Consider the following 144,179-nt stretch of genomic DNA (forward strand, 5'->3'; position numbering starts at 1 on the left):
TTGCTTTGGTTTTTGAGTTCTGAAACATTAGTGTTTGGACATTAATGTTTGTGAAATCATAGAATGCAGGAAGCTACAGTGCTATTAACCTTTATCAGCGTGATATCTCATCTTCCTAATATTTCATCTTCCCATGATTTCATTGCACCCTTGCAAAAAGCTTTAAAGATATTGTAGCACGTCTTAAGCATATAAAAACCATTTTTTTTGTTCATCTTCTATCAGAACCCTACGTTGGTAGCATTATATAGTGTTTGACTCTTACCTATAAGTTTAGTATTTTGAATCTAAGCAACTCCTTAATATAGTGTCAAGGCAATAGGTCTTGAATTCAAATCCCCCAAACATAACGTGTAGGCAATTATATTCGGTTACTTGGTATTGGTTTGTCCGTTCAATTCTTATGGTCATGATTTAGCTTGAAGCAAGCTTAGCCAATTCTTACGGAATGAGAACTTTGGATTTGTAAAATTTGTGGCCTGCATCTCTAAGAAATTCTTATGGTCATGTAAGGAGCAGAAGTAAGTGTGATGTATTTTTCTTTTCTATTCTTAATCTTTCATTGTTCTTTATTCTTCAAAGTTTGGAGCTTCTATAACCTAATTGGAAAATGTTTTTCTTGATTTCTAGGCTAGGGTTTCATATGTCAATAGATTTGAGCTGACTTTTCTCTTCTATAGTTTTTGAAACTTTAGGACAGCTTGTCCTTCTTTTCTTCATGTATCTTTAAGGATATAACCATCCATCCAAGAACAAAGAGCTATTTTTTGAAGATTATTTTTTGAAGACTTACAACTGCTACCAAAACATATTGCACAAGTAAAACAATCTCAGGAACCAAAATGATCTAAGCACAGTTACAAAACTTTAATAGAGAAAAGATATCTCCCAGTTAAACATTCCTGAACTATGTGATAACCTTCCATAAGAGGATCTAATCCTATCAATGATTGTAAAACCATTCCATGCTAGCCCTCTTACCTCAGCAGTTTATCAGTGGATGATTTGGTTTAAGCAGCTGTTATTCACCTAATAATCAGCAGCTGACACAGAAAACCTATTTCTTTCTGGCTTTAAGAAGTTACAATACGTACAAGATGGGTTGCTGCGACAATTCATTCCCGTATATAATACTAAACCTAAATTATAATTTATATTCCACCAAAATTCCCTTACTAACAATTTTATACGGCTCAACTTAATCAATGGGTAAAAATATAGTCCAAGCTAAAATGAGAAGAAAACAACAGACTAGAGGCAAAGCAAATGTCAAGTAGTAAACTATACTTATTGAAGGCTAATGTACATATAAATACTTAGGTTGTCTTGATCAATTTCTTTGACTATTTCATCCGAAAAATGCATATGTTTGAAGGCTCAAAAAATGCATATGTTTTTATTGTCAAGAAATATGAAAATATTATTATCAACACTATCTTCTGACATCAGAATATCTGACCATTGGAAGCACTGCTTCAGATAACAATACACCAACGTCTGAACCATACAAAAACCAACAACAACCAGCCACTAAAGCACCCATTTTATGTGAAACAATACAATACCGAATCAAATACCCAACAATGCTTTAACATAAATAACGGATTGCCAAGTTTTCAGGTGATAGGCTCAATAAAACACCACAGTAAACACAATGTCAAAACATTTTTCAATTCTTCCTCATTGAATCAGAAATTAAGTAAAAAATTTCTCAGATCATCCTAAACAAGAAAATACTCATAGCCGGAGTTCAGACGATGACAATGAAGAAGTGAATAACGGCGGCAGATAATGTGGCTTCAACGGCTGCAGATACTGTGGCTTCAACGACGGCGGTCTTCAGTGTTTCTTCTGCGAGTTTTTTTAAATCCCTAAACGAAATGTACAGTTTGGAGATACAACAGAAATTTTCTAATTTTTAACATACTATGGAAAATAGTCCATCTAATGTGGATGGCTGTCCATCTAATTTTTGGTTTTTATTTTAAAAACAACATTTTGGATTTTTTATGGACCACAGTCCATCTATTGTGGACTGCCGTCCATAAGAATTTTTTGTTTTTCTTTTAAAAACAAAATTTTGGATTTCTTATGGACGGCAATCCATCTATTGTGGACGGCCGTCCCTATAAAATAGACAGCCGTTCATACTGGATGGACTGGGGTCCATTTAATTTTTTTTTTTAAATTTTAACACTAAATGGACGCCCGTCCCTTTTATAGGGACGATCGTCCATCTAGTGTGCTTATTTGGATGACCGTCCATATAATTTGGATGGCCGTTGATATTAAAGGGACGCCCGTCCCTAGTATTTGGATGGTGGTCCATTTTATTTTTAAATATTTGTTATAGACCATCGTCCATTCTGAATGAATGGCCGTCCACGAAGTATGGACGGCCGTCCAAAAAGGATGCCCGTCCATTTACGAAAATCTTTTATCGTTTCCTACATGGCGACATCCGAGTCAGGGCCACGTGTTTCGGTACAAATTTTCGGTACCCATTTTCGGTGTCTGTAACACTGCTGATTAGTGAAGTGGATGTGGAAGACTTGGTGCAGGCTGGTTTGACAATGAAAGAGGCCAAGGAGTTGATGATATTCTAAAAACTGCTTCTAACAAGTTATTAAGATGAGTTTTAAGTAGACTTGGCAAAACGGGTTTGGACCCGCAGGTCGGCCCATATCCGGGTAAAAAATATAGGATACGAGTCCAATATATTAAACCCATTTTTTTTAGACCCTTACCCGTACCCTGTCCAATAAATCACGGTTTATACGGGTGAACCCGCGGGTACCCTTATTTGCTAGTCACTATTCAGTTCACTAATGAAGCCCTAATTTTATCACGCATTCACGCCTCTCACTCTCATCTCATCTTTGAATCTGATCTCTCACATCTCTAATCTCTCACTCTCAGTAACTCTATCGCGGCCGCATCTCATCTCTCAGACTCTCAGTAACACAAATCTCTCCTGATTCCTGCCTCTCATCTCAATCTCTCATCAGTCTTCTTCATGCCTAAAGTTCAACTCCCTGTCTCGGTGTCTCCCTCTTCGATTAATCGTCAGTTCGTCGCCGTCACTCATCCTCGTCGGCTGGTAATGAATCCCTAACCCCTAATTTTGTGTGTTTGTTTTTGTTTTTTTGACAGATTTTGTGTTTTCTTTTTTGTTTGAATGGTTAATGTAGGTTACTGGGTTACTGCATATTTTGTATGTGTTGAGTGTGTTTGTGTTGTTTTCGTTGAGTGTGTTTATGTTGGGTTCCCCTGGTTGATGGGTTTTGCAAGTGAAGGAGTTACAAATTTCTAACCCATTACAGATTTCGGAATTTCATCTTTGCAGATTATTACATTGATATAAAGACAGGCTTCCAAGTAAAAGAAACTGTGAAGTGTGGAAGGATAATCTTCTTCACAGATCCCTAATCTTGATACAGAGGTACTAAAATTTCAGTTTTGCATCTCTCTTAGCTGATCCTGCCATTTAGGGATGCGCAAATGTAATTTAAATTTTGTTTCCATTTACTATTTGTTGTGAAGAAATGCTTTCGGTACTTAAGTATAGTACCATGTTAAAGTCTTTATTTTCATGTGCCACATCCATGTTGACCTAACAATCAATTCCTTTCTAATTAAAACTTGAAGCAGATTTTTGTGAGGAAAGCCAAATGAAGCAAGCATATCCACGGATTGCTGCTTTTTCATATTAAGAAATTAAAATATTTATGCAGGTTGAGTACATTTACACATTGTTTTAAAACCCAGTGCGGCGCAGCCAGTTGAACTTGGCTATATGGATATGAGTTTGAAGGTAACATGTTAACATAATATTTCATATATTTTATTATTTACATTTATTAATATTTGTAGTTGATCATTATTTTGTAGATGATGAGGTGAATGATGATTCGGATGATGATCTTGATGTGCCATTAACTAATCTTAAGACTGTGGAATCAAGAGACTCTATCACGTCCACTGTGGGATGAACATTTGCTGTCTTAAGAATGTTTTTTTATTGAATATTAGATTATGTATTTGTTTATTTTAGTTGGTATTTATAGTTTATTGACTTATTTTATTTGTTTATGTGTAATTGTGTGATTAGTGATTTTATATTTGTTTGTTTTGGTTGGTACTTGTAGTTTTATATTATATGTTATTGTTTGTTTATATGTTATTTGTTTATTTTGGTTCCTATTTGTTTATATTCTAAATTGAATTAAATTTAGAGTAGTTGATTTAGGGGGTGTAAATGTAAAAAATTAAAACTGTAGGAATTTTGGGGGTGTAATTGTCATAATTAAAAACTGTTAGGGGTGAAAGAAAACTAAAATCTGCAGAGAGAAAAAACGGGTCCACCCATACCCGTATAGGGTAGGGCACGGGTCCAATATTTTGGACCTGTATATCTCGACCTGTACCCGTTTGACCCGGCCCACCCACCTGTTTTGCCAGATCTAGTTTTAAGGGACCAAGTGAAGCATGAACTATCTGGTAGGAGCAGAATGCATCAGATTTCAAGCTATAAATGTACATAAATCATATAATCTAGCTTTCTGAAAGATGAATAATATCTGTATGTGAGAAACATGCAATCTGTGGCCGTGCAGTGACATTTGTTTTGGAAACAATTTATAATAGGCAGTTTGTTTATGTGTTAATGTCATATTAATTATAAAGAGAGAGTAAGAATCATCCTATCAGTAAAAATATCGGTAAAAGTATCATATTAATTCTAAATAGAACTTTTAATAAAAAAGGTTAGCTTGAGTCCTCTCAATTAAGTAGATGTGCTTTTAACGAAACTCAAAATAGATAACATTTACTCAATTAGATTCATGCCTTCATGGGTGTTCCAATAATACTGCAAATTTAGTAAGAAAGGGTTTGGGGTGCAAATTGATACAAGTTGAATTTTTTTTGTTTTTTTTGTTTAAATTAACCTTACAAAGAACTAAGAAAACATGGTACCTTAGGCATTTTTTAAAGTACAAAATAAATGACAGAGAATAAAGTATCCACTATGTTTGGCTTACTATTTTTATCCAGATTCTGGATCCTATTCTCAAATAATGTTTGGCACGTTATTCCAAGAATATTACCCTATTTTTTTAATTACTTTTGACCCCATAGGTTATTAATTTCATCAAATACACCCTAAAAAAAAGTTAAAAATTATCAAAACACTCCCGCAACCCTACTCCAGATTCCGGCAACCACCGTCGGTGGTAGCCGAAATCTATACAACGGCTAACCTGCCGACATAAATGGCCGAAGTTCACCGATCTGCCTTTTCCGGCCAGATCCACCACGAATTTGGCGAAAAGGCCAGATCTGGCCGTGAACCTCAACGACGGCCAAATCTTCGCCATCGTTGACCGAAACGACGGCCATTATTTGGCCGTCATGACGGCCAAAGATGGCCGTCGTTTTGGCCTTTTTCGGCCGTCAACGACCACGGTAGGCCGTAGATCTGGCCTTTTCCGGCTAGATCTGTGGTGGATCTGGCCAAAAAAGGCCATAACGACTCGTTACGACACAGATCCGACCGTCTGTGTCGTAACTCGATTTCGGCCAGATTTCGACGGTGGTGGCCAGAATCTGGCACTGCAGGTGGTGGGGGTATTTTTGTCAATTTACATGTTGGGGTATTTATGAAATTAGCAAACTTAGGGGGTTTTTCTATAAATTTTTAAATTTTATCTCGTAATACTCCCATATTAATTATCCAATACTATCCCCAAATCCACCCAAAATAATAAACCAAACGCATACTTAGCTATTATTATTAATTAAATGAATGACATAAAACCCGAATAGTTTATACAGTAGTACCTAAGTGTGTTGTCTTCATAGAAAAAGCTAATTCTTTTAGTAACAATAACTCAACTGAGAATCCTGTCATTGGATTATGGACGTTCAGTCCTTCTTTAGAGTATAATTTAAAATTAAAACGGAGAATATTGTCACCCCGCTGGCTCATCATTTCAAGCAGAAAAATATGTGAAACACTAAAGAAAACATTAAGTACAAATGTAAAAGACAAAGGGTATACTAGTTCAACTACTTTCTATCACCTCTTACTATAGATTTTTCAGCAATGCTACAGACACCGGTGTTTTTACAACCGAAATTTTGACCGGCTGACGTGTGTGCTGACTCACCATCCAAATCATCCCACGTGTTTTGACGTTTTGAATTTGATCTAATGAACGGCCGTCCATAACATATGGACGGGTTCACTAATATGGACCCCGTCCATATTATATGGACGGGGTCCTTAATATGGACGGGCGTCCTTATTTAGAGGACGCCCGTCCATTGCTAAATAAAAATTAAAAATATTAAAAAAATTAGGGACGGCCGTTCACAGGTCAGAACGACCGTCCTAAAACATTGGACGGCGTTCATATGTTAATGGACGGCCGTCCTTAATTGGACGGTTTTTAAAATATAAAAATTAAAAAAATCTGGGACGCTCGTCCACAAATTGTGGACGGGCGTCCCTAATTTGTGGACGGCCGTCCGTTATAATGGACGCCGCATAATTTTTTTTAAAAATTTATAAAAAAATATTTGGACGGTTGCCCATTCCTTAGGGAGGGCATCCCTTAATTATGGACGGCCGTCCATAATAAGGGACGCCCGTCCACTCCTTGGACGGGAGTCCCTTAAGTATGGACGACGTCCAACTTAAGGGACGCCAGTCCCTAAGGAATATGGACAACCGTCCACCCTAATTAAAATAAAAAAAAGAAATTAAAACTTTTAGGTTTATTTAAAACTTTTAAAATAAAAATTAGAATTAAAAACGTTTTAGGTTTATTTTGCACTTTTGGGAAATCGTTTGAAAAAAAAACGGGCGGCCGTTCTTCTTCTTTCTTCCATCTGAGCTCTGGTTCGTCTGGTTCTTCACCCCATCTGCCGCGCTCTGGGTCATGGTCTTCTTCATCTCAAAAAACTAATCAGCCGCGGTAATAAGATACTTCTGTTTCTCAATTTTATTTTTTTTTTTTTTTTGTTTTTTTTGGATGAATGTGTTGGTTACGAGTTGATTTGAAAAGAGAAATCCAGGTTTGGTGGGATTGGTTTGTGTGATTGACAAATAGAAGTGTTCTGTTTGGAGTGTTTTTGGCTTGGAAAATGCTTACATTTTTCTTGGTTATGTGATCTGCTCTCTGTGAAGGCCGTTTGTTGGTTGTGTGGCTTACACTTTCGTTTTTCAATTTTTTTCAATATTATGCATGATACAATTAAATTAAGCCTACAAAATACTATCAAGTGTATAACAATGCAGGCTTAAACATATGTTTGTTGCAGTAGACACTGTAATGCAAAACATCGGTTATTTATTTATTTTTTTTTTTGTTGCTGTTGTTCCTAACTGATTGAGTAAGTTGGAAATAAGGATTATAAAGCATTTTTGCTGAAAGTTTAATGTTCAAATTTGAAGTGGATTGAGTTGAGCTGCAGGTTTAATAAGTTGGGTGGAGTTGATTTGAATTGATTTGAATTGAAGTGGTGTTTTTGTTTCTGTTTCTTCAGCAAGCATGTTTCCTTAACTCTTTACCATATCAATATAGCTTTTCCAATTACTGAGTTGTCGTTGGATTTGGTGTTGGAATGTTGCTGAATGTGTGCTTGGTTATATTGTATTGTCGCATTTGAGTTGTGTGTGTGTGTGTTTAAGTTGAGTAGAGATGGTGAAGGTGCCGAGTTCCATCAGTTTATGACTTTTATGTCGACCGAAATTTACATGTATGGTGGCTGGTTTTATATGCATTTATGGGTTGCATTTTTGTTGAATAAAGCATGATTTGGAGGCTGGAATTACATGCTTTTGGACTGCATAATTTGGGCAAAAATGCAGTCCAGAACCATGTAATTCCAGCCTCCAATTCATGGTGCTGGACTGCATGTTTGCCCAAATTATACAGGTAAAGGTGGCTAAAATCCCAGCACCTTTACCTGCATCATTGGGCAAAAATGCAGTCCAGAACATGAATTGGAGGGGGGAATTATATGGTTCTGGACTGCATAATTTGGGCAAAAATGCAGTCCAGAACCAGTAATTCCAGCTCCCATTCATGGTTCTGGACTGCATTTTGCCCAATTATGCAGGTAAAGGTGGCTAAAATCCCAGCCACCTTTACCTGCATCAATTGGGCAAAAATGCAGTCCAGAACCATGAATTGGAGGCTGGAATTATTGGTTCTGGACTGCATTTTTGCCCAAATTATGCAGTCCGAACCATTAATTCCAGCCTCCAATTCATGTGTCTGGACTGCATTTTTGCCCAAGAATTGGAAGAACATCCAGGCATGAAATAATTCAAATACCTGTGGGAAATATATCTGTGCCTCATCATCAATGTCAAAAAACATGGTAAACCTTCAACCTATATACAAGGACCCGATTTTGAAACTTTGAAAGTGTGATCTCTAGTATATAAATTAATTTTCAAGTATAAATTCAAACATTAGTAGAAAACACAATAACAATAGTTCCTAGCCTCCACTCATTTCTCAAAAGAAAAAGGTAAACTGAATAAAACTTCAACTGCCTCATCCAGTTTCATGAAGGACTTTAACGTGGATTCATTTTGATAGTATACTGTTAAAGGGGATAGATGGTTATGGTGTATGTGTTGTGATAGTACTTATGGATATGTTTTTTGCAGGGTTTTAGAAGGAAGCAAGAAAATGGTAAAGCAAAAAACACAAGCACTCGGATGCAGGCTCTCGTCATCTGGAGTCCAATTTCGAGACAGCAACAAAAAGCAATACAAAGAGATGGGAAAAGAGATATTGTCTTGGAAGAGTTTGGATTAAATTATAAGTAGTTTGGGTTTAGGTGTGTGAGATTAATGGTTGGATCCGTAATTTGAAATGGAGCAGTTGGGAGTATTAATATGCGGATATAAGATTTGATTTAGAGTTTTTTAGTAGTTTGGAAGTTGTGGAGACAAGTACTGATGATTTCGCCGGTTACAATGTTTTTTAGATTAAAGAATCAGAATTGTGTAGTAGGCCACAGACTTAGCAAACTGGATAGGATTGATTTTGAAGGTTTGGAACGTATCCAAACGTGGGATTCCAACAAGCTTGGACGGATGTTCTTGGAATAGGGTTTATCATCCACGGTGTAAATCTACAAGTTGAAAGTCCTGCCGGAGTTTTTCACAGATTTCTAACATTCACATTTATGGCAGGAAAGGACAATGGAATGTGACAGTAAGGATTTATTGTTGATGGAAGCAGCATAACAGGGAAGCAAGTAAATTCAGCTCAGTTATTGATTAAAAAGTTGAGAGATAGAGTAAAGCAGAAAAGGTGACATTTATGGGGATGAGTTGTTACGCTAATATGTAGAAGTTGGGTTTGACCACCCTTTAGATGAAGCAATAAGTAACGTTTTCTGCAAATAATTTGTTGGGGGATGTCACATTGTCTAAAATGGGTTTGATTAAAAAGAATGTGACAGAGATGGTTGTTGGTTAGGGATGAAATTGAGGGAGAGCACGGTTCAGGGAGGTGTCCCTATTCAGAAGGGGAAAATGAAGGACGAGTCTATGTGCGAAAAGAAGAAGAAACGAGTATGGAACCTGGATCTCTCAGAATGTGAAAAATGTCTTCTCAACCTTAGATGAAATAGTAAGCAGAATTGATCGGATGAAAGGTTTCAAGAAGAGAGTTTTTCACGTATTGAGAGGAAAAGCAAGAACAACAGATCAGTTGCAAAGTGATTTCAACTCGTTCGCATCAAGAATAGAAGAAACGGTTGACATCATGGGAACGCATGACAGAAATATCCAACATGATGAAGAAATTTCACCAGCCTCCCTCCTCCAGTCCGCTCCACCCCCTACACTAGGATGAAGAACTACTGAACAATCTGTCTTCTCAACATTTGTATAGTTATGGGCAATGACTATGAATGTTAATTGTAATTATGAGTAGTTCAAATACTGAACTGATGTACAGAAATATGTAATAATAAAGTTTGATTTCACAAATATTCTCAATTAGCTGAACTTCTCCAATTTCATATGACTGTTAATTTTAGTATAATGTTATGTAGAAGATTATATGTGGCACAGTATAATCTGAATGAAATGTAGAATAATCTAAAATAAAATGTGACGATAATATATACTGAAAACATCCAGAATAAGGATAATATATACATTTACGTTATTATTATGATTCAACACCCTAAATCAACAGTGTACTCTTACCAACTAGCAACAGAATATCAAAATAAAAAACTAATGCCAAAAGAATATCAATACCCTAAATGAAAGAATGTAGAATATCTGAAATGAATATAACGATAATATAACTGAAAACATTCCGAATAAGGATAATATATACATTTCTATTATTATTATGAATTCAACACCCTACAACCAACAGTCAACTCTTACCCAATCAGCAACAAAAAGAATAAAAACAATACAACGATTCGCAATAGCTAAATGCATTCATAGAAATAACCACAACGCAATAATTTCTACCGAATACAAATGCAACAATGTCCAACCAGTGGACGATATCAAATCTCTCCCAACGAAACATGTTATCATTTACATTTCCTGTCCAGGACATAAATTACTATTTGCTTCGAGATTCTGAAAGGACAGTGGACAACTGTCAATGTTAATAACCACAATTTAGCACATGTTATAGAAAACTCAAGGTTTTTACAATATCAACATACATAACACATACCTGAGTAGCAGCAACACATTTGATAACACTTGAGTCCCAATACATTCAACAATGTTGGCTCGGTGCTTGATGATTTTTCCCTATAAAGTAGCATAACACATTAATAATCAAGTAAATATTATAATAAACTTCAAATACGTAAATAAAGCTTTAAAAAACAAATATCCGTCAAATGGGTGTATAACTCATACCAAGTCTTTGTTTTCGGAGTTTTGATTTAGCTCTATGAACAATTTCGTCAACCTTCGATTGTTTCTTTTGCATGGAGGACGACCTTTGCTGCGAGCTACCCGTGGACTATAATTGACTATTCTCTCTTTCTGAGGATTGTCCCCCTCTTTACTAACAAACCCCCTCATCTTCCTTCTGCTCCAACTATTTTTCACTCCAGTATCAATTCCATCAACATGTACAAGTCTTCCTCATTGTTTGATGCCATATCAGCTTCTGTCAACATTAGATTAGACAACTTCTCAAAACGGTCCTTCAACGTTTGTGCTCCACCTATTATAACTTACCTTGATTTTCGTATGACATCTTTTTGTTTTTCCTCCAACGCCGTAGAATGTACTTATCTGAATGTGTGAAACCCTTTTAGAATCAACACAATAAGGCATGTCTGCATAAAAACCTTTGAACTCAACAAATGACAATTGCAAGCGAATATCACATGAAATCTCTTCAAAGTAAACAGAAACGGAACACGCGCGTACTATCTCCAAACCAAATCTTCTAAAACCTGATACTCTCATACGAATCGGACTTTTTCAAAAAAGATAATCACAATAAATCTTCCCCGCAATCTCTTCTTGAAACTCTTTAAATTTGCGGTTGTGTATGCATTTTGAAATTGTTTCTCAAGGGGTAATTGTTATGCATGGTATCCAAGACTTGAAAGATCTAAAATCAGCCTCCTCTCCTTTTCCACTTTATCTCGCATGCATTATCATATTGTTCCACAAATGTTTCAAGTGTTTTGGAATTTACATATCCATCGAAAAGCATGCATACTTTCACTACGTTGGGTAGTAGACATACATGCCAGAATGTATCTTTAAAATGCAGGCACCCAACGTACTCTTTCTTATACAATCCAAATAACCATTCATTCTCATGAAGGTATACACATCAATGAATTTGTTCCACCGTTCTTCGAACTCTTCACGTGCCAACGAATCATACACAATATTTTGTAACGTAAACTTTTAATTTCATATTCGTTATACCCTCTTAACTTCTCAGGCAGTTTCTTCATTTATGCCACAAACACCACCTATGTCTTGTACTAGGGAAAACAATCTCAATTGCTTTGCATGGCTTATCTTATCCTGATAATCCATTAGGAGCACATCCATGCATTCAAGCCAAGAACGAAAAAGCCATACAAATGTCTCTGTGTCCTCATGTGAAATTAACCCACAACCTAACAATGTCGAAGTCCATGATGATTCACCCCACAAAAGCCGCAAATGGCATATCATACTGTTCGTCAGATACGTTGTGTCGAAGTCACAACATCACCAAAATCTTTATATGCGGCCCTACATCTAGCATCAACCCAAACACATTCTTCAACGACTCTCTTCATCTACATCAATCATGTACCAGAAATTAGAATTCTCCTTTTGCATTTCATAAAATACTCTAGACTGCCGAAGCATCTCCAACTCCAAGTCGTAGCCTTCTAACTTTTTCAATGTAATTCCTACAATCTTGTAGAAATGACAAATCTCACACCTCCTGCCTCAACTGAACATGACTGAAAATTTTTACACGGTCTAATCCCAGCCTGATCATTAACTTCAAGCTCCTTTTCACAAAAGGCTGTATCGTTCGGTTTACTTTGAAATATCTTCTTTTCGTCGGACTTGTAAGATCATGGTTATGTTCAAGCACAACTGACTTAATTTCCCATTTGTATTCACCATTCAAAGTTGCACTATAATCTGACATCATGTTTTTGCAACAGGTTTTTTCAAGGTATTTCTGCATTTACTTCTCTCTTCCCAGAACAAGAACACGCCACTGTACGTATTCATATCCATATCTCCTTTCTTTGACTACTATCATGCTTCAAAACCATTTTATTCCCATACCTTCTGTTATACTTCACCAAACTATCAACTGAATCAAACACCATTCCAATATGAGGCTCCACTTCTCCTCTGCACATCCCGTATCTTCTAATTCATCACATTCATTTTCCTGATCTAGGTTTTATAATAAATAAATAGAATGTAAACGCCTCATAATAAACAATACAATACACCTATCAAAAAGTTTCTAAAACAATTTACCTCAACACATTGAAACGAGGCACAATGGACTCTTCCATATTCAGTTATTTCATGCACAACTAATACCAGTTTTTACGTTCACGAATCTAGTTCACAACTGTCACCACAAATATTATCTATCAACTATCAACCATTCAAACATATATTCAATCTAAAATAGAATATAAAATAAGTCAAAAATCTTTACTCACGAACAAATCTAGTTTAACAGTTTTGATATTTACTTTCGTTTCAAGGTTATCTCTGTAGGACGAGATATTGCTGCTGGTGCTTGGACGGAATTGCTGCTGTGCTGGCTGTTGAGGAAGTAACCGGGTCAAGGAATCACAACACGCAAGAAGGAGAAGCTAAGAAAACCAAATGGCGCAGACGAAGAACAGAAGATAAACAAATGACGGAGACGAAGGAAAAGAGAAGAAAAAAATTGGCGCTTAAATGAAGCGTATTAGGCAAGCCATTCCTTAATTAATTAAAAAAAAAAAAATTTAACAAATATGGACGCCAGTCCATGTATTTTGGACGGCCGTCCTAGTAGATGGACTGGCGTCCATGTAGTTTGGACGGTCGTCCCTAGTAGATGGAACCAGTCCATATACTAGGGACGGCCGTCCATATTTACATTATATTAAAAAAAAATAATAATAAAAAAATTTTACAAACTATCAGGACGGCCGTCCCCCTTATAAGGACGACCGTCCCTTTAATTTGGACGGCTGTCCTGATATTTGGAAGGCTTTGTCCTCATAGAGATGGACGGCCGTCCTTCTAAGGGGGACGGCCGTGCCTGTCCATATATGGGGACGGTCGTCCAAATTAGCAGGACGACCGTTCATCATTTAGGGACGGCCAACCCATATAGGGGGACGGCCGTCCAACATATTATATGGAATGGACACCCGTCCTGATAATTTGGACGGCCGTCCCCCTATTGTCTGTTTTCAATCAGTCCAACGTGGCGGCTTCCACGTGTTTCGGTGCAATATTTCGGTGCAACTTTTCGGTGGGTATAGCATTTTTGTAGATTTTTTTGTGTTTAACTGAATACTCCAAAAGACTAAAACTTGAGAGAGAGAGAGAGATGAGGAAGAACATTAGTGAAGTGGGTTTGGAAGACTTGGTGCAGGCTGGTTTGACAGTGAAAGAGGCTTAAGAGTTTGACGAGATTTTGAAAGAAACAGTGAGAAGAAGCAAAGGGTTGGAGCCAAGAGAGGTTTGGAGGGAGTTGGTGGCTCAGAAAATGCTTAAGCCATGGCACCCACATGGGCTGCATCAACTTGTGTATTATAGTGTGTATAATGGTTGGGATGCCTCCTCCAACGGACCTCCTCTTTATTGGTTCCCTTCAATGTAATGTTCATCCAATTCTTCTCTTTTCTTTTGAATTTTGAAATTTACATCCTATCAACTTAATTGAGCTTTGAAGTGTCTTGTCATATATGTGTACATGAATAGTGAAAATATATTATATTTATATCAACCACATATTTAGGTAAAAATTCATATCAGAAAAGAAACTTGGTCCTTTATTTTTGCCATTCTCTTTACTGTTATGGTTTTTATAGTTACTGATAATGTTATTAAACTAATAGTTTAGTTACGGCAAATATAAATGATTTTTCAATATCAATATATATATAACTACTTTATATACTAAGGTTACTAGTTAGATGGGATCAAAACATTGATAACGTTAATGAGTCAATACCATGACATGACTTTTCTTTCTGCTGGATTAGGTAAATGTAATTACTTTGTATTTCTTAGTGTAGCGAATTTGGCATCTCTTCACCTAATTTCTGTTCTCTAAATGTCAGATATCAATCAAGACTTACAAACTTAGGACGTGTAATGGAAGTTCATGGTCCAAAGCTTTTGGGGACTTTGTACAAAGATCCCATAACAAGTTTTAGCGTTTTTCAGAAATTCACAGTTCAACATCCTGAGGTAAATACTTTTCTATAAGTATGCATTTACATTTTTCTCTAAATGCTGACTTGAATGCATTTTCAGGTTTATTGGTCTATTGTTCTGAAAGAACTTTCAGTTGAATTTCAAAAACCCCCAAAGTGTATTCTAGATAGAACTGAGAATTCGAAACCTGGCGGAGTATGGTTTCCAGGTTCAGTTTTGAACATTGCTGAATGCTGTTTACTGCCTTCAAATCATCCAAAACGAGAAGATGATAGTGTGGCTATTGTCTGGAGAGATGAAGGCTGTGATGACTCCCCTGTAAATCAAATGACATTAAAAGAACTTCGAGAACAAGTAATGTAAGTTCTCATATATAATCTGCAGTTAAAAAATATTTTTATTTTATCAAAAATTCTCATATGTGGACGTCTGCATTTGTTTTGAAATTTGGACCCCTGTTAACTGACACTATTAAACACTAAACGAAAAAATTTACCGGAGGTTTGGTGTTTTAGAATTAGATGACACAAGTAAACCATTTATTGATGTCATGGAACAAGGTCTGCAGCAGGAGAGGCGAATTGTTTATCTCATTGTAATGTGGTCTTGTGTTATTTTGAGTTATTTATTGATATGTTTACAAAATGAGTTGCAGGTTGGTCGCTAATGCATTGGATGCAACATTTTCAAAGGGTGATGCAATTGCAATTGATATGCCAATGACAGTCTATGCGGTCGTTATATACCTGGCAATTATACTAGCAGGATGTGTTGTTGTATCAATAGCTGACAGCTTTGCAGTAAGGGAAATTGCAATCCGTCTGCGAGTTTCTAATGCAAAGGGCATCTTTACTCAGGTTTTCTGAATACTTTAATTTTGATTCTGACTAAGACAACCAGTATTTTCTTTATGCTTTGTGTGTTACATAAATAGTTCAATTTTGATTCTGATTTTGTTCTGCTCCATGTTGCATATTTATCATATCACATATTACTATAGAATGAGAGCCTAGGTCATTTTATATCTCGAGTCTTATCAATGAAGTAAACTCGTTTTGGTGAAGAGTACTTGCGTGAAGTCCAATAGCAAAACTGTGTGTGCCTGGATTGGATATGTTGCCTTCGATTTATATCAATCTGGAAACTGATATTTGCCTTTGATTTATATCCAGGATTTTATACTGAGAGGAGGTAGAAAGTTTTCTTTATACAGGTAAATCAATAACACTTACTTTCTATACTAAGTGCTGCATTTTTCATCTGATGTGAGTGAAGGAATTACTGGTTTTGATTGGAACATTGTGCTTTTCTTAGATGTAAAAGGCTACTTCTGTTTTCTTTTGCAGTAAAGTTGTAGAAGCTGTTCCTGTTAAAGCTATTGTGCTCCCTGCAGTTGGAAATGATGTGAGCATTCAACTAAGAGAACAAGATCTATCCTGGAATGATTTTCTTTCCAGTGTTAGTTGAATGAAATAGAGACAACAACATAAACAAAATATAATAGTAAAACAAATTAAACAGTAAACAAAGAAAATAACACGCGCGATTTACCCTGGTTTACCCACTGTGGGCTACGTCCAGCTGAGTCAATATTATTGCAATATGCCTCATCTCTCTCGTTTACAATGAATGAATTGCTCTCACGCACATAATTAGAGAAAAGTATGTTTATATACTAGGTTTAAGAGACTAACCCTAGTTTTATAAGGATTCATATTCCTAAGCCCAACCAAATAAGGAATTTGTAATTTAAAAGAAATCCTACAGCAGGACCCTCGAGTGCGTCTCCGTTACCCATTAATGCTGAAGTAGTCGACAACTCCAACATTAGTTACCTTCCAAGGTAATCTATATTAATCAAGTGATTAAGTCTCCGTTAACATCAACAATTGCTCAACTAAAAACATTTTCTGGGTGGCAGAGCAAACTATTACTCTCCAGTTTATCAGCCAGCAGACTCTGTTATTAACATTCTCTTTTCGTCTGGAACCACAGGTGAGAGCTCATGTAACCTCACTTTTATTTTTTTTATTGTAGTTTTACAGTCTATTTGCTGGCATTTGCCAGGAGAGCCAAAAGCAATTCCATGGACACAGCTCTCGCCTATTCGATGTTCTTCTGAGCAATGGGCTCATGTTGATGTTAAAGTTGGAGATGTTCACTGCTCGCCAACAAATTTAGGATGGGTTGTAGGGCCAGCTTTAGTGTTCGGATGCTTTCTAAATGGGGTTACTCTGGCCCTCTTTCATGGATCTCCTCTCGGCTGCAGTTTTTGTAAATTTATTCAGGTGATACTTCCAGTACTTGTCTGTGTTAAAAGTCACTGTCTGATTAGTTCTGAGAAATGAGGGATTAATTTTTTCTCTGTCTCATCTTTTTTAATGCTTGTTCAGGATGCTGAAGTGACTACTTTGGGTACAGTTCCCAGCTTGGTAAAAACTTGGAAGAGCACAGACTGTCTGGAAGGCTTAGATTGGACAAAGATAAAGTAAATTTCTATTTCTATTTCTACTTCAAATGCAAAAGTTTACTCCAAGTTCGAAAGAAAAATGACATGAATTACAAGTGCAGATCTTTTGTGTCCACTGGAGAAGCTTCCAGTGTTGATGATGACCTTTGGCTTTCTTCAAAATCTTATTACAATCCCATTATTGAATGCTGTGGGGGCACAGAGCTTGCTGCCTCTTACATCCAAGGAAGTTCATTGCAGCCACAAGCTTTTGGAGCATTTAGCACTGCATCAATGACAACAGGCTTTGTCATTCTTGATGAACATGGAGTTCCTTTTGTAAGAATCTGACTGACAAATATTCTAGCTTGCGTTGTATATTGCGTTTATTGAATCTTCTTCCCCTATGTGACAGCCCGATAATGAAGCCTGTGTTGGTGAAGTTGGTCTGTTTCCTGTTAGTCTTGGATCTTCTGACAGATTGCTTAATGCTGATCATGAGGAAGTTTACTTCAGGGGAATGCCAATGCATAAAGGAATGGTAAATTTTAATTTAGACGTCTCTTTTTAAGCCTAGTTGAATAGACAATACAATAAAAGAATTATGATATCACTGCTTTAAATTTTCTTCAGGGGAATGACAATATATAAACAAATTAATGGTATACTTTAAACTGCCTTAAGTAACTTGACATGTATATTGGCAGCGCCCCAGGAGACATGGAGACATCATCAAGAGGACCATTGGAGGGTATTTTGTTGTACAGGGCAGGGCTGATGACACCATGAATCTTGGTGGCATAAAGGTACTACATTGTTTTTTCATTCTTCGATGACAAATCTAAAGATTGAATCCACATCTTTTTTTTCCTTTCATATGCAGACAAGTTCTATTGAAATCGAGCGTGTGTGCGATCGGGCTGATGAAAGTATCCTGGAAACGGCTGCAATCACTGTAGCACAAATAGATGGTGGCCCAGAAGTTTTGGTTGTATTTGCAATACTAAGGCCTGGATTTAAATGCCAACCGGACAAGCTAAAGATGACATTCACAAAAGCCATTCAAAGCGACCTCAACCCTTTGTTTAAGGTTTAATATAAACGTATTTGCACAATTGCACTGACAATATTATGCACAAATCACAGTTTGGTTATTCTTTTTTGCAACTATTTGATTCATTTTCAGGTGAGCTTTGTTAAGATTGTAACGGAGTTTCCTCGAACGGCTTCCAACAAGTTACTAAGGAGAGTTTTAAGGGACCAAGCAAAGCTTGAGCTATCTGTTAAGAGCAGAATATAACTAGGGATAACATATATGCATCATCATTTCTGTGCATCAGATTTCAACCTATTTATACACATACATCATATAAACTAGCCTTGAGAAAGGTGGATAAAATCTGTTATTATTAAACTATATGATGTGTTTATGTGTGAAACATGCAATTTATGTTCCATTTGATTTGGAAACAATTTACAAATGTTGTGTTTCTCTTTAAATAGTTTGTTCATATGTTAGTATCATATTAATTATAGCCGAAAATAACTTATCTTCTACGATTTTTTTAGTCCAACATAATGCCCATTTTTGATTGAACCATACGACTTCTTTTCCAAAACAAGAATTTACCACGAGGAGTTCAAATATATTCGCAAATATTAGAAACTTCAAGTGAACTTCTTATTACAACACAGAAAGTGGCTTTAACTGGTCTCTGCACTCCTATAAAATTTCTTCTTCTGTTTTTCACCTTTATGGCTTGTTTTTATCAATCAACAAAACAAATGAGCTATAAAATTATTCTTAAGAACTGCTTAACTTAGCAAATTCAACAGTTTTCTTCCCATCATGTCATGTGCCTTTCTGAAGAAATGTTTGACATAATCTGAGTACAGAAGTTGCTTATCAATCGCTTTCTCCCCATTTGCAAGCACTTCAGGCAAGGGGTAAATTATGTCATTAGATCTCGGGTTGACGAAAATGTGGACTGAAATCCTGTTATTGTCTCTATTAACAACAACACAATGCTCTACACTCTGTATCGACCATTACGTTGATTACTAGGGAACTTTCAATTGGAGGGACATGAATCCAGTTCTAACCATCAGCGCTGCTCGAACGCATATAGAGCCCTCCAATATGATCTTGAAGGAGGATTGTGAGAGTTGAAACATCCGAGTAACGACCAACCCCAATTGTGAGTTCAAGATTTATTTAAAACCAGGACAATAATTAATATTTAGTTAAAAAGATAGAAGTCAAAGTTTTGTCCAATTCTTTTAAGTTAATGATAATATAGTGCTAAGACGTAAATTATTTTTAGAATACAAAGTTGGACCCACCCCAATTTTAGATGTAAAGAACTACTACTGTTTAAAAAGCAATTACAGATGCTCGTATTTGTAAATGCCTGTAATGATAAATGCTAAAATTTGTATGCATAGTAGCTTAGTTAGCTTACTTGCAAGCAGGAGGCCACAATGCAGAAGCTTCATCCTCAGAAACATTGAGTAAAACTCAGGTAGTCCTTCCACTAAAGCTTGTGCCGAACCTCACATCGTTAGAGGGCAAAAACGCCTTGGAAAATGAGTTTCTAGAGACATTCCAGAAATATGGTAGATGAGTTCCTAAAGATATTGTTATTTTTTAGTCCTATGACCCATACAGTTTTATCTTGAGAGGACACATTTAGATGATAAAAATATTTTTGTGTTATATAAAGGACCAAAATCATCGTCTCTTGGTGGATGTGAGATTTTTTATACAAACAATAATGATAGTAAAAACTAATAAAATAGAACATGATTGCTTTTACAAATTAATAGAGATCTAAAGATATATTGAGATATTGAAGGTCGAAGGATACTCAAAAAAAAAAAAAAAAAAATAGAAAAACAAATAAACCCTATTATTTCTTTAAACCTAAGGGGAGGACAGGTGACAGGCCCAAGAGAAAATACTCATTCGTCCTGAGATTTTACAAAAGTGATACTTTCGTCCAGAAGAGTATATAAAAGCTACAACATAAGAGGGGGAGTCATCTTCTCTTTCATTCCACTTGCAACAACTGTGATCACTCCTCTTCAGAAATGGCTCCCAAAAAGAAGCCACAGAAACAGAACAACAACAACAAGAACGCCAATAAGAAATCAATTTCTTCTTCTTCTTCATCGTCCTCCGGTCCACGCCTACAGATTTCGGCCGAGAACGAGAACCGCCTGCGACGCCTCCTCCTCAACTCGGCCCGCCCTGCCGAGACAGCTTCGACTCCGGCTCAGGACACTCTCTAACAGTTTGTAACATCCACTCATTTATATCAATAATTCCTCACAATCAAATATAAGAGACATCAATGTAACCTTTTATCATCAACACACAAAATAAAAATAGCATAAGATGCGCAATATCGAAATATATGGACAACTAACCATTAGCCCACCTGTGGTGATCAAATAATCACACTAGTAACATCACACGTTGTAGTGATCACAAAATGAAACAAACGCTAAAAAACCATTACCAACTTGGTGAAGCAAATGATCACACCATACATAGTAAATTCAAACTACTAATGAGATACTTATATGGACAAAAAAAATATCTCCCAAACGTCCAATCCTTCTTTACAATGATTCTGTAGGCACAAGGCTTTGGCTGCCGTAAAAGAGCCACACACAAGAATTCCTATACACACCTTTAATTTACTTGTTTGATGCAAAGAGTTTTAATGTCACTAACACTTTGCACAATCCCTTTATGCAATGCCTCCTCCTGCCAACCAGTCCTTGAGAGTTTTTGAATTTTGTTTGCCAGCCAACCTTTCTGAGATCAGTTTGTACCATGCCTTCCCAGAGACCTTTGCAGATCCACCTCTTGCCCAAATAGCCTTTTGAGAAGTTTTCCTCTCATTGTTGCCAAAGAACCATGCAAAATTATCCGGCACACGCCTGCAGTACACGTCAACTTTGTAAATAAAAAAAACAAGTAAACGTTACAACGTGGGTAGGTGAGAAGTTCACTCAGTCCGTTCTTTTGGTTTAAAGCTCCCATAAGCAGACACTTATAAAGCATCAGCTCCACACACCCAAAGTATCAAAATCAACATCACATAAACTACAAAATGTCAAGTCCAACTTTCATACCTTTTTATTGGTTCTGCTCACTCAAAAGGATCCATCGGCCTATGGAAGCAAGTCGACCGCCAACCTCTGACAGTCTCTCATTATTTTATCATTCACCCGGCCACCGGAGTGTTGGTCATGTCAAACCAATAATTTTCAGGGATATGCCCTACATTCAGCACTACAAATAGGAGAAGACTTAAGCATTAGAATAAACTTATAGAACAATGTTTTATGTAAGGTTAGTTGTTATACAAGTTTACCTTGACTCATTTATTGGGCCGGTAGAGCGCTTAATTGGCCACTTCACTTAGTACTCTGTCACCCACAAGTGCCCAACATCCTGCTGTCCACGTAACAGCCATCGAACACTAGACAGTGGCTCAACTTGACCTCCAACTGCTGTCTCGCACAATAGTGGGGTTGGCAGTCAACGGATCTCAGCAACCCCGTCCTTAGATGCCAACGACTGCTATCCAGTACAATCTGTTTTGAACAACGATGATTTAGTACACTCTTTTAACAAAGGCCCATACCGTGGCCATATTTAGGCGATTCCCCCCGTAGATTACTGCATCATTCTGTCATCAAAATGAAATCATCAGGGATTGGCAGTCACACTGTACTGGGGAGCCAATCCTTTTCGCTTCAGTCCTTTTGCGCACCCTAGCAACTACATTTTTTAATTAAAGTACGATATACCGACACAAGTCGTTTGGCCCAAAGCCACATCGGTTGATAGCACATCGTATACAACATCTCACCATCATAGTCGTCGTTGTAGCCTCATCAGTGCCAATATCTCCATGATGTGATGCATCAAATTAAAACAACAAGATAAGTATGGGAAACATAGGCAAAATAAGGAAAATTAAGAGAAAATAACTCACCGAGTCCTCAAGTCCACGTGCCACTCGGCCAACAACTTCTCAAACCATTCTCGATGATATCCCCTGTCTTACCCATATTGGGCATTACTTCATACCTTGTAATAGGCCAATTCTTTTCTTTCCTCCTCATTGGCCTACACAAATCGACATTTGAGTCCCAATTTCCCTTGCCCACTTCCTCCCACTTTCCCTCCCTTTCATTTTTTCACCCACCGCTTCTTTCGCCTCCCACCCTGCCCTCCTCACATTATCACTGCTCCATTCTCCACCAACCTCTTAAAACCTCCTCCATTTCTGGTTCTTCCTGCCATTTGTTTCTTATATTCTTTCTCTTACTTGTGTCCTACCCATGTCACGGCGATTTTTACAAACTTGCTATTTCGGCTCTTCTTGTGTCAGGCCAGTTCTGCACTTCAACCGCCTGTAATTCTCGCACCACCACTTTCTTCTCCTGTACCGCTAATTCCTCCTGCCACTGTACCAACTTCCTCTCTCAGTTATCCTTCTCCTCCACCCTTGTTCATGCACTCTTCCATCTTGTCAACCCTTGCAAACGGCTGTTGTAAACTCCTCAAATAGGCCTTTATGAGGTCAACAACCTCTGTCTCTCGACGTCGATGTCTCGAAAAAGAATACTTGTTGTACCAGTTGTGAGACATACGAACCTCTTTCTCCCTCTCTCCTCCTGCCTGCCTGGGGCTTTCGCCCTTGGAGCCTTCACAAAATAAGCTTCCTCGCATCAACGGCGTTGTCAAGCAATGGCCTGCATCTCCAGCACATGCGCTGACCCCTTTTAGGTCCCGCATCAGTAGGTCTATCCGTTCATCCTTGTTCATCCTCCCATTGCTGTTGAAGATGGTGACATAGTCCTTCTTCTCGCTTCATGCCCTAGTAGTGGTGAGAAGGGACGGAGACTTCCCTGCAATAAGAAACAAAATCAATCGATTGAAGCAAAATCAAAAAAGCACTGCATATCAAAAGCTTAATCCTTCATCTTACCCACAGCCGCTTGAATCTAATCTCTATTTGGTCATTAATCCGAATGGGTTACACTCCCGACATGCCACGCAAATCCTAGGACATTGTGTGTGCACATCAAAACTGTTGTCCTCCCCCCCCCCGACTTGTGAAGATAGGGATGGCCTCATACATCCAAGCCTACATTGTAAAAAAATAGTCCATATCTATAAACAAATATATTATAAAAATATAACAGAGAGATATTACCATTATACTCATTGCCGATGGGAGCTAAACAAAATTATACATGCTTGGTTTAGCCCTTCCCGCACCATTCGCCATGTTTTAAAGGCCATGTCTAGTTTTCAGTCTTGATGGTCGCTTAATGATATCCGCCCCATGGATAAGAATTAAGAACTCCAAGTCACTTGCAATAACAACCATCTTTCTCACTTCTTTTGTTTGAGGTCAACCACGCCAATAAGATTAAAATGTAAAAATAAAGCAAGCACACTTTTTATCTTCTCTCCACATTAAACCTAACTGTTTCTAGCCTACTCGTCCTCTAAACGTGTTCATGTACAGACTTGCCCCCTGCACAACCTTATTACGAAACCTTATGGCTCCCGGACTCGTCTTTATTGGTCTGGCCTCTGCCTTATTTGGCACTTCCTATATCCTCAGCCCGTCACCAAGGCATACTCCACATCCAAAACCGTAGGCTTTTCCGTTCCACCACGAACCATATTTCATTTTTTTTGTTGCATTTTTACTGAGTGCAGCAACTGTAAGGCACTCCCTGCCCCCAAAATGAACTTTTTTCCAATTTTGCTGATCTCTTAAACTGACCCGAAACAAGTGCGCACTAAGGAATCTTTTTCACCACGCTCATTCAGCTTAAATGACCCTTATTCTATCAAAACACTCCCAATCGACCTCACCTGTCACCCTTGCAGGAGAAGTGCGGTACCTTCCATTATAGGCTCCCAACTTGTAGTCTCTACAGTTTTACGGTCCGCACAATCTGTCATAATCGTATACAAATGTCAGCACAAAAAATAACCAAAACAACTAATAAACAAATATGCAGCAACAAAATTACCACTGTATTCACCTTAAGCGATGTGGGGGGGGGGGGGGGGGGGGGGTTTTCAGGATAGCTTAAGAGATCTTCGACTCTCCCTCAGTGCACAGATCGCTTTAAGCGATCTGAAAATCGCTTAAGCGCCAAGAGTAACTTAGAATCTTAAGCGATACCAAAGAATCGCTTTCTTATATCCTGTGATTCTAGCCTTGACAAGATCGCTTAAGCGACTAAGGTAAATCTGCAATCGCTTAAGCGATCATACGTGCGATCATATAAAATAGATTAACGCACTTAACGATACAAATGATACGTTAGCGACCGTACAACAAGCTATCCCAAACAACGTACCCTTTCTTCCCGGCCTCCCCTCATCGCCTGAATCCTCGGACGATCCTCCTAGCCGAATCTCGGCCTGACTCCTCATCTCAGAATTGTTTGCCAGTTTTTCCCTCTGTTCTTGTGTCACCACATCCTCCTCTGCGTGTGGACCACTTTTCACTGACAGATGATCCACCGGAGCAGCCATGAACTGCTTGTTGCCCGGAATCCTAGGTTCGAAGTTGGGTTGGGTTTTCCTCCTCATTATGAGTGTTAGCCATGGTTTTGGAATTGAATTTGTGTCAAGTTTTGCAATTCGACGGAAATGTGGACTTAATCACTGGAAATCGCATAGATTGGTTTTTTTCTTTTGGTCGTTTGTAAGGGAAATCAATTTTAGGTGTTCAACAAATCGATCGAAATCACGACCGATATCAACCAGAAATCGTGATTTTTCGGTATAGGGTTTCAAAAATGATTTTAGGGTGCAAATTTTGCAGGTGTTCCCCCCCCAATCGAAAAAAATCGCGTCCCTCCCTTGGTACAGAACGCTCTTTTGCCCTAATGAATTCGAATTAAGCAGTGAATAGTGGGGCTTATTTTTGAGAAATTTCAAATTTTTAAAACTTTCCTTATTTCTGATTCGGCCTAAGTATGTTTTTAATCTTTTTATTTAAATAACACCATTTCCGTTGTTTAATTAATCCTACTATGTCCCGCCACATCATCTTCTCTAAATTAAAAACAATGAAAAACAGTTTCCAAGGCCCTTTTCCTTACATCGAAACTTTGGATGGCCCGCACTAAAGTTTTCTCCAGTTGCCAGAAGTAATCACATGCAGATCCAGAAAATTAGGTTCGAAGAAGGATGAAATTCAGGGAGTTGCGAAGGCCAACCGTTGATGAGTTATTGTTTTCAATTATTGATGTTATAAATTTCATTGTTACCTTTAATAAATCATTCTTTATATTTCTTGTTACATGGCCTAAATATTTATTGGTGATTTTAGTTTGGAATTAGGTTGTCAAATTGAGGAGAAAGTATGGAATTAATACATGTTGGTCATTTTAGTTTGTCAAAATTCAGGAGAAAAGCTGGAAAAGTATATATTGCCCATGATCGCTTAAGCGACTAAGTATATCACTTAAGCGACAAAGGGTTTTTCAAACAGGATCGCTTAAGCGATATCACGGATTGCTTAAGCCTGCCCAGGTGCATGATCGCTTAATTGACCAAGACAAAAAGACAAGAATCGCTTAAGCGATATCTCGGATTGCTTAAGCGATCATGCACTTGGGCAGATTTGATTCTGCTAATCACATGATCGCTTAATCGATCCACGATCGCTTAATCGACCAAGTGAAAAAGAAAAGAATTGCTTAAGCGATATCTACGATCGCTTAAGCGACCCTGTGTAAACGAAGTTCCTTTTAGTATGATCGCTTAATCGACCAACGAAAAATTTTAAAATTTAACAAATACACCCCAACCTACCCAACTTCCCAGATTCCAGCTACCATCGTTGGAATCCTACCGAGAAAGGGTGTTACGACACATAGCGGTCGGATCAGGCTGATAGGGCATCGATATGGCCGGAAAAGGCCAGATCACGGCCACATCTGGCCGTCGACGGACCAAAAAGTCTACATCTGGCTGTCTACGATGGCCAAATATATGGCCGTTGTTTTCGGTCAACGATGCCCAACATTTGGCCGTCGTTGACTATCAACGTCGGCCATTTCTTTGAAAGTCGATGACGACCAAATGTGGCCTTTTCCGATTAGATCCATAGTGAATCTGGCCGAAAAATGTCACATCTGTGAATTACCGACCATTTTCGGTCGTTTGTAGCCGTCGGTGGTGCCAGAATCTGGGAAGTTGGGTGGGTAGAGGTGTTTTTGTTACTTTTTAAACTTTTTCAGGCGGTATTAATGAAATTAATTTAGTTAATGAGTCTAAAATTTATTAAAAAAATACTAATATTTCCTAAATAATTAAACAAATAAATATTATGGGAATAAGATTTGTAATATTTATAGGAATATTCAACCAAACGCACCCTTTATGTTCTGAACAAAGAAGAAGAACATATGTTCACTAAGATTCCATGGTTACTTTTGAAATATAATAACGGTCATGGTCCACTGAACGAATCGTAAACCCCATATGTTTAGCATAGACGTAAACAATCTACACCTTACATGTTTCATACTGACGTAAAAGAACTATATGTTTAATATAAATATAATAATGGTCATAGTCCACTGAACGAATCGTAAACCCTAAATGTTTAGCATAGACGTAAACAGTCTACACCTTACATGTTTCATACTGACGTAAAAGAACTATATGTTTAATATAAATATAATAATGGTCATATTCCACTGAACGAATCGTAAACCCTATATATTTAGCATAGCGTTAATCGGTTAACCGATGCTCTGAAATACAATAAATAATATCCGAATACATAGGATCACTTAAGCGATCCTCTATATTTACATAGTCTGTTAAGAGATTCGTCTGTATCGCTTAAGCGATTCTTTGCTTTTACTCCTGGTCGCTTAAGTGATCAGTAATCGCTTAAGCGATCTAGCCCGCGACAGATGCCCAGATCGAAAATTGCTTAAGCTATCCATTTGTATCACTTAAGCAATTTTCGTAAAAGACTCTTGATCGCTTAAGCGATTTGAGATCGCTTAAGCGATCTTGGCCAAGGCAGAATGAATCTACCAATATCTATGATCGCTTAAGCGATCCATTTGTATCGCTTAAGCGCTTTTTGTAAAAGACTCTTGATCGCTTGAGCGATCTTGGCCAAGGCAGAATGAATTTGCCCAGATCTATGATCGCTTAAGCAATCCATTTGTATCGCTTAAGTGATTTTTTAAAATACTCTTGGTCACTTATGAGATCGCTTAAGCGATCTTGTCCGAGGCAGAATGAATATCTACCCAGATCTATGATTTTTTAAGCGATCTTATGTATTGCTTAAGCGATTCTTCTTAAATGAGTCTCTGTCGCTTAAGAGATTTGGGATCGCTTAAGCAATCTTGGCCAAGGTAGAATGAACATCTACCCAGATGGGTAATCGCTTAAGCGATCTTATGTATCGCTTAAGCGATGCTTCATAATAGACTCTTGGTCGCTTAAGCGATTTGAGATCGCTTAAGCGATCATATCTGGAAAAGTCTTGGTCGTTTAAGAGATATATGTGGTCGGTCATATACATAATTGTTTGGTACCATGCCATTCTTTAAGTTAATTAATTTCGAAATGACTGTGATTGGGAAACATTTGTACATCACTCATTTATATCAATATAATTCATCACAAATCAAAATATAAGAGACATCAATGTAACCTTTTTATCGAAACACAAAATAAAAAATAGGCATAAGATGCGGCAAATATCGAAATATATGGACAAGCTAACCATTAGCCCCAACTGTGGTGAATCAAATAATCACACTAGTTTATCACACGTTGTAGTGATACACAAAATGAAACAAAACGCTAAAAAACCATTATCCAACTTGGGTGAAGCAAATGATCACACCATACATAGTAAATTCAAACTACTAATGAGATACTTATATGGACAAAAAAAAAATATCTCCCAAACGTCAGATCCAATTCTTTACAATGATTCTGTAGGCACAAGGCTTTTGGCTGCCGTAAGAAGAGCCACAGCACAAGAATTTCCTATACACAACCTTTAATTTACTTTTTGATGCCAAAGAGTTTAATGTCACTAACACCTTTGCACAATCCCTTTATTGCAGATGCCTCCTCCTGCCAACCAGCCTTTGAGAAGTTTTTGAATTTTGTTTGCCAGCAACCTTTCTGAGATCATTGTTTGGTACCATGCCTTCCCAGCAGCCTTTATTGCAGATGCCTCCTCTTGCCAAATAGCCTTTGAGAAGTTTCCTCTCATTGTTTGCCAAGAACCTGCAAAATTATCCGGCACACACCTGCAGACACGTCAACTTTTGTAAATAAAAAAAAACACGTAAAAAAGTTACAAAGTGGGTAGGTGAGAAGTTCACTCAGTCCGTGTCTTTTGGTAAAGCTCCACATAAGCATGACACTTATAGCATCAGCACCACAACCCAAGTATCAACATCAACATCACATAAACTACAAAATTCAAAGTCCAACTTTCATACCTTTTTATTGGGTTCTGCTCACTCAAAACGGATCCATCTGCCTATGGAAGCAGTCGACAGCCCAACCCTCCTGACAGTCTCTCATTATTTTATCATTCAACCCGTCCATCGGAGTGTTGGTCATGTCAAACTCAATAAATTTCAGGGCATATGCCCTACATTCAGCACTACAATAGGAAGAAGACATTAGCATTAGAATAAACTTATAGAACAATTGTATTATGTAAGTTAGTTTTATACAAAGTTTACCTTGACTCATTTATTGGGCCGGTAGAGCGCTTAATTGGCCACTTCCTGTTAGTACTTGATCACCCAAGTGCCCAAACATCCCGCTGTCACGTAACAGCCATCGGAACAACCTAGACAGTGGCTCCAACTTGACCTCCAACTGCTTGTCTCGACAAATAGTGGGGTTGCAGTCAAGGATCTTCAGCAACCCCTCCTCTAGATGCGCAACGACTGCTATCCAGTACATCTGTTTGACAAGGATGATGTAGTACACTCTTTTAACAAAGGCCCAACCGTGGCCATATTTAGGCCGATCCCCCCGTATATACTGCATAATTCTGTCATCAAAATGAAAATCATCAGGGATGCAGTCCAACTGTACTGGGGCCAATCCTTTTCGCTTCAGTCCTTTTGCTGCACCACTAGCAACTACATTTTTAATTAAAGTACGATATACCGAAACAAGCGTTTGGCCAAACGCCACATCGGTGATAGCACAGTCGGTATACAACATATCACCATCAGTAGTCTGTCGTAGCCTCATCAGTGCCAATATCTCATCGATGTGCTGCATCAAATAAAAACAACAAGATAAGTATGGAAAACATAGGCAAAAATAAGGAAAATTAAGCGAAAATAACTCACCGAGTCCTCAAGCCACGTGCCCATCGTCAACAACTTCTCAAACCATTCCCGGGGATAATCCCCTGTCTTACACTTTATATGGGCATTACTTCCTGATCCATTGTAATAGGCAATTTTTTCTTTTCCTCTATTGGCCTACACAAATCGACATTTGAGTCCAATTTCCCTTGCCCACTTCCTCCCCTTTCCTCCATTTTTACATCCCCGCTTCTTTCGCCTCCCACCTCGCCCTCCTCCATTATCACCGCCCCACTTCCTCCACCAACCTCCTTAACCTCCTCCATTTCTGGTTCTTCCTCCATTTGTTTCTTAATTTTCTTCTTCTTTACCTGTGTCACTACCATGTGATTTCACAAACTTGCTATTTCGGCTCTCTCTTTTCAAGCCAGTTTGCACTTCAACCGCCTTTAATTCTCCACCAACTTTCTTCTCCATGTACCAACTTCCTCCTCCACTGTACCAACTTTCTCTCTCAGCTTATCCACTTTCTCCTCCACCCTTTTCATGCACTCTTCCATCTTGTCAAACCTTGCATAAACGGCTGTTGTAAAACTCTCAAATAGGCCGTTTATGAGGTCAACAACCTCATTCTCTCGACGTCGATGTCTCGACAAAGCAGTACTTGTTGTACCAGTTTGCTGAGGCATACGAACCTCTTTCTCCCTCTTCTCCTCCTCATCCTCGGGCCTTTCGCCCATTGGAGCTTCATAATCCTCGGCATCAACGGCGTTGTCAAGCAATGGCCTTGCAACTGCCATCACATGCGTGACCCCTTTTAGGTCCCGCATCAGGTGGTCTATCCGTTCATCCTTTTCATCCTCCATTGCTTTGAAAGATGTGACATAGTCCTCTTCCGCTTCATCCCTAGTAGTGGTGAGAAAGGGACGGACGACTCCCTGCAATAAGAAACAAAATCAATCAGATTGAAGCAAAATCAAAAAGCAACTGCATATTCAAAAGCTTAATCCTTTAATCTTACCCCAGCCGCTTGAATCTCAATCTCTATTTGGTCATAATCCGAATGGTTACACTTCCCGACATGCCACCGCAACATCCTAGGAAATTGTTGTTGCACATCAAAACTGTTGCTCCTCCCCCCCCCCGCCTTAGTGAAGATAGGGATGGCCTCATACATCCAAGCCTACATTGTAAAAAAATAGTCCATATCATAATTGAAACACATATATTATAAAAAATATAACAGAGAGATATTAATATTTACCTGCATTGCCGATGGGAAGCTAAACAAATTATACATGCTTGGTTTAGCCTTCCCGCACCATTCAGCATGTTTTAAGGCCATGTCTAGTTTTTTCAGGCTCTTGATGGTTCGCTTAAATGATATCCGTCCCCATGGATAAGAATTAAAGAACTCCAAGTCACTTGCAAATAACAACCAATCTTTCTCAACATCTTTTGTTGAGTCACCAGCCAATAAGATAAAATGTAAAAATAATAGCAAGCACACTTTTATCTTCTCTCCATCATTAAACCTAACTGTTTCTAGCCTCTCCTCTAAAACGTGTCCTGTAATAGACTTGCCCCCTGCAAAACCTTATTACGAAACCTTATGGCTCCCGGACTCGTCTTTATTGCGTCTGCCTCTGCCTTATTTGGCACTTCCCTATATCCTAAGCCCGTCACCAAGGCATACTCCATCATCCAAAACCGTAGTGGCTTTCCGTCCACCACGAACCATATTTCATTTTTTTTGTTGCATTTTACTGAGTGCAGCAACATGTAATGCACTCCCTGCCCCCAAAATGCCTTTTTCCAATTTGTTCTGATTCTTAAAAACTGACCGAAACAAGTGCGACTGAAATCTTTTTCACCACGCCTCATTCCAGCTAAAATGACCCTTATTCTATCAAAAACATCCCAACTCGACCTCACCGTCACCCTTGCAGGGAAGTAGGGTACCTTCTCACTTATAGGCTCCAACTTGTAGTCTCTACAGTTTACGGTCCGCACAATCTGCATAATCGATATAAACAAAATGTCAGCAACAAAAATAAACCAAAACAACTAATAAACAAAATATCAGCAACAAAAAATTACCACTGTAGTCACTTAAGCGATTTCGGATCGCTTAAGAGATCTCGACTCTCCCTCGTGCAAGATCGCTTAAGCGATCTGAAATCGCTTAAGCGACCAAGAGTAAACTGAGAATCTCTTAAGCGATACAAAAGATCGCTTATTATATCTGTGATTCTGCCTTGACAAGATCGCTTAAGCGACTAAGAGTAAACTGCATCAATCGCTTAAGCGATCATAAGTGCGATCATGAGTAAAATAGATTAATCGCTTAAGCGATACAAATGATCGTTTAAGCGACAGTACAAGCAATATTCCCAAACAACGTACCCTTTCTTCGCCGGCCTCCTCCTCATCGCCTGAATCCTCGGACGACTCCTCCTAGCCCGAATTCTCGCCTGACTCCTCATCTTCAGAATTGTTTGCCAGTTTTTCCCTCTGTTCTTGTGTCACCAGCATCTCCTCTGCGTGTGGACCACTTTCACTGATCAGATGATCCACCGGAGCAGCCATTGAACTGCTTGTGCCACCGGAATCTAGGATTCGAAGTGGCGTTGGGTTTTCCTCCTCATTATGAGTGTTAGCCATGGTTTTGGATTGAATTTGGTGTCAAAGTTTGCAATTTCGATCGGAAATGTGGACTGTATCACTGGAAATCGCATAGATTCTGTTTAGGGTTAAGGAAATCAATTTTAGGGTTCAACAAATCGATCGGAAATCACGACTATATCACCAGAAATCGTGACTTTATTCGGTATAGGGTTCAAGAAATTGATTTTAGGGTGCAAATTTGCAGGTGTTCAATCGAAAAAAATCGCGTCTCCCTTTGGTACAAGAAATCGCTTTTTGCCCTAATGAATTTCGATTAAGCAAGGTGAATAGTGGGGCTTATTTTGAGAAATTTCAAATTTTAAAAACTTTCATTATTTCTGATTCGGCCTAAGTATGTTTTAATCTTTTTATTTTAACCCATTTTACGTGTTTAATTAATCCTAACTATGCCACATCATCTTCTCTAAATTAAAAAAAAATGAAAAACAGTTTCAAGGCCATTTTCTTAAATCGAAACTTGGGATGGCCCGGCAACTAAATTTTCTCCAACTGCGATCACTCCTCTTAAAAAATGGCTCCCAAAAAGAAGCCACAGAAACAAAACAATAACAACAAAAACGCCAATTAGAAATCAAATTCATCTTCTTTTTCTTCATCGTCCTGTGGTCCACGCCTACACATTTCGGCCGCGAACGAGAATCGCCTGCGACGCCTCCACCTCAACTTGGCCCGCCCTACTGAGCTAGTTTCGGCTCCGGCTCAGGATACTCTCTAAAGGACTCAAAAGGCCAAGAAGCTCAAAGCTGTCTACGAGAAGCTCTTCTGCGCAGGGTTTTCCTATAATCAAATTGAACTTGCTCTCTCTTCGCTTAAGGTAAATTAGTAATTCCGTTCTTTGTTCTCTTTTATTTTATTCTTTTTAATAAATACTTATCAGTTAATTTAAATAATGGAATTTTTATTAATTTAACGTCATATCAATTTATTTCTTCACTTTTTTTGGTTATTGCTCAAGTAAATTAAATATTTAGAACATTTCAATTCATTTTAGGTCAATGAGGTATAGGCTTATTACAAAATGTTTTAGGTTAACTGAGGAATAGCTAGCTAGGTTTTTAAATAAACTTTAGGAAGAATTTTCTTGACCTTCATATGGCTAATTTTTACTAATAGGTTCTATTTGTTTTGAGATTCTTCAGAAACCTTGCTTTAAGTTCTTTAAATCGTCATTAACTCCCATAGAATATAAAATTTATTTGAAACCCCTCTTGCAGGAGAGGCGACTCTACTTGTTTTCCAAACCAGGGGTGCATCTGTAACTAGAATAAACTATTGGGGAAAGAACCCTAACTTCACTTAGTTTTTATGAAACTTCAGGGGTGGCTTTAAAAGATTTTTTGGGAGGTTTATCAAAATAATTAGAATTTAAGGGGAGGAATCTGATTAATTTTGAAATAATTGGTGCTACGTATTTTAGCCAAATTTTGAGGAGACTAATGATTTTTGGAGTTTTAGTGCTTTCATAAGTCCGTTTAGCTAGACTATGAGAATGTTTTATACATGTTGAGTTCATACAATTTTGTGCTTGTATTGAGTAGGATGATGCTACTTTTGAGGCTGCTCTTGATTGGTTATGCTTAAATTTGCCGGGCAATGAACTTCCTTTAAAATTTTCTACTGGGACTTCTCAGCACTTGAATGGAGGTAATTTATATGTACTGTATATTATGGTGTTATATTTTGAGTGTATAGAAATTAAGTGTAAACCCATGGCATATTTCTAGAAGTTTCTACTGTAGTACGAGGTATTGATGCTAGGAACGTTTTTGATCCTTGGATGAAGATCACTAATGGTTCATACCTTCATGTACTGGTACCTTGTATTACAGAATGACCGATATTTGATAATGATGCTAATGCTCTTGTTATCACGTGTTAGGAGCTTCTGTTTCTGTCATATCGGTTGTACGGGATTGGATTCCATCTGATGGTTCATCAGCAAATACTGATGAGGAAGTGCAAAAAATTTCAGTTAGGACCAAGGGGCATCAAGGTTATGATGCTCTAGATTCACGCCAACCATCTCAAGCAGATTGGATCCGACAATATATGGAACAACAAGAAGAGGTTCGTGGATGGTTATAAATTATGATTTTTCATGAGTAGAGATGACTGGCTCTTGAAAATAATCGACTCACCCTATATTTAATATGTTTATGATTGAATTCATATAATTGAGTATCTCCTGTTGTTTTTATTTCCCTTGAAATGGATATGATAATTTTTAGAGTTTTTTTGTTGAAATGGGAGTTTATGAGGCAAATTTTGTGCCTCTAGCGGCATAAGGCAAGGTAACCCACTTTCACCTTTCTTGTTTATCATTATAGTTGACACCTTGGGTAGGCTAGTTGACAAGGCTGAGGAGCTCAATTATATGGAAGGTTTCAAGGTTGGTAAGGATAATTTTGAGGTCTCCTATCTCTTATTTATGGAAATCACAGTCTTCTTCTCTTTTGAGAACTAGGACAAGTTCTCCAACCTAATAATAGTGGTAGAAACCTTATATTTGATTTTGGGATTGAAAATTAATTTGTCTGAAGGTGTAACTGTTGGAATTAATTCCCTTGAACATAAATTGATTTAATTGGCAAATTCTACTGGTGTTAAAGTTGGTAAGTTTCTGTTAAAATTCTTGGGTTTTCTGTTCTTTGGAAATTAAAGAGCTTAAGCGTCTTGAAACCCTGTTGTGAAAAGAATAGAGAGAAGATTGAAGGATTTGAAGAAGGTTGTTCTCTCAAAAAGGGGTAGATTGACTTGGGTATACTTGGTGTTGTCTGGTTTGCCCACATACTCTCATCTCTTTTCCAAATTAAAGTTCATAAGACTATGGGTTTCTTTTGGAAGTTTTTAGAGGGAAAGAAGTGTCACAAAGTGAAGTGAAATGTGGTCTAAAGGTCTTAAGACAAAGGAGGTCTCAAGATTGGATATCTCACTGCAAGTTCAAGATTCTCCTTTGACTGTGGTGATTCCTTTAAAAGGTCCCTCTTTTTGGTATGTCATCATTAAAAGCAAAACATAAAATTAAATTTGACAGGCAGGACTCAAAGGTTGCATTTAGAGAATCAATTAGAGTCCTCAAATGCTCATTTCTTGAGGGTATGATGATTTCTTCAGACCTCATGGTTGAGGTTGGAAAGTTAGATAGGCTTGAGATTTGGGAGGATTCTATATTAATTCTTCTCTTCTATATCAGTTGTCTCTGTTTTGATGCAAATGTGCAAGAAAATCTTTGGAAAGCATCGATAATTTATTTCTTCTTTGTCCTGTGACATTAAATTTCTGGAGTAAGCTTAACTGCTATATTGACTTCGGTTTCCCAAAATTCTTAAGTGTCTTTGCTTATCAAAAGGTTGTCGAAAACTTCTGTTTGATTGAACTGAAGTGTATCAGCTGTTTTATGGGTTAATGGTTGAAAGAAATAGAAGAGTATTTCAGGATTCTGGAAAAGAATAATTTGAATTGTTATGGGACAAAGCATCCTTGCGGGCTTCTAGTTCAATGGATATGATAAACACATTTGTTTCCCATCAATTATAACTGTGTGGTAGCGAGCAAATGACTTTCTTTTTCTATACACTTATTTCGTACCACCTGTTTCCAATGATTTTTTTTCAGAGACTCATACCATGATTTACTAGTGTGAACCTCTGGCTCACTTCCTCTTGTAGATGTCTCTTCTCTAGTATAATAATCAAATTCTGTAAAAAAGATGGTTGAAAATTGGAAGCTTGATAGTTAATCTAGAGAAAGAATCACTTCTTGTTTGATATATCTGTGTTTACTTTGTTTTGATGTGAAAAAATTTGAACAATATGTTTCCATTTTTTACTCATTGATAATGAGTTTAAGGCTTGTGGATATGAGTTAGGCTTTTGTAAAAGTATGTTCTTTAACCAGAAGAAAAATATTGAATTTTTTTAAAGAGTTAATGTTAGTTTCAGTGATTGCAAGAAGAGTATGAAAGTTGGGAAGATTATGCAATTGACAAGAGTTCCATCAAGGAGGTATGCTCTTGTGATTCTTGGTATCATACTGGATGATGTTTTGATTGAAACAAAAATGAAATTGTTATGTGCACCCAATTGGAACTAGTTCTGCACTCTAACACAGAAAAACAAACACACATTGAGTAGAAATGAAAATAGCTCACATGGGTATTGTTAAGAGCTTACTCTTGTTGGGCCTTTACCTAGCAACTTAAGCTTTTGGGTTTAATGTTAATGTGTTACTAGAACCAGGTTAACCTGGGTGTTCTACAATTTCTGTTATTAGGTGGTTCAGTAATTTACAAGGTTATTCTGTTCCTTTGATTCTGAAACAGGTTTCCTTTCAGTATTTGATTCATCTTTTTTGTATTAATAGGTCTCTAAACCTAGGTCATATGATGTTATTGCTAGAGAGTACCTTGAGGCTCGTTTGGAAGCTACAAAAGCTAAAGAAAAACGGGACAAGAAAAGCCAGGAACAAGCAGGAGATATGATCCGCAAACTCAAGCAAGAGTTGTCTGCTTTAGGTTAAATCTAATTTCTTTCCTGATCTATGTTTAAATATGGTTACTTATCACCTTTTGGTTTGAGCTGTTTGGAATTATTGAGCAGGATTGTTAGATAATGCCTTGGCATCAGATTTTGAGCTTGAACGTGCTTCTGCTTATGCTTCAGCAATACAGTTTCTAGATCCATGCCTTATGATGACCCTGAGGTTGTAACATCAGATGAAATATATGGTGGTTCAGATTTTGTTGAGCATACAGATTAATCAATAGTTTGTGGAAACAAGGAGTTTCCACTCAAACCTATTCCCTCTGGAGTATCTGTTCAGGAGAAAGCAGAGGATAATGAGTCAGGGGATGTGGAGCTTGGTGGATTCTTTTCAGAAGATGCTCCATCCAGTGAAGCATTACCTACTGAAATTATGAAATTACAGAAGAAAGAAAAGATGAGAATGTTATGTAGTGACAAGAATATAGAGAAATTAGATGGCATCTGGAAGAAGGTAATGTGTGATATGGAACAATTTTTAAGGCTAGTTTTGTTACTGCAGAATGTTTATGTGTTAGCTGATGCATAGCTAAATCTTCTATTCTAAATTCTATTTTCACATTTTTCATTGAGAATATTTGTGATGTTTGCCATTATGCAATCTAATTTGGTCATGGATGATTCTGAATATACAATATCTGATGCAATATAGTTTTGTTTATTACTTGCAATTAGTTTTCATATATAGATATATATGATCTTGGAATTAATTTTGATGGACCTATACATGCAATTTAATATTTGACTCTAGTGGCATTTGTCGAAAGGTATCTGTTTGTTCTTCTATTTTGGTGATATGGGCTAATGATGACGGGGAGCCACAAAAGATTCCAAAAGCTGTTCTTCATCAGTTATGCCAAAGATTAGGGTGAGAAGCACCAAAATTTAATAAACTAGTTGGGAAAGAAAATAGTTTCTGTTATTCTGTTATTGTATTACGTAAAGCTAGTGGCAGGGGCAAGAGCAGAAAAGCTGGTGGGTTAATCAATCTTCAGCTTCCCAACCTGGATGAAACCTTGCTGAGGTATTTATATATCATACTCCTCCACATACACAAATAAATTTATGCTGATAACATGCATAGGACAAGAGATAAAGAAATGAATTGGAAGGTGATCAAATTCTAGAGATTTTTAGCTAGGAGGGTATTGTTTTCTTTTTCCCCTTTTAATTTTTTCAAATTTCTGAAATCTAAATACAGTAGGTTGGAAATTTTCTTATTTAATTGCATTTGAATGAAATAGAACTTAATGTTCATCCTGATTTTTCTACCTCTTTGGTATATCTTGAGATTGAAGTCACATTCTACCCTTGACTAAATATGGCATTGAGTGTCACATTGAAACAGATATTCAGAATATACTTTTATAATATCTAGGAACACCTTTTCTTCTTTAGCAAGAGACAACAAAATATACAAAATTAGCCTGGTACCCCTTCTTAAGATATAAATGCTTTTCCTTGAATTAACCAGATAAAGTAAGAGCTTTTTTTCATATTCAGTGTGTCCAGAGCGCCAGATGCTAAGTTTTCTTTTTGTAGGTGTTGATTCATCTGGTGATATGGACATTGGATCCCACTGGAATAGATAATAGCTATATACTAGTATATTGTTTTGGCATTTTGAAACTGAGGTGTAAGACTAATCATATTCCTCAATAATTTTCAGCACAAATGGATTTTGTGATCTGATGAGACTAACAACACTTTGGTATATAGAAGGAAAAATAAGGGCGCAAACAGAGGATTGAGAGACTCAGGTCAGGCTTTGAGCATGTAGTGATGGCAATGGGCCGGGCAGGGCCGGGTACCCCTTGGCCCAGGCCCAAGCCCGACCTCATGACACAGGCCCAAGCCCGGCCCGAGCCCGTTACGGGTATGATAGGCAAAGCCCAAGCCCGACTTGACGGGTTTTTTATAACCGCAGGCCTGGCCCAAGCCCGCCTTTTTTAATAATGTTTATTTTTAAATATTAATAAATTTCAAATTTTTTTTATATTTTTAATTTTAGAAATAGTTTTTAAATATTAATTGAAGCTATTTCCGCAAATAATTTAAGCAATAAGTGAGCAATTAAAACTCCATAATATTTGATTATATTAACTTTTTAGCTGTGCATAATATGTTATGGTAAAATCCACTTTTATAAGTTGAACCAAATCCATCTAACTCATTTAAAGACAATTTTAACATGTTAAACGTTCAATATGAGATCGAGGTTAGGGTTTGAAAAAAATGGATATATATATGTACGACAATATTGTAATTAAATATATAGTATAAGGGTAAATTAGTAAAACTAATACTAAAAATTTTGGGGACGGGTCGGGCCTAAAGATATACCCATGCTCAGGTACGGGCCTTAAAATCAAGCCCAGGCCCAAGCCCAAGCCCGCCAACCTCGGGTAAAGCCCGACCCGAAAGGTCTGGTCGGGCCAGGCCGGGCCGGGCTGGGTACCCGAAAATGTCGGGCCCATTGCCATCTCTATGAGCATGATGGAGGGTGCTTTTGGGTTTATGGGAAAGTGACAAATGGCAAATGCTGCGTGGTTGGGGAGCTGAATTCAGTTACAACAATGGAGCACGAAGAATAAAAGGCAGCGGGAAGGATCTGTGGGGGAGGGAATTTTGTAAAGGGAAGGGAATTGGGGAGATGCCGGCTCTTGAAGTCCAGTGGGTTCTTATTGTATGTAGACTCATTCTGGATGAGCTGGTTTCTGATTTAATTGATTGATGCTTTATTTTAGTTGTAAAAGAATTTTTATTCGAATAGAATTTACTTTGAACTGTCATTGAATATAATTATCAAATCTGTCCAGCATTGTTGTGTTCCATTGAGAGTAGTGTTTTGATTAGAATGGGTTGACTGAAACTTCTGGGTTGATATCTAGTAGAATTGAAATAATCTGGGAGGTGTTTGTGAGTGAAGCGTGACAAGGGAAGTTAAGGTCTCTATCAAAAGTGGTATCAGAGCAAGGTTATGGTTGGTACGAGAATGGAGAACAGTGTTGATAAGATTGAAAGTGAACTGGGTACGATTAGAGAGTGTTTGGTGGAGACGCAGCCATGGATGAGACGAAAAGATGAAGAAGAAGCTGGAAAGGGAGAAGGAAGTGGATCAGCTGGAGTTAATGAGGAAAACGACCAAAACCAGGGGGAGGCAAATGACAATCACAACAATTGTGAGCGAGGAAGATCGGAGTATGGTGGCCGAAAACTGGATATACCAATCTTTATAGGAGATGATCCATATGGGTGGTTTTTCAGAATCGAGAGATACTTCGGCGTGTACAGAATCACGGAGGATGAGGATAGATTAAACACGGTTGCGGTTTGCATGGAAGGTGATGCTGTGAATTGGTTTCAATGGATGGAAATTAGAGCTCTTGTGACGTCGTGGGCCACTTTCAAACTTGCCTTTATCCATAGGTTTAGTGGGTCTCAAGAGGAAGGACCTTACAAAGCGTTAATGGCGATTAAACAAACAGGAACTGCAGAGGAGTATCGGAAAAAATTTGAAGCAACATCTGCCCCCCTTCGTGAGGTTAGGGAAGATGTTTTGTTGGCTGCATTCATGAATGGGCTTAAGCCAAAGATTAAAGCTGAAGTAAGATTGAGGAGGCCTAAAACATTGATCCAATTAATTGACTTAGCCCAAAGGATTGAAGACAAAAATTGGGCCTTAGAGGAAATTAAAAATGGAATGAATAGAGTGCCACGTTTTGGTGGGATTAGTGTTGCAAATAAATGTCAAAACTCTTTTGGAGTGGGGTCAGGTCGTCAGATAGGGTCCAATAGCCAAGGATTCAAATCTAATAACTTCCAGCCTTCTTTCACAAATATACCCAGATCTAATAACATCCATAACCGGCAACGACGATTTCCAACTCCAAATACCAGCCCAAACAACAGCCAACAAAGCAGCAGCTCCACCGTTAATCAACCCATAGAGCAGAGTCTTCCTAATCGCAGAGAATTTCCCTTTAAACACATGACTGAGAATGAGATCCAGAAGAAAAGAGAGAGAGGCTTATGCTTTAGGTGTGATGCAAAATTTTTTCCTAGTCATTGTTGTGGAGACAGACAATTTCAATTCATCCTTGTGGAAGAAACCCAGCTTGTTAAAGGGGAAGACATGAACGAGGAAGCTAACCAGGAGGATGTGGAGTTGTCACTCAGTTCTGTCGTGGGAATCAATGGGCCAAGAACCATGAAATTAAAGGAGAAGATTCGGGATACAAAGCTAATTGTTTTGATTGATAGTGGGGCGTCTCATAATTTTATTAGTAGAGGAATAGTGGAGAAATTAAAAATTCCTGTTACTGGAACACAGTTGTTTGGAGTGAGGGTAGGGGATGGTTACCGGGTGAGAACTGAAAGGTGAATGCCGAGGAGTCTATATTGATCTTCAGGGAGTTACTGCAATGTTGGATTTCTTCCCATTTGACATGAACAGTTCGGATGTGGTGTTAGGAATGGCCTGGTTAGAAACGTGGGAGAAACCACGATAGATTGGAAGAACCAGGTAATGCGATTCAAGGAGAAAGGTAAGACGGTGACACTCTGTGGGGATCCAGCTCTGAGCAAGACGTTGGTCTCTCTAAAGGCAATGTTGAAGACAATTCAGAAGGAGGGGCAGGGCTATTTAGTGGAATTCGGATCTTTGCAAAAACAGCCAGTAAATGGGGACGACGTGGACAGTCGATTGAGGGAAGTTTTGGAGCAGTTCCAAGGGGTTTTTAAACCTTTAACAGGCTTACCTCCCATTAGGAACCATGAACACACCATTCGGCTCTTACCCAACGCACAACCACCAAACATCCGACCTTACCGCTATCCCTACTACCAAAAAAATGAGATTGAGAGAATTGTCACAGAAATGTTAGCTTCCGGCATTATCAAACCGAGTGTAAGTCCATTCTCTAGTCCAATGTTAATATTTCCAATTCCAGTAGTGGATGAGTTATATGACGAATTGGGGGGGCTACAATCTTCTCCAAATTAGATTTGATGTCAGGGTACCACCAAATCAGAATGAGAGGAGAAGATACCTCGAAGACCGCCTTCCGGACCCATGAAGGCCATTATGAATTCCTAGTTATACCCTTCGGTTTAACCAATGCACCGGCAACCTTCCAAGCTCCAATGAATGACATTTTTCAACCGTACTTGCGGAAGTTTATTCTGGTGTTTTTTTGATGATATTCTAGTATACATTGCGAATATGGAAGAGCACGTGTGACACTTAACAATCACCTTGCAGACACTGTACGAGAACAAGTTAGTCGCCAACCACAAAAAATGTTTCTTTGGGTAGCGAGAACTCAGAGTATTTAAGACACATCATTTCGTCGGCCGGAGTAGCAGTTGACTCTTCCAAAATTGATAGCATTCTTCAGTGGCCAGTTCCAAAAAATTAAAGAGCTCTCCGGGGATTTCTAGGCTTGATAGGGTATTATCGGAGATTTGTCAGTGGTTATGGCAAGATTGTACTTCCTCTAACTGCACTATTAAAGAAAGATGCATTCAAATGGAACAGTGACGCCAGAGGGCCTTCGAAGAATTGAAGCAGGTTATGACTTCAGTACCAGTTTTAGCTATGCCCGATTTTTCTAAGGAATTCGTGATTGAGACAAATGCGTCTGGCCATGGGTTGGGGGCTGTTCTCATGCAAGAAAATAGACCCTTGGCGTTTTTGAGTAAAGGGTTATCGTTACAGTCCCGACTTAAGTCGGTCTATGAGAGGGAGCTTATGGCTATGGTCATGGCAATCCAGAAGTGGCAACACTATTTATTGGGCAGACATTTCGTGATAAAAATAGATCAGAAGAGTTCACACTTCTTAAATGATCAGAGATTGTTGAGTGAGGATCAGCAAAAATGGGTGATGAAATTGATGGGGCTTCGCTTTGAGATTCAATACAAACCTGGTCAAGAGAATAAAGTAGCTGACGCACTTTCTAGAAGAATTGAGGTTGGGGAACTTAATGATTTATCCATGAGTTGTTTTACAAGTAGAGAAGACTTGGAAAATGTGGTCCACCAGGATGCCAAGTTGAGGAAAATAGTGCAAGAACTGCTTATTCACCCGTCTAGCCGATTGCCCTATATACTGGTGGGGAACCAATTGATGTACCATGACAGGTTGGTTGTGCCACGCACGGGGGTGCATATTCAGATGTTATTACAAGAGTTTCATTCGTCTCCCATGGGTGGTCATTCAGGTTTTTTTCGCACTTACAAACGCTTGGCCAATGTAGTGTATTGGGAGGGTATGAAAAAAGATATACGCACCTTTAATGAGGCATGTGAGGTTTGCCAAAGGAGTAAATATCAAGCTCTGAGTCCGGCTGGGCTGTTGCAACCGTTACCTATTCCAAATTAGGTGTGGGAAGACATTTCGAAGGATTTCATCACGGGCATACCAAGGGCTTTTCAAGTTGATACCATTTTGGTGGTGGTAGACCGTTTAACCAAGTATAGCCACTTTCTCACCCTAAAGCACCCATATACAGCTCGAGATGTTGCAAGTTTATTCATTAAAGAGGTTGTCCGGCTACATGGGTTCCTGTGTTCTATCGTCTCGGATCGCGACCGGGTGTTCATTAGTCATTTTTGGGGTGAGATGTTCAAGCAGTCTGGAACCCAACTCCATATGAGTTCAGCCTATCACCCACAAACAGACGGTCAATCGGAAGTAGTAAACCGCTGTTTGGAAACATATCTCTGTTGCTTTGTTAGTGCTCAACCCCGACAGTGACCCAAATGGATTCCATGGGCAGAATTTTGGTTTAATACTATGTTTAGCAGCTCAATTGGCATGACACTCTTTAAGGCACTGTACGGTCGAGACCCTCCAGTCATCCTGAAACATTCTGAACGTCCCTGCCATGTTGAAGAAGTCAACCGACAACTGCATGACCGCAACAATATCCTTCAAGAACTAAAAGATAATTTGGTCAAAGCTCAAAATCGGATGAAGCAGTTTGCGGACAACAAACGGAGAGAAGTCAACTTTGAAGTGGGAGATTCAGTTTTGCTCAAGTTACAGCCTTACTGCCTTCGCTCCTTGGCCTATCGTTGCAATGAGAAGTTGAGTCCACAGTTCTATGGGCCTTTTGTGATTACGGAAAAAATTGGATCAGTCGCTTACCGACTGCAGCTACCATCCACAGCCCAGATTCACGTCGTCTTTCATGTGTCCCAACTTAGGAAGACTACTTCTCCACCCTCGAATGTCCAACCCCTTCCAACTGGCCTGGATGAAGACTTGATTTTAGCAATGTCACCAGAAGCTATACTAAAGAAAAGAAAGCTACTGAATGGGACTTGGGAAGTTTTAATTAAATGGAAAGGCCTACCAGATTTTGAAAGTACTTGGGAAGAGTTCTCCACCATCCAACTGTAGTTTTCATCCTTTCACCTTGAGGACAAGGTGGCTCTCCTTGTTTGGGAGTGGTTGTAATGATGAGACTAACAACACTTTGGTATATAGGAGGAACAATAAGGGCGCAAATAGAGGATTGAGAGACTCAGGTCAGGCCTTGAGCGTGATGGAGGGTGCTTTTGGTTTTATGGGAAAGTGACAAGCGGCAAATGCTGAGTGGTTGGGGAGCTGAATTCAGTTACAATAATAGAGCACGAAGAATAAAAGGTAGCGGGAAGGATCTGTGGGGGAGGGAATTTTGTAAAGGGAAGGGAATTGGGGAGATGCTAGCTCTCGAAATCCAGTGGGTTCTAATTGTATGCAGACTCATTCTAGATGAGCTGGTTTCTGATTTAATTGATTGATGCCTTATTTTAGTTGTAAGAGAATTTTTATTCGAATAGAATTTACTTTGAACTGTCATTGAATATAATTATCAAATCTGTCCAGCATTGTTGTGTTCCATTGAGAGTAGTGTTTTGATTAGAATTGGTTGACTGAAACTTCTGGGTTGATATCCAGTAGAATTGAAATAATCTGGGAGGTGTCTGTGAGTGAAGCGTAACAGGGGAAGTTCAGGTCTCTATCCTTGTTCTCCATGCCATATATCAACTTATTAAATGCTGGAAGTTACTGGTCTGTACACTTGAATATTTTTTTTATTTATATTCAAAATGAAATGTTATTTTGTTGCATAACATGGGCAGTATAGCTCCTAATCTCCAACCAACTTGATCTATGTGTATAGTAACCTGAAGAGGAGATGTAGGAAAATGGTGGGCCTGGTGAAATTTGCATTTATTTAGATGGAGTTCACATTGGTTTGACTGTAAGGCTGGTCTATCCCAGAATAAACATTTTCTTGTTAATATCCTTCAAAGGTTTTAGTCCTCCCTTGGCTTGTGCAAAGGTTGCTTTGGATTGCTCTTTTCTGTTACCCATGAGGGATTAGCCCGATGGTCAGGTCTGTGGTTTGCTCCAACAAGGTCTGAGATTCGAGCCCACTCATGGGCACTTGCATGGCCAGTAAAGCCATGTTTATCTCAATGATGGCAGGGTTTGTTGGGGGCTCCATTAAAAAAAAAATTAAAATAAAATAAAATTGACCTAGCAATTGCTGAGCCTTATGCTTTGCTTGTTTTGCAGTGGATAGAAGGTGATCCTTTAATCCTCCTGTTGATATCAAAATGCTTATTAGTTTGAAATGCTGTAGTAAGCATTTTGAAAAGCCATGTTGTTGTAGTATCTAAGAATTGCTAAATTTTTTGGGTGCTAACAGGGGAATCATTAACTAAAATTGGAGACAGTGAGGAAGATCGAAGGGCTGATTTTGTGGATAAATTGCTGAGTGAAGATGGTTCTAGTTCCAATGCTGTTCTCAAAGTTCCTGACAGTTTGGTTTCAGATTCATTTCAGAGGTCCAATGTTCAAGAAAATAAAAAATTTGAGAGTTGCAGAAGCCGATCCAGTTGCTGGAAGTATGTCCTTTCCTTCTGTTAAAATTTTTAAAATAATAACACAATAGAGTAAAAGAAGATTGGAGAGAAGAAATACAAGAAAAAAGAGAAGTTGGTTTAACCTCCAAGAATTTTTTTTTTTTTTTCATTTACAGGTACATAGTACAAACCCTAATTGGCACTCCAGTAATAATAAAATTGCAGGTTCTGGCTCAATAAGTTCACATCCATACGACACTAAAGAAACCTTAACACATTTCTCTTGTTGCATTCAATGCAAATGATGTAGTTTAATTGTTGTTGATATGGCAACTAATTTCTATGAGATTTTTTTTCTTCTGCATCTTTACTGTTGAATACTATTATTATTTTTCCCTTCTACTACCTACTGGGTATCCTTCTTGTTTCATATTGAAACTGTTCTATTACCAATAAACAAGAGAAACCTATAAAAAAGAGCTGACTAAGTTTGAACTGGTATTTTTTCATGAAGTTTTGCTGACATTAAGTGGGAGATTCGGAGCAAGAATTCTTCCTCCGCTTAGAGAAATATGAAATAGTGTATTCTAGAAATAGTTGAATTTAATTCTGACAAGAGCATCGTGATTTATTTTCTTACTAGATTAAATATGTTACTTTTAATATTGGTGTGGTCTGTTCTCTAATTTTTATAATGCCAATCTGCAGGAGTGAAAAATCTGAAAGTATCCGAAAGTTCTCACCTGAAACAGGAACAAGAAAAGAAAAGGAAAATGCAGAAATACAAGGTTTGTATATCTTTCTTAATTCTCCTTGGAAAGAAAATTTCTCCAAGTCAGGCGAGCTTTTGGCTGTATAAAAGGTTCCTTTGGCTTTTATGTTTAAATTTCCTGCCACCCCCCAAAAGCTTTTTCTTTTTCCTTATACATATTAGCTTGTCTGGTTTATAAATGGCATACCTGTTCTGTTTGGATGATTCTTATTTTTATTATTGACATTGTGTATTAACGTTATCAAGAGCCTATTTTGAGCATTTTAACTTTCACAAGCTTATTTTGGCTACTTGTGAAAATTGTTGTCAAGTATTTTCCTTTGTTCTTCTGTATGGGACAATTTGTTCTTGCTGGCACAAAAGAGTAGTATTTATTTATTCACTACTCTGTTTATATTGCTGAATAACAGTGTGTCGCAATATTTTGTGCCAGAATCTATTGGGTGTAGCCAAAGTAGTTTGTTTCATAACCTCAAATTGAAGCTGGCATTTTCTTTCTGAAATTTTCAAATATTAAATTACCCTTGCTTGCATGATAGTCATAAAATTTCAGTTTCCTACCTGCATCATTATGCATGTACACTTCATCTGGCCACTATAAATTTCTTGGTTTCTGTTCATGCGTTTTCATTCTTGGACCATAAATATTCTGGTTCTATTCATGCATTTTCAATATGGTTGCAGTCGGGCATCTCTCTGTTTGGTTATTACATATATACATGTTTTCCCTTTCAGGATATGTTGAAAACCAGAGATGCTCTTCCAATTGCTGTGCTGAAAGGTGATATATTGCAACTGCTGAATGAAGGAGAATAATGTCCTTGTCGTATGTGGAGAAACAGGATCTGGAAAGACTACTCAGGTCAAATTTATATTTAGTCTGTCTTTTATGAGTTTTTTTTGATATACTTTGGCCTCTAGACTTTATCATGGCCATTTTTATTTTTATTTTTTGGTCACTTGTCTTCTCCTACCTTCCAAGAACAACACTACAGCCTGCTTTCTAACTGGCCTTTTAATGTAGGTTCCACAATTTATATTGGATGATATGACTGAGTCAGGATGTGGTGGAAACTGCAACATTATATGCACACAACCAAGAAGAATAGCGGTGGGTACATTATTTTTCAGATTAAAGTATTATTTTCTAATCTTTCTTGGTTACATTATACAATAATACATGACTAATCTTTCTAATTAATATGTTCATGTTATGTGGAATAAGGAACAGAATCTTAGTTCATTATGGGCTTCACTTTCTAGCAAATTTGACAATGTTCCATTCTTTTTTAATTTTTAATTAATATTAGTTATTGCTTTCTATTGAGTTTCTATTATTGGACTGCTTGTCAAATTTATTGTAACTTCTGTTTCTATTAATAGAAAATCATGTATTTAGTTCATGCTCTATTAGCATTTATCCCTAGAAGATCATTGTTCCATACCTTTTGGAATGGGTTATTTTATTTGAGCAACATTGGTTGAGGACTGTTTAGCCAATATTTTACTTGTTCTTTGCCCCCTGTAGATAAGCATGATCTGCTCAGAATCCAGCTTTTGGTTAGGGGGGTGGACAATTACATTTTAGGACACTTCAGAGATGTTAATAGTTTTATGGTAATTTTGTGATAGAGGATTTGGACTGTGGGGCTTTTACTCACTTTCTTTGGTTGTTCAATTAGCTATCTCACTTTCAAAATTTCATTCTAATAAATATGTTCTGATGATCTTTCTCCTACTTACTGTGCGGTTGTTATTGCCTATATTGTGCGTGATATTACTTATTGATGAAAGGCCAAGAGATACGTATCTCCTGTTTATCAATGAATTTTAGTCTTACTGGTGCTTTATTGTAAAATATCCTGGAAACATTCGACTTATGTCGTACATTTTTGCTGCCTTGTATTTAGGCTATTTCTGTGGCTGAAAGAGTTGCTGATGAGCGCTGTGAATCTTCTCCAGGTTCAGATGGTTCTTTGGTTGGTTATCATGTTCATCTTGATAGTGCAAGGTATATGTTGGCATCCTTTTCTTATTAATTTTGTGAATCTGCTAATGGCATCAGATCACCACATATAATGTTTAAGTTGCATTCATTGTTTCTCTGCATTTTGATGAGATTATGGTCTTGTGCTTTTAGCTTGATATCTGCTGATATATTCAATATTTGGATGTAGTGTTCATAGTTTAAAATATGTGGTCTGTTTTTATGTAGCAGTGTGAGATCTAGTTATCAATAAGGTGTAAGAGGTAAGAGGTTATAGGAGGAAGGTGATTCTTCAGGATTGCATTTGCTTCTTTTCTAATGAGATTGCAGGAATTATGAAGGGTTTTTGTGGAGTCGTAAAGTATATGAATATAAACATTGTATGATGAAAATCAAAATGAGCTTTGACCAAGGTTAGAAGAAACATGCTGTGGGCGCATGGTTGTCAATTATTATGGTAAAAGCTTATTTATAAGCTGCTATTTGTGCGATCTTGTAATGAGCATGATGGTTGTGGAGTGAACTGATAATTGCTGAACATTAAGCTTCGATTTTTAAGGAGCTTTGAAATCAATTGATGACTTTTGTTTTCTGCCTTTAATTAATCCACTCTTTTATGTGTCCTTTACATTCCATTGAACTTTATAACCATTGTGAATTGGAGGATTTTTTTGGGGATTTTCTTGAATTGTTGGACTATTCCTTAAAGCTGCTGTATATATATTTTTTTGATCTATCTTATGATCTCCTTTTCTTTTTCCGGTATGACTTAAAAATTCTTCTTTATCTCATTGCTTATGTTACTTTCCAACTTCTACTTTTAAGTTTTAGTTTTATCCCCAGTTTTGTATTTGACGTTTATTGGATAATATTTGTATCCATGGTTTTGTGCCTTTATTGTCTCTAGGAGAATATATTCCCACTTTTCGTAGAATATTATTCTCGTTTCCTTTTAACTTTTGAACTTCATTTTGCTTGCATTGTTTCTTTTCAGGAATGAAAGGACAAAACTTCTGTTTTGTACAACAGGTATTCTTCTGCGGAAAATTGTGGTATGTCCCATAGTTGAATTGAGTTTACTTAACGAAATGCCTTAATTATGGTTTATTTTCATTAGTATGGTGTAAGATTATTTCAGTAAGTTGCTTGTCATTAATAATTCCTAAGGAGCTTAACAACACTTGTAGTACTTATTCCATTTGATCTAGTGCCTTAGTATCTCTCAGCCCGTCTCTCTGTTGTACAATTATAGACTAAACAATCAGATTTGTATTCACCGGTGAAGACATTGGCTAAGGCTTTTGTCTATAGCAAATAGTCTGTCACAGATTCATACATTTGGATTGTAGAGTGTTTGTTGCATAAAGGATTCTACAGATCTTTTTGTGTCTTATAAAACAAATGATTTAAAAATTATAATCATGATATTTAATAATATAACATTTAGGTAAGTTGAGATAAGAGGAAGCTCCTTGGGGAATGAATTTATTGTCTCTCTGTGAGTTATTTTTGGAACAGGTTAAATTATTTTTTATTTTGCTTATACCAGTTTTTTTTTTTTGCTTGCGTGATCTCTATGTGGTCTATTTAGCTTATGATGGTTCTTTTCAATTTGCAGGGGGATAGAAATTTAGCTGGCATTACTCATGTCATAGTTGATGAAGTGCATGAACGATCTCTTTTGGTGAGTAAGGCAAAATTTATGGTGTTTCTTAGGAATATCTTCATGATTATTTGACAAATTTAATTGGCAGTCCAAGACATCTCTCCACCTCTATTGATTATAGAATGACCATAATTACCAAATTCAAGGATTTTCCTGTGTTTTGTTTTTGCAAAGGAGAATCATCCATTTTATATTAAGCATTTGGAGGCTTATTACTTTGCATGGATAAAGATGATATGGAATGAGCTGGGGTGATGCTTCAAAGGTGTCTGTCTTGTATATTCCCACCAACACTGATGTTGACAACTATTGGAAAAAGCAAAGACCTATATTCAAGTAAATTATCTGAGCATGGGAAACCTTATCCTTGATAGTTTAAAAATGGCACACAGGTCTCAAACTCTGACTTCTAAGAGAATGTTAGTTCAACATATTGATATAATTATTCAAGTAAGATGTTTCGTAATTTGGCGTTAGAAAGGAAAAAGATCCCAGTTTTCCGTATTAACGGGATGGTCTACCTTAATTGGAGGACTCTTGATTGTTGTATCTTAATTTCCTGTTGTCTTTATATCTTCTTGGAGTGAACACTACCAAAATCAAGCCAATACATAGCTCTCTCTTTATTACTGGGCTGTCATTTGTGTTTTGTCTGAGAAGAGCCTGTTCTTACATGTGATCTTTTTTCCCAGAGGTTGTCAAGGATAAACAAATTTTGCATTGATACCACTTTGTGAAACTTAGGAATCAAAATCGACCAGTTTCTTTTCAGAAAACGGAAAATAGATTGACCAGTTTCTTCTTACAGGGTGATTTTCTACTCAATTGTATTTAAGGACCTGCTTGAGAAACAGTCCGCTGATGGCTTATCAAAACTGAAGGTTATGCGTATTTCTGTTTTGTTGTAGATTGCAGTATTAACTAAGGCATATTGTGTTTGTATGTTGTTTACAGTTAACTTTGTTTTGATTCTTTCACATAAACTGAAGAACTTTTCTTAATTTTCAGGTCTGCCACAGTTGATTCAGAATTGTTTTCAAGATGCTTTGGACACTGCCCTGTAATTACTGCACAAGGCCGAACACATCCAGTGACAACATACTTTCTTGAGGACATATATGAGAGTATCAATTATCGCCTTGCTTCAGATTCCCCAGCTTCTATAAGATATGAAACATCTACAAAAGAAATGGTATTTTGTTTTTGATTATAATTACCTTTACTAGTACATGTTGATGCCTGGTTGAGGCTTCTTTGTGAAGATATAAAATCAACTATAGTTTTGTTGGTGTGATGTGTCCTCATAAAATGACTTAGCCATGTCAAAGTGGTGATCACCAAGTGATTGCTTTAAAGGAAAACCTTTTTTTCTTAATATATTTCATCAAATTAAGATTCTTGGTAAATCAATTAACTTTTATGGACTGGCATGCTGAATTTTCTTCCTTTAATTATTGTCATGGTTTTGTGTCTGTAAGAGTTTTAAAATCACCCTCTAGGTAACGAATTCTTTCAATTTTGATAGCTGCAAAGTGGTCCTGTGAACAACCACAGGGGGAAGAAGAATCTTGTCTTATCTGCATGGGGTGATGATTCTATGCTCTCAGAAGAGTATATTAACTCCTATTATATTCCAAGTAGTTATCAATCTTTTGGCGAACAAACACAGCAGAATTTGGTATTTACCTTTTGATGCTAATTTAGCTCTAGTTATGGTACTATTTTCTTTCTTTTTACTTTTCTGCATCTGTAAAATGAAACTATATGGTCTTTTGCTCAGAAAAGGTTGAATGAAGATGTTATAGACTATGATCTTCTTGAAGACTTGGTATGTCATGTTGATGAAACATGTAGTGAGGATGCCATACTCATTTTTACCTGTAACTCCTTTCAGTAATCCTTTCAAATTGATCATTCATTCATGGGCCCGTTTTGTCTCTATATCAAAACTGTTATTTTGATGTAAACAGGGAGTGTCAGAAATCTACATTTTATTTGATAGGTTAGTGGCTTCTTATCGATTTGGTGGACCATCTTCAGATCCTTGACATTCATCTATAGCATCAACTGATCAAAAAAAGGTGTTCTTACGACCTCCTGATAACATATGGAAGGTAGATTTTGCTTTATTTTACTCTTGTGGTTAACGATAATGATATATACTATTCTTCAGTGATTCTCTGTTTGCAACAAACTTCTTATGTTTTATTTTTTGGGGATAATATTGTGCTAGTCTGCTTTAAGGAAATAAAGACTGCAGATTTTTTTTTTTTTTTTTTTTTTTTTCTTAATACTGAATTTTCGACATTTTCCACTAAATGTAAGACTCGTTATACTTTTACAAAAAACTATGATAAATGATGTTATTTAACACCTATATCCTTATGATCTTGGTTATCGTTGCTATGAAATAATTAATTTTGCTCCCGAAATTATCGATTTCATCTTCAAATACTTATGATCCAGGTTATCATTGCTACAAACATTGCTGAGACAAGTATAACGATAAATGATGTGGTGTATGTGATTGACTGTGGAAGGCATAATCCACTAAAGGTTTGGGCCATTTTGATAAAAGTCATATGCTCATATGATTCAGAATGTCAACTTTGCTAGATCATTTTCAAACCATTTCCTTTCACAGGATTTGGCGTGATGAATCAGAAAACTTCTCAGTGACAATTATAATATATTTGATGGAGCAGAATTTGACCAAAAAAATGATGATTTGTTGATTAGAGGTTTCTTTCTAACGTGGCAATAATGTTGCTGACAATTAACTAGTTTTACAAAACAAATTTGGTTGGTGGCCAGGGCTGTCTTTAAATTTACAGCAATGTTGGAAATATGTAATTATATGACATAAATTTGTTAGGTACCCTGTTTGAAATTTGTTTTATAAAAACAAAACTGAAAATGGATTACAACAAAAGGTTTTTGGTCTAATTATTATTATTATTGTTATTTTGATAAGAAACACGATATAACTAATTATTATTATTATTGATAACTTAGAATTAACGAACTCATCTAACGAACTTGAGTTCGAAACTGGGAACTAGAGGAACCCTAGAACGTTTGGGAAGGTATTTTGAAGGCTGTGGCCCAAGGAATTGAACCCTAGGCCTTTTGGGAGGAAACCATATGCGTGATAAACAAATATAAAAAATCTGAATGGGAATTGAATTGTACTTTTTCAACTTTACTGCCTGTGGCTTAAGCAGGCCCTTCATTCATATTTTATCACCTTCTTCTATAGTTAGGCAATGCACCTTAAAATCTAAAGCTATTAGATCGAGGACCTAATGAAACATAGATAGTCCTATTAAATACTTTTCCCATTGGTGTGGTGTGCTCTCACTCCACATCATATGTTTCAGCTCGACAAAATACTTTGCCGAGTGGGTCTTACACATGATCTATTATTGATGCTTGATTTTGACACCAACTATTCGCACGTGTGAAGTGTTAAGCGGATTTAGAAATCACACGTGATATGGAAATGCAGAAAGAGAGATAGAGCGGGTAACAATTTTTAAAGTGGTTCGGATGCTCTACGGCGAATCCTACATCCACTGTGATTATATTAAAAGTGGGTTACAATTAGGTCGTACTCGACGAGCTGAATTACAACAGGGAAAATAAATGGGGAGAGAGAGAGAGAGAGAGAGAGAGAGAGCTTAGATGGTGAATGATCCAATCATATAAAATGGAGGAGAGCCTTCTAGTTATAGTGGGAGGATCCAAGTTGGCAATCATGATTTTGCATGCAGGCAGATGTGGTACAATTCCTAACCCGTTTCCCATTGGTTGCCTGCACGAGAGGTATCCTTAAATCACTTATAGCTTCAGTAGGTGGACACTTCCCAGCCACTCATAGGCCTGGCGTTCACCTGCCTTACTGACAATGGCCTTACCCTCTTGTCCTTATGGGACGTGACTGCATCTATGCGGCAGAAAACCTTCCTGAATTCTTATTGGTTCTTGCTAACGCATGCTTACGCTAGCCTTGGTTCTTGGGCATAACAGAAGCCCCCCAGTTTTTAAGGTTTAAGGATTAAGCCTTGAGAACTTCATGATTATGCCGTGACTTGAGCGGTCTCGGATGACGCTTGATCGAGCTGGTTGAGCTGCATGGATCCCTAAGAACTATACTTAACGACCTAATGTAGCTTTTTTATGGCAGGTTCAGTGACCTGACTCATGTTGTGATCAGTGTTGTATCAATATGTCCTAAGCCTTGACTTTATCTTGTGACCTGAGAAAGTTTTATCACCTCTCTTATTAAAAGCGAGGGGTCACGTTGCCTTGAAATCAATGCGCGGTGAAGAGTGCTAATTCGAACGACCTCTTCAGATGTTATTCATTGCGCGTGACGATTCACCTAACCAATAAAATATTCTTGATTCTGACAGACTTGCCCATTACGTAATAAGTGCTAGCCATGAGTATTTAATGCGCACCATGCTGAAACGATATTCTCCTTTAGGGTATTAAATGCGAATAGGGGCATATTTAATGTAGAGGAGGGTAACTGAGCCGTCGTTTGGTTATTCTAATCGTGGGAAACGTTGATTGGTGTTTCTGAAGTGTGGGAGTTACTCTTCTCATGGATTAACGACACGTGGTCGTAATCAATGGCGAGGATTGTGTCCTGCCCAAACGTCGCCCACTCAGGAAACCCAATCAACGCCTTTTTGCCTATAAAATCCGAATTTGTTTCAAATTCATTGGCACAAACTCTCATTCTCAAAAAAAGAAATGAAGCTCTTGCAAAAGTCAGCCCGCCTTCTTTAGTTGATGCGTACCATTCGTTACGACAGAAAACTCTTCCCACGCCGTCAAGAGGTAAGAAAAGTTTCTCTCTTGCTCTCTTTCGTCATTTGACGACTCTGTACGACTTGTTTGGTAATGGCGAGTATAGGCTGTCCGGTGGGCTTTCACAGTGCATGTCCTCAGATAGTGGTGAGGAGAGGGGTTTAGTTTCTCTTGAAGGTGAGAAATTTAGGGCACAGATCCTTGGGGGTTCACTCCCATGAGGTTTTTGAGGGTTTTGCTAAGGTTTTAGAAGGATACATTAGGGTTCCCCTTGTCCTTCCACGTTATTGTACGAAACATCGTACGAGGGTTGAGCCTTTTTTCTTTCTTTTATTATATATTATCACATATTACTTTTTATTATTTTTTATTACGTTGCCCCTTTTCAGACCTTAGGAAAAATGGACGTTTCAGCGACCAGGGGAGCCGAAGGCACGAAGCTCGCAGGCTCCAGCTGCCCAAGCGGGTCCCGTGCCAGAGACCTTGTTGGTGATCACCTGAGAAGAGATACAAAGGGCAGTGGACCAATACGTGCTTAGCGTGAATGTCTACCAGCATAGAAACTGTATGGCTCGGAATTCCCCAGAGGGAAATGCCGCGATCTCGGAGATGATCTTTAAGTGTGGGGTGCTGATACCTTTTCATCCCTTTGTAAGGTCGATTCTTAACCACTTCGAGGTCACACCAATGCAGTTAACGCCCAATGCGTATATGATAGCTATTGCTATGTATATCGCATATGGTGAAAACGACCTTGGCGAGTTGACGGCATTGGAGCTTGCATGCTCTTACTATCTGAAGAAAAGCAAAGACAAGGATTCTTTCTACCTCTCGAAGGGATCTGCAATCGAGGGAGGGATATCCAATTACCCCAGCAACGTCGGGGTTTATGAAACTAAGTTTTTCTTTTTTGAATATGATGGCATCTGCCGGTTTAGGGAGCCAAGTATATCTTTCTTTTCCATTTGCGAGCTGTTATACCTTCGGTTTTTGTGTCTAATGAAACTTTTTGTCTCTTCGCAGGGAATAAGAAGACTAGGTTGGGAAATCTAACAGATTACAACCAAATCGTCGCGTTTGGCCATCTTCCCAACCTTTGTCGTGACCACTGCCAATTTGAGAAAGTATGACTTTTTCAACCTGGAAGTATCCTTAAAGTCAAACCGTAAGTATCCCCCATACTTAGAATACTTTTTGGTTGCTTGCGGCGACCTATATTACTAACATTTTTATGGTGCGCAGCGATCATGCCACCAAAGGTGCTGAGAAAGTTTGTGTTTCCCTGGGTCGCTCCGATTGAGCCAATCAAGGAAATCCTTGGTGATATCCCTACAGGAGGGATACAAATTGGCGTTGAAGGGTGAACACCTCCAGAGCGACATGAGGAAGCTCCTCAGCTTGCGGCTGCTCAACCCCCCAAGTAGAAAACCGCGGGCCAAAAGACTAAGAAGAGAAATGTAGGCCAAAGAATTGGAGTGTGAGTCAAAGGGTGCTGGGGTGCCGCCTGGGAGTTCGTAGCCTTACCAGGCTTTTCACTCGAGGTGTGCCCCGGGCGTCTCAGCGATCCCCGAGGGCTCGGGCCAAAGAGAGGGGGAAATCATGGTCACTCGCAGGAGAGTGGGCAAGTAGTAGGTCGATGAGTTGCCATTTCCAACGGAGGCAGATATGCTAGTGTTAGACTCCATGAGGCAACTTCCGAAGCACTTGCAGTCGGTGGTGTACACCTTGTTTGAGTGCCAACTGGCTCCGACCTTTGAGGAGTTTGTGGCTTCCTGGCCTACAGACTTATTGACCACTGCTATTTAACTACAAAGCCAAGTAGGGCGATCCATCCTCATCGAGGACTTCAAACTTGGTTGATTTTCTGGCTTTAATAATTTTCGAAAAAATGGGAGTTAACTCTTGCTGTCTTTCTTTTACAGACCCTACTCGTTTTGCATATGGCCCAGCAGAAGGTCAGCTTAGACTATGCCAAAGGGATCCACGACCTAAAAGAAGAGAATGCCAAATTGAAGAAGGACCTCGAGGATCGGGCCGCGGAGGCAAGGTCGCTCAACCTCTAGGCAAATCAATACTTGGTAGAGGAAAACTCCACCCTTAGCACCGTGGATTTCCAGAAGGCCGAGCTCAAAAAGAGAGGCGAAGAGGTCAAATAGCTCTAGAGAAGAGTAGCCAGACTCACTGAAGAGGATGACAAGAAAGAGAATGGGTTGAAGGCAAACTCGGAGCGTCTCGCGAAGGCGGAGGATAAGAGAGCTCGATTGTAAGAGACCTCTGAGAAGTAGTGGAGATCACTGGAAACGAAGCTTAAGCTTTCCCGAGGGCGGGTTGCTTCGTTGACTGACCAGATGAAGGGATAGAATCTTGAGCTTGAAAGGAAAGCCGCTAACTGGGCAATTCAGGCCATTTATACTTTGCGGCCAAGGAACCCAGGAATGGATCTTTCCGACCTCCCGCCTGATTATCAAGACATCCTTGCTTCCATAGCCCAAGCTGACGATGAGGCCAGGGAACAAGAGCCCACTCCAGAGGATGATCAGCTGGAGCAATATGTTCCTAAGGATCCAGCGGTTGACCTGACAACTGGCAACCAACTAGGGGACGATGAGGTCGCACCTGCAGATCCTGGAGATGAAAGCCAGTGATTTGTTTATCCTTTTTTTGCTTTTTTGACTCTTTTCTTTTTTGGTTGTCCATTGTACTTTTGTAGATCATGAATGGAAAGAGTTTCTTTAGACTTTTACAATTTCGAGTGCTTTACAAAACTGATATTACATTTCATCGAGAATTTTGTAAAAATATTACAATGAATAAGATCATGTAAGACATTTATTCAAGGTGAAGAAGAACGATCTCATTCATAAAGGTACAAGGAAAACTTTATAAGTAAAAGAGATGGAAGACTGAAAGCGTGCCTGAAATTATTGATAATAGGGGCAAAGATGCTCGTCGTTCCAAGCTTGTGGTATTTCAGAACCGTTAAGCCTTTTGAGGTGATATGTCCTTGGTCGTATCACTTTGGCAATGCGGTACGGACTTTCCCAGTTGGGTCCTAATACCCTCGCACTTGGTTCCCTTGTACCGAGAAAGACTTCTTTTAGAACCAAGTCGCCAACCTGGAAGTCTCTTCTTCCGACCTTGGAGTCGAAAACCTTTTCGTACGTTGCTGGTAAGATGCTATTCTTAATCGAGCCTTGTCGCGATGTTCTTTGACTACATCTAGGCTTGCACACAGAAGTGTTTCATTGTCTGTTTCGTTGAACAAGTCTCTTCGAAGTGAACCGGTCCCCACTTCTACTGGGATCATTGCCTTGTATTCATATGATAGCGAGAAGGGCGTTTTCGAAGTGGAGGTTCTCGGAGTCGTTCTATATGTCCACAAAACTTCAGGGAAGTCATTGACCCAATTACTCTTGGCAGTGCCAAGCTTGGCCTTCAAGGTGTGCTTGATGGTTTTGTTAACAGCTTCAACCCGACCGTTGGCTTGTGGTCTGGCGAATGAGGCGAACTTTTTGTGGATCCCCAGCTCATCGCAAATCCGCTTGAATTCCTCATTGTCGAACTGCTTACCGTTATCAGAGATGAGAGTATGAGGAATTCCATATCGGCACACTATGCTCTCGAAGACAAAGTCCTTGAGCTTCTTGGTAGTGATAGCAGTCAGGGGTTCGGCTTCTGCCCATTTTGTGAAATAATCTACCGCGACCACGACATACTTGACACCCCCTTTCCTAGTGGGCATAGGCCCAATAAGGTCAATTCCTCACATAGAGAATGACCAAGAGCTAGTCATTGTAGTCAGCTAGTGAGAAGGAGCTCATGGGATGTTCGCGAACTACTGACACTTCTCGCACTTTTTTACAAAGTTGAAAGTGTCTTCCTGAAGTAGGGGCCAATAGTATCCTTGCGGACAATCTTATTGGTGAGGGATCAAGCGACAGTGTGATTACCATAGATCCCTTCATGTATCTTCCTCATAATATAATCTGCTTCCTCATTATGTTAGTGTATATTAGTGTATGCCCTAGAAACCATTCGTGTTGTCGGTTTCAGAGCATTTTGTGTTGTATCTATATATATATATCATAAATAATAGAAGAAAGAGTTCTTCAATTCATATATGTAAATTGCTTCCTTTATTCAGTCATGCATTTAAAATAAAGTATGTATATGAATTGTCCAGATGATTCATTTAATCGGTAAATGAATTATCGAAAAGGGTTCCCTACGGAAGCAATATAATTTGGGCAACTATATTGCACAGTAGGCATATCGGATGCTTCCGAAAGATATCATGAGTTGATATAAGTTTTGATGATTATGATAGTCATGTCACTGGGGCATTGGTATGGATTAACGGTTGGTGAACTGTTTTTCGAACGTGACCGAATAACGACAAATCACTTGGAAAAGCATGTAGTCAATGATTTATCATTTGGTTATATCAGTGCATGATCTAGTCCTTTGACCTAAGACATTGTAGCCGGATTCGATATGGATGCGTATGGTTCATACGGTGTATAAGTACGAGACTAATCATGTTTCGTACAATAAAGCCTATTTCGTCATGCATTGTTCATATACGGAAACGAACGATAGTCAATAGGGGATCCATTGACTTGGAAATATAGGATCGGGAGTACCGCTGACTCCATCCAGAGTCGAGTTCCTAGACGAACATCGATAAATGTTGGAAAACAGAATCTCTGGCTAGCGTCTATTATTAGTCATACAAAAGCAAGTTTGTGATGACGAGTTCCGGACATATTGATCGACGATTCGGTAGAAGATCGAGTTTAGGATTTTGACGTTCCATGAATCCGTGCTCAATCAGGATATCTCAATGGAGGGACTTTACCTGCATGGTACGTATGATCTAAAATGGGTTTGATGAAGTATTTCTTTATCGTGGTTTAGGGACTATGGCACATTGCTAGATGTTTACCATAGTCGTTGGGCCTCCGGACAGGTTTCCGGATTCATCCAGAACTGACTCACGGCTAATCCACGGTGGACCTACATGGTCACACCAATAGCCTTGAGAAGTTAGAGAAGGATGAGAGAGAGAAATGATTATCCGAAGAGGGCTAGCACTTTCCGAGGGTAATAACAGGATTTCTATAGTAATAGTTACATAGAAAATTATTTGTGACATTATAAGGGTTAAAATGGTCAAGCAATAATTAATTATATTTAATTATTATATCTTAAAGTGTTAAGATTAATGAGATGAACAAAAATAACCTTTTAATAGTTAAAGGGTAAAAAGGGTAAATTTATGGGTTGTTAATGTAAACTAGTTTAGTTTACATGGGCCCTTGAATAATATTGATTATTCAAAGGGTAGCATAATAAATTCGTGGGGTCCCTTTATAAAATAAGATTTTATTGGGCGTGGAAGTAAAAAAATAAATAATTGCAAAATTGCCCAAGTATATATAAATGCAAAAGGTTGCATTTTAGTTCATTCTTGACTTGTTCACAAAAACACAAACTAAAAACTCTCTCTCAAACCCACGGCCACTCTCTAATCTCTCAAGGTGGTGCTAAAGTGTGGAGGTCTCATCCTTTTGAGGCTAATCTTCATCAATCCAAAGGAAATGAGTAGGTATAATTTCATTTCCATGCTTTATTTAAAAAACCGTTTTTTGAATCCATCACTTCATGCTTTCTTCTCCATTTCCACCACTCTTCATGCATGCATGCTGATCTTTCACATTGGTCACACATCGAATGAGAGGGGTGTTGAACCCCTGCTTATACAACTGATCTCCGACGAGAGTGTAACGAGCAACTCTGGTGTGCAGGATTTTTGCCTCAGATTTTTCACTAGGCGGGGTCCCATCTCGGAGATACTAAATGATTGGGGTTATCCAACAGACTAATTCAGTTGGGGCTACTGTTGGTTCAAGCGAGCTAATGCTCGGAATTCTTATGTATCGGACTGGGATATTGTTTGGCACATTCGAGTCTAGTGATGAGGCTGTCTTTGCCAAGGCGTCCGCAACAGAGTTATTGTCTCTTGGGATTTACGTGATTGTGAAGTGCCTGAAAGGCTCGAGTGCGACCTTTGCTTTCTTTAGGTAGCTGATCATGTTTTCTTCCTTAGCTTGGTATTCTCCCGAGATCTGATTAACGACCAATTGGGAGTCGCTATGAATGTTGATCACCTCGAATCCCATTTCTCTCGCTAATCGCAGACTAACGAGCAACGCTTCATACGCAGCCTTATTGTTAGTAGCCTGGAACCTGAACTAAAGGATTCCATGAATGTGCGTCCCTTTAGGACTGAGGAGGAGAAGACCTGCCCCGTCCATTTTTCTGTTCGAGGAATCATCAACATAGAGGCTCTAGGTTGATAGTTTCCGAGCGGTCTCTTAGATGACCTCACCGGTTGGTTGCTCAGGTCCTTGATCGGGCTTGTATGAGAATTCTGAAATGAAATCAACAACAACTTTCCCTTTGATGGTTGTTTTTGGTTTGTAATGTAGATCAAACTGACTCAGTTCCATTGCCCACTTAACTAACTTACCCGAAGCCTCCGACTTCTAAAGGACTTGCTTGAGCGGGTAGCTAGTCAGAACATGGATTGTGTGGGCATGGAAGTAAGGTCGCAGCTTTCTGGAGGCGATCAGCAAGGCATAAGCTAATCGCTCCATTTTTGGGTATCGTATTTCAATGTCCAGTAGTCATTTGCTTGCGTAATATACTAGCCACTAAACTCTGCCTTCTTCCCGAATGAGGGCAACACTGACCGCATGCTGGTAGACGGACAGGTACAGAAATAAAACTTCCTTGGGAAGAGGCTTGGACAAGAGAGGTGGTCTTCCGAGCTATTCTCTTATACTCTGAAAGGCCTGTTCACACTCTGGAGTCCATTCGAACTTGTTGTTGGCCCTAAGCACATTAAAAAATGGCAAGCAACGATTTGTTGCTCTCGATATGAAACGACTTAGAGTTGTTATCTTGCCGTTCAGGCTCTAAACCTGTTTTTACTGGTGGGGCTTTTCATATTGAGGAGAGTTTGGATCTTTTTGGGGTTGATTTCGATTCCCCGTTGGTTAACCATGTACCTCAGGAACTTTCCGGAGGATACCCCGACTGAGCACTTGAGAGGGTTGAGTTTCATTTTGTACCTTCGGAGAACATCGAACATTTCGGCGAGATGCGCTATATGATCTGAAGTGACATGCGACTTAACTAGCATGTCATTAACATAGACTTCCATTGTTTTGCCGATCTGTTTGGAAAACATACAGTTAACCAACTGTTGGTAAGTTGCCCCACCGTTCTTCAAGCTGAAGGGCATGACCTTGTAACAATACAGTCCCCGATCTATAATGAACGAGGTATACTCTTCATCTGATGCATACATCGGGATCTGATTATATCCCGAGTAAGCGTCTATAAAGCTCAGTAGCTCATGCCCAAAAGTGGCATCAATGAGTTGGTCGATCCTTGATAGGGGAAAACTATCCTTCGAACAAGCTTTATTGAGGTTGGTGAAGTCGACGTAAGTTCGCCATTTGCCATTGGGTTTCTTTACTAAGACCGGGTTGGCAACCCAACTCAAGTAAAGTGCCTCTCGAATAGACTCGTTCAAGAGGAGCTTATCTACCTCACTTTCAAGGCGGCATAGCGTTTAGGGTCCATTGCTCTTCTCTTCTGGCAGACCAACTTGACTATACTATCAATGTTTAGAGAATGACATATTATGCTCGGGCTGATCCTGACCATATCGGCGTGAGCCCACGCAAAAATGTTGACATTTTTTCTGAGGAAGCTCGTCAGTCTTTCAGCGAGTTGAGAGTTGAGATTACTTTTGATTCTTAATACTCTAGTCGGCTTGCTTTCATCGACCGACACCTCAGGCAGGTCCTCAACTGGCCCGCTATGAGGACACTTCTGGATGCGAGGATCCATGTTATCCTCTGCTGGTCTAGGTCGCGGCTCAATCCTGTTAATTGCCATGGCATGCTCAGGGGCGCCTACTGGCTTCTCTTTTCCCTTGGATGCCATCTGGATTTCCCTTATGTAGTAGTCGCGAGATTCACGTTGGGATCCTTGCACTTCATCGATCCTCGTCGGGGTGAGGAACTTTATCTTTAGATGGTAGATAAAGGTGACAGCCTTGAACTTCCGTAGTAGAGGTCGTCCCAGGATGCCGTTGAAGGCGAACGGAAAATCTACCACCAAGAACTCTGTCACCTTCATCATTTCGTTGGTTTCTCCCAACATGACAGGGAGTGCAATCGTTCCTTTGGGAATTAGGTGATCCTCGGTAAAACCGTAGAAGGAGAAGGAGGCAGGCTTCAAGTCTACCTCGTCCAGTTGCATTCTTTCGAAGGTTTGCTGAAACAGGATATTCACAACACTCCCATTGTCGATAACATTCTATGGACCTCACACCAGCCTATTTCAGCCGCGATGACGAGGATATTGTCGTAGGGGTGATGCAGTCGTATGGCGTCTTTTTTAGAGAAGGTAATTTCTTCTTCCCTACAGATCTTAGCAGGTCGCAACTCTGTGCTCATTACACTCAAGGAGTCATGGCGAGCTTCCTGGGCATACGTTTCCTTGGCACCTCGAGAGTTCCCCATGAGGTGGGGCCCCTCGAAAATGATTCCTACACAATAGAGCCCCTTGTGATCACTATGCCTTTTCCCTTATTCCTCTTGATCTTTTTCCCGAACGGCGTCGACATACTCCTTGAAGTGCCCCTATTTGATGAGGTCTTCGATTGCTTGCTTGAGAGTTTGACACTTATCAGTGTGATGCTCATTGTCCCGGTGATAGCGGTAGTACTTTTTGTTGTTCCTGGTTGAAGGGGGATTTTTCATAGGCTCCGGTTCTCTAAGCAAGCTGGCTCCTCTGATTTATCTAGAATTGTCGATACTGAGGCATTCAAAGTCGTGTACTAATTCTTGTCGTGATCACGATGAGGAACTGGGGCGTAAGACTTTTTGGGCTCAAATCGTTGTTTCTTCCCTTTTCGCTAATCGTCATTAGTCCAACCGCGATAAGCCCTTCTATTGTTCTCCCCCCGATCAAGAGCACTTGTTGATGGACCGGGGTTGTGCCGATTGGGAGCAACCACATAATTTTCTATTCGGAGATACTTTTCGGTGAGGTCATAGAAACGAGTAAGGGAAATGTCATCCTCTAACTGTAGTTCTTTCCATAAGTCAGTCTATAGGCAAACCCCTGCGATAATGAGAGTTCGAACGGACTGTTTAGGAGTGTGAGCTACTTTGTGGAGTTTGCGGTGAAACTTGTCTATATACGAGTGGAATGACTCATCCCTTTCCTACCGTATATTGCTCAGATAGCTCAGCGGCATTGAGAACTTCCTGTTTGCCTGGAAGTGCCTTAAAAATAATGAGCTCATTTGTTACCATGAGCTTATTATCCCCGCGGGGAGCGACCTGAACCAGCGCTTGGCGTGGGCGGTTAATGTCACTACTAAGCAGCGGCATTTGGCCAAGTCGGAGACTTGGTGGAGTTCCATAAGGTCATTGAACTCGTAAAGGTGGTTTTGCGTATTAGAATTTCTGTCAAATGCCCCCATTTTGGGCATCCTGAATCTCAATGGGAGAGGAGGAACTAGTACTGTAGGAGAGAAAAGGGACACTTTAATGACCTTACCCTGTTCGTTCTGTTGAGCCTTGAGCTGATCCAATTGTCGCTGCAACTCCTCGATCTGAGATAGCAGAGCTATTAGGGGGTTACTTTCCGTAACATGGGTTCGACCACGATTAAGGAAGGACCGAAGGTCGGTCCCTTCAGTTGCTCAGCCGAAAGCTCCGACACGCCTTGACACACGCTGGCTAGAGCCTTGTGAGGGTAGCGAATGGCTCAGGGAATTTTTCCCGACCCTCCTAGTGGTCAAAACCAAACCGCGGACAATGGGGGTTCCCCCGACGGCGATGGTCGGGACCATTATTTTGATGAGGTCAAGAGTTCCCCCGGCCTGCACTTTTACGGGTGTGCCCATACTACGTGACGTGGGACGGCTCAAGCTGCTACATGTCACCAAATCGCAATGCCACGAGTATTCTACCCGTTGCACGACCTGTGTTCGCTGGTCCCTCGGAGCCTCTTAGTTCACTGGTCGCCACTTGTTTCCCTTACTTTTACGTGCTGCAGTGTGCGCGGTTCGGGCCTTTCCCCTTTTCCGCACCTTCGCGCGACCTGCAGGCATGTTTGGCGATGGCACCGCCTCGTTAGACTTTGGTGGCACGACTTGGTCCAAATGGTCCAACCTTCGGCTAACTGTTTGGAGAGTATTGTTGAACCTCTCCAGGTAATTCATCACGACTAGGTCAAATTGTGAGCTCAAAGGAATATTCGCCATGATACTCTGTTGGGCTGGCGACACTTCAGGAGAAGTGTCATTCTGTACCTGGGGGACTTCCTCATTGTCGATACTAGGTTGCTTAGTTTCGAAACCGCGAGCCATTAGCTAGTAGACAAGATTGGTCAGAGGTTTCTGATGAAATACGAATACTAAATCACGCCCTCCTTCTAGCACCAAGCTGTTGATGCTTGATTTTGACACCAACTATTCGCATGTGTGAAGTGCTAAGCAGACTTAGAAATCACACTTGATATGGAAATGCAGAAACAGAGGCGGAGCAAGTAACAATTTTTAAAGCTGTTCGGATGCTCTACGGTGAATCCTACATCCATTGTGATTATATTAAAAGTGGGTTACAATCAGGTTGTACTAGATGAGCTGAATTACAATAGGGAAAATAGAGGAAAGACAGGGGGAGAGAGAGAGAGAGAGCTTAGATGGTGAATGAGCCAATCCTGTAAAATGGAGGAGAGCCCTCTATTTATAGTGGGAGGATCCAAGCTAGCAATCATGATTCTGCGTGCGGGTAAGTGTGATACAATTCCTAACCTGCTTTCCATTGGTTGCCTGCACGAGAGGTGTCCTTAAATCGCGTATAACTTCAACAGGTGGACACTTTCCAGCCACTCATAGGCTTGACATTCACCTACTTAACTGACGATGGCCTTACCCCTCTTGTCCTTGCGGGACGTGGCTGCATCCAGGTGGCAGAAAACCTTCCTGAATTTTGATTGGTTCTTGCTGATGTATGCTTACGCCAGCCCTGTTTCTTGGGCATAACATCTATAAACTGAAAAAAAAAAAAAAAAACAGGGTTATGCAAACACTAAAACAAAGCAAAACTTAGCTCTAAATCCTCTAATACAACGTTAGAAAATCTAATAAAAAATTAACTATTTGATGGAGGCCAGAGGGCCCAATTAGAGTATAAGTGGTCATACCAAAATACCAAGTAGCGGGATCTTACTGATGTAAGAAACTGTAACCGTAGTTACAGATAAAACCAGGACATGAAGTATAAAGTTTTATTTCGTTGTATCTCACAATTGATGCAGTGCTCTAAGTGCAGTGATTGGTTTTTTGAGAAATTATCAAGATGGTTGAAGACTGGATATCCCAAGCAAATGCAAGACAACGAAGAGGAAGAGCAGGAGGTGTAAAACGTGGAATTTGCTTTTGTCATGCGTCCTTATCAGGTACTTTCTACTCCCAAAAATACTTAATATTGAGGTGTTCTTTAGTCAAGCACTTAAAGATTGGCTGATAAGATTCAACAAAGTATATATAAATATAGTTTAATTCAACATTATAGATTTTTTTTAATAAAATAATCTGCCTACTAAAATAATTTTATTTTTCATTGCATGTGAAACACAAATATATGTGACCCTTAGTATTTATCTGATTTTTAGACGTTTATAATCTGCAAATTCAAGTAACCTAAGATTTATCTTTAAATATTGAAAATAAAAATAAACATATCATAAAAATCTGTTCGTTTAGACCCATTCAAACTTCCATTCGATTCAGATTTCACCCAAAAAGAAAATAATGATACCTAAACTGTTGATGTCTTCATTTATGACCCACTTCTTATTTCCTTCTCTCCACAATTCAAAGGTTCGTGAGTGGAGTTGTGTTTACAAATTAAGTTACTGTCTGTAGGACACATAAAGGAATTTCTAAATACTGTTTCCGGGTTTGAATATTTTTCGTCTGAGGTACTCTGTCAGTAGCCTGACTTGATTTGTTAACCTTTCTGTTTTCAGGCTTTAAAACCTCCCAGGGAAGAAGCTGTGAACTCAACAATTTCATTGTGTTATGAGGTAGGTTTACTATCATCATTACTAGAGCTCTGGTGCAGTTTTACCATTGGATATATGCAAAATTGCTTTTAGCTTAGCATTACTCTCTCTAACTTGCAGAAGCAATGAATGCTTAGCATAATGTTGTCAGATGCTTCATGAAACAAGTACTTCTGTGTTTCAGATTTTCCTGTTAACAAAAGAACCCCTTTTTGTGATGTCAAAAAATGTTTCAATTGTGTTCATTTAATTGTTTCATCTAGCTTGCCGTGTAAAGTTATACCTTGCTACTCGGTTATTTGTTTAGGTCGGTGCTCTTGAAGGGGATGAGGAGTTGACGCCTCTTGGACACCATCTGGCAAAACTCCCTGTTGATGTATTGGTTGGAAACGTGTGCATTACATATTTATTTAGTCCTTTATATTCTAAATGTAACATTTTAAAGGACTAGGGATTTGAATGCTTGTACAATAATTTTGTGGCATCTTAGTCATCGTATGATATGTTGATTACTTTTTCTTTTTGTTTTCTGTGCTATGTTAAAGTTTTTATTTCTACTTGCCTCAAATTCTATGAGTTGAGAGTCGACTACTAGTCCTCGTTTACATGTCAACAATTACTAGTCCTCATTTACATGTCGATTACTAGTATTTTGTGGGACATAGAGTTTCAAAACATCGTATTTTGTGGGACATAGATAACTTGAAACTCCAAGGGCAATAGTGTGATATGCAAATTCATCCTCCATCTTGTGAGGGAAGCAATTCCTCCTTTTCTCTCTCTATTTGATTTGAGTAGCTTTGACAATTTTTTTTTTTTTTTTTAATTGTAAAATCTCTGCATTCTAGTACGAAAACAGATATGGGACATGCACACAATTGGTAACAGCACATCAACATGTTAACCTAAATATAGTGGTATTAATAAGGATGCGGACAAGGAGAGTGATGAAAATCTGTTGATATATCCCCATGATATCTAATTTTTTATATGTTTTTTCCTTTTTGTTTTTTAATTGTAGTAGCTTTAAGTCATGCATACCATCTAAAAAAGATTACTTTATATTTTTCCCTTGGACTGATTGCTTGTCTGATTTAAAAATATATGGAGGACTTAATTCATTCAATAATTTTTTTTCCCCTTTCAAAATGCAGATGCTCCTGTATGGTGGAATGTTTGGCTGCTTATCCCCCATTCTCTCAATGTCAGCATTTCTTAGCTACAAATCACCATTTGTTTATCCGAAAGATGAGGTCTCTCTGTAAGTGTTTTGTCATCTTATGATCTTGTGTCCTGTTTGTTGTCTTGCACAATCTTCAGGTTTGTCTGCCAGTGTGACCACTCTCTGTAAATGTGACTACCTTCATCTGTGTGGGCGCTTTAAAGTTTGTGTGGTCACAATATATTTGGCAAATGTTTTTTTCCACAAATGCACAAATCGCTCCTGTTTTGATTTGGGACAAAAATATCTCATTCTTGATATTTTGTTGTGGTACTTGTCCATTTGTCACATTATTGTTCATTGTCAAGAAATTTTTTTTTGCTTTTGTTGTGGTCCAAAAGTTTTATTTTACAAAAAGCAAAACACAAAAGTTAACTTTAACTTTACTGTCTCCTAACCCTTGAGCCTTGTTCTCTATATATTCATACTTTTCTAGTGTCTTCTTCAAGAAATCTGATTACCTCTGTTTCTTCATTGAATATACTCTAAGGTATTTGTTTTTGTTAAGGTTTCTCTTAAGTTTTGGTAGGCTTGAAATTACCATCTCTTCTTGTCCTTGTGTGACAACTTTGGAACTTGATTTCATGTTGATGATTGCTTGTGTGGAAGCTGCTGTCCCAAAGATTGGTCTTTGTTGTTGAAACTTGAGAGGAGCTCGAGTTCAACCTGGTGATATCGTGTTCGTGAAGCTTGCTGTGGTGACTTGAAGTTCAACCAAAGAAGATAGAATTGTCAAGTTGAAAACAGGGAGTGTTTTGCAACTATGTTTTTCTTGCTTTGTATTTGAACTAAGTTTTTTATAGTGGATTTTCTTCTTCTGCACTTAGTCTCATGGATGTAGGCATGTTACCGAACCATGAAAAAATAAGTGTGTTCTTTTCTTGTTTGATGGATGTTTACTTTATGTCTCTTGCAACTCATTTGATCCAAAATGAACAAGCAACCCATTCCGCTGAAGTTTTAATCACTTGGTAACTTCTTTAAAACTTTCACTCTCATTTAATGCTGAACTAAAGTCTGATGGTTCTGCTGTCAAAGAAAAGAAAATCAATTTTTTAAGGATTTATTTCTTTATTTGTGTATAAATTCCAGAGGCAAGATGTTGAGAGAGCTAAATTCGTTCTTTTGACCGATAAGCTGGATGGACTCAGTGATTCAAATGACAGTTACCAGCAATCTGATCACTTGGAAATGATAGTGGCTTACAAGAACTGGGAGAAGATATTGCATGAGATTAGTTGGTGGTTTGCTTGAACTTTGTAAGTCGATATATTCTCCAAGTAATAAATGATATATTGCTGGGAATAGACTTCTTGACTTCAGATCTTGTGTTTTCCTACTTGCAGTCATGATATACCTCTGTCACAGTTATCAGATAACCCTTCTTCCCCATTCTTCCTTATTATAATCAGATTACTTATAGACTTTATTGGAGCCAGTGTACTTTTTGACTGAATGCTGAACTCATATCTCAGTGTCGTGAACTCGTGATTTGCTTACTAATAGCCTTACTGGATCAGATCCTGTAGTTGTTGACTGTTTACTGAACTCATATTGATGGCATGTTTTTTCAGTATAATCTGTTGTTTGGTGCTTCTCTTGATACATTTTTTTCTTATATGTGAAACTTAATTTTTGCACAAATGAGCTAAAGTTGCCAATCAATTTTGCAGCTCTTACTTTTTAAGCAGTTCATTCATGTACATGATCAGGTGTAATTTTCATTTCTTGTCTGTTTGAAAAATTTAATATGAATACTTTATAGTTTATACTGTCAAAAAGGAAGCAGCTTAATGCACTGGAAATTATTCTTGATACTATTTGGTGTACATGACTGTCAATTCATGTTAACAGAAATATGTTAAGAATAGCATGACAAATATATCATGAGTAATTTGAGCAATATGCATATTCAATTAATATTTTTGCTTTTTCTGATATTTTTGTGAATGTCAGAGACATGAGGATACAGTTTGGAACATTGCTAGCAGACATTGGGCTCATTGATCTTCCAAAGAAATATCAGGTGCCATGCCTTTGTTTCATTGGTTTACGTATAAGTTTATGATACCATGTTTGAGTGTTCATTTATATTTTACAAAATTTTTGTCCAGCAATTTGCACTTTCTTATTTGAAATTGAAGATTTTAACAAGTATATGCTTTATTGGTTCAGGCTGAGGAAAAGAAGAAAGAAAAGATTGTCAGTTGGTTTTCTGATAAATCACAACCATTCAATATGTATGCTCATCATTCTTCAATCGTGAAGATAAGAACCATATGGCTTTTGATGCTTTTGGTTCCTTGCAGAGTCTTCTTTCTCTTCTTTCTCTTTCACAGTAAATAGTTCATGTTACACAACAACTCTTATGTTATACTGGAGGACAATTACTTGACAGAACTAATTTCTTATTGCATGCTTTGATTATAATATGTCATTGCACTCAACTTTAAATTTCTTAACCAAGCTTAAGATCAATTTGGAGGAGATCTGCCCATGGTTGTATATACTTCACAAAGTCACCAACTTTATAGTTGGAAGTTATTTTACGTCTAATTTCAGACTAATTTGGTAGTGACATTTGTACTAGACATAGATTCTGAAGGCATTCTTGCAGGCAATATTATGTGCAGATTTATATCCTAATGTAGCTGCCACTGGACAAGACATTGCTGGACCAGCTCTCAATAACCTTAGGAAGTCCAGTACTTCAGTAAAGGGTCATCCAATCTGGTATGATGGAAGAAGAGAGGTTTAAATACATCCTTATTCAATCAACAATATTTTAAAAGCATTTCAGCATCCATTCTTGGTCTTCCTTGAAAAGGTATGTGCACTTTCAGCTTGCGGATGCAATCTCTCTCTCTCTCTCTCTCTCTCTCTCTTTTTTTTTTTTTTTTTTGTCATCTAATGTTTCTCCTTTTGTTGATTGAGCATTAATGCATTATGTATTATGATCTCGTTGTGATGTAACCGTCTGGGCTTTGCCCAAACAATCACAACAGGCATGAGCCAAGAGACCCCATTGTGCTTAAGAGATAGATTTGGACTCACTTGAAGAAAGTTTCCCTTTAATGATTGACTTGATATTCTCAGGTTGAAACCAACAAAGTATTTCTGCGAGATACTACGATCACCTGTCCCTTCTCTATTTTATAATTTGGTGGCTCCATCAATGTTCAGCACCAGGTAACAATTCTTCCTATCTTTTGCAACATATAATGCATGTGTACTTGGATGCTATATGCTATCTATTGTAAACATATTTAGATGGTTTAACAACTAGGAATGTTACCACATTAAGTATCTGATGCCTGGTTTAACAACTAGGGATGTCAATCTTTCATCGGATAAATGTATAGTGCTTAGCAAACGAGAGAAAGTTTATATACATCTTATTTTTTTTATTATGCTTTGCTTTTCTATCTTTTTGAAGTTTGTGTTGGTGTTTCGTGTTACAGACTGGACAGGTCAATATAGACGGATGGTTAAACGTTAATGCCCCGGCCCAAACTGCTGTCTTGTTTAAAGAACTGCGAGTAACTCTTCATTATATTTTGAAGAAGACGATTAGAAATCCAGAGGTACCATTCCCGTATCCCTTACAGGCGTATTACATAGCTGTATCACCAACCAATACAAACCTACTGCATAATTTTTCAATTTAATAACTATCAATCACATAACAGTAAAGATCGATGAGAGAAAAAAAATCATTGGTGGGATTAATTTATTGGCTTGTGGTATGGGTGACATGGTATTCCAGGGGTATTTTAGATTTTTGCTTTTAAGCGATGTTTATATTCATTTCCTTCCAAGTTTATTTTGATATTTCTCCACCTTTAAATATTTGTACATTATCTTGTTCCGGTCCAAACAGTCTTTGTATCATGTGTATTTTGGTTCATTCTCTTGATTAGGCTATGTTAATATCCGGTGCTAACTTTTTCCTTTTCTCATTTGTTTTTCGTTTTGCATAACATGAGTTGCATCTGGAACTTCTTTATTTCTTTCTTTGTTATTCAGAATTCAACGATTGTAAATAATGACGTTTTCAAGTCTATGATCCATTTGCTGTTAGAAGAAGACAAATGGGAGAAGTAATTTATCAGCACAAGGTATATATGCATTCAAGTCTTTATTTCAAATTTTAGCTAACATGCCAGAACTTATTAATGCAGCACAATATTCCTGTTCATGAGTTCATGACTGAGATTTTATTTCAGATTCATAGTTGTATGTTTTGTTTTTTAATTCACCTGTTAAAGTATTTCCCTTAGTAGATTACATTTAACTTGGTGATTTATGCAATACAAACTTGTTCACAGGCACGGCACAGGTTATCTATGTAAATTTGCCGAACTGATCACTGTAACCCCTTGCTGGGTATCCAGATCTAATGGGTATACTTAGTTACTTACATTCTACAGCCGCTTTTTGTTAAAGACTTCAAGTACACTCGATGTTGCAGCAGGAGAGATTTGGTAGCTGCTTAACAAAATGCAAGATCTGGCTGGAATTTTTAGCTCATTATGTGACACAGGGCTTCCAACTATAACACAAGGTTTTTATCTCTTTAAGCTGGGGATATTTTCTTATATGATAACAATTTTGTTGCACAGGCTGATGTGGATCTGGCCTTAATTTTTTAGAGAAACCCAAACATTATCTTGATTTTTGAGAAAGCAACTTTTGTATGTTAAATTATATTGACAAATCCAAAGGCCATTTAGCTGAAATTTTTGTGAACTCGGAGGTTGTTCATAAGTGTGCAGTTATTATTAAAGATCATCAACAGATGCATGTTTCTTTTAGGGCATTTGGGAAGATTAGTTATTTGAACATGCATGCATAAGAGTACGAATATCTCCGGTTCTTTAACACCATAGTACAAATACTAAATAACCCATCTATCTACTAACATGAATATATGAGTATAAATATCTCATAAACAGCAACGTAAACTCGAATATATATAAAGACTATACACAAGTTTTAGCTTAAGACTACACAAAAAAGGGGGATGGAATCTGAAATAATATAATCACTCTGTGGGAGAATTTTAATTCAAGGTCCATCCGAAACCAGTTTATCCGAATAGAACTAATAGAAATAGAATTTATTAAATTAGACTTTATTAATATATAATTTTTTAGAAAATTATACATTGTTTGGGAAAAAAAAAATGTAAAAAGGTATTTTAGCATTGAAGTACTTATAGAAACTTTATTATACAAGAAATGATAGAATCAAATTGTAAAACAGTATAAGGATACTTTTGAAGTTCTAACACTTTAAATCATTGTTTTAAAACTCAGTCCGCCCCGACTAATTAAACCGGGACCCGAGGCTTTCCTCGGGCTGGATTACCCATTTCATTGTTCATTGAAAACCTTAGAAATTGGGATGATGATCAACGAACAATTGAAGGTCGGGATGTTGGGGCTTTTGAAGAGAAAGTGATGGTGAGTGCAATAGTGGCAACAAAATTGATTTTCGGTGAGTGAATTGACCGAAAATCGAAAAAAAAAGGTAGTAGTAACAGTCGGCTTTTTCCCGCGATTGGTGAGGCTAGCGGAGGTGGGGTGGGGTGAGGTGGGTTTTGGTTGGGAGGAAAAGGGGAATATTTTTTGGGTGATGGGGAGGGTTGTTAACGTTGGGATCGATGAGATTTGGCCTAGAATGTCGACGTCGATGTCGATGAAATCTGGCTGAAATTGAACCAATTTCGACTAGATATTTGGTAGAGTTTATGGGGAATAGGCTCAAGGGATGATTGAGATTGCATTTGGGGTGTCGTTGCCGCTAATAACTTGATCGTCGATTTGTATTTGGGGTGTGTTTGCTAAATTTCAAACCCGTAGAGACTCAATGTAGTTTTTAGGGGTGTATTTGTTGAATTTTAAAATTTCTGTCACCCGATTGACCGGTAGGTCAAATTAATCAAATAAACTAACCCGACTCGACAACTTTGTCGGGTTTCACCCCGGGTTGGGTTTTAAAACATTGCTTTAAATAAGCTAAAAATAACTTATGAAAGAAACCCAAATTTTGAGATAAAATAGTTTGTTTAAAATCTCTTAAACATCATAAGAATTATAAAAGTATATCACACATGTTTATTTTAAATTGTTTGTAACTTTTTCCGTTGGGTGTAAAGGTAGTATCTTTGTCCATAATTTACTTGGAGGGCTACAGTGGTAAGTTGCTACGGGATAACCCAACCTCCCCCACCCCCGTGGGGGAGAAATAATCGAGGTGTACGTTAGCTCGCCTAAACACACATCAATTACCAAACAAAAAATTTTGTAACAGTAAATAAATTCTTTTAGTCCATTGATAAATTCAATCAAATACACTCTATGAAACAAAGGAAAACGAAACAAAGGAAGATGGAATTGCAGAGAGAAATTTTCTCGTGTATATTATGAATGATGCTAATAATACAAATTTATACAATAACCAAAGAATATTCTAACTAACTTATCCCATACAATGACAATACTACCCTTTATGTACAGCTCATTACAGAGGTGAAAAATAACAAATAAACAGAGTAACAGAATTCAGGTAACGATGCCATCCTTCTCTTCGTTGACGTGGTGCCTTGATGATCCATCCTCTAATACCCCACCCGGCGGAGAAGATGGAGTGTAAAAATTTACGACTCCCATCTTGGATAAGTGAAAGCTGAAAACCAAAGAGGATAAAGCCTTTGTCATGATGTCAGCAAGTTGATTGGAGCTTGAGACATAACGAGTACATATGTTGCTGGCCTAAATCTGGTCTCGAATTATATGACAGTCAAGCTCAATATGTTTAGTCCTCTCATGGAAGACAGGATTTGCCGCAATATGGATAGCGGCTTGGTTGTCACAGTGTAACAAAACAGGTTGAGGATGGTGGACATGAAGTGCAGACAGAATGTATCTCAGCCAGGTTAATTCAGCGTAGGTGATAGCCATAGAATAGTATTCGGCCTTTGCCGAGGACTTAGATACCACTGATTGTTTCTTGGATTTCCAAGAGATCAACGAAGATCCAAGGAAAATGCAGTAGCCACTAATATAACGTCTGGTATCAGGGTAAGAGGCCCAATCGGAATCGCAGTAAGCCTCAAGATGTAAAGAGGAAGAACTAGGGAACAGAAGTCCCTGACCTGGTGCACCCTTAAGGTATCGAAGGACTTTGTGGGTCGCATGTAAATGAGCATCAGTAGGATTTACCATGAATTGGCTCAAATTCTGGACACTATAGCAAATATCAGGCCAAGAGACTGTAAGGTATAGGAGCCTGCCAATAAGATGTCGATAAATACTTGGATTAGATAATGGAGTGCCAGTTGCATGAGTAAGGTTGATGTTTTGCTGCATTGGAACCTTAGCAGGGGTGTTACCTAAGGTGTCGGAATCTGCAAGAATATCTAGTGTGTACTTCCTCTAGCAGAGATGAATGCCGCTCGATGATCTTGCAACCTCTATGCCGAGAAAGTAGTGTAATGTTCCAAGATCCTTGATCTAAAAATGTAACGCCCACTTGAGGTACGTAGTTAAAGTATGTAGTATTGCCTAAATGTTCATTGATTTGCCTTTAAGTGAGTTTACACGCTGTTAATATTATTTGGTTGGCCCTTAGTTGAATTAGTGTTTTGGTTTGGTTGAGTGGTTGCCCTGAAAATTGTAAAGACTTGGCAAAATCTTGGTGTTTCAGACTTCATCGGGGTGAAGAATAATCTTCGCTGCGGCGACGTAGGTTCTGTAATTGCGTAGGTTCTGTAATTTTTCGCCGGGCGAAGAAAGAGTCTTTGCCGCGGTGAAGAGCCGGCTAAAATGTTTGGTGAAGTTTCTAGAGAATTTTCTATAAGGGCAAAGTGACCATTCTACCCCTAATTAGTAGCTAAAATAGGGAGTGAAATGTAAGAAAATTTCACGGAGAACGTATTAAAGTTAGGGGTGTGATTGCAATGAATTAAAAGACAAAGATGGAATTTTTAAGAAAGTGTAAGGGCAAAATGGGAAAGAATGTTTGTAAAATGAGATATTAAGGATTTAGTCTTAGAACAACCCCTCATTTCTCTACTTCCACCACCATTCCCATTCTTCATTTTCTCTCAACTTCCCACTCAATTATCTAAGGACTTTTAGAGGGTTTTTGAGTGGTTTTTGGTAAAGAGTTAAGCCAAAGCATCCTAAGGTAAGATTTCTTGCTATATGTGAGATTTATTTATAGGAGTGTTGAAATCGTATAGTATTGTTGTTTAAGGTTTTAGAGAAAGGACTATCTACTAAGGGAAAAGGGATTCTAATGGAGTCACTCAATCACAAGGTAAGTAAATCCAATTCAAGTTAAAGTTTAAGAAATCACTTGAGTAGAGATTTCTTTATGTATGTATATCTTATGCTTGTTGAGAAATTGAGATGAGATGTGTATTTATTTATGGTTGTTGAATATGTTTAAATTACGAGAAGTGTTTTTGCATGTGTGATGAGAGATTGAGGTTGGGTTGAAGTTGGAGGAGTTTTGAGTAAACTTTTTGGGAGTGTTTTTCCTTGACAGGAATTATGATTATACAAGGGAGTTTCCTCCCATATTGGATAGTTAAAGAGAGAAGTAGAGTTATAATTAAAGTAGAGTTTTTGTATGCACACTTATTGTTTGATAAAATGCCTAAGAGAAGCATGAGTATGAGTAGAGAACCTTAAATTCTTGCAACATTGCATATTTACATTTCATGAGTGCATTTAATGAGCATGAGCCATCCACATGCATATATTTTCCATTTGTGTAATAGCTTGAGAAAGAGTATAGAATTCTAAGAAGAAAGCACTTTAAGAGTAAAGAGAAAGAAAGAATAAAAGAATGAGAAGTGCTAAAGAAGAGAATAGGTTATGCGATAGGGAACCCGTGAGTGATGGGTAGAGTATTCCCGCATGTACGCCGCATTGAGAGAGCGGCCTAAGCATGACAGAAAGAATTGGTATAGCCTGTGAGAGTACATGCGGATGAGGGCTATACCCGAGAGAGAGAATACACTCACATGGCCAAGGGTTTCGAATCCATGCATAACTGAGTCCGATCGGCAAAGAGTAAGAGAACATGAGAGAGAGAGAGAGAGAGAGAGAGAGAGAGAGAGAGAGAGAGAATTAGTAGAAAAGAATTGTGAGAAACAGAGAAACCGAGATAGAGAATAGAAAGAATAAGAAAATGAGAAGAGAGTAACGTAAGGAAAGAATTAAGAAAAGAGTTACAGGATAGAGAAGTAGAGGATTTACTTACTGAGCATTGTTTGTGCTCACCCCGTTGTTTTCTATGTTTTTGCAGGAAATAGGTAAGGATGCGGTCGGATGGTCATCGGCAAGCAAGGAGCAATAGTTACACTGTCTACTATTTTTGATGGTTTTGTACATGAGATTTTGTACTATGTAAAGAATGTATATATTTTAATAAAAGAAAAATTTGGGCCCAACTACTTTTGTTACCATACATGTATTTTATTAAGAGTATCTTAGTAGAAAGCAGTTATTACAAAAAATGCCTGTGAAAAAAAAAAAACTTCAACTCGTGCACAGCAGCAATATCACTGCTTGCAACCAATATATCGTCGACATAAACAAGGATAACAACATATGTGCCATTAATGTCACTAGTGAAAAGGCTATAGGTAGCCTTGGATTGAGAGAAACCTACAGCAAAAAGAACATTAGAAAATTTGGAATACCATTGCCTTGAAGCTTGTTTGAGGCCATACAAGCTCTTGAGCAATTTACAGACTTGAGTGGGTGACCCTTTTATGTAGCCGGGTGGTTTATTCATATAAATATCTTCATTCAAGTCCCTATGCAAGAACGCATTGTTTACATCAAATTGATGTAAATGCTAGCCTTTAATCGATGCAATAGCTAAGAGACACCGCACGGTAACCAACTTAGCGATAGGAGAAAAAGTCTCTTGATAGTCCACTCCTTCAAGTTGGGTGAAACCTCGAGCCACTAGTCTTGCTTTGAGTCGTTCAACACTCCCATCAGAGTTATACTTAATTTTATAAACGTATTTCTAATCAATGGGAACTTTTCTAGGAGGCAAATCTGTAAGTTGCCAAGTCTAATTCGCCTCCAAGGCTACTAATTCAGTGTCCATGGCCTAACACCATCCGAGGTATTTAAGAGCTTGCTTATATGTTTTTGGTTCAATGTGGATGGAAATAGTGGTTGAAAAAGCTTTATAAGTAGGAGAAAAATGCTGGTAAGAAATATTGTTCTGTAAAGGTGAAGTTGTACCTGATGGTGAACATAACAGCTTGTCCAACTTCGGGATAGGAGGAGTTACAGTAGTTTGATGGCGATGTTAATCCTGCAGGTACTCAGAAGCATGCTTGGTTCTAGTTGTCCTGCGAAGAGGAACAAGTGAAACTGAAGAAGGAGGGGGATGTAAAGTAGCAGGAGGTAATGGTGATGGAGAAATAGAAGTCTTTGGTGGGGAGGAAGTAGGAGGGGGAGAACTGGGAGCTAAAAATGTGGGAGGTGGAGACTGGCTATTTGGAAGGGTATGTTCAGGTGAGGGAGTAATGGAGCAGGGAGAAGGACTAGATTGTGGTGGAGTAGGAATAGAGATAGAATAGGGCAGAGAAGAATTTAAAAGATGTGTGATAGAGTTGGAAGGTGGAACATAAGGTGAAATGATAGAATGGAAGGAAAAAATTAATTCATGAAAATGAACATCTCAGGATAAAAAAATTTGATCAGTTTGTAGATCAAGTAATTTATATGCTTTAACTTCAAAAGGGTAGTCTAAAAACACACATGCTCTTCCTCTAAGATCAAACTTTTTGCGCCCATGTGATAAGGTAGAGGCATATGCAAGGCAACCAAAAACCCCCAAGTGTTTGTATTGAGGAGGGGTTTGGAAGAGGTATTCATAAGGTGTTTTGTTATGAAGAAAAAGGGTAGGGGTACGGTTAATAAGGTAGACTGCTGTGAGAACACAGTCAGCCCAATATTGGGGTGGAAGTTGGGATTGAAACATTAAGGCTCGGGCAATATTCATTATATGTTGAAGCTTTCTCTCGACTCTTCCATTTTGCTGGGGTGTTTCTACACAACTCCTTTAGTGGATAATGCCTTTAGCTTGAAAAAAATCTTTCATGTAGAATTCGCCTCCATTGTCACTTCTAATGGTTTCGATTTTGATTTGGAATTGGGTTTCAATTAAACTGTAAAAGGCCATAAGGAAAGAGCTGGTATCAGATTTATTTTTAAGCATATAAACCCATGTTGTCCGAGAGTGGTCATCAACAATTGTAAGAAAGAAACGTGATCCATCTATTGCAATAGTGGAGTTGGGACCCCATATATTACAGTAGACAAGATCAAAATTATTTAAAGCAGAATGTGTAGAAATTGGGAAAGAAACACGCCGCTGCTTAGCCAAAGGAAAAATTGAACATGGTATTTGATTATGAAATGTTTGATTGTGTGTTACGATGGGATTAGTAATTAAAGCTAATCTGGAAAGAGAAATGTGGCATAAATGATAATGCCATAAATCACACAATGAAGTAGTGTGAATAGTGGAAGCAGAAGGAAATGAAGTTGAGTGATGAAAGCGAGGCAGTGCATCAACTAGAGCAGATGGTGACACCCAAGACCTGAGGAGGTGATACAAGCTGCCTCTAACTTCACCCATCCCAATCGTTGTCCATGATGCTAAGTCTTGAAAAAAAAACAAGCATTGGATAAAAAAAAAAGACAACAAGAATGATGTTGGGTAAGTTTCTTGGTAGAAAGCAAATTGAAGTTGAATGAAGGCACACACAAAACATGAGTTAATATAAGATGCTTAGATAATCTTATGACACCAATATGGGTAACAAGAACATCTTAGCCATTTGGAAGTTTGACTTGATAGGAAACGGTGGCTCTGATAGATGTAAAAAGAGAGGTACAATAGATCATACGATATGTTGCCCCAGTATCAATAATCCAAGGTGAGAGGTATGTGTGATGAGATGAGTGTGTGCGTGTGCTAATGCAAGTGACCATACCAGAAACTTAAGAGTTGCTGACTTGAGGACTGGGAGAGGAAGAAAGTGGTTGTGTAACGAATAGTGAAGCCATGGTTGAACTAGTCTCCTTGGAATGCAAAAGAGAAAACAATTGTTGGTATTGACTCCTGGTAAGCATCATTGATTCAGTTAAATCCTCCTCATGATCACCATCCGAGAGTGCTCGAGATTGAGTAACAGCTGCTGCAGTGCCTTTAGTTTTCCCAGAGAATACAAGAGAGAAAAAGAGAGAGAGAGAGAGAGAGAGAGAGAGAGTAAGCTATTCTAGAGTAAAATTAGCTAATCCCGCAAATGAGAAGGAAGACCTCTATTTATAGTGGGATAAACCAAGGTAATGATTACTAAATCTGCAAGTGGGTGGGTACCGTGTAAATCCTTCTCTGCATCCCATTACTCACCTGCCCGAGTGATTTTCTCAACTTATGCAGGGATTGGACACGTGGACGATTTCCAACTATCGGCTAACCTAGCACTCACCCACTGCATTGACAGGGGCATGCCACTTACGTTATTATGTGATGTGGCTGCGTCTGAACGATTGCAGAACCTTCCTAAGTTCTGACCACCCCATGCTGACAAGACTCCGTGTCAGCCCTACTTTTTTAGGCATAATAAGTTTCTAATTTTGCAACTGATTGTGAAAATATTATTGTTATTGATGGTAGGGATCAAGAGTGTTGAATGTGGGAATTCCGACCAAACTACACCTGGCTTTGTGTGATTCTGTCACTGTTGACAAATGCTGCCCCAATTAACTCCAAGCTCTAACACCCCAAAACAATCTCTCCTTACCAAAGTCAACCCAAAAGCCTTACAAAAAGAACACCAATATCTACAATTACAACATCCAAAACGAAAACGTGAAAGGGGGATTGGGATGGGTTTGGTTGTTGCAAAAAAATATAGAGGTTGGTTGGGTGCGGCTCTAGGGAATGGTGAAGAACACAATGGTAGGGATCTGACATTATCATGGCCTTGACTCGCTCATCAGCTGGTGACGATGGCCTAGTTGGGCACAATTTAGGCTATGTTGTGCCTCGCCTGACAGCTTGGCCATCACCACCACCACCGCCATTACTAGGTTGGGGTTTGGGAGAAGTGTTGGGATCTGAATTTTGTTCATTTAGTGGTAATATTAAGGCCAGTGGGGTGGGGCTCTAGGGACTGGTAATGGTGGCCCTGCTTAGCAACTAAGCATTTGTCTCAATATTCAAATCACCAATACTTCGATGACGCAAACCAAATCCTTTCTTCTTCTTTTGAGCCCACAACCTTTTCTTACTCTACTCTTATCTACGCCTACTTGAAACAAAATCTTTTTACTCAATCACTCCGTGTATTCACTCAAATGCTCTCTCACGGGCTGGCACCTGATACATACTTGTTGCCCAATATCCTCAAGGCTTGCACTGGAGATTTGAATTGTACTTCGTAGAAGCCCCAAATAATTGTGAACCCAGCTAGTTTTTTCTCTCACACAATTCATATTTTCTGTTTTTGATTAAGAATCTTGTTATGCAAGGGAAAGACTAAGTAACGAACTGAGAAAAGAACTTGGGCAAGTGGAACCTAAATTCAATGCAATATGAATTTTAACTTTTAAGATCAATGAGTCAAAAGTTCATCATCTTCATCATTATATATATACAGGGGTGAGCAGTTCTGGGTATCCTCCATTTTTCAGAGGAATCGGAACCGGAACCGCACAGTGCAGGTTCCCAAAAAAAGGAACTGGAACCGGAACCGCACAGTACAGGTTCTTCAATTCAAGGAACCGAAACCTAAAATGCAGGTTCCGGTTCCTTTCCGGGGTACCCTGTAAAAAATCAATTACCTCCCTATTAGTTTAAAAAATGACAAAAATACCTTAAAAGTTTACAAATACACCCCTAACAAATATACTATTTGGGTTTAGGGTTTAATTATAATGTAATATTATAATTAATTAAATTTTTAATCATTTAATTAAGTATTGTAATATTGTTTATAATATAATGTTATAATTAATTAAGTAATCATANCACGGGACCAACTGACATAATTATCAACAGTCAAGAGTTCGAAAACAAGGGCAGCAGCTGGGTTATCACCAGTCTCAATTCAGAATGGGTTGAAAGGGTCAAAGAAATTGAGGTACTTGTTTTTGGAGTTTGTATCTTTGGAAGATTTGGAATCATTTTCTTTACGAGCGTCGACCATTGATCGGAAGCTCTGATACCATGAAACAAAGGAAAACGAAACAGAGGAAGACGGAATTGCAGAGAGAAATTTCCTCGTGTATATTATGAATGATGCCAATGACACAAATATATAAAATAACCAAAGAATATTCTAACTAATTGATCCCATACAATGACAATACTACCCTTTATGTACAACTCATTACAGAGGCGACAAATAACAAATAAACAGAGTAACAGAATTCAGGTAACCATGCCATCCTTCTCTTCGTTGATGTGGTGTTGTGATGATTCATCCTCTAATAGCGTTTGTTTAAATATCCTATTCATATTCCAAATCAAAATACATATTTGTTTCCCTATTATCAAAATACTACACCAAATAATTCAACTATTTTTAATTTTTAAATTCTACCTCGTAATAACCACCCAACTACCTCGTAATAATCATCAAACTCTACCTAACAATAATATTTTACTCTTAAATTAACACCATTAGTGACTGTTGGAGGTGATTGAAAACAATGAGTGAGGTCGACAAGTGAAGGTATGATTTTTGTAGAGGAGGTTGTGTGGAATCCAACAGTGGTCTCGGAAATGATTTTGGACTTCGGAATCGGTTGGAAAAAGCCAAAAATCATCGTCTTGGACATTGCTAATGTGAGCTGCTTTTTGCTAAAATAAGCCAGTCTTCTACCAAAGAAAGTGTTGACACACTTTAACTTGTTAATGTACGCCATGCTATAATGAAAAGTTAGGAAAAATAAAGGCTTTAATTAAACATTTACACTATTAAACCATACAATTATGCTAGACTGGATAGTCAAAGGGTGAATATTAAAATATATCATTTTTTGATTTATTAAGGGTATAATAGGTAATTCACTGAATTTTGCAGTTAGACTTACCATTTAAATAAAACCTGTACATTTTAGGAAAATATGATGATTGAGTTGGTATGTCCAAACCCCTTTTTGTAAATTTTATGTGCTATTTAAGGACCAAAATGCCCCTTTACCAATTAAGGTTACATATAAATATCAATATTTTACTTAATAGATTATATAATATATCAATTTGATCCATATAAAATATTAAAAATATACATTGCTCAGTTTGCTCATATGTTTTCCGAAAAAATGAATTTCCAACCCAATTTAAATTGATATATCCTTTTTTTTTTTTTTTTCTATATTTATACACTAAACATATTTTCCACATTTCATATATCTTTTAACATTATATTTTTTTTTTTTCAAATAATCAACCAAAAAACTACTGTTCTACATTTTAATCTTAAATCAAAAGTTATATATATATATATAGAAACGACGGTATTTATGTGATTAATTGTGAAAGACAGGATACAATAGAAGTATCCAAAAATCATAGGGGAAGTCTTATATGGTGATTGCCTTTTTTCCTTTTTTTTTTATTTGTCTGAAACTGAGTAAATCTGTCTGAATGCCCATTCTCAAAAAATCCAAGTGCCTAGATGCAAAATCCAAATACCCAATAAAATTTCCTACCAAAACTGCAAAGTTTCAAGAAAAATCCAAGCCAAAAAACTGCAAAGTTTCAAAAAAAATCCAAGCCAAAACTGCAAGTTTCAAAAGAGGATCAAAATACCCAATAAAATTTCCTACCAAAACTGCAAAGTTTCTAAGAAAAATCCAAGCCAAAACTGCAAGTTTCAAAAGAAGATCAAAATACCCAAGCAAAAAATCAAGTCAAAACTGCAAGCTTCAAGCAAAAATCCAAACGATCACGGACTTGGTTGAGGCTGTCGTGGTAACCTTGAAAGGTGGCGATAGGTCTACTAGGAGTGGGAGGGAAGATAGGGGCTGCTTTGTGATGGCAATTTGAAATCCAATAATGCTTCAATTCCGCCCTTAACTTGCCGTAAATTCAAGATTAAAATGCAAGAAGTAAAAGAAATCAATTAATCACAAGCATTAAAGTTGTGGTTGTCTTCAAATAGATTCATAAATAAGGGAGCTGTTGGGAGTGGGAGGGGAGGTTGGTGGGTTGGGCAAGGTAAGGGTAAAAAGCAAGGAGGTTGTGCAGGTTTGATTCCCGCTAGACGTACCGGTAGACCTTTGCCCATGATTTAACTGTGGGTCACGGCGGCAGATAACTTTCTCCGAGGATTAGTCAAGTGCATGTAAACTGGTAAGGATATCTCTGTTTCTCAAAAAAAAAAAAAACATCCAAACAAAAGAAAAAGTGATTTGGGCTCGTTTGTTCACAATTTTACCTTTTTGAGAAAAGTTTGATGAAAAAAGTTAAAAAAAAGATGAATTTGATTGGTATTACGATGTAGAATTTATAAATTAATAAAATACCTTATATATTTATTTTTTTAATAAAATACTCTTATAATAAAATATTAAAAGTTAATAAAAACACCCTCAATTCACCCATCAAATATGGACAGTCGGCCACTACTGCCGGAAGGTGACCGGAGTCGCCATATCGGCACATGATCGACTGGATCTTGTCAGTCGTGCATCGATATGGTATTTTTTGATCAGATCTAACCGTATTTGCTCGTCAACGACAACAAAAAATATGACCGTTGTTGATGATCAACAATGACCATATGTTGGCCGTCGTTGACGTCTAATTACGGCCAAAGATCTGACCGTCAACGATCCGGTCTTTGGTCTTAGATCTGGCCTTTTTCGGTCAGATCCATCGTAGATCTGACCAGAAAATGCTAGATCGGTGCACTACGATTTACCTATGCAGGTTTGATTTTTCTCTCTAGAGGTAAAGGTAGACCGTAAACCTTTGCCTATGATTTAGCTGGGGGTTGCTGCGGCGAATTACCGTAAGATAATTTTCATTAAAGATTAATTGAGTTGTAAGTAACTTTCCCAAATATCTCTGTTTAAAAAAACAAACAAACAAACAAAAGAAAAAGTGATTTGAATTTTTTAGGGTCTTTTGAATTTTCGTGGTTTTTAGTAACTTCTACTTTTTAGTGTAAAGCAATTGAAGAGACAAACTCACCCCTAAAGAACCATGAATTTCTTAACAGATTTGTAACGACGTTAGTTATAAGGGTGGTTAGCTATAAGGATGTATTTGATTCAGGGAATATTATAATAATAAAAAGATAGATTACCTTGAAGATTACTAAGAATATTTAGAAAAATGTATTTAGTTGTTTAGAATAAATTAGTGGGTATGTTATATTAATATATTTGATCGGGAGAAATAGATTTGTAGGTACTTTATTTAAATTAATGAATGCCCTCTTATTAAATATTATTATTTAAATTATTTATAACCCCTTACATTTAAAAACTTAGTAAAAACAACCCCATAATAAAAGTTTAGAAAATCAACAAGTGCACCCCCAACAACCTAGCCATTGTCGGCCGCCGGCAACCCAACGGCACACGAGCAGTCAGAAATGGCCTTCATGCGCTGCTTTGGCCATTTCTGGCCAAATATATGCCAAGAATGGTTAGATCTGTCACGATCTGGCCATTTTCGGCCATCAATATGGCCAAAAACAGCCATGTCGACGACTCCCAACAGCGGTCGACAGTGGTGGTCTGCAATTTGTTTTAAGTATAAGGGCATTATTGTCTAAAAACTTAATCAAACAAGGGTAAATTGTAATGGTTGATTAATTTAAATTGTTTTCAAAATAAGGGCATTATTGTCCAAAAAATTTATTAATAAAGGGTAAAATTGTAACAAAAATAAGATTACCAAGTAATCTTAAAATATATAAGGAAATGGAGGTGATTAAATTACCTCCTATATTACTAATAGTAATTACTATTGATTTTGGAAGATTACCGAAATCTTATATTATAATTACTTGACAACTAAACGTGATAATCAAGTAATATATGATGACATTACCTTAGTAATCCAATATTACCTCCAACCAAATACACCCTAAGGGTGGTATCTTAATAATCTTCAAACCCGTGAGGGTAGTTTTTGTATAATACCCCTAAAGTCAGAATCTAAGTTTCAGTTTCTGAAACCTCAAGAATGATAAGTGCATCAATTTTCTTATTACAACTCTTATAATATGCATGAACCAGATGCAAGGTTCGTTAATCTTGGCGATGGTCGACAAATTTGCGGAAACTGTTTTTCAATTTCTATAATGGATCATAAGAGTTTGAAGAATCTTATATTTCAAATATTTGACAAATTAAGCCCTACCTAATCTCTTTGTAAGTCTCGAAATCCATTAACAAAATTAAAATGTTTTTTGTTTATTTTTCAACTTTTTTTTTTTAATGACTGGGATGTCAGAATCAGTTTGTACATACATCAACTAATATTCGAAATCCATTGAACACCCTACAAATCTAATATTCCAAGATAAACCACAAATGTGATAGTTGACCTTATAGCGGTTTGAACCCAGAAAGTCTTAACCACTAGACCAACCCATTGGGATTTTTCTATTCTTTTTTAACTTCTCTTCTCTCTTAAAAAAAAAAATAATAATAATAACTAAACTTGTGGAGCTCAAGCATGGGCCTGGCCTTATTGGGAGCTTACATAAAGAGCACAATTCAGATTTGGGTGGGATACAGCATATGGACTCTAAAGCAATATATATTTATATTTGCCTGATGATGATTGTGTCCCAAAGATCCGATGGTCCAAACTGATTCACCTGACCAAAAGAATAAACATTTTTCCAATTCGCCAAACGACAGACTCCCACCCAAATTTTGCCTGAAAAATTTAGTCCCCAAAAATTTTTAAAATGACAAACATCCACTTTCTGTTAGCTTCTATTAGTAAATTCCGTATGTTGAAAGACAACAATGAGGAAAAGACGGAAGTGGCGTTGAGAGTTTGATTTCATATTTTTTTACTAATTTACGTCAATTCAACTCATTCAATTATGTAGATAACCACCAACTTTAAATTAAATTACGAGTATGCCATCAACTATTTATGGGTTAATGAAATGACCAGTTTGTCCCTATCATTTTGTAACACTGAAGTCGTCGTTGGAATTTTTAAAAATTGAAACATGACCAATTCGTCCCTGTTTTGCTAGCAAAAATTTAAAGTTAGTTGGTGGAAACTGGAAAGTTTAAACTTGTTGTGCAGTCCCGGAGAAGAACAAGAACATTTATGGCTGAAGGTAAACAACATAAACCAGCAAGATTCATCTGTAATGAAGTTCTTCATGAGTTACAAAGAAACCAAAGCTATGAATTCAATACAGCAGAATGTCTTAACATTTAAGATATACAAAGAAAGCAGAAGCAATTTGCAAAATGCTTCTATTACCAACTCTTAATTGTTGTGTAAACAAACCTAAGACAGGCTAAACCACCCAAAACAATGCCTACATATCAGGCCATTCTCAAATCTATATTAAACAGGCATCAACTCTAATTAAATTTGACGTCAACCTCGTTAGTCTATACATCAAACCTGCAAAAAGGAAGACATGTAACAAGACACTCAACAGAATAAATTGCCAAAACAAACCAATAATATCGAGAAACAATAATTTAAGCTAGCATAAGAAGTTTCTTTTTGAAGACAACGGTAATGAAGAGAAACGAAATCAAAATTATCAGAAATAGAACAATGCTTAGACTAAAATCCAAACACTATATCTATCCATCAGATTTCCCCTTTAAGATCAAGCAGCCCTTTGTCCTTCATGCTAGCATAAGAAGTTATTCTTTTTGAAGACAATGGTAATGAAGAGAAACGAAATCAAAATTATCAGAAATAGAACAATGCTTAGACTAAAATCCAAACACTATATCTATCCATCAGATTTCCCCTTTAAGATCAAGGAGCCCTTTGTCCTTCATGCGGAAACGACCAGAATCTAATTCGTGGTCTCATCACTAAATAAATAGCCACAGAAGGGTAGGTCCCTCTGTCTATTTATTTCATAAATAGAAGTATATTATATTATTATTAGTTGCTCTTTCTTTGGGAATTGAGAACGATTGGTGAAGCTGAAGTATTTGACCAAACACTAAACCATGTGACACTAATCTAACACCTTTTGCTCTTACTATTTGAACTATAGACACCATCCGATATTCTTTTTTTCTTTTCTTCCTCATTCATTCGTTTCTTTGATCCTCAGTTATCTTTTTTTTTTTCTTCTTCTTCTCAGTGACTCATTCATTCATTCTTTGATCCTCTGCGTCGATCGAATATTTGAATGGAATGGAACGACAAAGGGAATATCGGTGGAGGTTGGGTGTAGAATTTTGCCTGCTACAGATGACATTAAAGTTTCCAGGTTGGTCGTCGACTGGTCTTCTTCTTTTTCCTTGTAGCCATTAACATTCATGCTGAAAACACTCTCCTTTATGTGTCTTTTTCTCTTTGTTAACTATCATCAATTAATGGGTAACTTATGTTGTTTACTTGTGTATATATATATATATATATATATATATATATATAATATTATATATTATACACTTATGTCATCTAGCTCCTTCATGTGTTTGCTGTACCTTGAGAGGCAGAAACTCTGATTAATTAATCAAAAAGAAGAAGGTTGTCCCTTCTTCTTTTTGATTAATTATTTTCGAAACATCCTAAGCAGCCCTTTGGCATGCATAGATAGAAAAATGAAGAGTAAAATTAAAGCCAGAAATGGAGGGAATCAGAAAAATTAAAATAATGTTTCATATATATACATGAGAAGTAAACGTGCTGAGAGGATTTTAATTAATTACGGTAAGACAAGGAAAATAATTATTAATTAAATTTGGGAAGCTTTGTTTTGTTCAGGTGAAGTAGGTTATAACTTTTATTTCTGTAAAAATTGACTTAAAACTTACATGAAAGTAATTTTAAGAAATAAAATGTTTATTTTCAATTAAGTTTATACATAAAATTATTAAATTTCTTTTATATTTGATTATATTATATAGTATAGTATACCAACTACCCTAGATTCTGACTCAGGAATATTCCGAAAAACTGATTACCATTATAATAAAACAATTACAATTATTTATGTATTATTTTGGTATTAAATGAGAAAAGATAGAGGCCACACAATATTATTAAGGTCAAATACGTTGTCGCTTTAGTGCATGTCAACTTATTATTATGTCATACTTCTTTTATTTTATTTTATTTAGTTATTTTAACATATATATATAATATTGGCAATGAAGATTAGGTCTAGAAAGTAGAAAATATATTGATGAGCGATGGATATTTATTTGCATGTGAATAATGAAGATTAGGTAAACCAGTTTCTCTTTCACGTCCATGAAGATTAGGTGAAGTCTTCCCATTTCTTTTTTTATTTTTATATATATTTTCCTTTCTTAGGTTTCTCACATTGATTATTTATATGCATGGAATTAATTAAGAGTTAGTTTGAGATTGTTGTAGTTATAAATTTAATCAGTTTTTACTTGGCTTTCCAAATAATTTCGATTATGTTTGGCATAACATATTTTTTTTTAAATTGCTTTACTAGGTATAATGACAAAAAATAATATAATTTATTTTTTACAAATATTGGATAATTATAAAATTGTACAATGGTTTAATAAATATTAAAAATAATTTATATTAAATAAGATATTATTTAGAAGAAAAAAAATCAACTAGAATCTGTCGACTGTGGAAGGTCAATGGTAATAGCCAAGTTCAGGCAATTGCATGTTGCTCTTCATAGTCGATCCAGTTAGGACCGACGTGAGCTGATATGTCAAAATCTGGTGAATTTTATCAATCAGCCGAATTAACTATCTCTTAATTCAGTTCATAGAGCATACTTTCAGTTCATAGAGCATACTTTCTTTATTATTACAATTTCCCTTTATCAAAATGATTCTACCCGCATGTATTGTTACTTAATAATCATGTATATGTACTTACAGATTTAGTGAATCAAATATCATTTTCTTTATGCGTATAAAAGCGAGATGGGACTGAAGACGTCTGTCAAAGGCACCTTCAAAATATTAGGTATGAAAAATCATTATTTTATTTTATTTGCATTTTATAGGTATGATATTTTGTATTAGTGGATTCACATTAATCGCATTTGCAATAAAATATAGACGTACAAAATTTAACTCTAAAAATATATAAATAATAATCTTTTGACAAATTTCTTTGCTTTTTTATTTTATATATTTTCATTTATTTTATATCATTTAAATGATATTTAATTATAGTCCTCATAAAATTTATGTAAAGGCATCCTTATTAAAGAATTATTCAAGTATTATAATATATAACATGTCTAATACTATACACAAAACCGATTAACCAAATCGAAAGAGAAGATTAAGATTAATAATGTAGTGTCTAATGCTATACACAAAACTCATTAACCGAACAAACCAATTAACCAAACCATGCATACCTAGCAAGGTTTTCATCTTCTCTTAAATGTATTTTTTTTTTTTAATTGGTTAGTTGAGAAATTCTAAGAAGAAATAAAATAGTAGTATATTATAAAAATAATTAAAATCTAATGTAAATCAAAGGTGTGTAGCTCCCTTGGATGTTGTATTTCAAATTTATTTTCTATTTATAAATTCCCAAAAGAAATTGAAAATGCTTGTAGTATATATACTGAGATTTTAAAAACAGAATTGGAATATTAAATTCTTATATAATTAATATGCATGCTTTGTATAATTTGGTCTGTCGTCTCTTACCTCCTTGGGGTTTAAAGAAATGTCAGGAAAACCTCAGAGGTATTAGAAATCCTCTATTACCTCCCCCTCATAGTTCATAATTTTGATTGTTATATTTTACGTTCATAGGGAGGTAAGTGATGATTTTGTCAAATCTGAGAAGAGGTTATCGATGATTTCTTATATCTTAGGAAATGTCGGAGATAATAACTAAAATATTTTATGTTATGCCTAAAAAATCAAGGCTGATGTTAGCCTACATTAGTAGACACCAATCAGAGTTTAGGAAGGCTTTGCACCGCCTAGAAGCTGCCATGTCGCTCCATGACAGAAAGAATATGGTTGTCACCAACTTAACAGATTCAGGTTTTGTTTATGAGTGATTGAGAGTCGCACACCTATCCAAGCCCCAGGTAATTTGAGGATATTTCTTAAGTTACCAGTCAAGGGGAGGCAAGGAAAGACTTGCACGGCACCTACCCATTTGTAGATTTGTAATCATCACCTTGAATTCTTCTACTACAAATAGAGGACCTCCTCTCTTATTTTCAGGATTCTGATCCTAAATCCTCATTCTGATTGTAATCTTTATTTTCAAAGCAAATATAACCCATGAGAAAGAGACCATTTATTGTACCTCTACTCATTGTTTGCTATACGCGATCACTTGTAATCTCTCATATATAAAAGAAACAATGGGCGTAAGATTCGCTTTAGGCATCCGAACCACTTTAAAAATCATATCTCTCATTTATTATTCAATCTTTGTATTTGATCATAATCATTTATGTGTAATTTCTAAGAACAGTTTAGCACTTTGCACATGTGAGTTGTTGGTGTCAAAATCAAGCATCAACAGTTTGGCGTTAGAAGGAGGGGCATGATTCACATCAGCTCTCCATGTTTTTCCAACAAGCCTCAAAATCTTCAAGTTATCAAATGTGAAAATTTGAGCCTAATAAAGTTTGAATCTAGCGATGTGATAAACATAAGAGTTGTACCCCTTTGAGTTAGCTTTCCGATGGTCAAATAATCATTTAAATCTGAGGTCTACAGCTCAAGTTATTGTCAAAATACAAAAACTTATTATAGATCATAGCTTTCAGATCGCATGGCTATATCGCAGATCACACGCATCAGAGCTCTCAGATCGCGTGGCTAGATCATAGATCACATGCATTAGAGCTCTCAGATTGCGTGGCTAGATCATAGATCACACGCGTCAAAGCTCTCAGATCGCGTGGCTAGATCGTAGATCGCACGCGTTAGAGCTCTCAGATCACATGGCTAGATCATAGAGTTATCGCACATGTTAGAGCTCTCAGATCACATGGCTAGATCATAGATCGCACACCTCAGAGCTCTCAAATCGCAGATCGCAGGCATCAGAGCTCTTAGATCATGTTTCCGAGCACTTAGATCACACATTCAAGATCGTTGAGATCACGCGTTCAAATCATTTAGATCGTGCTTCCGAGCACCCATATCACGCTTCTGAGCGCTTAGATCGTTGATATTGAGTTTTTAGATCAAGCTTCGCACTTTTTGATCAAACTCCTTATGTTCTCAGATCAAGTTTCACACTTTCTAATCAAACTCTTTGAGCTATATGTTTTCTTATTGAATTCCTTGTGTTCTCATATCAAGCTTCGCGTTTTCTAATCGAACTCCTTGTGCTCTTAGATCATAAAGAGCTCTCAAGCTCTCAGATTGCAAAGAGCTCTCAAGTTCTCAGATCAAAGCTCCTTACGCTTTATATCGATCTCATAAGCTCGCTCATTTGCTTGAGATCAGACGTTGTGGATCATTCAGATCGCACGCCTCAATCTCTCAGGTCAAGCCCCTATCAGATCGTGATCAGCTCCTAGCTCTCAAATCGCGATCAGCTCTTAACTCTAAGATTGCGAACAACCTCAGGTCATGTTCTTAGCTCTCAGATCATGATCAGTTCTCAGATCGGGACTAGTTGTCAACTTTAAAAAAAACGCATAGAAAACTCAAAACAGCCTCGAAACATGTCGAAATGATGGATTTTGGCCTAAAAAATGGCCTCAACTAGGTTCTCCTATTGCCACAACGTAAAGCTCGGAACAAGCTTTCCGTGGATATCTTACGGGCGCCAAAACTCCTCCCGGATCAAAAGTTATAGCTATTTTAAGTTGGCTTGTCCGTTTAGGGTTTCTAAGCCGTGCGTTTGGGCTTTTGACATCAGCTCTCTTCAGGAATTCATCTACTTGACATTTTATATTAGTTCTTAGATTGCGCTCAGCTTCAGATCGCTCCAAGCTCTCAGATTGCAGTCCTAGCTCTCAACACCCAATTATGCCTGACATAGTTCGAGCTCTTCAGTTCGAGACTGCAGCCTATAGTACAACAGCCATTTAGATCTAAGACATGAGTTTTTGAAGTGCAATTACGCACTCCAAAAACTAGTGGGGGTTCTGTTGTGCCAAACATACACACTAATATCAGCACCACCAATCAGAGTTCAACAAGCACTTAAAGATTAGGTAATATTAGCTATCAAAAACCCAAACTACCTCTAAGAGATATTTTATATCAATCATATCCCATTTTAAAATAAGGATTAAGGAGTAGTCCCGACATGTCAAGACAACTTGCAAAAACACTCATTACATTGACCTCAAAGGTATAAATGGTCACCCCTCTTCGTGAAAAAAGAGCTGGCTAGGCATATGAAAGCTAGACAAACATTTGAGCTTTATTATTTTCTCTCTGTAAACAAAACATTTCTCCATTTTTGTAAGCCTTACAAACAATATCAGAAAAATAGCAAGACAATAATAAAATAACAGTGAATGTAGGATTCAATTTAAGCATCCGAATCACTATAAAAATGTCTCTTGTCAATCTATTATTTATGTTTCTACAAACATATATAATCTGTACGCTATAATCAACTCTCATAATCATTCACATGTAATTTCTAAGAACAACTTAGCACTTTGCACGTGCGAGTGGTCGATGCCATAATCACGGGATTTGAAAATTATGCATGCAAAACTTTCATTTACTTCATCAAAATACTAATTAAGGTGGCATTTTTTTTTTCCATCTGAAAGCTAAATAAGTCCTAAATTGGAAAAAAAAAAATCTGAATAAATATGAAAAATATTTTTGTTTTATCACTTTTAATGTGTGATTACAAGTGTTGAGTTGTTAATTTGTAAACGACATGTTCCCACTTGAGGTTTAACGAAATGGCAAGTTGATACCTCTGGTTTCATTTATTCTAGATTTCTACTCTTAAAATAACATCATTTGCTAAAATAGTCATATACACTGTAGTGAGACGCACGTTAGCATGCTAAAGTGCGTCGGCGTTTTCTTTGGCAGGAGACAAGCTCACGTTAGCAGCATCCAAGCCAACAATTTTTGGCTTTTTTCGGTCGATTCTGAAATTCAAAATCACTTCCAAGATCACCGTTGGACCTCCCATAACCTCCTTTATAAAACTTGTACCTTCACTTTTTGACCTCACTCAGCGTTTCCAAACCACCTCCATTCTTGCCACCTTGTGAGATTAGGTTACTTCTCAAGCTTTTTTCGGTCGATTTAAGTACAACCGACCTCTCCACTTCACCACTAGCTTCTCCACCATCATCTGATTGTTGTGATATGTTTTTTGGTCGTTGGTGACTCCCAAATCGCTGAAAATTGAAGCCTAAATTAATTTCCATAATCTGCTTGATTAAAGTCCTCACCCAGCTACTGTCCATAAGCCAACCTGATCATCACCACTAAATTAACGGTGTTACTTTAAGGGTAGGAATCTAGAGTAAATGAAACCAGGGGTATCAATTTGCCATTTTGCTAAACCTCGGGTAGGAACATGTCGTTTACTCTTTTTGTAAATGTTAAACATCTTAAAATTAGTATTTTGACAATTATGTCATTTTTAAATGTCATATTATATTTTACAATTTACATGTTTAAAAAAAAAATAAACAATTAAATTGTGAGAATCAAAACAAAACAAATGTATGAGTTAAAGATAATTATATTATTTCATTAAAAATCTTCAAAGTAATAAAATTAAGAAATTAGGTATATTAATAAAAAAATATTTAAGAAACAAAACTACATTATATTTATTTTAGCAATTTACTCTATTTTATTAACATTATTGTTCATTTGCAATTGTTTCTAGTAATGATAGAAAATATGATGAGTTGATATAATATTTGATGAGTTAATATATTTTTTTTTGGAAATTGTAACAAATTAAAGAATCCAAAAGAAAAGATAATTAGATTTGGAATTCAATGAATTTAATAAAGCTATTATTGATTAAAAAAAAAACAATAATTAAATAATTTTAGATGTCTTGGTATCAAGATAAAAGCCAAAAAAATTTGCTTAATAATTTTTATCTTATAAACTAACCTAAGTTAAAAAAAAATAAAAAAAATATAAATATATGAATCACCCAAATTTAATTACAGTAAGACTTAACAATATCGAAATAATAAAAATCGATTAACAAACTTTCTCTCGTAAACCTGACTGGTTTTTTATTAAGTTTTTTTTGTCTACTAAAATCAACTAACAACGTGATGGGAGTGTCACGTCATGTTTGTGAGTGAAAGTTTATGAAATCCATTTATCAACATAATATTGCAAATCATAAAATACTTTTAAAAAATACAACACTATTGCACTTATATATTCAGTCTATATGTAAAGTACAAAATCTACTTCCCTTTTTCATTTTATAAAACAGGTTTTTTTGGAAAACAATTAAATGAAACATCAAACACGAGCAAATGACCCTAAGATTTACATGGAAAACACCAAAACATTGGATTTTGAGTTTTTAAAGTAATATGCATGCATTTAATTAATTGACGAGACTTCTAAAACAGGAAGTAGTGAAGAAACAAACAAGTTATTTAAAGCTGTGCCTAGTAATAGGTTAAACTTAAACGTGCAGATAAAGGATAACTTCATACAATTCTACATGCAATACATTAATGTAGATCTTAATGAGAGAAAAATCATTAAAACAACAGCAGCAGTAGACAATTGGATTATGAGAAACAGAAGGGATTAATCCAGTAATCAACGAAGGGAAGAAAGAGGAATTAGTGGTGAAGAAAGTTTTAAATCTCTATATACAAACACCGTATATTGAATACGTATAAACTGATATGGCATAATGTGTTTGGCTCAATGATCATACATTTATAAACAAAATAAAATATAATAATACAATAATAAATTATATATGTATGAAATGGTATATATAGATGTATATATGAAATGGTCAAATAAATGTACGTAAATACATGCTTAATTAAGTATTCAAATACATTATAAAAAGTTCAGCATAAGGTTTGTTTTTGTTTTTAAGGTTTTACAACAAAGAGTAGTAGATCTTAAATAAGAGCACAACAACATGCAAAAGAAAACCAAGTCTAGTAGAGTAATATAGGAGAAAAACACACCACAACCATAAATCATAGAACTGATCAAACCTATATTTAATCTTTGATTCAATTCGTTTTCAGCTTCATGCAAGGTGATGGTGACGAAGATGGTGATGGTGATCCAACGCTCTTTCTTCCTCACTTAAACCAGTCATCGTTGATGCAACTTCACCTTCCCAAATGTTACCATGACCACTATTCACGAGGTGATGAACTGGGTTTGGCTGCTGCTGCTGTTGGCTCACAAACATCGTGTCATTGATTAGAGAATCGAGAAATGAAGAGAATGCATCTTCGTTATAGGTTTCGACATAATTTTCCTGGTTGATGCGTGCAGAATGGCTAGTCGGTAAACCCATCATGAAACCATCCATCTCCATTTCGTTATCCTCCACTTGATGATTTTGATTATGATGATGAAGATTGGTAACGAAGTTTTCATTGCTTTCAGTAGCTGTTGCTTCTGTGTCTAAAGATTCGGGATTGAGATTGGGATGAGGATTAGGGTTAGGATTTGAAGTTGAAGCGAGATGATCATTATTTCCGATAACATCTGAGGAAGTAGGTGATGGGTCTAACGGCTTGTGGGTTCTTGGATCAATTCCTTGATTAATCAGCTTTTTGCTAAGATGAGTATTCCAATAATTCTTGATCTCATTGTCAGTGCGTCCCGGGATTCTTCCCGCTATCAAAGACCACCTGAGAGTAAGAACATGAAGGTTGACATTAACAAATCTTTCATCGATAAAAAGGTAAAACAAGTGAACTCTTGACGCTGGATACAAGGAAAGTCAGTAAACTGTGAACATCTGATAGTATTCACGGTTTATGACCGATAAGGAGTCCCTTTTTTTCTTGTAATGCGCGTGATCATCCTCTGAATATTGATGGAGAATTGAACGATTAATTTGGGGAAGAAATGATTAAACACCAAATTACCGGAAGAAAGAGATGAAGCACAAAAGCTCCTAGTTCAAATTCATCTTGCAGCAGTAGAAGATCAATTGGAAGAGATTCATATTGGGTTAAGAAGAACCGGAGATTGACGGAGCTCTTATTGGCAAATAACGTGATTGCATAGAAAATGAGAGGACCGGAAGAAACAGAACAAAGAGTACCTGTTCCCGAGCAGGCGATGGAGGCGAAGAATGAGATCTTCTTCGTCAGGAGCTATGCGACCTCTTTTAACACAGGGTCTGAGATAATTCATCCACCGGAGACGGCAACTCTTGCCGCAACGAAGCAGCCCGGCACGCTTCGGGAGCGTACGCCAGCGGCCTTCACCTTCTCTCTTGATATAATTGGATAAGATCTCGTCTTCCTCCGGAGTCCACTGGCCTTTCTTGATGCCCACCTTGCTACAACACGGGGTTCTAGTACCAGAAGAAGGGTTTCTCATATTAACTGCTAATGAAATTTTCGAGCGTTGCTTTCTTTCAAGGACTGGTTTGTGTGGGACGTAAAGCTCGATGGAGGAATGAATTAATGAAGAAAATAAAGATTAGGGTTCAAGGTCGGGGATGGAGAGAGTGTTTTTGCAGATGTGAAGAGGCAAAGATGAAGTAAAGTAGTAACTAGTAAACGAGTATGATGCAGACACATCACCCTTAGACCCTACACACAGTAGAAGACTGCTCAAAGATTACATTCTTTGGCATCGTTTTGATATATTTGAGATAGTTAAGTAGAATTATTTTTTCATTTATTTTTTAAATTTTATGACAGCAAAAATAAAGATTATTTAATAGTAATATAAATCACATGTGGGTAGCAGAAAACAGCAGCAAAACAGGTTACAAATTATTCTATTATCCTCACTTGTCGTGATAAAAATCATAAAATATATATATATATATACACACACATTAATTAGCATTAAAAAAAAAGTGAATATATTTATTTATAAAATATCATCTATCAATTGTGTACGTATAGGTCAAAAGGAAAGGTCATTGTGCATTTAATAGTAGAGTAAATGAATTTTTTTCCCACCCAGGGTTTGCCTTATTGACACTTTCCCACCTAAAGTTTGATATTTTGTTATTAATATTTTGTTATTATCCAAAGTCAATTTGGATAGTAAAAATTATCTGTGTCATCACTATTTGAATCTCTGGTCTCCTTTTTATAAAACTTTTTTTATTGTAGTATCTGATTTCTCACCAATTACTAGCCATCGTAAAGTTAAGATTTCTTGTTCTTAGTTGATTTCTGTTTGATTTTGGCAAGGAATATACAATGGGTCACCACCATTCGATATACAGGCCTCTACTCTACAGAAACCTTTTTAACTTAGTTTCTAATAACTCGTCGAATATTAGATGTGAAAGTGATATATATTTTAGGTATTAACACAATATAAATATTGGGTGAGAAAATGGTATTTTGAAACTCTTTTTGGTGGAAAGTGTGATTAAGGCAAACCTTAGGTGGAAGGAGCTCTTTAATAGTACTGTATTTTGATTGCACGGGCGGCTGGCTGGTACTCTTTGACCTGTCCCCATATTAATGGTCTTTTGTTTCCAAAAATTTAGAAGAAAAAGAATCTTCTCACTTTCTAAATTTTGTAAACAATTTAGAGAAAATAAAAAATAAAAAGAAATTAATGTGAAATTGCCACGTCAATAATGCTTTACCTGGTTGGTAATGCTTGCCCATTTGCTTAAGCATTAAGTTTTGAATCAGGATTTTACATCTTTTATTTTATGGATAATGTGAATTTGACCTTATCCATATAATGGGTCCCATTTCACCGGCCTACCAAATTATCTCTTCTTTTTAGGACTAATGTTTTTTTTCTTTTCTTTTTTTACGTTAAGTAAATATATGATTTAATTTGTTGTTAATTGAAAAATAGAATAATAACAAAAAAAATCAGATAATATGAAAATTAAAACTTATATGTGTGATTTCAATAAACAGACCCTTGCTATCTCTTGCAGGTTTCAAAACCTACAATTGGACCCTGTGATCTGGGTTCTTTCATCTTCTTGGATGAACCTTCACGCCGCCAATTTGGGCATTCGCCACAAAGCCTGGAAGCGCCTGGGACAGCTACCTCGTGGGCCATTGTGGCCAGGCATCTCATCGGCTACCCAAATCTGCAAAAAGTTGCCATCTTTCAAAGGGCCAAGCCGCGAGTTCCACCATGAAAGGCAAAAATCTCAAATCTCATTTATAGTCATCTTAATTTATCTTAATTCTCAAAATATCAGGTGCGTTTGAAACAAAGGAAAACAAAACAGAGGAAGACGGAATTGCAGAGAGAAATTTCCTCATGTATATTATGAATGATGCCAATGATACAAATATATACAATAACCAAATAATATTCTAACTTATCCCATACAATGACAATACTACCCTTTATGTACTAGGGAACATAAGTCCTTGACCTGGTGCACCTTTAAGGTATCGAAGGACTTTGTGGGCCTCATGTAAATGAGCATCAGTAGGATTTGCCGTGAATTGGCTCAAATTCTGGACACTATAGCAAATATCAGGCCGAGAGACTGTAAGGTATAGGAGCCTGCCAATAAGACGTCAATAAATACTTGGATCAGATAATGGAGTGCCAGTTGCCTGAGTAAGGTTGAGGTTTTGCTGCATTGGAACCTTAGCAGGGGTGCTGCCTAAGGTGCCGGAATGTGCAAGAATATCTAGTATGTACTTCCTCTGGCAGAGATGAATGTCGCTTGATGATCTCGCAACCTCTATGCCGAGAAAGTAGCGTAATGTTCCAAGATCCTTGATCTGAAAATGCCTGTGAAAAAGAGACTTCACCTCGTGCACAACAGCAATGTCATTGCTTGCAACCAATATATCATCGACATAAACAAGGATAACAACAAATGTGCCATTAATGTCACGGGTGAAAAGGCTATAGTCAGCCTTGGATTGAGAGAAACCTGCAACAAAAAGAACATTAGAAAATTTGGAATACCATTGTCTTGAAGCTTGTTTGAGGCCATACAAGCTCTTAAGCAATTTACAAACTTGAGTGGGTGACCCTTTTGTGTAGCCAGGTGGTTTATTCATATAAATATCTTCATTCAAATCCCCATGCAAGAACGCATTATTTACATCAAATTGATGTAAATGCTAGCCTTTAACTGATGCAAAAGCTAAAAGACACTGCCCGGTAACCAACTTAGCCACAGGAGAAAAAGTCTTTTGATAGTCCACTCCCTCAAGTTGGGTGAAACCTCGAGCCACTAGTCTTGCTTTGAGTCGTTCAACACTCCCATCAGAGTTATACTTAATTTTATAAACATATTTGCAATCAATAGGAACTTTTCCAGGAGGCAAATCTATAAGTTGTCAAGTCTGATTCGCCTCCAAGGCTGCTAATTCAGTGTCCATGGCCTTACACCATCCGGGGTCTTTAAGAGCTTGCTTATATGTTTTTGGTTCAATGTGGGTGGAAATAGTGGTTGAAAAGCTTTATAAGTAGGAGAAAAATGCTAGTAAGAAATAGTGTTGTGTAGAGGTGAAGTTGTACCTGATGGTGAATATAGCAACTTGTCCAACTTCGGGATAGGAGGAGTTAGAGTAGTCTGATGGCAATGGTAATCCTGCAGGTACTCAGGAGCACGCCTGGTTCTAGGTGTCCTACAAATAGGAACATGTGAAACTGAAGAAGGAGGGGGATGTAAAGTAGCAAGAGGTAATGGTGATGGAGAAATGGAAGTCTGTGGTAGGGAGGAAGTAGGAGGGGGAGAACTGGGAGCTAAAAATGTGGGAGGTGGAGACTGGTTATCTGGAAAGGTAAGTGAAGGTGACAGAGTAATGGAGTGGGGAGAAGGACTAGATTGTGGTGGAGTAGGAAGAGAGATAGAATAGGGCAGTGAAGAATTTAAAGGATGTGTGATAGAGTTGGAAGGTGGAACAAAAGGTGAAATGATAGAATGGAAGGGAAAAATTGATTCATGAAAATGAACATCTTGGGATAAAAAAATTTGATCAGTTTGTAGATCAAGTAATCTATATGCTTTAAGTCCAAAAGGGTAGCCTAAAAACACACATGCTCTTCCTCAAGGATCAAACTTTCTGCGCCCATGTGATAAGGTAGAGGCATATGCAAGGCAACCAAAAACTCTCAAGTGTTTGTATTTGGGGGGGGGGGGGGGAAGAGGTACTCATAGGGTGTTTTGTTATGAAGAAGAGGGGTAGGGGTACGATTAAAAAGGTAGACTGTTGTGAGAACACAGTCAGCCCAATATCAAGGTGGAAGGTGCGATTGAAACATTAAGGCTCAGGCAATATTCATTATATGTTGATGCTTTCTCTCGACTCTTCCATTTTGTTAGGGTGTTTCTACATAACTCCTTTGTGGATAATGGCTATGAGAACCCTATGAGTACATATGACGGTCATTCTAGAAACATCCGTAGCCCCAGTATTATTCTAAAGTAAGGGCACAGACAATACAGTAAGGCTATCATAGTGTTGAACGACCCTGTCGAAAGGCATTGACGGATCTCATTTGTCAAGGTTGTTTGGTGACAACCTGGTGTAATACATGGGTGCTTGCTGTAGGCAAGTTCACTAGACTGACCTACCAGAGGATTCCATGTGGATGGTAACCCTAGTGTCTATGGAATAAATCCTCTAACGAATGGTGCTGCATGTGATCCTTAGACTTGAGATCACCGGAGCATCTTGTACACCGATTGGTGTAGTTTGACACTAGTCTAACACAGTTCTATTCAGAGCTGTCAATACGGTGGTGATTGGCTGCATCAAAGAGTGTATCAAGACTATGGTGGATAGACAGATGATTCATTACTCCTGAGTACGGAAGAAGTTATTTCACGGTGCAATTTAGTAAATGGCAATGACACTAAAACTGTGGCCATAGTGGGATTGAGTTGTTGCTCTATCTAGTTTATTATACAGGTCATTGGTCCAATAACTGAATACATAATATCGAGAGTAACCGAAGGTAACGCTATTTCTATGCCTCAGTCTCGTTGAGATAACGNCACACATTTGAATGGTGATCAAGCATCCAAAAGTCATTAGGCAAAGAGATAAACACTCAATCATGAAATTAAAACTCAAAGTGAATCAATTCATATAAATTTGAATCATTGTATCAAGGTTACATCAAACCCCAGCTAAACCACTCAGTTTATACTCAAAAACGAAATAAAATAACAAAAACAAACTGAATCAAGATTCATCGTTGAAAAACAAGCAAAAGATGGAGAAATCTTCTCTAATTTGAAGCCCAAATCTTCAATCCTCTTCTCCTTCCAAGAACGGCCTTCCAAATGACGAATCAAGACACTTTTTCTCTTCCTTTTCACTCTAATTTATACCTCTCTCACTTAAGGATGAAGCCCTAGCAAGCCAAAATGCATCGTTTTATTTTTACATCTGATGCAGGTTTCGCCGCGGTGAAGCTTTTTCCTTGCTGCGGCGAGGAACTTTCAGGCCAAATGTGAGCATGATATATTCTGAATCTGGAAACGTGTTAACATATTAATTTTATCCCTTCCAAATATCTTTCTTTTTGTTCAAGAATCAGGACAATCCGAGGTCTACAGCTCACGTTATGGAAGAATTATGGAAGCACGTCCAAAGACGTTTTTCTTCAATTCCCAGCGTACTTTTCACAACTTCAAGCCAAGTTTTCACCCTTTTCCAGTCAGAATTAGGAAAAACCCAAAACATGAAAGTTGTAGATATTCTTCTTAGCTTTCCAACGCTTCTAAATTCAGGTCATTCTAAGTTTCCAAGCTCAAGGTACGCAATTTATGCTCAAAACTGTCATTTATACTCAAAATCATCATTTAGGTAAACAAAGACAAATTAATAGAATTAGGTAGCAATTATGGCCCAAATTGTATGAAAAGTATCCTAAATCCTATCAAAATTCAATGCAAAATCAACGGGATGGTTACCGTACAATTAGATCCTTTTATCATCCGTTATCTCGACGAGACTAAGGCCTAGAAATATTGTCAACCTTCGGTTACTCTCGATATTGTGTATTCGATTACTGGTCTAATGACCGGTATTATAAATTGGATAGAGCGACAACTCAATCCCACTGTGGCCACAGTTTTAGTGTCGTTGCAATTTACTGAATTGTGTCGTGAGATAACTTCTCCCCTACCCGGGAGTGATGAATCCTTTGTCTATCCACCATAGTCTTGATACACTCCTTGATATAGCCAATCACTACCATACTGACAGCTCTGAATAGAACTACGTTAGGCTAGTGTCAAACTACACCAATCGGTGCACAAGGTGCTCTGGTGATCTCAAGTCTAAGGATCACATGCACCGCCATTCGTTATAGGATTTGTTCCATAGACGCTGGGGTTACCATCCATATGGGATCCTCTGGTGGGTCAGTCTAGTGAACTTGCCTACAGCAAGCACCCATGTGTTGCTCTAGGTTGTCACCAAACAACCTTGACAAGTGAGATCAGTCACTGCTTTTCGACAGGGTCGCTCAACACTATGATAGCCTTACCATATTATCTGTGCCCTTACTTCAGAATAATACTAGGGCTACGAACGTTTCTGGAATGACTACCATATGTGCTCATAGGGTTCTCACTATCAAGATTTGAAACACTTGATACCCTCGTCACGGTTCTACCATTCTAAGGACATATATCAATACATACAATGATGATTTACGCGATATAGTGTAAAATGCCTTTTATTGATCAATGAGCATTATTACAAAGAGTCAATTCTACAATAATTGATTGGCTCTAGGGCATCTACTCTAACACTATAAGGCAAGATCTCATCGACAAGTGTAAGAAAGAAATGTGAACCATCTACTGCAACAATGGAGTTGGGACCTCATATATCACAGTGGACAAGATCAAAATTATTTAAAGCAAAACGTGCAGAAGTTGAGAAAGAAACATGCCATTGCTTACCCAAAGGACAAATTGAACATGGTATTTGATTATGAGATGTTTGATTATGTGTTACAATGGGATCAGTGATTAAAGCTAATCTGGAAAGAGAAATATGGCCTAAACGATAATGCCATAAATCACACAATGAAGTAGTGTGAGTAGCGAAAGTAAAAGGAAGTGAAGTTAAGTGATGAAAACGAGGTAGTGCATCAACTAGAACAGATGGTGACACCCGAGACCTGAGGAGGTGATACAAACCGCCTCTACCTTCACCCATCCCAATCGTTGTCCATGATGCTAAGTCTTGAAAAAAACAGGCATTGGATAAAAATATCAGACAGCAAGAATGATGTTGGGTAAGTTTCTTGGCAGAAAGCCAATTGAAGTTGAATGAAGGCGCACACAAAACATGAGTTAATATAAGATGCTCAGATAATCTTATGACACCAATGTGGGTAACAGGAACAACTTGGCCATTTGGAAGCGTGAGTTGATATGAAACGATGGCTGTGATAGATGTAAAAAGGGAGGTACAACAGATCATATGATTTGTTGCACCAGCATCAATAATCCAAGGTGAGAGGTGTGTCTGATGAGATGAGTGTGTGCGTGTGTTGAAGCAAGTGACCATACCAGAAGCTCAAGAGTTATTGACTTGAGGACTAGGAGAGGAAGAAGGTGGTTGTGTAATGGATAGTAAAGCCATGGCTAAACTAGTCTCTTTGGAATGCAAAAGAGAAAGCAATTGTTGGTATTGACTTTTGGTAAGCATCGTTGATTCAGTTGAATCCTCCCCATGATCACCATTCGAGAGTGCTTGGGAGTGAGTAATAGCTGCTGCAGTGCCTTTAGTTTTCCCATGGAGTTTGTGGTCAGGTGGGTAACCATGCACTTTATAACATCTCTCAGCAATGTGGCCAGTCATATTACAATGAGTTCATTGTGGTGGATGGGCATTTCCAACCTTAAAACAGTTTTCAAGAGAATGGCCAGGAATCTTGCAATAAGAGCAGTATGGGTGATTAGTTTTTTAGGGAGTAGACTTGGAGGAATATTTGCTAGAGTTAAAGGTTGGTCTGGTCATCATTTCCATAAGGTCAGGGGAATTGGTAGAAGGAGTCATCAAATGTTGTCGTTCTTGTTGTTGGATCATGGAAAACACACGGTTAAGAGGTGGGAGAGGGTCAAGTAGCATTATTTGATCTCTGGTGTTTGAGAATGAATCAGACAACCCCATAAGGAATTGAATGACACAATCTCGGTCATATCGGTTATGGAGGATTTTTAATTTCCCACATTCACAATCGGGAAGAGGGTCATAGATAGCAAGTTCATCCCACAAGGCTTTGAGATGACCAAAATAGGTATTGACGTTGTCTTGGTTTTGAGATAAGCTGGCTAAGTCACATTTGAGTTGAAAAATTCGAGGGCCATTTTGATGGGAAAACGATCCTTGAGTTCTAGCCACAACACTCTTGAATCATCAACTAAAGCAAGACTAGATTTGACAGATGGAGCCACGAAACAACCAAGTCGTTGCACCTCTCCCAAGCTTCGAAAAGAGGGTCCGAGAGATCAGTAGGTTTAGACAATATACCATTGATAAATGCAAGTTTGTTCTTCGCGCGAAGAGCTCGAGAAATCGCATGAGACAACTAACATAATCATCAGCAGTCAAGAGTTCAGAAACAAGAGTAGCAGCTGGGTTATCACCAGTCTCAATTCGAAATGGGTTGAAAGGGTCAGAAAATTGAGGTACTTGTTTTTGGAGGTTGTATCGTTGGAAGATTTGGAATTGGTGTGCTGTCGTAGGCAACCAAGATTAAAAACCTTCCTAACCTAACTACTAAACTGTATATAGGGTAAGCAAGGGTCGATCCCACAAAGAGTGTCTAGCCGAATTTTCGATGATGTGAACAAGGCTGGGGGGTTTTGAGTGAAACAGAAAATAGTCTTAGCAAAAATAAAAAACAATTCAAATCGAAATCAAAAATAACAAAACTTGGTCTCAGACAACATCCACCATCGGAATCTTACAACTGATCATTGATGCAAAATTAAATCAATCCACACCTGAATATTCACCGTTNACTATTAAACTATACAATTATACTAGACTGGATAGTCAAAGGGTGAATATTAAAATATATCATTTTTTGATTTATTAAGGGTATAATAGGTAATTCACTGAATTTTGCAGTTAGACTTACCATTTAAATAAAACCTTTACATTTTAGGAAAATATGATGATTGAGTTGGTATGTCCAAACCCCTTTTTGTAAATTTTATGTGCTATTTAAGGACCAAAATGCCCCTTTACCAATTAAGTTTACATATAAATATCAATATTTTACTTAATAGATTATATAATATATCAATTTGATCCATATAAAATATTAAAAATATACATTGCTCAGTTTGCTCATATGTTTTCCGAAAAAATGAATTTTCAACCCAATTTAAATTGATATATCCTTTTTTTTTTTTTCTATATTTATACACTAAACATATTTTCCACATTTCATATATCTTTTAACATTATATTTTTTTTTTCAAATAATCAACCAAAAATGTTTTTTTTTTTTTCAAAGAGAGAAGAGAAGTTAAAAAAGAATAGAAAAGCCTCCAATAGGTTGGTCTAACGGTTAAGAATGTTTACTTCTTTTATTTACTTCTTGGGTTTAAATCGTCATAGGGTCATCTATCACATTTGTGGTTTATCTTGAGCATTGGGCTTGTAGGGTGTTCAATAGGTCTCAAAGATTAGTTGATGTATATACAAACTGACTTGGACATCTCAATCATTAAAAAATAAAAAAATTGAAAAATAAACAAAAAACATTTTAATTTTGTTAATGGATTTCGAGACTTACAAAGAGATTAGGTAGGGCTTAATTTGTCAAATATTTGAAATATAAGATCCTTCAAACTCTTATGATCCATTATAGAAACTGAAAAACAGTTTTCGCAAATTTGTTGACCATTGCCAAGATTAACGAACCTTGCATATTATAAGAGTTGTAATAAGAAAATGGATGCACTTATCATCCTTGAGGTTTTAGAAACTGAAACTTAGATTCTGACTTTAGGGGTATTATACAAACACTACCCTCACGGTTTTGAAGATTATTGATACCACCCTTAGGGTGTGTTTAGTTGGAGGTAATATTGGATTACTAAAGTAATGTCATCTTATATTACTTGATTACCACGTCTAGTTGTTAAGTAATTATAATATAAGATTCTGGTAATCTTCCAAAACCAATAGTAGTTGTTATTAGTAATTTAGGAGGTAATTTAATCACCTCCATTTTCTTATATATTTTAAGATTATTTGGTAATCTTATTTTTGTTACAATTTTACCCTTTATTAATAAAAATTTTGGACAATAATGCTCTTATTTTGAAAACAACTTAAATTAATCAACCATTACAATTTACCCTTGTTTGATTAAGCTTTTAGACAATAATGCCCTTATACTTAAAACAAATTGCAGACCACCACTGTCGACCGCTGCTGGGAGTCGTCGACATGGCTGTTTTTGGCCATATTGATGGCCGGAAATGGCTAGATCGTGACAGATCTAACCATTCTTGGCATATATTTGGCCAGAAATGGCCAAAGCAGCGCATGAAGGCCATTTCCCACTGCTCGTGTGTCGTTGGGTTGCCGACGGCCGACAATGGCTGGGTTGTTGGGGGTGCATTTGTTGATTTTCTAAACTTTTATTATGGGGTTGTTTTTACTAAGTTTTTAAATATAGGGGGTTATAAATAATTTAAATAATAATATTTAATAAGAGAGCATTAATTAATTTAAATAACATACCCACAAATCTATTTCTCCTGATCAAATATATTAATATAACATACCCACTAATTTATTCTAAACAATTAAACACATTTTTCTATCTATCTTTCTATTATTATAATATTCCCTGAATTAAATACACCCTTATAGCTAACCACCCTTAAAACTAACGTCGTTACAAACTGTTAAAAAATTCATGGCTCTTTAGGGGTGAGTTTGTCTCTTCAATTGCTTTACACTAAAAAGTAAAAGTTACTAAAAACCACGAAAATTTAAAAGACCCTAAAAAATTCAAATCACTTTTTCTTTTGTTTGTTTTTTTTTTAAACAGAGATATTTGGGCAAGTTACTTACAATCCAACTAATCTTTAATGAAAATTATCTTACGGTAATTCACCGCAGCAACCCCCAGCTAAATCATAGGCAAAGGTCTACGGTCTACCTTTACCTCTAGAGAGAGAAATCAAACCTGCACAACCTCCTTGCTTTTTACCCTTACCTTGCCCAACCCACCAACCTCCCCTCCCACTCCCAACAGCTCCCTTATTTACGAATCTATTTGAAGACAACCACAACTTTAATGCTTGTGATTAACTGATTTCTTTTACTTCTTGCATTTTAATCTTGAATTTACGGCAAGTTAAGGGTGGAATTGAAGCATTATTGGATTTCAAATTGCCATCACAAAGCAGCCCCTATCTTCCCTCCCACTCCCAGGTAGACCTATCGCCACCTTTCAAGGTTACAACGACAGCCTCAACCAAGTCCGTGATCGTTTGGATTTTTGCTTGAAGCTTTCAGTTTTGACTTGATTTTTTGCTTGGGTATTTTGATCTTCTTTTGAAACTTGCAGTTTTGGCTTGGATTTTTCTTAGAAACTTTGCAGTTTTGGTAGGAAATTTTATTGGGTATTTTGATCCTCTTTTGAAACTTGCAGTTTTGGCTTGGATTTTTTTTGAAACTTTGCAGTTTTTTGGCTTGGATTTTTCTTGAAACTTTGCAGTTTTGGTAGGAAATTTTATTGGGTATTTGGATTTTGCATCTAGGCACTTGGATTTTTTGAGAATGGGCATTCAGACAGATTTACTCAGTTTCAGACAAATAAAAAAAAAAGGAAAAAAGGCAATCACCATATAAGACTTCCCCTATGATTTTTGGATACTTCTATTGTATCCTGTCTTTCACAATTAATCACATAAATACCGTCGTTTCTATATATATATATATAACTTTTGATTTAAGATTAAAATGTAGAACAGTATGGGTGTGTTTGGTTCAGTATTTTAGATAGGATTTTAGGGATAGGATTAGATAGTTGGATAGGGTTATGATTACGAGAATATGATTTGTAGAATATGTGTTTGGTTGAGTATTTTGACCTTGATATTTGTGTTGAATATTTGATTAATATATTTTTTTATAAATGATTTATTAATATAATATTTTGTTGAATTTTGTTAAAATAATGTATTATTATATATATAACTTATCAAGTTACATTTTAATAATACTAAATATTTTATTGATAATTTTGTCACCCGTAGATATTAAGAAACAAGAACCTATATTAATTTCAAGTACTAATCCAACTGTTTAAAAACATCATATTAATACATATATGAAAAAAGTACTAATTATCAATCGTTACAATTATTTTTATACGTATACTTCATTAACAACTACGACATGGTCTACTGTATTATATACAATACATTCATTATGTTATTGCGTACGCATGAAAAAGGAAGGCTGCAAACAAAATTCAAACGTGTCATAAGCTCATAAGTTGTCAAAAGAGAACGCGTGAAAAAGAGGAAGGTTGCAAAAAAAAAAAAAATTCAAACGATCAAACTGTCAGAAAAGTGTTGGAATAGATTTTTGAAGATCCTATTGTCAAAATATTGAACCAAATACTATTCTCAAAATCTAGCTCAAAATATGGATGAAAATATTCATCCAAACGCAGCCTAATAACTGGACTTGTGGAGCTCAAGCATGGGCCTGGCCTTAATGGGAGCTTACATATAAAACACAATTCAGATTTGAGTGGGATACAGCATATGGACTAGAGGTGTTCGGTTCCGGGTACCCTACACTTTTTGAAGGAACCGGAACCGGAACCGACGGTTCCTTGAAATTTGGAACCAGAACCCGAACCGACGGTTCCGGTTCCTAGGTACCCAGAACCAGAACCTGTAACAACGATTCCGGTTCCGGTTCTGGGTACCCTGTAAAATTACATGACCCCCCAAAAGTTTTTAAAATGGCAAAAAAACTTTAAAAACTTACAAATACCCCCCCACCTGGCACTTGTTAACAAAAATAAAATTACAAATTATAAATTCAAAATTACAAACTCCATTACTTTGTAAAGGTAGATTCTCAAAAGTCAAACCAACTTACTTTAAATGTTATGAAATATAAATATAAATGTATTCACATTATTTTTTCTACAAAAGTTTATATTAACTCCCCTAATCTTTAATTTTATTTTATATTAGTCTCGGTTCCTGGTTCCTGGTTCCGGTTCTGGTTCCTAACTATAGGAACCGGAACCGGAACAGCACAGTAACAGTTCCAAAAATTTGGAATCGGAACCTACCTATTGACGACTGGTTCTGGGTAGGAACCGGAACCAAACCCAGGGTACCTGTCGGTTCCGGTTCTAACCGGTTCTTTTGAACACCCCTAATTATGGACTATAAAGCAATATGTATTTATATTTGCCTGATGGTGATTGTCTCAAAGATCCGATGGTCCAAGCGATTCACCTGACCCAAAGAATAAACATTTTTCCAATTGGCCAAACGACATAGTCCCACCCAAATTTTGCCTGACGGACAATTTAATTCCCAAAAAGTTTAGAAATGACCGATTCGTCCCTGTTTCAGTGTTTTGTTAGCAAAAAGCCAAAAATTTAAAGTTAGTTGGCGGAAACTGGAAAGTTTAAACTTGTTGTGCAGTGCAGTCCCGGAGAAGAACAAGAACAATTATGGCTGAAGGTAAACAACATAAACGAGCAAGATTCATTTGTAATGAAGTTCTTCATGAGTTACAAAGAAACCAAAACCATAAAAGTTTAGAAAATCAACGAATGCACCCCCTAACAACCCAGCTGGCAACCACCGCTGGCAACCACAGTCAACAACCCAATGGCACACAAGCAGCCGGAAATGTCCTCCATGCGCCGCTTTGGCCATTTCTAGCCAGATCTGTCACGATCTGGCCATTTTTTGCCATCAATATGGCCGAAAACGGCCATGTCGGTGACTCCCAGCAGTGGTGGTCTACAATTTATTTTAAGTATAAGGACATTATTATCCAAAAACTTAATTAAACAAGGGTAAATTGTAATTGTTGATTAATGTAAATTGTTGTCAAAATAAGGGCATTATTGTCCAAAATTTTATTAATAAGGGGTAAACTTGTAACAAAAATAAGGTTATCAACTAATCTTAAAATACATAAGAAAATGGAGGTAATCAGGTTACCTCATATATTACCAATAGTAATTACTATTGGTTTTGGAAGATTATCGAAATCTTATATTATAATTACTTGACAACTCAACATGATAATCAAGTAATATACGATGACATTACCTTAGTAATCCAATATTACCTCAACCAAACACACCCTAAGGGTGGTATCTTAATAATCTTCAAACCCGTGAAGGTAGTGTTTGTATAATATCCCTAAAGTCAGAATCTAAGTTTCAGTTTCTGAAACCTCAATGATGATAAGTGCATCAATTTTCTTATTACAACTCTTATAATATGTAGGAACCAGATGCAAGGTTCGTTAATCTTGGCGATGGTCGACAAATTTGTGGAACTGTTTTTCAGTTTCTATAATGGATCATGAGAGTTTGAAGAATCTTATATTTCAAATATTTGACAAATTAAGCCCTACCTAATCTCTTTGTAAGTCTCGAAATCCATTAACAAAATTAAAATGTTTTTTGTTTATTTTTCAACTTTTTTTTAATGACTGGGATGTCAGAGTCAGTTTGTACATACATCAACTAATATTCGAAACCCATTAAACACCCTACAAATCTAATATTCCAAGATAAACTACAAATGTGATAGTTGATTCTATAGCGGTTTGAACCCAGAAAGTCTTAACCACTAGACCAACCCATTGGAGTTTTTCTATTCTTTTTTAACTTCTCTTCTCTCTTCAAAAAAAAAAAGAATAATAATAATAACTGGACTTGTGGAGCTCAAGCATGGGCCTGGCCTTAATGGGAGCTTACATAAAAAACACAATTCAGATTTGGGTGGGATACAGCATATGGACTCTAAAGCAATATATATTTATATTTGCCTGATGATGATTGTGTCTCAAAGATCCGATGGTCCAAACTGATTCACCTGACCAAAAGAATAAACATTTTTCCAATTCGCCAAACGACAGACTCCCACCCAAATTTTGCCTGAAAGACAGTTTAATACCCAAAAATTTTAAAATGACAAACATCCACTTTCTGTTCGGTTCTATTAGTAAATTCCGTATCTTGAAAGACAACAACGAGGAAAAGACTGAACTGGCGTTGAGAGTTTGATTTCATATTTTTTTACTAATTTACGTCAATTCAACTCACTCAATTATATAGATAACCACCAACTTTAAATTAAATTACGAGTATGCCATCAACTATTTATGGGTTAATGAAATGACCAGTTTGTCCCTATCATTTTGTAACACTGAAGTCGTCGTTGGAATTTTTAAAAATTGAAACATGACCAATTCGTCCCTGTTTTGCTAGCAAAAATTTAAAGTTAGTTGGTGGAAACGGGAAAGTTTAAACTTGTTGTGCAGTCCCGGAGAAGAACAAGAACATTTATGGCTGAAGGTAAACAACATAAACGAGCAAGATTCATCTGTAATGAAGTTCTTCATGAGTTACAAAGAAACCAAAGCTATGAATTCAATACAGCAGAATGTCTTAACAGTTAAGATATACAAAGAAAGCAGAAGCAATTTGCAAAATGCTTCTATTACCAACTCTTAATTGTTGTGTAAACAAACCTAAGACAGGCTAAACCACCCAAAACAATGCCTACATATCAGGCCATTCTCAAATCAAATATTAAACAGGCACCAACTCCAATTTCTTTTGAAAACAGTTTACTTCCTGAATGCTGCAATCCCTGAAGCCGAAGGCCATAATATCTGAAAGAGGTAGATGAGATGCTTCAAGTGTGATGCCCACCTGATAGTGCCAATTAAATTTGAAGTCAACCTCGTTAGTACTATACATCAAACCTGGAAAAAGGAAGCACATGTAACAAGACACTCAACAGAATAAATTGCCAAAACAAACTCAATAATATCAGAGAAACAATAATTTAAGCTAACATAAGAAGTTATTCTTTTTGAAGACAATGGTAATGAAGGGAAACGAAATCAAAATTATCAGAAATAGAACAATGCTTAGACTAAAATCCAAACACCATATCTGTCCATCAGATTTCCCCTTTAAGATCAAGCAGCCCTTTCTCCTTCATGCGGAAAAGACCAGAATCTAATCCGTGGTCTCATCACTAAATAAATAGCCACAGAAGGGTAGCTCCCTCTGTCTATTTATTTTCATAAATAGAAGTATATATTATTATTAGTTGTTCTCTTCTTTGAGAATTGAGAACGATTGGTTGGTGAAGCTGAAGTATTTGACCAAACACTAAACCATGTGACACTAATCTAACACCTTTTGCTCTTACTATTTGAACTATGGACACCATCCAATATTCTTTTTTTCTTTTCTTCCTCATTCATTCAGTTTCTTTGATCCTCAGTTATCTTTTTTTTATTTCTTCTTCTTTCTCAGTGACTTTCATTCATTCATTTTCTTTGATCCTCTTGCGTCGATCGAATATTTGAATGGAATGGAACGACAAAGGGAATATCGGTGGAGGTTGGGTGTAGAATTTTGCCTGCTACAGATGACATTAAAGTTTCCAGGTTGGTCATCGACTGGTCTTCTTCTTGTTTTCCTTGTAGCCATTAACATTCATGCTGAAAACACTCTCCTTTATGTGTCTTTTTCTCTTTGTTTAAATATCATCAATTAATGGGATAACTTATGTTGTTTACTTGTGATATATATATGCTGCTTACCATGCATAAAACTTATGTCATCTAGCTCCTTCATGTTGTTTGCTGTACCTTGAGAGGCAGAAACTCTGATTAATTAATCAAAAAGAAGAAGGTTGTCCCTTCTTCTTTTTGATTAATTATTTTCGAAACATCCTAAGCTAGCCCTTTGGCATGCATAGATAGAAAAATGAAGAGTAAAATTAAAGCCAGAAATGCAGGGAATCAGAAAAATTAAAATAATGTTTCATATATATACATGGAGAAGTAAACGTGCTGAGAGGATTTTAATTAATTACGGTAAGACAAGGAAAATAATTATTAATTAAATTTGGTAAGCTTTGTTTTGTTCAGGTGAAGTAGGTTATAACTTTTATTTCTGTAAAAAATTGACTTAAAACTTAACATGAAAGTAATTTTAAGAAATAAAATGTTTATTTTCAATTAATTGTTTATACATAAAATTATTAAATTTCTTTTATATTTGATTATATTATATAGTATAGTATCCCAACTACCCTAGATTCTGACTCAGGAATATTCCGAAAACTGAATTACCATTATAATAAAACAATTACAATTATTTATGTATTTATTTTGGTATTAAATGAGAAAAAGATAGAGGCCACACAATATTATTAAGGTCAAATACGTTGTCGCTTTAGTGCATGTCAACATTATTATTATGACATACTTCTTTTATTTTATGTTATTTTAGTTATTTTAACATATATACATATGAGCAATGAAGATTAGGTCTAGAAAGTAGAAAATATATTGATGAGCGATGGATATTTATTTGCATGTGAATAATGAAGATTAGGTAAACCAGTTTCTCTTTCACGTCCATGAAGATTAGGTGAAGTCTTCCCATTTCTTTTTTTCTTTTTATATATATTTTCCTTTCTTAGTGTTGATGCAAGATTTAGGCACCAACTAATCGACACGTGCGCAGCGTTGTTTGGACAAGGAACACACGTGAATATGGATTATAAATATGAAATAAATGCAATGAGAGCTTTTAAAGTGGTTCGGATGCTAAGGTAGCAAGTCCTACATCCACTGATTTGTATTGATATGGTGGGTCAGGTCGCTAAAGCAGACTGACTTACAAATGATTGAAAAAACAAATACAAAGCTTTTAGAGAGAGAATTCCCATGTAAAATTAATCGAATCCCCTCAATGAAGAGGTCTTCCTCTTCATATACCCTGTTGTATGCGTGTAATCATCATTAAATCCTTGGGTTGGTGTGAATGTCAGGACATAATCTGACTTTACGTCCCATTGTCCATTTCCCAAGCTGATTTCACGCGATTTGGAGCAGGGGAGCGGACACGTGGGAGCTCCAGGATGCTTGGCAGGTCTGACGTGCACTTACCGTTCTGACGGGAGCAGGCCACGTTTCTCCACGTGACTCCACGTCAGCCCTTGATTTCCCAGGCATAACACTTAGGTTTCTCAAATTGATTATTTATATGCATGGAATTAATTAAGAGTTAGTTTGAGATTGTTGTAGTTATAAATTTAATCAGTTTTTACTTGGCTTTCAAAATAATTTCGAATATGTTTGGCAAAACATATTTTTTTTAAATTGCTTTACTTGGTATAATGACAAAAAATAATATAATTTATTTTTTACAAATATTGGATAATTATAAAATTGTACAATGGTTTAATAAATATTAAAAAGAATTTATATTAAATAAGATATTATTTAGAAGAAAAAAATCAACTAGAATCTGTCGACGGTGGTAGGTCAATGGTAATAGCCAAGTTCAGGCAATTGTATGTTGCTCTTCATAGTCGATCCAGTTAGGACTAACGTGAGCTGATATGTCAAAATCCGGTGAATTTTATCAATCAACCGAATTAACTATCTCTTAATTCAGTTCATAGAGCATACTTTCTTTATTATTCCAATTTCCTTTTATCAAAATGATTCTACCCGCATGTATTGTTACTTAATAATCATATATATGTATTTACAGATTTAGTGAATCAAATATCATTTTCTTTATGTGTATAAAAGCGAGATGGGACTGAAGACGTCTGTCAAAGGCACCTTCAAAATATTAGGTATGAAAAATCATTATTTTATTTTATTTGCATTTTATAGGTATGATATTTTGTATTATTGTATTCACATTAATCGCATTTACAATAAAATATACACGTACAAAATTTAACTCTAAAAATATATAAATAATAATCTTTTGACAAATTTCTTTGCTTTTTTATTTTATATATTTTTTAAAGTTATATTTTCATTTATTTTATATCATTTAAATGATATTTAATTATGGTCCTCATAAAATTTATGTAAAGGCATCCTTATTAAAGAATTATTCAAGTATTATAATATATGACATGTCTAATACTATACACAAAACCGATTAACCTAATCGAAAGAGAAGATTAAGATTAATACTGTAGTGTCTAATGCTATACACAAAACTCATTAACCGAACAAACTAATTAACCAAACCACGCATACCTAGCAAGGTTTTCATCTTCTCTTAAATGTATTTTTTTGTTTAACTGGTTAGTTGAGAAATTCTAAGAAGAAATAAAATAGTAGTATATTATAAAAATAATTAAAATCTAATGTAAATAAAAGGTGTGTAGCTCCCTTGGATGTTGTATTTCAAATTTATTTTCTATTAAATTCCCAAAAGAAATTGAAAATGCTTGTAGTATATATACTGAGATTTTAAAAACAGAATTGGACAGATTAAATTCTTATATAATTAATATGCATGCTTTGTATAATTTGGTCTGTCGTCTCTTACTTCCCTCGGGTTTAAAGAAATGTCAGGAAAACCTAGAGGTATTAGAAATCATCTATTACCTCCCCTCATAGTTCATAAATTTGATTGTTATATTTTACGTTCATAGGGAGGTAAGTGATGATTTTGTCAAATCTGAGAAGAGGTTATCGATGATTTCTTATATCTTAGGAAATGTCAAAGATAATAACTAAATACTTTATGTTATGCCTAAAAAATCAAGGCTGACGTTAGCCTACATTAGTAGACATCAATCAGAGTTTAGAAAGGCTTTGCACCACCTAGGAGCTGTCATATCGCTCCATGACAGAAAGAATATGGTTGTTACCAACTTAGCATATTCAGGTTTTATCTATGAGTGATTGAGGGTCGCACATCTATCCAAGCCCCAGGTAATTTGAGGATATTTCTTAAGTTACCAGTCAAGGGGGGGCAAGGAAAGATTTGCACGGCACATACCCACTTGTAGATTTGTAATCATCACCTTGAATTCCTTTACTATAAATAGAGAACCTCCTATCTTATTTTCAGGATTATGATCCTAAATCCTCATTCTGATTGTAATTTTTATTTTCAGAGCAAAGATAACCTATGAGAAAGAGACTAATTTGACATTCTCTTTGAATACTCAGTTATTGTACCTCTGTTCGTTGTTCACTATACGCGACCTCTTGTAATCTCTCATATATAAAAGAAAAAATGGACGTAATATTCGCTTTAGGCATCCGAACCACTTTAAAAATCATATCTCTCATTTATTATTCAATCTTTGTATCTGATCGTAATCATTTACGTGTAATTTCTAAGAACAGCTTAGCACTTTGCACATGTGAGTCATTGGTGTCAAAATCAAGAATCAACAGTTTAACGCTAGAAGGAGGAGCATGATTCACATAAGCTCTCCATGTTTTTTCAACAAGCCTCAAAATCTTCACGTTATCAAATGTGAAAATCTGAGCCTAATAAAGTCTGAATCTGGCGATGTGATAAACATAAGAGTTGTAGCCCTTTGAGTTAGTTTTCCGATGGTCTAAGAATAATCCAAATATGAGGTCTACTGCTCAAGTTATTGCTAAAATACTGAAACTTATTCTAGATCAGAGCTCTCAGATCACATGGCTATATCGCAAATCGCATGCAACAGAGTTCTCAGATCGCGTGGTTAAATCATAGATCACATGCATCAGAGCTCTTAGATCGCGTGGCTAGATCATAGATCACAAGCATCAGAGCTCTCAGATCGCTGGGTCACATTATAGATCGCACACATTAGAGCTCTCAGATCGCGTGATCAGATCACAGATCACACGCATCAGAGCTCTTAGATCGTGCTTCCGAGCACTTAGATCAGGCATTCAAGATCGTTGAGATCATGCGTTCAGATCATTTAGATCGTGTTTCCGAGAACCCAGATTGGGCTTCTGAGTGCTTAGATTGCTGATCTCGAGTTTTCAGATCAAGCTTCGCGCTTTCTGATCGAACACCTTGTTTTCTCAGATCAAGCTTCACACTTTATGATCAAACTCTTTGTGCTATATGCTTTCTGATCGAATTCCTTGTGTTCTCAGATCAAGCTTCGTGTTTTCTGATCAAACTCCTTGTGCTCTTAGATCATAAAGAGCTTTCAAGCTCTCAGATCGTAAAGAGCTCTCAAGTTCTCAAATCAAAGCTCCTTGCGCTTCATATCGGGTTCCTTATGTTGTCTGATCAAGCTCATAAGCTCGCTTATTTGATTGAGATCATACGTTGTGGATAATTCAGATCGCACGCCTCAAGCTCTCAAGTCGAGGCCCTATCAGATTGTGATCAGCTCCTAGCTCTCAAATCGTGATCAACTCTTAGCTCTGAGATTGTGAACAGCCTTAGGTTGTGTTGTCAGCTCTCAGATTGCGACCAGTCGCCAGCGTTAGAAAAAAACGCGTAAAAAACTCAAAACAACATTGAAACATGTTGAAACGGTGGGTTTTGGCCTTGAAAATGGTCTCAAATAGGTTCCCCTACTGCCATGACATAGAGCTCGGAATAAGCTTTTTGTGGATATCTTACGGGCTACAAAACTTCTCCCAGATCAAAAGTTATAGTTGTTTTAAGTTGGCTTGTCCGTTTAGGGTTTCTAAGCCATGCATTTGGGCTTCTGATGTCAGCTATCTACAGGAATTCATCTACTGGACATTTTATGTCAGTTCCTAGATTGCGCTCAGCTTTGGATTGCTCCAAGCTCTCAGATCACAGTCCTAGCTTTCAACACCCAATTATGCCTAGCATAGTTCGAGCTCTTCAGTTCGAGATTATAGCCTATAGTGCAACAGTCATTTAGATCTAAGACATGAGTTTTTGAAGTGCAATTACGCACTCTAAAAACTAGGGGGGTTTTGTTGTGCCAAAAATACACATTAGTGTCAACACCACCAATCAAAGTTCAACAAGCACATAAAGATAAGGTGATATTAGCTGTCAAAAACCCAAACTGTCTCTAAGATATATTTTATATCAATCCTATCCTATTTTAAGATAAGGATTAAGAAGTAGTCCCCACATGTCAAGACAACTTGCAAAAATACTCATTACATTGACCTCAAAGGTATAAATGGCTACCTTTCTTCGTGAAAAAGGGGCTAGCTAGGTATATGAGAGGTAGACAAACATTTGAACCTTATTATTTTCTCTCTATAAACAAATCATTTCTCCATTTTTGTACGTTTTATAAGCAATATCAGAAAAATAGCTAAAGAATAATAAAATAATAGTGGATGTAGGATTCGCTTTAAGCATCCGAACCATTATAAAAATGTCTCTTGTCAATCTATTATTTATGTTTCTACAAACATATATAATCTCTACACCATAATCAACTCTCATAATCATTCACGTGTATTTTCTAAGAACAACTTAGCACTTTGCACGTGTGAGTGGTTGGTGTCATAATCACGCATCAATACTTTAGACAACTGGGATTTGAAAATTAAGCATGCAAAACTTTTATTTAATTCATCAAAATACTAATTAAGGTGGCATTTTTTTTTTTTTTTATCTGAAAGCTAAATAAGTCCTAAATTGGAAAAAAAAAATCTGAATTAATATGAAAAGTGTAAATATGAAAAATATTTTTGTTTTTGTCACTTTTAATGTATGATTACAAGTGTTGAGTTGTTAATTTTTATAAGAGTAAACGACATGTTCCCACATGAGGTTTAACGAAATGGCGAGTTGATATCCCTGGTTTTATTTTTTCCAAATTCTTACTCTTAAAATAACACTATTTGCTAAAATGGTCATACACACTATAGCGAGATGCACGTTAGCACATTAAAGTGCGTTGCCGTTTTCTTTTGTAAGAGACAAGCTCATGTTAGCAGCATCCAAGCCGGCAATTTTTGGCTTTTTCTGGCCGATTCTGAAATCCAAAATCACTTCCGAGATCACCGTTGGACTCTCCATAACCTCCTCTATAAAACTTATACCTTCATTTTTCGACCTCACGCAACATTTTCGAACCACCTCCATTCTTGCCACCTTGTGAGATTAAGTTACTTCTCAAGCTTTTTCCGATCGATTTGAGTACAACTGACCTCTCCAGACTTCACCACCAACTTCTCCACCATCAGCTGATTGTTGCGACGTGTTTTTTGGCCATTGGTGACTCCCAAATCGTCGAAAATCAAAGCCTAAATTAATGCCCATAACCTTCTTGATTAAAGTCCTCACGCAACTAGTGCCCAGAAGCAACCTCATCACCACGAAATTAATGGTGTTACTTTAAGGATAGGAATCTGGAGTAAATGAAACCAAGGGTATATACGTGCCATTTTGCTAAACCTTGGGTGGGAACATGTCATTTACTCTTTTTGTAAATGTTAAACATCTTAAAATTAGTATTTGGACATATATGTCATTGTTAAATGTCATATTATATTTTACAATTTACATGTTTAAAAAAAAAAATAAACAATTTAATTGTGAGAATCAAAACAAAACAAATGTATGAGTTAAAGATAATTATATTATTTCATTAAAAATCTTTAAAGTAATAAAATTAAGAAATTAGGTATATTAATAAAAAAAAAAATTAAGAAACAAAACTACATTATATTTATTTTAGTAATTTACTCTATTTTATTAACATTATTGTTCATTTGCAATTTTTTCTAGTAATGATAGAAAATATGATGAGTTGATATAATGTTTGATGAGTTAATATATATTTTTTGGAAATTGTAACAAATTGAAGAATCCAAAAGAAAAGATAATTAGATTTGGAATTCAATGAATTTAATAAGGCTATTATTGATGATAAAAAAAAAAACAATAATTAAATAATTTTAGATGTCTTGATATCAAGATAAAAGCCAAAAAAAATTTGCTTAATAATTTTTATCTTACAAACTAACATAATTTTTAAAAAAATTAAAAAAATATAAATATATGAATCCCCCAAATTTAATTACAGTAAGACTTAATAATACCGAAATAATAAAAACCGGTTAACATACTTTCTCACATAAACTTGATACGGTATGTTGATTATTGGTTTTTGATTAATTTTTTTTTGTCTACTAACATCAGCAGAGTATCACGTCGGATTGATGAGAGAAAGTTTATGAAATCCATTTATTAACATAATATTGCCCATCATAAAATACTTTTAAAAGTACAACACTATTGCACGTATATATTCAGTCTGATATGTAAAGTACAAAATCTACTTCCCTTTTTCATTTTATAAGAAAGGTTTTTTTGGAAAACAATTAAATGAACATCAAACACGAGCAAATGACCCTAAGATTTACATGGAAAACACCAAAACATTGGAATTTGAGTTTTTAAAGTAATATGCATGCATTTAATTAATTGACGAGACTTCTAAAACGGGAAGTATTGAAGAAACAAACAAGTAAGCAGATGTTATATAAAGCTGTGCCTAGTAATAGGTTAAACTTAAACGTGCAGATAAAGGATAACTTCATACAATTCTACATGCAATACATTAATGTAGATCTTAATGAGAGAAAATCATTAAAACAACGGCAGCAGTAGACAATTGGATTATGAGAAACAGAACGGATTAATCCAGTAATCAACGAAGGGAAGAAAGAGAAATTAGAGGTGAAGAAAGTTTTAAATCTCTATATACAAACACCGTATAAACTAATAAATATTGAATACGTATAAACTGATATGGCATAGTGAGTTTGGCTCAATGATCATACATTTATAAACAAAATAAAATATAATAATACAATAATAAATTATATACGTATGAAATGGTATGGTATATATAGATGTATATATGAAATGGTCAAATAAATGTACGTAAATACATGTGCTTAATTAAGTATTCATATCCATTATAAAAAATTCAGCATAAGGCTTGTTTTTTTTTAAGGTTTTACAACAAAGAGCAATAGATCTTAAATAAGAGCACAACAACATGCAAAAGAAAACCAGGTCTGGTAGAGTAATATAGGAGAAAAACACACCACAACCATAAAATCATAGAACTGATCAAACCTATATTTAATCTTTGATTCAATTCGTTTGCAGCTTCATGCAAGGTGATGGTGACGAAGATGGTGATCCAACGCTCTTTCTTCCTCACTTAAACTAGTCATCGTTGATGCAACTTCACCTTCCCAAATGTTACCAAGACCACTATTCACGAGGTGATGAACTGGGTTTGGCTGCGGCTGCTGTCGGCTCACAAACATCGTGTCATTGATTAGAGAATCAAGAAATGAAGAGAATGTATCTTCGTTATAGGTTTCGACATAATTTTCCTGGTTGATGTGTGCAGAGTGGCTAGTTGGTAAACCCATCATGAAACCATCCATCTCCATTTCGTTATCCTCCACTTGATGTTTTTGATTATGATGATGAAGATTGGTAATGAAGTTTTCATTGCTTTCAGTAGCTGTTGCTTCTGTGTCTAAAGATTCGGGATTGAGATTGGGATGAGTATTAGGGTTAGGTTTTGAAGTTTAAGCTAGATGATCATTATTTCCGATAACATCTGAGGAAGTAGGTAATGGGTCTAACGGCTTGTGGGTTCTTGGATCAATTCCTTGATTAATCAGCTTTTTGCTAAGATGGGTATTCCAATAATTCTTGATCTCATTGTCAGTGCGTCCCGGGATTCTTCCCGCTATCAAAGACCACCTGAGAGTAAGAACATGAAGGTTGACATTAACAAATCATTCATCGATAAAAAAAATGTAAAACAAATGAACTCTTGACGCTGGATACAAGGAAAGTCAGTAAACTGTGAACATCTGATAGTAATCACGGTTTATGACCGATAAGGAGTCCCTTTTTTTCTTGTAATGCGCGTGATCATCCTCTGAATATTGATGGAGAATTGAAAGATTAATTTGGGGAAGAAATGATTAAACACCAAATTACCGGAAGAAAGAGATGAAGCACAAAAGCTCCTAGTTCAAATTCATCTTGCAGCAATAGAAGATCAATTGGAAGAGATTCATATTGGGTTAAGAAGAACCGGAGATTGACGGAGCTCTTATTGGAAAATAACCTGATTGCATAGAAAATGAGAGGACCGGAAGAAACAGAACAAAGAGTACCTGTTCCCGAGCAGGCGATGGAGGCGAAGGATGAGATCTTCTTCGCCAGGAGCTATGCGACCTCTTTTAACACAGGGTCTGAGATAATTCATCCACCGGAGACGGCAACTCTTGCCGCAACGAAGCAGCCCGGCACGCTTCGGGAGCGTACGCCAGCGGCCTTCACCTTCTCTCTTGACATAATTGGATAAGATCTCGTCTTCCTCCGGAGTCCACGGGCCTTTCTTGATGCCCACCTTGCTACAACACGGGGTTCTAGTACCAGAAGAAGGGTTTCTCATATTAACTGCTAATGAAAATTTTAAGCGTTGCTTTCTGTCAAGGGCTGGTTTGTGTGGGAGGTAAAGCTCGATGGAGGAATGAATTAATGAAGAAAGTAAAGATTAGGGTTCAAGGTCGGGGATGGAGAGAGTGTTTTTGCAGATGTGAAGAGGCAAAGATTAAGTAAAGTAGTAACTAGTAAACGAGCATGATGCAGACACATCCAACCTTAGACCCTACACACAGTAGAAGACTGCTCAAAGATTACATTCTTTGGCATCATTTTGATATATTTGAGATATTTAAGTAGTATTATTTTTTCATTTATTTTTTACATTTTATGAGAGCAAAAATAAAGATTATTTTATAGTAATATAAATCACATGTGGGTAGCAGAAAAGTAGCATTATAGGTCAATAGGAAAAAGGTCATTGTACATTTATAAAACCTTTCTCACTCCCACACCTGATTTCTTGTCGATTACCAACCATCGTAAAGCAAAGATTTCTTTTTCTTAACTGATTTATGTTTATTTTGGCAAGAAATATATTCTATCAGTTACCACTATTCGATCTATAGATCTCTACTTTATAAAAACTCTTTTATTCTAGTTCTTAATAAGTCACTGAATATTAGATAAAAAAATGAAATATATTTTAAATATTAATATAATATAAATATTGGGTAAGAAAATAGTATTTTGAAACTTTTTTAATGTTATTAAGGCAAACCTCAGGTGGGAAAAAGCTGCTGACTGTTTAATAGTGCTGTATTTTGATTGCACGGGCGGCTGGCTGGTACTCTTTGACCTGTCCGACGGTCCCCATATTAGTGGTCTTTCCGTTTCCAAAAATTTAGAAGAAATTTAGAGAAAATAAAAAATAAAAAGAAATTAATGTGAAATTGCCACATCAGATAATAATTTACTTGGTTGGCAATGCTTGCCCTTTTGCTTAAGCATTAGGTTTTGAATAAGAATTTTACGTCTTTTATTTTATGGATAATGTGAATTTGACCTTATCCATATAATGGGTCCCATTTTACCGGCCTACCAAATTATCTCTTCTGTTTAGGACTAATGTTTTCTTTTTCTTTTTCTTTTTTACATTAAGTAAATATATGATTTAATTGATTGTTAATTGAAAAATATAATAATAACAAAAAAAATATCAGATAATATGAAAATTAAAATTTATATGTATGATTCTAATAAACAGACCCTTGCTATCTCTTGCGGGTTTCAAAACCCTGCGATCTGGGTTCTTTCCTCTTCTTGGATGAACCTTCACCGCTTCACGCCGCCAATCTGGGCATTCGCCAAAAAGCCTGGAATAGCTACCTCGTAGGCCATTGTGGCCTGGCAACTCATTGGCTACCCAAATCCGCAAATAGTTGCCATCTTTCAAAGGGCCAAGCCGTGAATTCCACCATGAAAGGCAAAAATCTTAAATCTCATTTATAGTCATCTTAATTTATCTTAATTATCAAAATATCAAGGTTTTGTTTAAAGACATATTTAGTCATAAAATCACATTACTCAATCTAATTACCCTTGATAAAAAGAGTAAATGACACATTCCCATCGGAGGTTTAGCGAATCTTAATTTGATACCCCTGGTTGTATTTATTTTAGATTTTTACCCTTAAATTAACACCGGTAGTGACTATTGGAGGTGATCGAAAATCGTGAGTGAGGTCGACAAGTGAAGGTATGAGTTTTGTAGAGGCGGTTGTGTGGAGTCCAACGGGGTCTCGAAAATGATTTTGCACTTCGGAATCGGTTGAAAAAACCAAAAAATCGTCGACTTGGACATTGCTAACGTGAGCCCTTTTTTGCTAAAATAAGCTAGTCTTCTGCCAAAGAAACCGTGGACACAATTTAGCTTGTTAACGTGTGACACGCTATAGGAAAAGATTGAGAATATATTAAAATAAAGGTTTTAATTAAACATTTACACTATTAAACCGTATAATTATACTAGACCGGATAGTCAAAGGGTGAATATTAAAATATATCATTTTTTGATTTATTAAGGGTATAATAGGTAATTCATTGAATTTTGTAGTTAGACTTATCATTTAAATAAAACCTGTACATTTTAGGAAAATATGGTTATTGAGTTAGTATGTACAAACCGGTTTTCTAAATTTTATGTGTTATTTAAGGACTAAAATGCCCCTTTACCAATTAAGTTTACATATAAATATCAATATTTTACTTAATAGATTATATAATATCAATTTGATCCATATAAAATATTAAAAAAATACATTGCTCGAGTTTGCTCATATGTTTTCCGAAAAAATGATTTTTCAACCCAATTTCAATTGATATATCTTTTTTTTTTCTATATTTATACACTAAAAATATTTTCCACATTTCATATATCTTTTAACATTATATTATTTTTTTTTTTAAATAATCAACCAAAAAACCATACTGTTCTACATTTTAATATTAAATCAAAAGTTTACATATATATATATAAAGAAACGACGGTATTTATGTGATTAAGTGTGAAAGATAGGGTAGAATAGAAGTATCCAAAAATCATAGGAGAAGTATTATATGGTGATTGTTTTTTGTCCGAAACTGAGTAAATCTGTCTGAATGCCAAAAATTCATATACCCATTCTCAAAAAATCCAAGTGCCTAGATGCAAAATCCAAATACCCAATAAAATTTCCTACCAAAACTGCAAAGTTTCAAGAAAAATCCAAGCCAAAACTGCAAGTGTCAAAAGAAGATCAAAATACCCAAGCAAAAAATCAAGTCAAAACTGCAATCTTCAAGCAAAAACCCAAACGATCACGGACTTCGTCGAGGCTGTCGTGGTAACCTTGAAAGGTGGCGATAGGTCTACTGGGAGTGGGAGGGAAGTTAGGGGCTGCTTTGTGATGGCAATTTGAAATCCAATAATGCTTCAATCCCACTCTTAACTTGCCGTAAATTCAAGATTAAAATGCAAGAAGTAAAAGAAATCAATTAATCACAAGCATTAAAGTTGTGGCTGTCTTCAAATAGATTCGTAAATAAGGGAGCTGTTGGGAGTGGGAGGGGAGGTTGGTGGGTTGGGCAAGGTAAGGGTAAAAAGCGAGCTTGTGCAGGTTTCATTTCCCGCTAGACCCGGATGTCTCTATTAAAAAAAAACAAAAACAAAAACAACAACAACAAAAGAAAAAGTGATTTGAATTTTTTAGGGTCTTTAAAATTTTGAGGGTTTTTATTTACTTTTACTTTTTAGTGTAAAGCAATTGAAAGGACAAACGCACCGTCAATCTTGGATCTTTCCTAGTGGTGGAGATGTTGTGTTTCAATCTTGACGGCAAGGCTTCAAGACTTGACACAAAGAAGCAGATGCAAATAATTAATCAGAAAGACAAACTCACCCCTAAAGAGCCACGAAATTTTTAGCGGAATTTGTAAGGGTGATCACCTATGAGGGTGCGTTTGATTCGGATAATAGAAATAATGAAATATAGATTAACTTGGATGTTACAGTAATAGAAATATAGATTATCTTGGAGATTATTGGAAATATTTAAGAAAATGTGCTTAATTGATTTGAATAAATTGATAGATATGTTATATTAATATGTTTGATTGAGATAAATAAATTTGTGGATATGTTATTTAAATTGCTGAATGCCCTAAATTAGATATTATTATTATATTACTATTTAGTTGCATTTGGTTTAGGGTGATATAAGATTAATCATGTAATCTTTGTTTAATTTTCAAGATTTCCTCGTTTGGTTGTCAAGTAATAAAATATTACGTAATTTTTTATTGCAAATAGTATTTATTGTTGGTAATATTGGAGGTAATCAAATTACCTTTTGAAGGGGTGTTAATATAAGATTACTGATGCAATCTTAATTTTGACCTTATTTTGCCCTTAATCTTTTATCATTTCAGACACATTTGCCCTCATATGTCTACCAAATAACAATTAGCCCAAACTCTCCACATTTAAGAATTTAGCTAAAACACTCTAGCCACAAAAAGTTTAAAAGTTAACAAAATACCCCCAACCACCCAAGACCACCGCCAACCACTAGCCACCACCGCTGGCCCTTGGCAAAAGTCGTCATATTAGCACAAGACCAGCGGAATCTTGTCGGTCCTATGCCGTTAATAACGTTTCTATCCATGGCCGAAAACTACCAGATCTGGTCATTTCACAACCAAAGATATGACCGTGAAAAGGCCAAATTTGTGGCCATTTAACGTTCACAGCCATATTCACGGTGGATCAGAGATCCATGGCCGGATTAGGCCTTACCGGTGCACGACCAGCCTAATCCGGCTAGTCGTGCACCATTACGGTGGCTACCAGCAGTGGCTTGGGGTGGGTGAGGGTGATTTTGCTACAAATTAAAGTTTTATATGGTTGGGGTGTTTTAGCAAAATTTCAAATATAGGGGGTTAAAAGAAATAATTAAAAAAATAATAGAATAAAATATTATTACATTATTATTTAAAAATGAGGGAAATTTAGTAATCTACATAACATACCCACTCATTTATCCTCCCAACCAAACATTATTATAACATACCCACCAATTTATTCTAACCAACCAAACACATTCCTCTAAAAATTCCCTAGTTATCTATCTTTCCAGTAATACATTCCTCAGTAATATAACATTCCTTGAACCAAACGCACCCTTTAGATTATTAAATATAACCCCCTACATTTAAAAACTTAGCCAAAAAAAAACCTCATAATAAAAGTTTGGAAAATCAACGAATGCACCCCCAACAACCCAGCCACTGCCTACTACCGGCAATCCAATGACACACGGGCAGCCAAAAATTGCTCCATGCATCGCTCTAGCCATTTTTGGCCATCAATATGGCCGAAAACAGCCATGCCAGCCACTCCCAATGACTTCCAGCGACTGTCGACAGTGGTTGGCCAACTACTGGCGGTGGTGGTAGTGATGGTCTACAATTTGTTTTAAATATAAGAGCATTATTATCCAAAAACTTAATTAAACAAAGGTAAATTGTAATGGCAGATTAATGTAAATTGTTTTTAAAACAGGACATTATTGTCCAAAAAATTTATTAATAAGGGATAAAATTGTAACAAAAATAAGATTACCAAGTAATCTTAAAATACATAAGAAAATGAAGATAATTAGATTACCTCCTATATTACCAACAGTAACTACTATTGGTTTTGGAAGATTACCGAAATCTTATGTTATAATTAGTTGACAACTAAACGTGGTAATAAAGTTGTAGACGGTAAAATCTACTGTTACAAATGCAGGGTCGAATCTAGTGATGCGAGCCACTGGCAGCCTGATGGACCTGCGAGTAAAACAGTGAAGGTTGTGGAGGTTGGGGCAGAATAATGTCGGAATAATGTTGTGGTTTGAGAGCGAAAATGCTAAAGCTAAAGGGTGATTTCAGACTGCCTAATGAGAGGGTTTGCCTCTGTTTATATAGTGAACCTGGAGGGTTAGAAACCTAATGGGATTATTAGTCCCGCCTCGTGGGGGAATTCCTCCTTAGGAAGAGATATAATTCCTTGCCTTTATCAGGTAAGGCTCACCAATTTGGGTAAGATTCTAGATCTCACCAGAAGAGGAAGCAGAATTGGATTCTGATTCTCTGTTTATCAAACTGTTGTGGGCTAATGGGCCAGAGTCCAGTTAAGCTTAATTTGCAGGGTAGCCCCACTCGTAGAGAAGACAGCTCGCAAAGTATGTTTAAGCGTAGGCCCAACTAGAATTGGGCTAAGGCCTAGGGCCGTAACTTGTTTATTTTGTTATTGAGTCTCGTCAGGTCCAATACGATTTTTGGCCCATACACAAGTAATATAATATGACTTTACCTTCGTAATCCAACATTACCTCCAACCAAACACATCCTAAGGGTGGTATCTTAATAATCTTCAAAACCATGGGGGTAGTGTTTGTATAATACTCTTAAAGTCAGAATCTAAGTTTCAGTTTATGAAACCTCAGGGATGATAAGTGTATCCATTTTCTTATTACAACTCTTACAATATGCAAGGACTAGATGCAAGGTTCGTTAATCTTGGCGATGGTCGACAAATTTGCGAAAACTGTTTTCAATTTCTATAATGGATCATAGGAGTTTGAAGGATCTTATATTTCAAATATTTGACAAATTAAGCCCTACCTAATCTCTTTGTAAGTCTCAAAATCCATTAACAAAATTAAAATGTTTTTTTGTTTATTTTTCAACTTTCATTATTATTATTTTTTTAATGGCTAGGATGTCCAACTCAGCTTGTGCATATATCAACTAATCTCTGAGGTCTATTGAATACCCTATAAGCCTAATGTTCTAAGATAAGCCATAAATGTGATAGGTGACCCTATGATGGTTTGAGCCCAGAAGTTCAGTGAAGAGAACAAACTTTCTTAACTGTTAGACGAATCCATTGAGATTTTTCTGTTCTTTTTTAACTTCTCTTATCTCTTTAAAAAAGAAAAAGAAAAAAATAACTGGACTTGTGGAGCTCAAACATGGGACTGACCTTAATGGGAGTTTACATATAAAACACAAGAGCAATGCTAGTCTTATTAAGATAAATATAAGGAGGGTATACAAAGACAATTGGTACCTTTGATCTTCATAATCTCTCTCTCTCTTTTTTCGTTCTTTCTTTGTTTTTTTCTTTTTGTTGACATCACTTTGTGACCTCCTTTGTATTATTTTTGTAAGGATATCATTTTTCAAAACACAATTCAGCTTTGAGTGGGATACAACAGGATACAACATATGGACTCTAAAGCAATATATATTTTATATTTATCTGATGATGATTGCCTCAAGGATCAGATGGTCCAAACTGATTCACCTGACCCAAAGAATCAACATTTTTCCAATTTTCTTGTTTTTAATCATGATAAGAGTGGGCCAGCATTGAGTTGTTGATTGACGATGATTTATGAGATCTGTAAAGAATATTCCTCTCTACTGGGAACTGCTCCTCCTCTTTCCCTCCACAAAAAAATTACAAAAAATTTGGCAGCCCAAGTGGCTATGCGCCCATGCCCATACTATTTTTTTAATTATTATTAATTTAGACTTTAATATATATACGTATTTTAATGATTGATAGTAACAAACGATTCTTTGTTGTCGTCAACTATTAGAGTTAATTTCCATTTACCCCCTACGGTTTTAGGTTCGTCATCTAAGTCTCGTAATTTAAAATACTTTGGAGTAGAATTTAGGCTTTTAAAATTAGGACGAATGTCAAAATGAGGGTTATTTTTGTTTTTAAACAGAAAAATTGTACTAACTTTTATTAAATTTAAGGAGATAAATTCTATTTTAAAATGCATGACCTAAAAATAGTTAACTAAAACCTCAAGATGGATAAAACCTTTCTCTCTCTACAATAAAATATATAAATTTAGATATGACTTCTTTATATTAAAATTTTAAAAAATTGTTTTTATCACTCCTTATCATTAATTTAGGTTAATATATAAGACTTTGAAATGGGTTAGGGGTATTTCTACAATATTTCGTAAATGAAAACATATGATTAATGTGTTACTTCATGTTATTTCTTAAAAAATCATTTAATGTGGTACGAATCCTAGAGTAAGAGTATTTTTTTTCAAAAAAAAAAAAAATTATGAGTTTGTATTTGTCAAATATGATTTGAGCAAATAAAAAAAATCTTAAAAAAAAAAAAGAAATGCGATAATTTTAGTGGTGTAATTGCAAGAAAATAAACTAAAAACACCTAAAATAAATGAGCAAGATAAAGGGACTTGAAAGTCATAGATCTCATTAACTCGTTTCTAGGGTTGTATACAAAGGGAAGGAAACAGGCTGAATTTATAGTCATTCCTACCGACCAACTTCCCATAAGGACCAATTACACGATAGCAAATCATTATACAAGTCTTTTCAAGTAAGGTTCCATAAGCCCTGTGTCAAATTGATAGAAATCCACCACATGCAACACGCCCTTTTGAACATCCACCAATTATGGATAATTACATTTAATTTTACTCAAAAAAACAAAAAGAAAAAAAAAAAACCTAGTCGGAATAAAACTTAAGAAAATTCTATTATAAAACTGTAAAGTGGTGTTGGATATGCTTGATACTACCTTATGAAAAACTTTACTAGGAAAATCCACTTGGACAAAACTTGGTCAGGGAAAAAATAGTACAACGCACATATGTCTAATACAATAATCCTTTTCAAACTCCCCATAATCAATACTCCCTCTCATAATGACAAAATTAACTTAGTTACTTATTAAGCTGCTCCGTACCGATATCATACACTAACTTTTCAAATGTTGATGTTAGTAAAATTTTAGTGAATAAATCTGCAAGAATTATTACTATAACATATTTGTTTGACATCAATTCTCTCAATTTTCTTAGAGTTCGTGAGTGTAAAAGAACATTTCATATATCTTCCTCGGAGTTAAGCAATACATGTTGCATTGTCTTCATTTATACTTGTAGGAGTATTTGAGGTACATGATAACTTGCATGTATTCTTGATATGATGTATGACAAATCTCAATCATGCATATTGTCAACTGGCGTTCATGAAATGTAAGAATCTCAAAATGATTGGAAGAAGTAGAAACATATATTTGTTTTGTAGAGTATCACGATAATGCAGTGTCATTGTAAGTAAAAACATATCCCACTTATGAGTGTGATTTGTAGGGATAAAAAAAGTACCCAACATTCGCATAACCAACTAATTTATGATCAATAACATATTTTTTTGGATAAAGTAATCCTAAGTTTTTTGTTCCACAAAGGTAACAAATATATGTTTGATCCTATTTCAATATAGTTGGTGTTGAGCTAAATATTGCTAACAAATGTACCACTAATGCAATGATCGTTTATATCCATGTACCCAGCTCGTAATAATTCATATATATGATGTCGGAGGAAAATAATGGGTTTCGATGTGTCCTACTCCGACTCCTATAGGGACGTTTTATTTCTTTTTTTCAATCACCCCAACCAAGTTCATGGATTTCAAGTGGAGAACTGTGTCCAAGGCCCATTCAACATAGTTATTTCCGTCTAGTCTTAGGGCTTCATATTAAAGCTTCACAAGGTTCGATGTTTCAAAACCGTAGCTATTTGTGTTGATAACATGTGATCAATTTAATGGTGTAATTGCAAGAAAACAAACAAACAAAGACTAAAAATAAATGAGCATGATAAAGAGACTTAAAAGAGTAATAGAGATCTTATTAACTAATTCCTAAAGTTATATACAAAATGAAGGAAACCGGTGAATTTATAGTCGTTCCTCACTAAATAATCTTAAGGAAAGACCAATTACACAATAACAAATCATGATACATGTATGTTCTATTGAGGTTGGAGAAGCTATGTGCCATATTTGTGAAAGAGTAATACTAGCCTTATAAAGAGGCATACAAAAAGTCAAATCTAACCCTTAAAATTTATGATTATTTTTTTTCTTTTCTTTTTATTTCAAGGGTTAGATTTAACTATTTGTATAACTTTTTCTATATTTCTTTGTAAGACTAGTCTTACTCTTTGTGAAAACCAAAGCTACAAGAAGAAAGTGTTTCACGGAAATTGGCGTGGAGTCGTGTGCACCCAATTTCAATTGTAATATCTTTTTTTTTCTATTTTATACACTAAAAATATTTTCCACATTTCATATATCTTTACATATATTATTTTTTTTTTAAATAATCAACCAAAAAACCATACTGTTCTACATTTTAATATAAATCAAAGTTTACATATATAATTAAAGAAACGACGGTTTTAGTGATTAAGTGTGAAAGATAGGTAGATAGAAGTATCCAAAAATCAGGAGAATCTTTATGGTGATTGTTTTTTGTCCGAAACTGAGTAAATCTGTCTGAATGCCAAAAATTCATATACCCATTCTCAAAAAATCCAAGTGCCTAGATGCAAATCCAAATCCCCAATAAAATTTCCTACCAAAACTGCAAAGTTTCAAGAAAAATCCAAGCCAAAACTGCAAGTGTCAAAGAAATCAAATACCCAAGCAAAAAATCAAGTCAAAACTGCAATCTTCAAGCAAAAACCCAAACGATCACGGACTTCGTCGAGGCTGTCGTGGTAACCTTGAAGTGGCGATAGGTCACTGGGAGTGGGAGGGAGTTAGGGCTGCTTTGTGATGGCAATTTGAAATCCATAATGCTTCAATCCCCCTCTTAACTTGCCGTAAATTCAAGATTAAAATGAAGAAGTAAAGAAATCAATTAATCACAACATTAAAGTTGTGGCTGTCTTCAAATAGATTCGAAATAGGGAGCTGTTGGAGTGGAGGGAGGTTGGTGGGTTGGGCAAGGTAGGGTAAAAACGAGCTTGTGCAGGTTTCATTTCCCGCTAGACCCGGATGTCTCTATTAAAAAAAACAAAAACAAAACACAACAACAAAAGAAAAGTGATTTGAATTTTTTAGGGTCTTTAAAATTTTGAGGGTTTTATTTACTTTTACTTTTTAGTGTAAAGCAATTGAAAGGAAAAACGCACCGTCAATCTTGGTCTTTCCTAGTGGTGGAGATGTTGTGTTTCAATCTTGACGGCAAGGCTTCAAGACTTGACACAAGAAGCAGATGCAAATATTAATAGAAAGACAAACTCACCCCTAAAGAGCCACGAAATTTTTAGCGAATTTGTAAGGGTGTCACCTATGAGGTGCGTTTGATTCGGATAATAGAAATAATGAATAGATTAACTTGGATGTTACAGTAATAGAAATATAGATTATCTTGGAGATTATTGGAAATATTTAAGAAAATGTGCTTAATTGATTTGAATAAATGATGATAATGTTATATTAATATTTTTGATTGAGATAAATAAATTGTGGATATGTTATTTAATTGCTGAATGCCCTAAATTAGATATTATTATTATATACTATTTATTTGCATTTGGTTTAGGGTGATATAAAATTAATCATGTAATCTTTGTTTAATTTTCAAGATTTCCTCGTTTGGTTGTCAAGTAATAAAATATTACGTATTTTTTATTGCAATAGTATTTATTTTTTGGTAATATTGGAGGTAATCAAATTACCTTTTGAAGGGGTGTTAATTAAGATTACTGATGCAATCTTAATTTTGACCTTATTTTGCCCTTAATCTTTTATTCATTTCAGACACATTTGCCCTCATATGTCTACCAAATACAATTAGCCCAAACTCTCCACATTTAAGAATTTACTAAAACACTCTAGCCACAAAAGTTTAAAAGTTACAAAATCCCCCCACCCCACCCAAGACCACCGCCAACCACTAGCCACCACCGCTGGCCCTTGGCAAAAGTCTTCATATTAGCACAAGACCAGCGGAATCTTGTCGGTCCTATGCCGTTAATAACGTTTCTATCCATGGCCGAAAACTACCAGATCTGGTCATTTCACAACCAAGATTTGACCGTGAAAAGCCAAATTTGTGGCCATTTAACGTTCACAGCCATATCCACGGTGGATCAGATCCATGGCCGGATTAGGCCTTACCGGTGCACGACCAGCCTAATCCGGCTATCGTGCACCATTACGGTGGCTACCAGCAGTGGCTTGGGGTGGGTGAGGGTGATTTTGCTACAATTAAAGTTTTATATGGTTGGGGTGTTTTAGCAAAATTTCAAATATAGGGGGTTAAAAGAAATAATTAAAAAATAATAGAATAAAATATTATTACATTATTATTTAAAAATGAGGGAAATTTAGTATCTACATAACATACCCACTCATTTATCCTCCCAACCAAACATTATTATAACATACCCACCAATTTATTCTAACCAACCAAACACATTCCTCTAAAAATTCCCTATTATCTATCTTCTCAGTAATACTTCCTCAGTAAATAACATTCCTTGAACCAAACGCACCCTTTAGTTATTAAATATAACCCCCTACATTTAAAACTTAGCCAAAAAAAAACCTCATAATAAAGTTTGGAAAATCAACGAATGCACCCCCAACAACCCAGCCACTGCCTACTACCCGAATCCAATGACACACGGGCAGCCAAAAATTGCTCCATGCATCGCTCTACCATTTTTGGCCATCAATATGGCCGAAAACAGCCATGCCACCCTCCCAATGACTTCCACGACTGTCGACAGTGGTTGGCCAACTACTGGCGTGGTGGTAGTGATGGTCTACAATTTGTTTTAAATAAAGCATTATTATCCAAAAACTTAATTAACAAAGGTAAATTGTAATGGCAGATTAATGTAAATTGTTTTTAAAACAGGACATTATTGTCCAAAATTTATTAATAAGGGAAAAATTAACAAAAATAAGATTACCAGTAATCTTAAAATCATAAGAAAATGAAGATAATTAGATTACCTCCTATATTACCAACAGTAACTACTATTGGTTTTGGAAGATTACCGAAATCTTATGTTATAATTAGTTGACAACTAACGTGTTAATAAAGTTGTAGACGGTAAAATCTACTGTTACAATGCAGGGTCGAATCTAGTGATGCGAGCCACTGGCAGCCTGATGGACCTGCGGTAAAAACAGTGAAGGTTGTGGAGTTTGGGAGCATAATGTCGGAATAATGTTGTGGTTTGAGAGCGAAAATGCTAAGCTAAAGGGTGATTTCAGACTGCCCTAATGAAGGGTTTGCCTCTGTTATATATTGAACCTGGAGGGTTAGAAACCTATGGGATTATTAGTCCCCGCTCGTGGGGAATTCCTCCTTAGGAAGAGATTAATTCCTTGCCTTTATCAGGTAAGGCTCACCAATTTGGGTAAGATCTAGATCTCACCAGAAGAGGAGCAGAATTGGATTCTGATTCTCTGTTTATCAAACTGTTGTGGGCTAATGGGCCAGAGTCCAGTTAAGCTTATTTGCAGGTAGCCCCACTCGTAGAGAAGACAGCTCGCAAAGTATGTTTAAGCGTAGGCCCACCTAAATTGGGCTAAGGCCTAGGGCCGTAACTTGTTTATTTTGTTATTGAGTCTCGTCAGGTCCAACCGATTTTTGGCCCATACACAAGTAATATAATATGACTTTACCTTCGTAATCCAACATTACCTCCAACCAAACACATCCTAAGGTGGTATCTTAATAATCTTCAAAACCATGGGGGTAGTGTTTGTATAACTCTTAAAGTCAGAATCTAAGTTTCAGTTTATAAACCTCAGGGATGATAAGTGTATCCATTTTCTTATTACAACTCTTACAATATGCAAGGACTAGATGCAAGGTTCGTTAATCTTGGCATGGTCGACAAATTTGCGAAAACTGTTTTCAATTTCTATAATGGATCATAGAGTTTGAAGGATCTTATATTTCAAATATTTGACAAATTAAGCCCTACCTAATCTCTTTGTAGTCTCAAAATCCATTAACAAAATTAAAATGTTTTTTTGTTTATTTTTCAACTTTCATTATTATTATTTTTTAATGGCTAGGATGCCAACTCAGCTTGTGCATATCAACTAATCTCTGAGGTCTATTGAATACCCATAAGCCTAATGTTCTAAGATAAGCCATAAATGTGTAGGTGACCCTATGAGGGTTTGAGCCCGAAGTTCAGTGAGAGAACAAACTTTCTTAACTGTAGACGAATCCATTGAGATTTTTCTGTTCTTTTTTAACTTCTCTATCTCTTTAAAAAAGAAAAAGAAAAAAAATAACTGGACTTGTGGAGCTCAAACATGGGACTGACCTTAATGGAGTTTACATATAAAACACAAGAGCAATGCTAGTCTTATTAAGATAAATAATAGGGTATACAAGACAATTGGTACCTTTGATCTTCATAACTCTCTCTCTCTCTTTTTTCGTTCTTTCTTTGTTTTTTTCTTTTTGTTGACATCACTTTGTGACCTCCTTTGTATTATTTTTGTAAGATATCATTTTCAAAACACAATTCAGCTTTGAGTGGGATACAACAGGATCAACATGGGACTCTAACACTATATATTTTATATTTATGATGATGATTGCCTCAAGGATCAGATGGTCCAAACTGATTCACCTGACCCAAAGAATCAACATTTTTCCAATTTTCTGTTTTTATCATGATAAGAGTGGGCCAGCATTGAGTTGTTGATTGACGATGATTTATGAGATCTGTAGCATATTCCTCTCTTACTCGGAACTGCTCCTCCTCTTTCCCTCCACACAAAATTACAAAAATTTTGGCATACCAGTGGGCGTGCTATGCCCATACTATTTTTTTCAATTATTATTAATTTAGACTTTAATATATACGTATTTTAATGATTGATAGTAACACCTAACAACCTCTTTTTTGTGGGATAAGATCTCGTCTTCCTCCGGAGTCCACGGGCCTTTCTTGATGCCCACCTTGCTACAACACGGGGTTCTAGTACCAGAAGAAGGGTTTCTCATATTAACTGCTAATGAAATTTTCAAGCGTTGCTTTCTTTCAAGGGCTGGTTTGTGTGGGAGGTAAAGCTCGATGGAGGAATGAATTAATGAAGAAAGTAAAGATTAGGGTTCAAGGTCGGGGATGGAGAGAGTGCTTTTGCAGATGTGAAGAGGCAAAGATGAAGTGAAGTAGTAACTAGTAAACGACCATGATGCAGACACATCCACCCTTAGACCCTACACACAGTAGGAAGACTGCTCAAAGTTTACATTCTTTGGCATCATTTTGATATATTTTAGATAATTAAGTAGTATTATTTTTTCATTTATTTTTTAAATTTTATGAGAGCAAAAATAAAGATTATTTTATAGTAATATAAATCACATGTGGATAGCAGAAAAATAGCATTATAAGTCAAAAGAAAATGGGTCATTGTGCATTTACAAAACCCCTCCCACTTTATCACCTGAGCCATGGCAAAACTAAATTTATTGTTCTTAGTTGATTTCTATTTGATTTTAGCAAAAAATATATTATATCGATCACTACCATTCGATCTATAGACATTCACTCTACAAAAATCTTTTTACTCTAGTTCCTAGTAACTCATGAATACTAGATGAGAAAGTAAAGTAAATTTTTAATATTAATATAATATAAATATTGGGTGAGAAAATTGTATTTTGAAACTTTTTGGATGGAAGGGTGATTAAGGCAAACCTTAGGTTGGAAAAAGTTGCTCACTCTTTAATAGTACTGTATTTTGATTGCACGGGCGGCTGGCTGGTACTCTTTGACCTGTCCGGCTGTCCCCATATGAATGGTCTTTCCGTTTCCAAAAATTTTGAAGAAAAAAAATCTTCTCACTTCTAAATTTTGTAAACAATTTAGAGAAAATAAAAAATAAAAAGAAATTAATGTGAAATTGCCACGTCAGATAATAATTTACTTGGTTGGTAATGCTTGCCCATTTGCTTAAGTAATAAGTTTTGAATCAGAAGTTTACATCTTTTATTTTATGGATAATGTGCATTTGACCTTATCCATATAATGGGTCCCATTTCACCGGCCTACCAAATTATCTCTTCTGTTTAGGAATAATGTTTTTTTTTCTTTTTATTTTTCTTTTTTTACATTAAGTAAATATATGATTTAATTGATTGTTAATTGAAAAATATAATAATAACAAAAAAAAATCAGATAATATGAAATTAAAATTTATATGTATGATTTTAATAAACAGACCCTTGCTATCTCTTGCGGGTTCAAAACCCTGCGATCTGGGTTCTTTCATCTTCTTGGATGAACCTTCACGCCGCCAATCTGGGCATTCGCCAAAAAGCCTGGAAGCGCCCGGGACAGCTACCTCGTAGGTCATTGTGGCCTGGCAACTCATCGGCTACCCAAATCCGCAAAAAGTTGCCATTATTTCAAAGGGCCAAGCCGTGAGTTCCACCATGAAAGGCAAAAATCTTGAATCTCATTTATAGTCATCTTAATTTATTTTAATTCTCAAAATTTCAAGATTTTGTTTAAAGACATATTTAGTCGTAAAATCACGTTACTCGATCTAATTGCCCTTGATAAAAAGAGTAAATCACACATTCTCACCCAAGGTTTAGCGAAACCTTCAGTTGATACCCATGTGTGCATTTATTATAGATTTTGACCTTTAAATTAATACCGTTAGTGACTGTTGGAGGTGGTCAAAAATAGTGAGTGAGGTCGACAAGTGAAGGTATGAGTTTTGTAGAAGCGGTTGTGTGGAGTCCAACGGTGGTCTCGGATATGATTTTGGACTTTAGAATCGGTTGAAAAAGCCCAAAAATCGTCGACTTGGACGTTGCTAACGTGAGTCACTTTTTACTAAAATAAGCCTATCTTCTGCCAAAAAAACCATCAACACACTTTAGTTTGTTAACGTGTGACACACTAGTGAAAAATTGAGAATATATTAAAATAAAGGTTTTAATTAAACATTTACACAATTAAACCATACAACTATACTAGACTGGATAGTCAAAGGGTGAATATTAAAATATATCATTTTTTGATTTATTAAGGGTATAATAGGTAATTCACTGAATTTTGCAGTTAGACTTACCATTTAAATAAAACCTGTACATTTTAGGAAAATATGATTATTGAGTTGGTATGTCCAATCCCCTTTTTCTAAATTTTATGTGTTATTTAAGGACAAAACGCCCCTTTACCAATTAAGTTTACATATAAATATGAATATTTTACTTAATAGATTATATATAAATATCAATTTGATCCATAGAAAATATTAAAAATATACATTGCTCGAGTTTGCTCGTATGTTTTCCAAAAAAAATGAATTTTCAACTTGTTGATGCGTGATGTTGACACCAACCAAACGCACGTGTGAAATATTGAGTTGGCCCAGAAGACACACGTAGATGAGAGAGTGAGAATAAAAGCAATAAAGAACAATGTTTAAAGTGGTTTGGATGCTCAAGAAAACAAATCTTACATCCACTGATTTTGTATTAATAATAGTGATCAGGTCGCGTTCAATGAGCTGACTTACAAATGATTACACGAGAGAGAGAATGTTATTTTTCTTTAGAGAGATTACTTAATCCCCCAAATGAGATAGGGGCTCTCAATTTATAGTGGGATGGATTAAGGTTATGATTACTAAATTTGTGAGTTTGTGGGATTATCCGTGCAAATCCTTCTTTATGTCTCATTGCCCACCTTCTAGAGCAATTTACGCGATTTGGTGCGGGGATTAAACACGTGGAATCACTCTAACTCCTGGTTGGTCTGACGCACACCCACTGCCCTGACAGGAGCATACTGTTCATGTCATTGCGTGACGTGGCTGCTTCTGACTGGCTGCGCACCTACCTAAGCTCTGACTTTTTATGCTGACTGGGTTTTGCGTCAGCCCTACTTTTTCAGGCATAACACAACCCAATTTAAATTGATATATCCTTTTTTTTTCTTTTTTCTTTTTTTTCTATATTTATACACTAAACATATTTTCCACATTTCATATATCTTTTAACATTATATTTTTTTTCTTAAAATAATCAACCAAAAAACCATACTGTTCTACATTTTAATCTTAAATCAAAAGTTTTATATATATATAGAAACGACGGTATTTATGTGATTAAGTGTGAAAGACAGGTTACAATGAAGTATCCAAAAATCATAGAAGTCTTATATGGTGATTGTTTTTTGTCTGAAACTGGGTAAATCTGTCAAAATGCCAAAAATTCAAATACCCATTCTCAAAAAATCCAAGTACCTAGATGCAAAATCCAAATACCCAATAAAATTCTCCACCAAAACTGCGAAGTTTCAAGAAAAATCCAAGCCAAAACTGCAAGTTTCAAAAGAAGATCAAAGTACCCAAGCAAAAAATCAATCCAAAACTGCAAGCTTCAAGCAAGAATCCAAACGATCACGGGCTTGGTTGAGGCTGTCGTGGTAACCTTGAAAGGTGGCGATAGGTCTACTGGAGTGGGAGGGAAGATAGGGGCTGCTTTGTGATGGCAATTTGAAATCCAATAATGCTTCAATTCCACCCTTAACTTGCCGTAAATTCAAGATTAAAATGAAAGAAGTAAAAGAAATCAATTAATCACAAGCATTAAAGTTGTGGCTGTCTTCAAATAGATTCGTAAATAAGGGAGCTGTTGGGAGTGGGAGGGGAGGTTGGTGGGTTGGGCAAGGTAAGGGTAAAAAGCAAGGAGGTTGTGCAGGTTTGATTTTCCGCTAGACGTACAGGTAGACCTTTGCCCATGATTTAACTGGGGGTCACCACGGCGGGTTACTGTAGGATTAATCAAGTTATACGTTGTTGCGGATATCTAGTTTTAAAAAAAAAAAAAAAAAAAAATACCAATAGAAAAAGTGATTTGATTTTTTTAGGTTCTTAAATTTTCATGGTTTTTAGTAACTTTTACTTTTTAGTGTAAAGCAATTGAAAAGACAAACTCACCCCTAAGGAGCCATGAAATTTTTAACGGATTTGTAACGACGTTAGTTATAAGGGTGGTTAGTTATAAGGGTGCATTTGGTTCAAAGAATGTTACAATAACAGAAAGATAGATTACCTTGAAGATTATTGGGAATATTTAGGGAATTATGTTTGGTTGTTTGGAATAAATTTATAGGTATGTTATATCAATATATTTGATTGGGAGGAATAGATTTGTGGGTATGTTATTTAAATTAGTAAATTATTATTTAAATTATATATAACCCCCTACATTAAAAAACTTAGCAAAAATAACCCCATAATAAAACTTTGGAAAATCAACTAATGCATCCCCAACAACCTAGCCACTGCCGGCCACCGGCAACCCAACAGCACAAAGGCAGCCGGAAATGGCCTCCATGCGTCGCTTTGGCTATTTCTAGCCAAATATATGGCCAAGAATGGCTAGATCTGTCACGATCTGGCCATTTTCAGCCATCTGTATGGCCAAAAACGATCATGTTGGCGACTCCCAGCAGCGGCCAATAATGGTGGTAGTGGTGATCTACAATTTGTTTTAAGTATGAGGGCATTATTGTCTAAAAACTTAATTAAACAAGGGTAAATTGTAATGATTGATTAATGTAAATTGTTTTCAAAATAAGGGCATTATTGTCCAAAAATTTTATTAATAAGAGGTAAAATTGTAACAAAAATAAGATTACCAAATAATGTTAAAATACATAAGAAAATTGAGATAATTAAATTACCTCTTATATTACTAATAGTAACTACTATTGGTTTTAGAAGATTACCGGAATCTTATATTATAATTACTTGACAACTAAACATGGTAATCAAGTAATATAAGATGACAATACCTTAGTAATACAATATTACCTCCAACCAAACACACCCTAAGCGTGGTATCTTAATAATCTTCAAACCCATGAGGGTAATGTTTTATAATACCCCTAAAGTCAAAATCTAAGTTTGAGTTTCTAAAACCTTAGGGATGATAAGTGCATCCATTTTCTTATTACAACTCTTATAATATGTAGGAACCAGATGCAAGGTTCGTTAATCTTGGCGATGGTCAACAAATTTGCGGAAACTGTTTTTCAGTTTCTATAATGGATCATAAGAGTTTGAAGGATATTATATTTCAAATATTTGACAAATTAAGCCCTACCTAATCTCTTTGTAAGTCTCGAAATCCATTAACAAAATTAAAATGTTTTTTTGTTGATTTTTCAACTTTTTTTTTTTTAATGACTGGAATGTTCGAGTCAGTTTGTACATACATCAACTAATCTTCGAGGCCTATTAAACACTCTACAATCTCAATGTTTCAAGAGAAACCACAAATGTAATAGATGACTCTATGATGGTTTGAACCCAGAAAGTTAATAAAGAGAGTAAACTTCTTAACTGCTAGATCAACGCATGGGAGGTTTTTGTATTCTTTTTTAACTTCTCTCTCTCTTTAAAAAAATATAAAAAATAACTGGACTTGTGGAACTCAAACATGGGCCTGGCCTTAATGGGAGCTTACAATAAAACACAATTCAGAGTTGAGTGGGATAAAGCATATGGACTCTAAAGCAAT

General features: G+C 36.6%; 5 protein-coding genes and 2 pseudogenes across 6 annotated transcripts; 5 read left to right on the plus strand and 2 right to left on the minus strand.

The window, feature by feature from the left end:
• Positions 1-14,111: 14,111 nt before the first annotated feature.
• LOC116106808 lies at positions 14,112-18,829 on the plus strand (annotated as a pseudogene).
• Positions 18,830-25,049: 6,220 nt separating this feature from the next.
• Positions 25,050-38,770, plus strand: LOC116106788 (DExH-box ATP-dependent RNA helicase DExH7, chloroplastic-like). The gene is made up of 8 exons (XM_031393109.1): positions 25,050-25,129; positions 33,177-33,273; positions 33,998-34,103; positions 34,339-34,527; positions 36,411-36,463; positions 36,822-36,972; positions 37,058-37,454; positions 38,543-38,770. Exons 1-7 carry the CDS (start codon positions 25,050-25,052, stop codon positions 37,165-37,167), a joined length of 786 nt encoding a protein of 261 aa, XP_031248969.1. The 3' UTR covers positions 37,168-37,454; positions 38,543-38,770.
• A 6,763-nt stretch (positions 38,771-45,533) lies between these two features.
• On the plus strand, positions 45,534-51,121 carry LOC116106785 (DExH-box ATP-dependent RNA helicase DExH7, chloroplastic-like). The gene is made up of 9 exons (XM_031393105.1): positions 45,534-45,582; positions 45,706-45,904; positions 46,571-46,650; positions 47,370-47,496; positions 47,659-47,745; positions 48,545-48,645; positions 49,616-49,650; positions 50,240-50,305; positions 51,096-51,121. Exons 4-8 carry the CDS (start codon positions 47,437-47,439, stop codon positions 50,245-50,247), a joined length of 291 nt encoding a protein of 96 aa, XP_031248965.1. The 5' UTR covers positions 45,534-45,582; positions 45,706-45,904; positions 46,571-46,650; positions 47,370-47,436; the 3' UTR covers positions 50,248-50,305; positions 51,096-51,121.
• LOC116106789 (DExH-box ATP-dependent RNA helicase DExH7, chloroplastic-like) lies at positions 50,529-52,555 on the plus strand. The gene is made up of 5 exons (XM_031393110.1): positions 50,529-50,623; positions 51,296-51,479; positions 51,813-51,965; positions 52,068-52,167; positions 52,258-52,555. Exons 1-5 carry the CDS (start codon positions 50,529-50,531, stop codon positions 52,284-52,286), a joined length of 561 nt encoding a protein of 186 aa, XP_031248970.1. The 3' UTR covers positions 52,287-52,555.
• A 17,089-nt stretch (positions 52,556-69,644) lies between these two features.
• Positions 69,645-79,107, plus strand: LOC116106791 (annotated as a pseudogene).
• Positions 79,108-95,102: 15,995 nt separating this feature from the next.
• On the minus strand, positions 95,103-98,400 carry LOC116106802 (transcription repressor MYB5-like). Of its 2 annotated transcripts, XM_031393119.1 has the most exons (3): positions 97,944-98,400; positions 96,874-97,524; positions 95,103-95,123 (listed from the first exon to the last, which is right to left on the minus strand). In XM_031393119.1, exons 1-2 carry the CDS (start codon positions 98,222-98,224, stop codon positions 96,909-96,911), a joined length of 897 nt encoding a protein of 298 aa, XP_031248979.1. In that variant the 5' UTR covers positions 98,225-98,400; the 3' UTR covers positions 95,103-95,123; positions 96,874-96,908. The 2 variants fall into 2 exon arrangements, with proteins under 2 accessions (XP_031248979.1, XP_031248978.1); XM_031393118.1 differs by lacking the exon at positions 95,103-95,123 and having other exon boundaries at positions 96,686-97,524.
• Positions 98,401-123,387: 24,987 nt separating this feature from the next.
• On the minus strand, positions 123,388-124,420 carry LOC116106792 (transcription repressor MYB5-like). Its single transcript, XM_031393111.1, has 2 exons — positions 123,988-124,420; positions 123,388-123,565 (listed from the first exon to the last, which is right to left on the minus strand). Exons 1-2 carry the CDS (start codon positions 124,266-124,268, stop codon positions 123,388-123,390), a joined length of 459 nt encoding a protein of 152 aa, XP_031248971.1. The 5' UTR covers positions 124,269-124,420.
• Positions 124,421-144,179: the final 19,759 nt, after the last annotated feature.

This window comes from Pistacia vera, unplaced genomic scaffold (genome assembly GCF_008641045.1).
Source record: "Pistacia vera cultivar Batoury unplaced genomic scaffold, PisVer_v2 Contig522, whole genome shotgun sequence".
Classification (NCBI taxonomy): domain Eukaryota; kingdom Viridiplantae; phylum Streptophyta; class Magnoliopsida; order Sapindales; family Anacardiaceae; genus Pistacia; species Pistacia vera.

Coding starts and splice junctions, on each gene's coding strand:
- LOC116106788 (XM_031393109.1), top strand. CDS start 25,050: ATGGTTTTGGAATTGAATTTGTGTCAAGTTTTGCAATTCGACGGAAAT. Junction 36,464..36,821: donor ACAAGAGTTCCATCAAGGAG/GTATGCTCTTGT, acceptor TTGTATTAATAG/GTCTCTAAACCTAGGTCATA. Junction 36,973..37,057: donor GCAAGAGTTGTCTGCTTTAG/GTTAAATCTAAT, acceptor ATTATTGAGCAG/GATTGTTAGATAATGCCTTG.
- LOC116106785 (XM_031393105.1), top strand. CDS start 47,437: ATGAAGGAGAATAATGTCCTTGTCGTATGTGGAGAAACAGGATCTGGA. Junction 47,746..48,544: donor CACAACCAAGAAGAATAGCG/GTGGGTACATTA, acceptor CCTTGTATTTAG/GCTATTTCTGTGGCTGAAAG. Junction 48,646..49,615: donor GTTCATCTTGATAGTGCAAG/GTATATGTTGGC, acceptor GTTTCTTTTCAG/GAATGAAAGGACAAAACTTC.
- LOC116106789 (XM_031393110.1), top strand. CDS start 50,529: ATGAGCTGGGGTGATGCTTCAAAGGTGTCTGTCTTGTATATTCCCACC. Junction 50,624..51,295: donor AAGCAAAGACCTATATTCAA/GTAAATTATCTG, acceptor CTTAATTTTCAG/GTCTGCCACAGTTGATTCAG. Junction 52,168..52,257: donor TGCCATACTCATTTTTACCT/GTAACTCCTTTC, acceptor TGATGTAAACAG/GGAGTGTCAGAAATCTACAT.
- LOC116106802 (XM_031393119.1), bottom strand. CDS start 98,224: ATGAGAAACCCTTCTTCTGGTACTAGAACCCCGTGTTGTAGCAAGGTG. Junction 97,525..97,943: donor CATCGCCTGCTCGGGAACAG/GTACTCTTTGTT, acceptor TCTTACTCTCAG/GTGGTCTTTGATAGCGGGAA.
- LOC116106792 (XM_031393111.1), bottom strand. CDS start 124,268: ATGAGAAACCCTTCTTCTGGTACTAGAACCCCGTGTTGTAGCAAGGTG. Junction 123,566..123,987: donor CATCGCCTGCTCGGGAACAG/GTACTCTTTGTT, acceptor TCTTACTCTCAG/GTGGTCTTTGATAGCGGGAA.